This window comes from Diplotaxodon limnothrissa, linkage group LG12 (assembly GCF_057381915.1).
Source record: "Diplotaxodon limnothrissa isolate DT_005_m linkage group LG12, D_limnothrissa_male_GT1.1, whole genome shotgun sequence".
NCBI classification, from domain to species: domain Eukaryota; kingdom Metazoa; phylum Chordata; class Actinopteri; order Cichliformes; family Cichlidae; genus Diplotaxodon; species Diplotaxodon limnothrissa.
In genome coordinates this window covers 20,675,023-20,796,918 of record NC_140607.1, presented here as the reverse complement: position 1 = coordinate 20,796,918, position 121,896 = coordinate 20,675,023, and the positions used below count along the sequence as shown (strand labels likewise).

Here is a 121,896-nt window from a genome sequence, read left to right as displayed (position 1 = left end):
ATGGGAGACGTTAAACAGATAGTGGGATGATCCTAGTGTTTCACTGGGATGCTCTCTCCACATTGCAATGTGTTTATTAAACCCACTTCATATCAAGCTCACTGGGTGTGTTGCAGGTTATTGTTAAAATTTCCATAACAAAACACAACACAGACCGGAACCACAGAAGCAATGTGTACATGCAGGTGGCAAACACAAGTTTTTGAAGTATTTGTACAACACATGCCTCTGCAACAGCTTCAGTGTTTCCTAGAATTGATTCGGAAACAATAACAAAGCTATTATCTATATGTTATGACAGTCAAATTTCCCCCAAATAGTCTTGGTTGAGGTCGAGTGACTGTGAAAGGTATATGATCACAACATTTTCATAATGAACTATTCAGTGACCCATCTTCAAATATTTAGTCACAGGACAAACATAATCTCTCATAGCATCTTTGTCATGATTTTACAACTCTTTGACCTTTGACAAGTGGACCCTAGCATGGCAGCAAAGTGCAACAATATCTCTTCGTGTACGGGTCAAGAGTTCAGGGTATGCATTTAATTTCTTGCATGTCTGTAAATGACTAGTACAATGGTATGAATAATCCTTCACATTTTACCAGTATAAAAGTAAAACAATTACATCGTCTCATCGGGGCAACCTAAAAGACTCCTTTTATGGCTAGTCTTTGCACATCATAATAACACAGAAGAGAAGAAAGCAATTCATTCTCGATTGCTGTTAATTCCAGGGGATTTTCCAACCGGTTTTGGTTATTGCATGTGCACTGATAATGCTTACTGTCCTGTCATTGTAAGCCAGTCAAAATACATAAATAACACATTGTGATCATGCTGAAGACCACAGACAGCAGTCCAGGCGTCCCGCACTTAGACTGACTCGAGCCAGTCTAAGTGTGGGACATTGTCTTAAAAAGTGGGACAAGGAATAGAAATGCTGTACAAACCCACATAAAGAGGGGCATCTGGTCACCTGGGTAGGCCTATAATAGATGTATTGGAGTCAAAACCACTGAAGGATTTTAAAAATAATTCTGTGCTGAACTGGGAAACAAAGAAGTGACTTCAGTAATCAAAGAAGTGACTTCAGTAATGGCAACAATAGTTATTCATTTGTGTTTTAAAGGTAATACTGTTGGTTATGTGTGCGGGCACACACATCACACTGTGGACTCTGTGGAGAACAAATTGCGTTAGATACCACGAAATACGTTTAAAATTCGTTGGCATGCCGAGCAAAGAGCCCTTTAAAGTGAAATGCTGTTTATTTGCCATCTGACGATATCATGTGGAGTTGCGTCCTGCCACCTGTAGGGGCGCTGTTTTGGAAACCCCCATATGCGTCATATGCTCGTCAAATGATCGTTTGGAGGTTGATCAAAACAACCCCTTGATACCTGACCAAACAGGTTTATCCACTAAGTGGGGGATGAACAGCTGGGAAACAGCTGCTGACAGGATTACCAGGAAAAAATCGGTCTAATTTTAGTTGACTGTACTTTTTTAGTTTTAGACATGATTTACAGGGAAACAAAACAGAAAGGGCAGAACAGAGATGGGTGCACTGTGATAAGGAATTGTCATGATGACCAACAATGCGGTAACGAAATGATCCTCGGTAGAAATAAGGGTCTCAAAGTGTGCTAAGAAAAAAAAAAAGGGTGGGAATGGATGTTTGTATCTGTGTGTGCCTGTATGTCTGTGTCTATATGTCAGGTTGGGTGTCAGACGCCACCTCTCTGGGGACATCTCAGGCCCTCCAAGGTTTGGAGGCCTATCTCCCCCTACCACCACTTCCCCTGCCAGTGGCGGACTCCCTCAGACATCGGTGCGTTGGTGGTTCTTTGTGTCCGGGGGTGGGCGTCCAGGTACACACCGGCTCACTCCTTGGCGGCCGCTTATCGGGGCCTGGAGCCTGGGGCTCGCTCGGGCCACTTCGGAGGTGGGGTGCCCCCGGCCTCTTGGCCTGGGGCTCGGTCACTCAGGCACGGCTGGCTGCCGGCGGAGCTCACGGGCGCGTCACTGCAACCCCCCCTGGCTTCTGCTCCACGGCTGCTGAGTGAGCCCTCATCTGGGACTCTCCTCAGCTCTTTCTGGGACAGTGGCACGGCTGCCCCTCTGTTGGTCTTCCTTGGTCTCTTGTGTTCTGGGGGCCTCTGGATGTCTGGAGTTTTGATCTCCTCCATACCTGCTTCATGCCCTGGAGGACGGGGCTGTGGCCCCCCCACACCCTCTAGCAGATCATTACATGAAGGAACCTTTAAAAAAAAAAAAACAAGCGCGTCCATGCTCACAGGTGTACACACGGGTGATCACACCCACAAACTACACCCTTTTTGGCTCCTACCTCAAAGCACACTGTGTTCTGTTGATCTTATGTGCTGCACAATAATGTTTAATATTTAGTATTTACTGTCATATTCCCATATATCATTGTGATGTTGTTTATTCTATTACTCTTGTTCTCTTCTGCTTGTTTTCTTTTTTCTTTCTCAGCAGGTGACCCAGGTGATTGATATATGCATTTTTTTTCTTTTTTTCTTTTTTTTTTCTGCTCATTCTGTTGGTTTTTGTTTTTTGCCCTTCTCCCCCGTCCCTCTTCTCAGCTGTTTCTCTTTCCCTCTTTCTTTCTCCCCTTCTTTCCTCCAGTCAAGTCTGTCCCGTATTCAGTAAGCAAAAATAAAATAAACAATAAAAGGTGAATCAAATGGACCATTACGGCAAGGCTGGGATGGTCAATTTGGTAAAGTAAATCCGTTGGGCATCTTTCTTTGCCTTTAGACGACAATTCTGATGGCAAAAGAGCCAAACGGGACAGGCACAAACCCCCCCCCCCCCCCCCCCAAAAAAAAAACACCTTACCATTGCATCACCACCACTCTCAACCCTTCACACTAGACGGGTTGGAGCCATGCTTTCATATTTATGCCAATCCTGACTTTACCGGCTGAATATCACAGCAGACATCGAGATTCAGACCAGTTGTCCAATAAAAACTCCAGTGTTGCTGAGCCTGTGTGAACTATGATCAGGTTCCTGTTCTCAGCTGACAGGACTGACACCTCCTGCACCTCGGCTGCATACCACCTAACAGCAACAAACGTAGATCACCTTTCTTCCCCATTCTGATGTTCGGTTTCAACTTCAGCAGGCGTTACTGGCCCTACCTACATATTTAAATGCACCTATATGCAGCTTGTGATCGGAAGTTCAGATATTTTTGTTTACAAGCAGCTGAACAGATGCACCTAGTAAATTGGATAGTCAGTCTTTATCTTCCTGTTTCTCTCTCTGTTGCCTGTCAACAATAAAAAATAAAAGACTAAAGCAACTACAAAAAAAAAAATAAATAAATAAATAAAAATGCTGCTATAACATTTTAAATACTTGACTGGAATTATATATATTTTAAAATTTATCTAATAAAATACATTAGTTTATATGACTGAGAGTCTCATAAACTTTAAGAATGACAGTCCCCCTTCCTCCCTTCTTGAGCTGTCACGGACACAGGAAATGCAAAGAGAGAAAAACTTCTATTGGAAACTTTATTCTCTGTAATCAGTGCAGGTAACATGTATTTGTCATGACAGAGTCCATAAAATGCTGATTTGTATGAATTACAGTTGTTCGTTGTGCCAAATGAAAACACAGATTTGCTAACTTGTTACACAACACATAATGAGAACAGTGAATAAAAAAATAAATACAAGATTAGTCAAACTTATTAAGATTCTATAGTATACATTTTTTTTCTGGTGTATGAATCATGTTAAAGTGTCCTCAGCCTCCTCTCAGACGGAAAAACATGTAGATGGTGCTGTGGTTTCTGACGTTGTAGTCCTCCAGTTTGCCACCCTGCATCTCCCGGCCTTCATGAATGAGCCTCTGCTGGCTCGCTGGCACCCTCTCTCTCCCCTCGACTCTGTTCTTGAAGTTGCTCACAGTCTCGTCGAGCCTGATGTCATAGGTGCTGGAGTGTCCCTTTTCATTTCTGAGGAACACCTGGATGGGAGCAGGCGGAGGAGGCTCGGTGACCAGCAGGGACACCTGGGAGCCGTGCTGTAAGCCGTAGTAGCTGATGGGTTTGGAGTCATCGTTGAGAGGGGTCTTCTGGCCGTTTATGAAAACCAGTTTCTGCGTCTGAGGGTTGACTTCCAGTTTCTTGTAGATTTTTATTTTCAGAGAGCCAACTGTGTCCTCTGGGTTCACGGTCAGAGTGTGGGACTCACCCAGCATGTTAATAGTTATATCCATGTTGGTTGTAGTCTGAAAGAATTCAAAATAGTCCATTAGAAAACACACACACTGGGGAAAAATGACTTTTCAGTTCTTTATCAGCTTCCTACCTTGTGATGACGTTTTCACTTCAAGTCTTCAAACGTGGAAACGTAAATGATGCTCGAGCAGCAGCTAAGTTGAAGGGCTCAGCCTTTATATACACTCTGCCTCAGCTGATCCACACCCTCACACTCACCTAAGGTTCGTTTTCCCTCTCTGCCATAACAACTTTCAGTTTCTATTGTCTAAGCATGACTTGGCTCTAATGCTGTAATTAAAAAGCCTTTCCTTCACAAAATCTAGACTTAAGAAAAATGCCTGGCCTGTGGAGTCAGTCTAAGTGCGGGACATTGTCTCAAAAAGTGGGACAAGGAATAGAAATGCTGTACAAACCCACATAAAGAGGGGCATCTGGTCACCTGGGTAGGCCTATAATAGATGTATTGGGGGTCAAAACCACTGAAGGATTTTAAAAATAATTCTGTGCTGAACTGGGAAACAAAGAAGTGACTTCAGTAATCAAAGAAGTGACTTCAGTAATGGCAACAATAGTTATTCATTTGTGTTTTAAAGGTAATACTGTTGGTTATGTGTGCGGGCACACACATCACACTGTGGACTCTGTGGAGAACAAATTGCGTTAGATACCACGAAATACGTTTAAAATTCGTTGGCATGCCAAGCAAAGAGCCCTTTAAAGTGAAATGCTGTTTATTTGCCATCTGACGATATCATGTGGAGTTGCGTCCTGCCACCTGTAGGGGCGCTGTTTTGGAAACCCCCATATGCGTCATATGCTCGTCAAATGATCGTTTGGAGGTTGATCAAAACAACCCCTTGATACCTGACCAAACAGGTTTATCTACTAAGTGGGGGATGAACAGCTGGGAAACAGCTGCTGACAGGATTACCAGGCAGAAATCAGTCTAATTTTAGTTGACTGTACTTTTTTAGACATGATTTACAGGGAAACAAAACAGAAAGGGTAGAACAGAGATGGGTGCACTGTGATAAGGGATTGTCATGGTGACCAACAATGCGGTGACGAAATGATCCTCGGTAGAAATGAGGGTCTCAAAGTGAAAAAAAACCCTTACCATTACATCACCACCACTCTCAACCCTTCACACTAGACGGGTTGGAGCCATGCTTTCATATTTATGCCAATCCTGACTTTACCGGCTGAATATCACAGCAGACATCGAGATTCAGACCAGTTGTCCAATAAAAACTCCAGTGTTGCTGAGCCTGTGTGAACTATGATCAGGTTCCTGTTCTCAGCTGACAGGACTGACACCTCCTGCACCTCGGCTGCATACCACCTAACAGCAACAAACGTAGATCACCTTTCTTCCCCATTCTGATGTTCGGTTTCAACTTCAGCAGGCGTTACTGGCCCTACCTACATATTTAAATGCACCTATATGCAGCTTGTGATCGGAAGTTCAGATATTTTTGTTTATAAGCAGCTGAACAGATGTACCTAGTAAATTGGATGGTCAGTCTTTATCTTCCTGTTTCTCTCTCTGTTGCCTGTCAACAATAAAAAATAAAAGACTAAAGCAACTACAAAAAAATGCTGCTATAACATTTTAAATATGGAATTATATATATTTCAAATCTGACGAAATCGCGTGGAGTTGCGTCCTGCCACCTGTAGGGGCGCTGTTTTGGAAACCCCCATATGCGTCATATGCTCGTCAAATGATCGTTTGGAGGTTGATCAAAACAACCCCTTGACACCTGACCAAACAGGTTTATCCACTAAGTCTGAGGGTCGACTGCCAGTTTCTCGTAGATTTTTATTTTCAGAGATTCAACTGTGTCCTGTGGGTTCACCCTCAGGTTAAGGAACTCACCCACCATAGTGATAGTTATATTCATTTTGACTGTCTGAAAGAATTAAAAAATAGTTCTTTAAATTACACCCGAAAAAAAGAGTTTTCTGTTATTTCTCGCAGGCTCGCCCAGCTTCCTACCTTGGGATGGCTTATCGAGGCAAAACAAACGTCGGAAATCTTTAGGTAAACAATGATGCTCACACAACAGCTGATCAGCGCCCGCCCACTCACTTAAGATTCGTTTTTGAACTCTGATGTAATAACTTTCGGTTTCTAGTGTCCAAACATCACGCAGTGCTATGGTGCTTTTGGTATTTTGATCAGAGACTATCCTTCTTTATAAACAAAACAAAACAAAACACGTGTTTACGACCAACCTACAAAGGGCGTGTTAGGTTAAGAAATATGGAAATCCCGATTTTTTTTTCAGATCTCTCTTTTGGTAACTCGGAATCAAATAAAGAATGATTCTGTTTAATTTTGAACACAAAGATATGCAAACTATTTATGAACATTTCCTTTTCGCTTTATTCTACTGGATGTGTTGCGGATCATTTCAATACTGGAGAAAACTTCTGACTGTATATGTGCACTGAGACACACACACACACACACACACACACACACACACACACACACACACACACACACACACACACTGTGAAAATAAAACTGATTTGAGTCTACTTTTGATACAGACAGTTGTAACTGACCTCGGGTCAGCGGGAAGCTTGTTCCAATGACCACAGTAATGTCAGCACCCTCAGGACTCTTAATGGTGAATTCCCTTTCAGTAATGTGTATGTAAGGACTGGCTGCTGCATTCTGAACATGCTGAAGTCTTCCTACTCAGGATTTGGATAGTCTTGCCAATTCATTGGATTAAATTCTTTTATAAATGCAAATGTTAACTAGCTACTGCTAACAATACTCCAGTGTCAAACCACACTTCTGCAGCAGTGTAATATAAAGAGCCTTAGATATTAGCAATTTATTGCTGATGTAGCTCCTTTGAATTAAGGAGATTGGCATCAGCCACAATGTTTCATTTTCACTTATTAATTTATTGTTTCACAATGTTTGCTGCCAGTGATATATGCAGGAACAGACATCACATATATGATATAGTAGAGTCTGTGGGGGACTAAATTATGTAAAATTCCTACATTGTATTGATGTCACACCAGAAATGTTCTTTTTAAGATCTGAATTACATGGAAACACAACAGAATGGTCAGAACAGAAGATTGGTACTGTGGTCATAAAGGGATGGACATGGACAGCAACAGTAATTAGTTAATCTGTGGTGACTAAATGATGCAGTAATAAGGGTCTCAAAGTGTGCTAAGAAAATATCTCCCACTAAACTAGCAGTAACAGCTTGAACTGTTCATACAAGGAAACACTGATCCATGTTGTTATATCATTAACACCAAATTCTGACTCTGCTATCTGAATGTTGCAGCAGAAATAGAGACTCAGCCTTCCATTGTCTAATTTTAGTGAACATGTGTGAATTATAGCCTCAGTGTCCTGTTTTTCACAGACATGATTGATACCCGGTGTGGTCTTCTGCTGCTGTAGTCCTTCTGGCTCGATGAGCTGTGTGTTCATAGTTCTTCTGCATTAGATATTTGAATTAATGAACAGCTGAACAGTAGCCCAGTGAGTGTTTGTATCGCTCTCTCACTCACTTAAATCACTTTTCTTCCACATTCTAATGCTCACTTTGAACTTCGGGAAGCCACCTTGACCAGATCTACAAGGTTTAAATGTAGATATTCAGTTCAATTCCATCTAATTGCTGCCGTGTGCTTAGCTGGTTCGTTATGAGCAATAATGCGCAGTCGAGTGGTGTACCTAATAATGTGGCCACTGAATATATTTCTCTTTCTCACACTCTGTAGCCTACCAGTGACTAAACACCAAATACTCTAAAATATTCAGCTTATGGTGATTTTTCAGAAAGTAAGAAGAGAATAGTTTTGCTCACATTTTTTGAAATCCTCCAAGATAAATCTTCAGGAAACATTTCGTATATAAATGTATCTAACTGTAATAAAAGCCAGATAACTGAGATAATACAACAGACTTATGTTTATTGTAAATCTGCTTAATCTGATCAATGATTTTCACATACAGAAACTATTGTGATTAACACTTAAACAGTGGACTGGAACCATTACATCCTGCTGTTGTAACACTTGGAATACTCGACTTGGAAATTAAATATTAGATATTTTCTCTCTCTCTCTCTCTATGGCCTACCGATTACTAAATATCAAATGTCCAAATACTCTAAAATATTCAGTTTACGGAAATATTTTAGTATGTAACTTCTTGTTAAATTAAATTTTAAGACAAATCTTCAGGAAACAGCTTAATCTGACTACTATTGTGATTAACACTTAAACAGTGGACTGGAAACATTACATCCTGCTGTTGTAACACTTGGAATACTCGACTTGGAAATTTATATGACTGAGAGTCTCTTATAAACACTGAAACTGTGATTTTAGAACTACTTTTAATGGGACCCGTTTGTCTTGTGATCTTCACGGTATAGCTACAGCCCCCCCCCCCCGGAGCTGACACAGACACAGGAAATGTTAAGACACATAAACTTCCGTTAGAAACTTTATTGTTTGTATTTAGTGCAGTTAACATGAATTTGTCATGACAGAATCCATAACACAGTGGTTTGTGTGACTTAAACACAAACTTTAACACAGAATGGTTAATGAACACAGACGGTGCAATCTGGAGGAATGTTTTTTTTTCTTCAAAATAAAAGCACTAATAAATTAAAAAAATATATACAAGATTGGTCGATATCATTAAAATTAAATAACATGCATGGGCTTCCTGGTGTATGAATCATGTTAAATTGTCCTCAGCCTCCTCTCAGACGTAAAGTCAACTCGATGGTGCTGTGGTTTCTGACGTTGTAGTCCTCCAGTTTGCCACCCTGCATCTCCCGGCCTTGGTGAATGAGCCTCTGCTGGCTCGCTGGCTTCCCCTCTCTTTTCTCGACTCTGTTCTTGAAGTTGCTCACAGTCTCGTCGAGCCTGATGTCGTAGGTGCTCGTTTGTCCCTTTTCATTTCTGAGGAACACCTGGGTCGGAGGAGGCTCGGTGACCAGCAGGGACACCTGGGAGCCGTGCTGTAAGCCGTAGTAGCTGATGGGTTTGGAGTCGTCGTTGAGAGGGGTCTTCTGGCCGTTTATGAAAACCAGCCTCTGCCTCTGGGGGTCGACTCCCAGCATGCTCTGGATTTTTATTTTCAGAGAGCCAACCGTGTCCTGTGGGTTCACCCTCACGGTGTGGGACCCACCCACCATAGTGATAGTTATATCCATGTTGGCTAGTCTGAAAGAATACAAAAATAGTTCCTTATAATACAAACGCTCAGGAAATAAAAGACTTTTCAGTTATTTCTCACAGGCTTGCTCAGTTTCCTACCTTGCGATGGCTTATTGAGGCAAAACAAACTTCTCCGGAAACTTGAAGTCTTCAGTCGTGCTCAGGTAAACAATGATGCTCACACAACAGCTGAGCGGAAAGTTTCAGCTCAGCTCTTTATATACTCTCCCGCTCAGCTGATCAGCGTCCGCCCACTCACTTAAGATTCGTTTTCCATCTCTGCTGTTACAACTTTCGGTTTCTAGTCTCCAAACATCACGCTGCGGTGCTATGGTGCTTGGGGTGGTTTGATCAGAGACTATCCTTCCTTAAAAACAAAACAAAACACAATTCGACCAACTTACAAATTAAGCCACGTGCAGCGGTCGTGCGTCAAAGGGCGTGTTCGGTTAAGAAATATGGAAATGTCGATTTTTGAGATCTCTCAGATTGAAATAAATTATGAATTTATTTCATTTTGAACACAAAGATATGCATTTTTTAAATTAACATTTCCTTTTTGCTGTATACCACTGGATTGCTAACTATCAGCAGATTACTATATCACTGGCAGATTACTAAAAATGAAAAAAACTTCTGTCTGTATAGGTGCACCGAGGCAGCAATGTTCAAGCAACAGAACTTGACCGAGAATCAGCACATTTGTAAGATTTCTTCATTGTTACTGGAGTTTATGAGAGCTATCGCTATGTTCAATGAAACTTAGCACAGAGAACTGTTCTTAGTTAATGCGGTGCATCGAATTTTTCCATAATTAAATGTTAATGGTAATTTTATTTATATGGCAAATGTCACAGCAATAAAGTCAATGTGCTTAACATAAAAGATATCATAGACATCATAGGCATCCTATGATGCCGTGGACACACACACACACACACACACACACACACACACACACACACACACACACACACACACACACACTGTGAAAATAACACTGATCTGAGTCTGCTTTTGAATACGCACACAGTTGTAACTGACCTCAGGTCAGCGGGAAGCTTGTTCCAATGACGACAGTAATGTCAGCACCCTCAGCACTCTTCATGGTGAATTCACTTCCAGTCATTCTGTGCTGAAATGGAAGTTATAGTGATGTCAGTACTGGGTAATGTGTATGTAAGGACTGGCTGCTGCATTCTGAACATGCTGAAGTCTTCCTACTCAGGATTTGGATAGTCTTGCCAATTTAATGTATTAAATTCTTTTATAAATGCAAATGTTAATACTGCTAACAATACTCCAGTGTTAAACCACACTTCTGCAGCAGTGTAATATAAAGAGCCTTGGATATTAGTAAATATATCCTTTGAATTAAGGAGACGGGCATCAGCCACAATATTTAATTTTGAGTTATTAATTTATTGTTTCAAAAATTTTTGCTTTCAGTGATAAATGCAGGAACACACGTCAGATCACATATATGATATAGTAGAGTCTGTGAGGGACTAAAATGTGTAAAATTCCTATAGTGTATTGAATTTTGCAGCAGAAATAGCGACTCAGTCTTATATTGTCTAATTTTAGTGAACGTGTGAACTATAGCCTCAGTGTCCTGTTTTTTACTGACAGGCTTGGACCCGGTGTGGTCTTCTGCTGCTGTAGTCCTTCTGGTTCGATGAGCTGTGTGTTCATAGTTCTTCTGCATACCTTGGTTATAAAGATGGGTTGTTTGAGTCACTGTTTCCTTCTTATCAGCTCAAAGCATGTTGATCATGTTTAAATGTAGTGACCTGCTGCTATGTGACTGGCTGTTTAGATATTTGAGTTAATGAACAGCTGAATAGGAGCCCATTGAGTGTTTGTATCTCTCTTGATCTTTCAATGTGTAGTCTATCACTGACTAAATGATTTTTCAGAAAGGACAGCAAGGAAATGTGTCAATTTTAAATGTTTATATCAGAGAATATTTTTCCGTGTTTTTCCTTAAATGGTTTAAGTTCTGTTTGCTGACTCTCTTCCATTAGACCATAGGTGTCAAACTCTGGCCCGTGGGCCAAATTTAGCCCGCAGCCTAATTACATTTGGCCCGCGAAGCCATACCAAATTACTATTAGAGCTGGCCTACTGGTATTATACAGCTAATATATATATTGTTTGGTATTAAGCTTTGCTTGTTCCATATTCCGTTTTTCAGCAAAACGTGTTTGAGTCCATAAGAAAAGATTCATTCTTATATCTGGAGGAATAAATATATTTCAATAAATATTAACGTTAGCCCACGACTTTTTTTCAGTTTTGAATTTTGGCCCACTGTGTATTTGAGTTTGACACCCCTGCATTAGACCCTGACTTAGTCTTCCAAAATCTAAGCTCTAAGTTTGTGAAATTAGTATTGTTATTATAATATTTTGTATTTAACAGGATGAACACTAGTTTAATGTCCAATAAACTTGCATAGCCAGAGACTACAGAGACTGCAGCGTGTTGTGCGCTCTGCTGAGAAGGTGATTGGCTGCAGACTCCCATCTCTGCAGGACCTGTACACCTCCAGGACACTGGGGTGTGCAGGTCGGATCGCAGCTGACCCTTCTCACCCTGGACACAGTCTGTTTGACCTGCTCCCCTCAGGCAGGAGGCTCCGGTCCATTCGCACCAGAACCTCTCGCCATAAGAACAGTTTCTTCCCCTCTGCTGTTGGACTCATGAACAATAACCATATGACTGTTCCCACCCCTAACACATGACCCTACGCTGTGTTCACTGCATCATTCCATGTTTGGCACTGATCACCACCTGCACTCATGTATATATCTATCTACTTAGCACTTTTAATTCTTATTTTTATGTCTATTTAATGCACTAGTATGTTTGCACTAAGTACCGCAGCAATTTCCTAATGTTGTAAACCTGCTCAACATTTGGCAATAAAACCCTTTCTGATTCTGATTCAGAAAAGCCTATATGGCACCAACAAACATACCATGTTTAAAATCACTTTTCTTCCACATTCTGATGCTCACTTTGAACTTCAGCAGGTCACTTTGACCAGATCTACAAGTTTTAAATGTAGATATGCAGTTTAATTCAATCTAATTGCTGCCGTGTGTTTGGTTCATTAGTTACTAGCAATAATACACCGTTGAGCTGTGTACCTAATAATGTGGCTACTGAATATATTTCTCTTTTTCACACTCTGTAGCCTACCAGTGATTAAACACCAAATACTCTAACATATTCAGTTTATGGTGATTTTTCAGAAAGTAAGAAGAGAATAGTTTTGCTCACATTTTTTGAAATCCTCCAAGTTTGTAAAATTAAATATGAAGGTAAATCTTCAGGAAACATCTCGTATATAAATGTATCTAACTGTAATAAAAGCCAGATAACTGAGATAATACAAGAGACTGTTATGTTTATTGTAAATCTGCTTAATCTGATCAATGATTTTCACATACAGAAACTATTGTGATTAGCACTTCAACAGTGGACTGGAACCATTACATCCTGCTGTTGTAACACTTGGAATACTCGACTTGGAAATTTATATGAGTGAGAGTCTCTTATAAACACTGAAACTGTGATTTTAGAACTACTTTTAATGGGACCCGTTTGTCTTGTGATCTATACGACATACGGCCCCCCCTCCCCCCTTCCCCAGCTGACACAGACACAGGAAATGTTAAGACACATAAACTTCCGTTAGAAACTTTATTGTTTGTATTTAGTGCAGTTAACATGAATTTGTCATGACAGAATCCATAACACAGTGGTTTGTGTGACTTAAACACAAACTTTAACACAGAATGGTTAATGAACACAGACGGTGCAATCTGGAGGAATGTTTTTTTTTCTTCAAAATAAAAGCACTAATAAATTAAAAAAATATATACAAGATTGGTCGATATCATTAAAATTAAATAACATGCATGGGCTTCCTGGTGTATGAATCATGTTAAATTGTCCTCAGCCTCCTCTCAGACGTAAAGTCAACTCGATGGTGCTGTGGTTTCTGACGTTGTAGTCCTCCAGTTTGCCACCCTGCATCTCCCGGCCTTGGTGAATGAGCCTCTGCTGGCTCGCTGGCACCCCCTCTCTTTTCTCGACTCTGTTCTTGAAGTTGCTCACAGTCTCGTCGAGCCTGATGTCGTAGGTGCTCGTTTGTCCCTTTTCATTTCTGAGGAACACCTGGGTCGGAGGAGGCTCGGTGACCAGCAGGGACACCTGGGAGCCGTGCTGTAAGCCGTAGTAGCTGATGGGTTTGGAGTCGTCGTTGAGATGGGTCTTCTGGCCGTTTATGAAAACCAGCCTCTGCCTCTGGGGGTCGACTCCCAGCATGCTCTGGATTTTTATTTTCAGAGAGCCAACCGTGTCCTGTGGGTTCACCCTCACGGTGTGGGACCCACCCACCATAGTGATAGTTATATCCATGTTGGCTAGTCTGAAAGAATACAAAAATAGTTCCTTATAATACAAACGCTCAGGAAATAAAAGACTTTTCAGTTATTTCTCACAGGCTTGCTCAGTTTCCTACCTTGCGATGGCTTATTGAGGCAAAACAAACTTCTCCGGAAACTTGAAGTCTTCAGTCGTGCTCAGGTAAACAATGATGCTCACACAACAGCTGAGCGGAAAGCTTCAGCTGAGCTCTTTATATACTCTCCCGCTCAGCTGATCAGCGTCCGCCCACTCACTTAAGATTCGTTTTCCATCTAACAGGCTTTATAAACTGTTATAAGTTTCGGTTTCTATTCTCCAGTGCTGACTAATGGCTTACAGCATTACAGGTGTATTGATCAACACACCCCGTGACGCGTTTATGAACATATAACCTAACAGGTTTATCAGCCAGGTAGGGGAAACACCGCTGGAAAACATCCACTGATACAAATCACAGGGAAAAGCTGCTCTCTTTTTAGCTACCTGTACTTTTTTGGGAGTGTGGATTGTATGGAATCAAAACAGAAAGGAAAATAAGCCATTATGCACTGATTAATATTGTTACAATAGATAGAGATCATCGTGTAAATCATAAATCAGGTGTGATAGAAGAAATACTTTAAATAAAGTAAAACACCTGGAGGCAAACTCCTGTTCTAGATGAGAATCAAAGTACTTGACGCATTAAAATGTCTCATGTGACTGTTATATACACTCACTCTCCGATTTATTGGGTACCCCTTGTTAGTTCCTGGTTGTACCCCTTTTGGCTTCAGAGCTGCCTTTGTAGTTCTTTGTAGCACAGACTCAAGGTTTTGGAAACACGCCGCAGAAATTTATAGTTAATGCAGTTTTGCTGGATGATTGCCTCAATGAGTAGTTGAAAAGGCATACCTAATTAAATGGCCAGTGAGAGTATGTATATTGCTCTTTCAAAAGCAGGGGTATCAAACATGTGGCCAAAGGGTCAGGACCACCCAGCAGGTGGTTCAGTTTGGTCCACTGAATGGCTTTGCATACAGGTTATTATACATTAGGTTCACTGGTGTGGCCCAGATGAGAGGAAACTGGGCTTTATGTGGCCCATGAGCCAAATTATATTTAACACTAATGACCTAGAATAAAAATCATGACAGCTTTAATCACAGGGAGAAGAAACACACAACAGTTTCTAAACAGTTACAAAAAAGTTTGAATACATGCAAATCTTAATATGTAAAGTATTTAGAACTTCCCAGTAAATGTACTGGAATTAAGAATTAATTACACACAAAACAAAAATATTCAACTACAAGAATCTCAAACTGTACTTAAGCACAGTTCATTTTATTCACTGCAGATCAAAATAATGTACTACCTTTGACCTCAGTGTCCTCATAGAGGCTGTAAATAAACCGTCCACTCACTATTTCCATAAAACGATACTGAAACTAAACAAAACATGGGCGGCAAATGAAAGTGAGAAACACAACTTGTACATGTTTTTTTATTTTCCTGTTGCAGAAAAAATGTGAAAACACACACATCACACCGTGTTTATGACTGTAGCTATGAAGGCAAGCTGGCCTCAACTTCATACACATCAAAACTCTGAGTTTTTCAGCATGGCAGTCCTCTCCTCCCCCTTAGGTAGAGGAATATTTCCTGTGGTAAGAAAACAAGCAATAGTTAAAGACCCCTGCAGGTACACAATGAATAACATAACATATTGGGTAATTTTATTAATTTCTCTACTCATTAATCCAGTCATACCATTTTTAAATCAACACTAATTGACAGAACCACAAGAAATTTGGGTTTTTATTACCTGGTGGTGCCACAAAATATTCTTCAACTGTGCTTTTTGAGAGCTGAAGCAGTTTTTCAGCACAGTCACCCTCCATCACAGCATCCTCCCTCAGGTACAAAACCCTGATTGTGCAGGGATAAAACCCAATCTTTAATCAGCATTGAAGCTAATACGTGCAAGTGAACACAGCCATTAATTTATTGACAGGTGCATACCTGACATCAACCCCAGCCATACCTGTCCTCCAAAACTGAATCCATCGGTTCAACCCCTGTTGTGTCAACGACATGAAGCTGGTCTGCAAACCGTATGGCTTTTTCCAAACAGGCCAGTCCCTGTTTGGTGCGAAAATCCACCAAAGCCAGTCGCTCCAGTTTGTCCACCAGGTCAGCAGGAATATGGGCAGGCTGTTAGATAAATGGTGTATTGCTTAGAAATGTATGGGTGACAGCTTACTTCAACCATCACTAAACTATGCCCAGTACTCTACATAATCATTGAATAAAGTCCTCAATCATTTATTCTCAGCCAACTTTATAATGACCAAATTTTTTTCATCAAGTTATTTTCCTCTTTGAAGAGTTTAGCTGTCTGTCACTGCTACACAGCTTTATCATATCCAAGCTAATTTTGTATGACATTGTTTTGATGTCATACAAAACCCTAAAGCCTCATGGCAACAAATAACTCACTGAAAAAAAAAAATTGTGGGATCTGCCCACTATCAACTAAACTGACATTAGGAAGGTGTTCAATGGCCAGTAATGGCCTAAAGATGAATGACTGAAATCTGTCAGCTAAATATCTAACATCTACTGTGGATTTCCAGACATTCAGTCATGACTGTACTATGCTGTGCTGTGCTGTGTTAAGGGGATTACCGGAGGAAGCTGTTCCTCTGGTACTGGTTCCCATGTTGCCACCTTTGGTATCTGTAGAAGAGACAACCTGGTAACAAGATTGAGCCACTGTTCAATAGAAGATGCTGCTATATTGGATATAGTGAGGGTAGCAAAAACTAAGTATATTTACTCAAATTCTGTAGTAAAGTAGTTTCTGAGATAACTGTACTTTATACCCCCACTTTCAGGGGTAAATGTTACATTTTTAATATTTATGTTGACATCTCTAGTTATTAGTTACTTTTAGTATGAAAAGGCAAGGCAGACCCTGTGACCCTCCTCATATGAAGACACTACATTTAGAATTTTCTGTGTGTAAATGAGAGGGAGACAGGTGTACCAGTGAAGCTGCAAGAAGCAGAGGTAGTGAAGGTAGATGTGTTTAAACACCTGGGGTCAACCAAAACAACGGACAGTGCACAAGTGGCAGGTGAAGAAGAGAGTGCAGGCCGGGTGAAGTGGGTGGAGACGAGTGTCAGGGGTAATTTGTGACAGGACAGCAGCAAGAGTGAAAGGGAAGCTGCTGTGATGTATGGTTTGTAGACGTTGGCACTGACAAAAAGTCAGGAGCTCAAGCTGGAGGTAGCAGAGTAGATGATGTTAAGATTATGTTTGGACCAGGATGGGCAGGATTAGAAATGAGAACAGCTGAGGTTGAGCAGTTTGGAGACCAAGTCAGAGATGCAATTCTGAGATGGTTTGGACATGTACAGAGAAGAGATAGTGGATAAACTGGACACAGGACACAAAGGGTAAGACTACAGAGAAGGTTCACATATACACCGAAAGAGAACATACAGAGGTTTGGTGTGATAGAGGAGGATGCGAAGGATAAGGTGAGATGGAGGGAGATGAACTGCCTAAAGGGAGCAGCAGAAAGAAGAAGACAGTTCATTTTGATTAGTGGTGTTTTATACTTTGTCAAGCAATGTGGACTTTATTGTGTTATACTACAAAATATGCTCATTATCCCCATGTGAGGGGATAAAATACAAACAAACTGTAACTAACAACTTTCTGGTCCAACAGGAATTTTAGTTTATAGTTATCAGGTCCAACTAATCCCAAATAGCTAGGAGAAATTAAAATCACATCGCAAAGAAAAGATCTCTGGATCTAAAGAGCTTAAAATACTGTGCAACTTTCAAACTTTGTGACCTCTGACCTCTCATATTGACTGCGCCACCAAACAGCGGTAGCTTTCCTGCAGACTTCGCACATAAATGTTGAAATTATCAGATATATCGTCAAAAACCACGCTTAAGTTTTAATCGGCATGTCTCAATTAGAGGGGCTAACCCAGAGCCCTTCTCTAACACTTCACTTCAGCCACGTTTTAATGCTAATGCGTTGCACTTAATCAGGACTTTTACTTGTGACACATGTACTGTACCTTCTGGTTAAGCGGTTCAGAGCTGAGCAGACGCGTCGTATTTGCGCTGTGGCTCTGCGGCCAGCTGATTCTCTTGCTGTTTAGGATTGTTATTGAGTATCCATCATTGGGTAGCAGGCTAAATAACATCCGAGGGATTTTTACCGACACGCCACGGAATGTACGCGAAGCAGCGTGGCTAAACACGGACATTTTCAACACAGCTAGCTGCCAGTCAGCTATGTCTAAGATGTAGTAGAAAAATTAAGCATTTCACTTCTAGTCTACTTTCACTAGGAAGGTAAGCTCCAGGATAACCTAGCTTCACATGCTATAGCTAGCCAAGGACCTGCTGTAGCTAGCAGGAAAAACGAGAGGAAGCGAGAGTTTGAAATCTGAACGTACTTCCTTGTTGGCACCGCCACACTTATTTTCTTTAGTTTATAAGGAATGAGGGTTTTAAGCCTGTTACACGTATAACACAGCTTAATAGATGCAAGGCTTAAATTATAACAATTTTAAAATACGAAAACGTATTAGACCTCAGTATAATTTTGAGTTAGCTTGCGACAGCCGTGTGTCTTCGCATCGAGCGCCCGGATAGCTCAGTCGGTAGAGCATCAGACTTTTAATCTGAGGGTCCAGGGTTCAAGTCCCTGTTCGGGCGTCAGTTTTTGTTTCCAGTTTTCAAAGTACTCAAAATACATAACGAACCTGCTGGCATAATAGCGGCGTTCTTTATCCTGTAAGGGGGCAAACGCGCTGAGAAGCTCGCTTTAAAAAATGAATGCAATGAAGCTGATTTCCACTAAGGTGTAATTCTTGACTTTAAAATCTGTATAGAGTCTCTTGACAAAATAAGTCACAATTTAGTCACCACCACAAATGTCACACCCTCAGGAAAAAAAAGAGCTCTTTCATTTGTAAAAACTTTCATGTGAAGTGAAAGTACACTTTCTTTCATTTTTAAGGGTTTTAGTATCAGGGAGTAATGAAAACTTAATTGAATCCTTAATAAGTTCTAAAGTTATCTAAGTCACAAGATGACATATTACACACTGATTCATTATTAGCCAATCAAATGCAAATCGGAAAGTGTGAGCACCTCTGTAAAAGAAGAAGCTTTGGCAGTTTGGAGCATTTAAGTGTGTTAACATAATACCAAGCAGCAAATGTTGATCTGGGAAATCAGTTAAATCAGTCTGGGAAGGGTTATAAAGCAGTTTGAAGTCAGTCATTCTATAGTGAGAAAGTTGTTGTCTTCACCAAGAGTCATCGTCCCAGCAAATTCAATGCAACTGTGCAATGTAACAAAAGGACTGAACATCTATCACTTGTTTGGAGGAGTTGAAGAAACCTCCAGAAGTCTTCTGGGTGCATTTAGTTTTTATTTTATTAAGTCCTGATACATAAAACAATTTAAGGGGTAATTTCTTTTTCACATGACTTCCTGAATCTTGATTTTTGTTTTCTTACTAATGAACAGAGCCCTGTTGGTATTTCTGCCTAATCAGCCCCCTTCACTTTGATTATATTTAGTAAAATGCACATTACAATTATGGAAAAATAATGATTCCATTTTATTTTTTATTATTAGAACATATACCATTTAATATATTGTATATATGACCTAAGTATAGAATTTGATTGTTTTACAATACACATTTAGAACTGGCCACAAAATAAAAATATCCGATTTACAAACAAAGCAGCATCCGAAAGAAAGAAATGGATGAATGAATAAATAAATACTTTGGCATAAATGTTACAATAAATTAAAACAGGCTTTCTGACAGCATTTAGCATTCACAAAGAAACACCAAGATTAAATGCAGCTCATCCCACCACACCCTTGAAACAACACTTGAAAGTTTTAGGCTTTAAATGATGAGTATACGTCTGTCGAATCTGCCAAAAAACAAAAAAATGCACTTTTAAAAATCTGCCATACGGTAACTTTCATTCTCAGCTCTCTGCTTAAACCATCCTCACACTGAATAATCATATGATCTCCGCTTTTCAGCTAAAATTAACATTTAAAACAGGCACCGGACAATACAGGACAACACAAGGAAAAAAAAATCAAGATGAGTAATCACAATTTAAAAGTTCACACTTGGTTCACTGGATAATGAAAAAAAAAAAGAAGTTAATCAATCCAAGCTTGTTTCTTTACACGAATCTCCGCTAAGACATCAATTGGTAACATAAATGTCAGATTATGATTTTACGAGATAATTTATTTCCAATAATTCAAACACGTTTTCTTCTCCCGGTACACCACAGTTAACACACATAACAAATAAAGACATACTATTTGGCAGACGAGGCAGTTCAAGAACACTGGAAACACCGTTGGCTAAACCAATAACGTGGTGTTAAAAGCTGAATTATCCTGAACACTGTGTGTGAAACGTAACTGGACTGGGTTACATTTTGGGCTCCAAGCCAGTGTCCTGAATCAGTCTGTAAAAATTACTTTTGCTTTAGGGTGTAAAGCATATTAAAAGTCTGCAGACATTCTTTCCTTCGTTAGAATAAGAGGATAACTGTATCTCTTTAATAGCTCTATCTTGTAGACGAAAAATAATCAATATAAACTATTATCACAATGTATTTTTCCCATAAATATAGTCTCTGGTTGAATTCAGTTCTGCTTTTTGGTTTGAAGTGTGCAGCTAAAACCATCTTTATCTGAAAATATTAAGTGCACTCGGACTAAAGTTGACACTTGAGGGATTTCTGAGAAAAAAAAAGAAATATTTGGAAATTAAACAGCTTTACATTTGTTTTCACTTCAACGTACTGACAAATGTTAAGCGTAATATTCTCACACACCTGCTGACAACACAAACAACATCGAATAACATATAAGGATATAGTCAGTAAGGCTCATAGCAGCAAAATGATTGTAAAGGCTTCATGTATGTGTGAGAGCGTGCGTTCTTCTCTTGTGCTGCTACAGCCGGTCACACTTTGCTCGGAAGGAAAAGAAGACAAACAGCACAATCACTTGTTCTCTATCAGCATCTGCACCTTGCACACAAGATCTCTGGCCAGGGTCAAAATCTGCTTGATGTTGTGACGCTCCGCCATTTCTGAAAGGCACAAACAAACAACAGCTTGAACATTTTTACCCGTGCAAGATTGCACAGATCGTCTCTGTAACTGTCCGTATCCGTGATATTGTAACTTTTTGAAAACATGCTCAGAAAACTGTTTACACAGACTTTACACTCGCAGTCATCCATAACACACTCTGCATTTCATGCTCTAATTAAAAGTTTTTGTGGACATGACATTGTAAGTTCATGCTGGCAAGCAAATAATATCTCTGACTCATTTACATAATTGTATTCAGCTGCTCATAATTCAGTCTAAAGCTATTTGTACCTGAAAATGAGCCTCACTCCTCCTTAACCCTGGCTATATATATTTTTTTTAAATTAAATTTTCACCTGAAAATATGTCAGCAACACCTACAAAACTACGAGGGCACGATGCCAGCCTTGCTCTCTGTGGATAAGACAAATCTGTGGGAGCGTTTTGAAATACAATATGAATCTTTAGTGAGCCAGAGTAGGAGTTGTAAATTATTTACTGTCAGTAAATAATGTTTTAAACCTCAAGAGGGAGCAATCCAGTCTCAAGATTCACTGTTTTAGCTGCAGAAGTTTATATTGAGCAGTGTTGCTCTGTTGTGGGACTTACTGCCCTTGCATGAATGTACATGGACAGTCTGAGGGCAGTGAAAGCCCAGCAGGCACAGAACAGAGCAGGCATCAAGGACAAAGCACTGATTAAGTCAAACATAATATGTAAAAGACAATCTCAGGTAGAGGAGGGCTGCAACAGTAACTGTAGGCAGTGTGCAACAATCTCAATAACAGTGCATATATTTGATTTGCCATTTGAATGTGTAAAAGGAGATATCAGCTGTGGCATCAGTTGATGTGTGCTGGCACTGGAATCAGCTGCTGTCACTGGGATTTTGGGCTGAGTGTAAGTTCATCGCCTGCCTGAATGTCCTGCTCCACAGAAATGGAGCAAAAACATGCTACAGCTATTTTAGTCAAAGCAGCAATCTGAGGCTCATTCACTGAATATCACGCTTGGCAACCCTCGAAAAATGATGCGTGGTTTCAAATACTGCCTGGTCCTGATACAGGGACCTGGAGGGGTGAAAAGGTTGAGTCTCACAAGAAACTCTCCTGTTAAAACATGAGCATGAGACAAACAGGTTTTTGAAAACTGGATGGGAGAGGCTGCAATATTACAACATCTAATCTATTGTGAGTCAGACTGTTAAAATGGTGATCTCTATATTGTAGCTGCTTCTTCAGTGTCTTTAAGATACAGAGCTAAAATTAATCTGCTGTAGTATACAGGCTGAATAGTAATACAATAACAAATAGATTAACTTTAATAAGTAAAATATCAAACATAAGGGGCAGGGATAGCTCAGTAGGTAGAGTGGTAGCCCCATGATCGGAAGGTCGGGGGTTCGACTCCACTGAACGGCTACCCTGAGGTACCCCTGAGCAAGGTACCGTCCCTACACACTGCTCCCCGGGCGCTGCACTGGCGGCTGCCCACTGCTTCACTGGGTGAATGGGTTAAATGCAGAGGAACTATTTCCCTATGGGGACTAACACGCACACTTTTAAGGCTAGAGGGCCAGAATTGGCCCAGCAAAGACTTAAATTTGGTCGACTGGACGGTTCTGGAAAATGTGAAGGAAGGCATAAATTTTCTACTCCTTGATTTTCATGAAATGCAAGGTATGGCTATGGTACCAATTTGAAAATCCTACGATGCTTCGAGTTATTGAGTTCAGAGAGTTGGATGTCCAGACTGCAATGACTGCGTGCCCGACGGGCTGATGACAATAAAAACTTTATATTTCATAATTATAGGACAGGCTGGGAAATAAGCTACTGGAGGCTTTTCTGTAATTTTACACATTTATCATGTAGAAACACTAAATGTTGAAATTGGAGTTCTTTTTCATATATTAAGACATCTCAGGGATTAAATGTTTAATTTAATGTCTTTACACTGACAGAAATGGAAGTTTCACTGTCTGGAGGATAAAAAAAAAAAATCTATCTGCAGTATTAGAACAAGGCAAAACAGAGTAATGTAATCAGAGTAGCATAATGTTAATATAAAACCTCATTAAACCAGATAGTTACTAGATTAATGTTGGTTTTGAAACTTGTTCTTGTTTTATTGTGCCAAATAGTCTTGCACAGTAATGTATATGTGAACTTCAGCTTCAAGGCTTTACCGTTGAAGAACTTAATGATGTCAGTGAAGTCCATGTTATTCTCCAGGATGATGTCCCTGTACACCTCCACCAGCGCCAGTGCAATGAAGAGGACAAAGTGACTGGAAGAGACATGCTTTGCTGCCCAGATGGTTTCCCAGACTGCAAACACGTCATCATAGACCAGCTCTGCAAGACAAAGCGCCCAAACAAAAGCTGAACTGCAGCGGCGTTCGGAGGTTTGGGTGGGAGGTGAGTTCGTGGAGCTTTCAGTGGATAGAGGAGACGATACAGATACAGCAAATACGATAATAGAAAGTACGGCTAAACTAGGGCAAACCCTCATTCTAAAGTACTGTGAATCGTAAATCCAGAACATTTAACGATCATTCATGCAAAATCTCCTCCAGCTGAATCTGCTGCTAACAAGCTGGCAGATTGTTTGGTATTTTATCCACAAGCAAGGCTTAAAGAGAGGAATCTTCTCTAATTGGTGCAAACTGTGTCAGGCTATGCTGTCACTTTACCTCGCTTGAAGTCTAGGAGAAACCAGCGGTAGCAGAAATAGAAGTGGGTGTAGTCTCCATTCTGGTGCATTAGCTCAAACAGCTCACAATCCAGGATCTATACCGAGAGACGGTCAAAGTAAATTAAATAATTATAAATAAAATTAAGACAGCAATTGTGTGAGAAAAACGTGAAGAAGAAATGGGGGTTTGTAGATGCTGTGTGACCTGGATTAGTGAGCGCATGTTTGCAAAGTGAGTGTCCATAGCTCCTCCGTGTGGAAAGTTTTGATTCATTCTCTTCATGAGTTCAGTGAAACAGCTGAAAGCCATGGCCTCTGACAGGACAGAGAGAGGAAGCGGGAGTGAAAAAATCGAGTGGGCAAACTCTTCTCTGCTGTTACATCAAATACTGTAAAAATACACCAAGTGTCAAAGAGGAGGGAAAATAAATAATGACTCAGTGTGTTGACTCACCATCATCCAGAATGACTAGAAGTGGAGCCAGCAGGTCGCACATTCCCTGCACGTAACCGATGTCAAGGTGCCTCCAGATATAGCTGTGAATATACAACCAAGAGAAGTGAACTTGACTCCACTTGGCTGCTTTTCTCTCTGAGCTGCACTAATGTCAACAGCTGTTTCCACACTCAAGTTGTAACATATAATAATCACCGTTTTTAGGACAACTACTCTGCAAAAGACTTGATCATATATTTTTCTCGGAAATTGGGGAAAAGGCGGAGATTTATTGAAATGTGGAAATACAGCATATGGAATAAAAACAGGGTTTGCACAGTTCTTACAAGCTCGCTGGACAGCATTATTCTTCAGCATAGCCTGAACTCTCTTAGGCAACCTGTGTTGTAATTTTTAAAGTAGTTTTCAGGAATAGTTCTCCAGGCTTCTTAGAAGACATTCAAGCTTTTCTTTGGATGTTTGCTGCCTTTTATTCTGTTTTCAGTATGCTCATATTCAGTATGCTTCGGATCACTGTCATGATGAAAAATGAAGCCACTGCAAATCAAATACTTTCCAGTTGGTATTTTTTTGGTGAATTACAAACTGATGGTACTTTTCTGTGTTCATGATTCCATCAGTTTTTCATAATTTCATAATTCCAGCACCACTGGCCCAACTATGAAAAGCCCTTCTACCTTGTTTTACAGAAGGCTGTAGACACTCATTGTTCTACCTCTCTCCTGACCTCCTCTGCATGTATTGATTGATATTAGGTTAGTGTTAAGGATCTTAACGAGTAAAGAAAAAATAAAAAAAAAACATAGAAAAAAACCCCCAAAACACAAAAATATTTAACTGTTGCTCAAAAAAAAGTTCTGGCTTCTTTGGAGCAAAATATAAAGAAATGATGTGTGACTCAAGACTTTCGCACAGTACTGTATGTTCTTTCTCCAAAACGTGTTATTCTTTGTAATTAGGGCTGCTAAAACTGTATATATATATATATATATATATATATATATATATATATATATATATATATATATATATATATATATATATATATTTTGTATAAGAAGGGCTTAGAAAGGTGTAGATGAGTGGCTCATCGTGAGTGAAGGCATAAAGAAAATAAAGACGTAATCTGCTGTTTAAGAAAACGTCTTTTTTGTGTGTTTTCTTATTTTCAACTAGTTACAAGAAAGAAAAAAAAAAGTTAGGCATGTACAATAGAAGCAGACATAAAAACTAGAAAATGCAACTGGAGAGAGAAAGAATGTGTAGCCTGTTAGCTCAACTGGCTATAAAAACATTTCAGATCAAAGTCATTTCTGCTGCACTGTTGGATTTTCTTTCCTTGGGTTACATCTTAGTGTTGTGATCACTTGTATTCCTGGCTTTGTAGCGTTATTGTGTCGGAAAATTGACAAAGGAAGCTCTCAATTGAATCTGAGTGAGTCATTCAGCTCTTGAAAAAAAGAACTGCCCACTGCTTTGTCTTATTGGTGTTCATCTTTTCACGGTGTTTAAATATGATCACAGTTATATATATGACGTTTATAGAGCATTTATGTAGTTTATTTAAGCCTAAACAGAGACAAATCCTCCATTCTTCTTCTATATCTTTTTCACCGCAAGAGCTCTCTTCAGGAGTAAAATGCTTAACGAATGACATCACTTTTTTCAAGATTTTGTCAAATCTTAACAGCCAATAATGACGAGAAACTCACGTTTCCTTTCCATTTTCCTTTTATTACCCTTGAGTGTTGCTCTCGGTGTTTTACCTGCACATGATGTTGCGTAGTTTCTCCAGGTTGGCAGGAGTAAAGTACCAGTAGTTTCTATCACAGCGCTGGACGTCCTTTTCAATGCGGTGCAGATTCAGTGTATACAGGTCCAAAAGTTCTTGCTGAAATAGATGAAATGATACTTATGTTTAAAACATAGTTACGGTCATTTGAGTTTATTTAATGTAAATTAATTTCATATCATATTGTCATACAGAGAAAGGACTCCCAGTTGACACTTGAGAGGTCACTTGGTTCTTTGTGTTTTCAGATGCAGCCAGAGAGTCAAAGGGAGGGTAAAGGCTCTCCATCTCCGGCTCCGACAGGTTGGACTCTGTGCCCTCTGGACTGAGCTTTCTTTGTTCCTCCTTCTGCCTGAGCTCTACGTGAGGGGGCGAGTTCTCAGAGGAAGACGAGGTTTCACAATGTCCTTTCCTGCTCCAAGGCACCATGGAAACTTTGGCTTTGGGGATCTCCTCCATTTCTATGGCTGAGGGAGACTCATCTGACTCAGTCATGATGTGAGGCTCATCTTTCTGAGTGGCACTGTAGGCTTCTCTTGCTTTCACCACTCTGGTGTCTGCTGAGAGAGTGAGATTTTCCACTTCAGGAGCCCCGGGACCTTTGAATATTTTCTCTTTCCCTCCTGTCACTAAAACCTCTTTACTCGTCTTTGATTCGTCCACTTCCTCCATCTTTTCCACATTCGCTTCTTCGGGTTTCAATGCTTTTGCCGCTTCTAGTGTCTCTAAAGATTGGTTACCTTTAATGTTCCTATCGAGGCTTTTATCTTCAAGCTTTGTCCCCGCTGCTTTAACAGCTTGTGACTCCTCGATATTATCTTTCATTTCAGGCTTTAAACTCGTCTTTTTCGTGTCTATTTTATCACCTGTTTCTGCAGCATGTTTTGAAGTTTTGGTCACATCGGAGGCTTTCTCTTTCTCCACCCTTTTGTCCTTCACTTCACCTTGCACCTGGCCGTCCTTTTCCAATGACTGACCTTCGCTCTCTCCTCCTGCAGGCTTGACAGAGCTCTGTGATGCCTGAGGGACAGCTGCAGGTCTCGGGGTTGTATCTTGTGCAGCGCTGTCCTCTGTGCTGAAGGAGCCGTCCGACAGGCCAGAGGTGATGGAGAAGTTGCGAGAGGAAGGATGTCCAGAGTCAGGAGAGCTCGTCCCGTTCTGCAGAGCTCCGTTGGGCAGCTTAGGCACCTGTTTGGTTTCTCCATTCTTGGGCTCCATCTCAATCTGGTCCACCTCCTCTACAGACTCAAACACCTGAAAGAACAAGCCAAAGGGAAGCAGGCTACTCCAGGGGAAGGGTTGGGAGGATGTAAAGAACTAGCAGGAGAGAAGGTAGCAGTGAGGAGTTTTGGTTCAAAATGCTGAGATCAAACGGACAGAGCGACAGAAATGGATGATAGAAATGCAACATTATCTTCACCATCTTTAAAAGACCAAAAGACTAATTTGACATCCAAATATTGCTGAGTTTGTGATACCTGTGTGCTGCTGCTGGAATCACTCTGCAGGCGAGCCAAACTCTGCCTGTCTGAGCTCTGGGAGGACTGTGATCGGAGAATAAAAGGCATGTGTGGGAAAAAGAGTATAAAAAAAGCACAATTCAAGCTCCAAAGTGTAAAATTGGCATTAATGTTTAATTCTCCATCTTCTCTGTCATTGTACCTGGATGAATTACTAGTTTTGGTCACAACATACACTGGTCTACACCGAAGGTTACTGTGTTTTTCCTTTGAGTCTGCATGTGTACGCGTTGCTGTTTTACCTCATTGCTCACAGTTGAATCGTGATGCTTAATCTTCTGACTGTAACTGTCCATGCTTGCACCTGAGGAGCACTTCGCCAAAGCCGCAGCGTGCTGCTCCTTCTCTCGCTGGCGGACAATCTCCTCACAGCTGAGCCACTCCCCCATGGTCTGCTGGTAGCACACTCTGACCTGATCATCCACCTGCATGAAAAAGTAAAGGATGAAGGATCAGTGTTTAGGTGGAAAAGGCTTCTGGTTCAAAACCATAAGCATAGAAACTACAAACCTCCTTTCTCTCAGCCTCTGACATACCAAACTGGTAATGACCCAGCAGGAAAGGCCACACCTCTTTCCTCAGTGATGGCTCCACACCACCAAAGTACACCAGGCGCAGCAGCTCCTGCTCCTTGTAGGCCTAAAGAAACAAGACAGGCAGTTGCTTAACTGCATATGTAAATAGTTCATCACTGCTTCAAAACAACACAGGTCACAGGCTGCTGGTGCTGAAATAGTTACTTCAGTGTCAACTGGTTTATTAAGAACAATCCAGTTTGCAGTGCTTGGCTAATAAACTATTCTTTTATTTTTAATTCAGACTCTCTTTGACTCCAGCAAATATAACAATGTTAAAAATAAGTTTGAGATTTATAGAGCCATTAGTCGCCTGTCATGCACACTGTCGAGAGACTAATAGTGTGAACCACTTTTTAGGAGAGGATTGATATTAATATGAAGACTGACTGAGTGATGGGGGATGCTGCTTGTGTGTGTGAACAGAAAAAAGGTAATATTAAGTTTGTGTTGCAGTAAGGGGATGTCAGAGGTGCTTACTGTGCAGTCTTTGAGGAAAGTCTGCCACACGTCTGCGGTGAGGCCTCCGGAGGCGGCACAGGGCACGTCGGGCGCCACAATGGTGTGATTTACGAGAGCTGAGAGGTGCGTACGCACTGTAGAAAGGTGACGGCAGTATGCCAGCCCTGGTTGACAATGCAGTTTGTTATTGAAGAAGCTAAAGCACGCCATAAAATATGTTTTCAAATTGAATGTGAAGGGATTTTTCAGGGTATACACTACGGCTCAGTCACAGTAGAGTAAAAATAGGACGGCAACCTCGCTGTGATGAGGAACAATCAGTGGTTGACCGGTGAACGCATTTCGTTTCTTTGCTGTTAGTGACCGGCTGCAAAGACTTGCGGCGATGCCCAGAGGTTGAGCTTGCAGCTTTTAATTGCAAAGTGATTGCACAGGTCACCGCGTAGGAGGCAAGCTGTGTCCTAACAATCGTAGACTGATTCAGTGAGTAGTTTTCTCATATGAATTTGTGATTTCTGCTGATTTATGAGTGAAGGTCATTACGCACCGAGTGCGATGCAAAAAAGCGACATGAAATTCAGAATTGTAAGATCCAAACCTGTTGTGTAATGTATAGACATACCGAACACAAAATTCGCCCACAAAAGATGTGAAAAAATTGAAGTCAACATCGTCATGCAACCATCTTTTTCCCTAGTGTGACTGCAGCATTAAGCATTTACATACAGCCATAAAATGCCCTGGAGATGATCTGATACTTCATGTTGTCACATAGCAGCTTCAGAGGAGTCCTGCAGAAAGACACAACCCACATTAGTATGCAGAGAAAACACAGACAGCTATACACTATCATTAGACCAATTATTAAGTGCAGGTAATTCATATTCTCTCGAATATATGATAATCCTCTATCTAATGTAGAGTTCATTACTGTGTCGGGGCTGACCTTTTATAAAATGATAAACTGTTATGCTGCCATATAGAACAAATTAGCCAGCAGCCTGTCTTCTTTCCACAGCTCTCTACCGTTTTATCTGCACAGCTTATCACCAATTCTCCCAACACGTTCTCATTTCACTGAGGTAAATGTCACACAATTGTCTTCTGGGTAATTGCTGGGTTCTTGTATCTTGCTTCCATCCCCGGTTTCCTCTGTATTGCAGAGGTTGTCAGGTGCGTCAGGTGAATCGCAGCAGCCTTCAGGAGCTTCACAGTTCCCCGGTCGTAACACAGCTCTGTCTATCTTGGGGCGTGTTTTATCTCTCACCTCTCATGGTTGCACCCCTTGGGTGTCGCCGCTTCAGAGAAGCTCCCCTGAGAGCAGGAGGAACACGAGGACTTCCTGAGAGTGGGATGCCACATCTTAGCTCCCGGATCCATCAGATCTGGAGGAGTCACTGCAGCATGCACACAAACACGTGCCATCATAATCCCTTTAGAGCAGCATACTGCTGAGGCTTTCGAGAACAGTTATATTTGCACTTTGCAATATTTTTGCTGAAACACAATTATGCTGATCACTAGTGACCTGCTTATGCTCGATTCCTGTAAGAGCAAAGAAAAGGCGCACAAACAGAAGCATTTACGATACTATGATAATCGTGAGGAATGAAGCCATCGTGTTTGATTACATTAATATAGGGAGGAAGTTCAATTAAGCAAGCGCCTTTCTCAATTCGGTTGCCATGTTTGATTAGTTGTCCACTGTTCGCCTGATTAAAGGCTATTGTGTCGTGGTGCAGTAAAAGAGGTGTGAAGCATTGTGGCTTTATTGACACGGCACACCAATAAACATTTCCTGAGGCACAGGACAGGGCAGGAGGATATTAGACGCAAGGAATTAAAGCAAGGCAAAGCTGACAGATGGACAGACGAGCCAAAGTGTGACAGTGTTACAGCTGCTTCCTGTGAGTGAGGGGGATTCTTCAGGACAGCTGCAGGACTGCCTGGGTACGACCAGGGGCCCTGCTTTGGTAGGGCACTTTCCAATCGGTTGGAAGGACAGGGATGAAGTCAGACGGGGAGGATGAGTTACAGTCACTGTAACAAACAATCGGCAACATTTTTATCAAAATGCAAAGGCAGGGAGAAGCCCCTGGGCCCTGCTTATGTCTGATGACTCACCAAACTCTGACTGACTGTTTGGAAAGAGGATTCGGAAGACATAGTCCGTGGCCTCGTCCTCCTCCTTATCGGAGACCGAGTCTGAGGATCCAGATCCCTGAGGAACCCTCTTTCGTAGCTTAGGAAACACCTTTCCCTGCAACAAGAAAAATAACTAATGGCAATGACAAATATGCTGAACCGCTAAAGCCCAGAAAAGCCACCCCTGTGAAGATGAACCTGTTTAGTGTCTGTATGATTAAGCCTATTAATAGTGGCTGAACATGCGTGGGTGGTTCTCTTTCTTCAGTTCAGTTAAAGAAACATTAACAAAGCCATTCAAGGTCTAAGCAGACACTAATCCACACTCCTTCACCAGTATCTCTCCACACAATGCTTTAAAGAGGCTGTGCATCCATTTCTTTCACATCCAGATGTCTTTTCTTTATTGATTTATTGATCAGAGGAGACTGAAGCACACCCTAGCTCTTTTGTGTGGAAGAACACTAGAATAAATGATGCGTGCTGTGGGAGAGCCCTCCGTGCTGACCTTTCCCCTCTGCAACCAGAGTGGAGGATCAAGCTGGCCGTGGGGAAGGAGGCCATTCTCAAGGCAGGAGAGGAACTGGAGCAAATGACCTCCTTTAGGGAAGCGAAGTGGAGGTCTTTGGATCCCGTCTTGACTGACCAGCACTGCCGTCCCCCCACTGTCCACTACAAGGTAAACAGCAGATGTAACAGATCAACAGTAATAACCTGCAAACCCAGAGTTACAGTAGTGATACAATTTCACCCACCTTGCTGATGACAATGCAAATAAACTATCTCCTCTAGAGGGATTGTCATGGCATAGTCCCAGTAAACGCTGAAAAATATGGAGACAAAATGCTGTGACCCAGACTAGTCTAACCACAATACTAGATAACAGCGACACACAAACCCATTGTAAATATTTATGTAAATCCATTATTTTACAGCTGCCAGAAAAAAGTAGTTGGAACAATCAATTCATTTGGAGAGAGAAAACACCTCACAGGTATGACATGATTTACGAGTTCGACAGGTGTCTTTTACAGTGTCTCAGTCAATAAACCATCTGCTGGATGCCGGTGTGTGAATATCAGCCTCATCAGATCAGCACCATTTATTCAGTGAGCCCTTGAGCAGCGCACAAACACACTGCATTATTCAGTAACAGCCAAGTGTTAGACAAACAACGCAGCGGAGAAGAAATAATGTGCTGCTTACACGTCTGTGTGGAGGCAATTTACATGCTAAGATCAATCAATCAAATCTTTTTTTTAAATATATAAGTAACAAGTTTTAATACACATGAAGAACAAATAAACATGAAGTCATTGAAAGTTATCCTCTTCACACGAGAAAAGAAACCAAACCAAATGTTGAACATTTCCTGTTTGAAAAGGAGTATTAATTCCTACCCAGCTCATCTTATATATCTGTTCACAATCTAATACAGATATATGCTATAAATAAATATGCCTGTCTAATACACAGATTCATGTTATTTTAATATATATGTTTTTATAAACAGATCTATAATTATTTAACTACACCTATACAAAATTATTGCTTTTTTATAATAGTTACTATAGTTAAAATAATTATAATGACATATTAAAGCATGTGTTACTATAGAAGTTGGTATTATAAAAGTATTTCCAACATTTTACATAATGATTTTTACAGATAGGTAAATTTGCACCTGCGTTCATACTCCAAGTCTCCCACAGAGCCGTTCATGAGCTGATTGGGCGTCCACTTTAGTGTCATGAGTTCAGCAGTCTGGTGCAGAGACAGGTAACCTGGAATAGCCTCCATATCGTCCCTCTGAAAGAGCCACAGGGATTCAACTGAGGTTATGTTTGTAGGTAATAATAAATAAATGTAATAAATAATGCAAATGTTATCCACAGTTTACCCTGATAACACATAAAAGCAAAGCATTTATTAGTTTTGTGTGAAAAAGACAAAAAAAAGAAGGAAGGGAAGATGTGTGCATTCACATTATATCACAGTGATGTGAGAAAAAAATCTGCTAGAGCGCTTTGATGACAACATAATATGTAGAGCAGCTTTTATCCAGGACGTCAATGTAACAGGATATACGTCAGGTTTTAAAGACTTTATCTCACAGCTATATAAATGCTGAAGTGAACAGAGACGGTTACCGGTTGTACGAGCACGTTGTTCTTGCCAAACAGTAGTGTCGCCCTGTTGTTCTGATGCAGCGACTCCACATATTCACGAGCTGATGGTGAGGGGGAGGGGCGCTCATCCATGCTGCTGCTGGAGTGCCGCTTCTGGATCTAGACACACACACACACACACACACACACACACACACACACACAAAATATATAAAATCAGATCAAAAACTCATGACTTACATTTATTCATTCATGTGCACCAATGCAGTTTCAGTCGTTCCCGATGTCAAAAACCAGTCTGATTTTGCTTGGAGCTAGAGCAGGGCGATATGGCCAAAAATATTTATCACGATATATATTTGAAAATTTGCGATAACGATATAACCGACGATATAATTGATGCGAGACAAAATACAACTCCACAACATTACTAGCGCAAAAAGACAACCTTCCATTTATTTTCACTTAAACAAGAAGCTGGTTTTTATGTACATTAAAGCTTTATAAAAATGTAACAGTGCAAATGCAAATTCCTTGCTGAAAGTTTAACCAAAAGGCATTTCCAGTAGAAATGGGCTGACATATCCTGAGCATAACCATGTATAATATCCACTGAAGTTAAAAAGAGGTGCTTTGCAACATTAAACTGCAGTGTGCAGTACGCATTTTTCGGACCATAAGGTGCACGGGATTATAAGGCACATTAAGCGAAACAAAGCAGTCAGATAAATCAAACTTTATTAAACTCATTCTTCTTGCTTCCTCCACTTCTGTACCATTGATTCATTAATGTTGAATTCTCTGGCAGCTGCTCTATTCCCATGTTGTTGCAGTATATTAATGACTAACCTCGTATTGTGGATGGATTATCTCAGTTGTTCTCCTGACTGAAGTTTGGTCCGTTTACAGTATCCTGCCATGCGATTGCATTTGTCTCTAACCATGAAGAACCTTCACGTTAACTTTTATAAGTGGAAAAGTGTTAGTGTTCGTCCTCCAGCTTCACTGTTTATGTTATGCTAACATAGCTGTGTCGCTAGCGATCACGTAGCACATCATTATATACCAGCTAGCCCAACTTCAGTAACCCTACAAACGTCAATGCTGTTTAGTTTCCTGTCTTCATTTATGTTGGAAGTGATAGCAGAGCTGCACGTTTGATTTTTTTCAGAAATCTCTCCGTCAGAACATGCTATATCATGCTTAGGTAACTAGCGAAACTAGCGAGCTAACTTCCGCTAGCTTCCTGCTAACTTCTAACTCCGTTAAATGTAATAACTTTTGTTTTCATGGATGCCTGGAAGTTAAACTTTATAGTTACACCTCGTAAAGCAGCAATGCTGATCGTTTTATTAAAGATGAAAGAATTTAGACAGTTTTTAACTCTAAGTGATGCTGCAGTGTTGTTTGACGGGAAGTATACGGAGTTTAGGACCCAGATTACTCCCAGATTTAAGAGCATCTTAGTCCGACAAATATGACAATAACAACGGCCGCTTGCATGTTCTGCAAAAAAATGTGCTTTGTTGTGTATCTGACGGACAAACACCAAACCAGTTCCACATCACTGAAGTTGCACCATTTTTACAAACCAATTCTGGTTCATCTGTTTCACTCAACAATCGGCCATGTGCGTATGAAAACAAAGGCACTGCGCATGCGCGTTTTACTCCCATTCTATCGCGATATTTCATTTTCCTATCGTTGCCTAACATTATACCGGTATTACCGTGAACGGTATAATATGGCCCAGCCCTACTTGGAGCACACAAACGCATCCGTAAGCACTGCGGCGTACAGGACAGGCCAAGTTGACCTGGTTCGCTCTTAACTTGGCAACTAAATAAATGTGATTGTCTGCAATACACTCTGTTCTTTCTCCTGGGACACACTGAGCTCCACTCATTGCAGCAATCTTAGCGAGGCCTCCAGACAGATAAACAGCATCTCAGAAGGGGACGGAACTGATAGTCTGCCGAAGCTAATATCAGCTCATATCTCAGCATAAATGGACACTATACATGTGCAGAGAAAAAACAAAAGAAGCCTGAAACTAACTCTGCTTTCACATCTGCTGAAAAATACAGCTTTTATTGTTTTGGATATGTTTACTTTAGAAATTTGCAGCAGAAAATGTAGTTTGACAGGAACAAATGATCATGAAATCTAAGTAAAACTTACATTTATGTTCTTTGGGAGCTGTAAAAGAAATACACAAGTGCAGACGCTTATAGATGGAGTGGAAATGGAAAGAGTTCATGAAAATACGTTCCTTGGATTGACAATAGAGGATAAAAACACCTGGAAATCTCATACATGACATATACATAACAAAGGCTCAAGAAGCATTTCAGTACTGAGTGAACTGGACCACAAACCACTCCATGTTCTCTACTCTCCACTGGTTTTAGCATGTTTGAATTACTGTGCAGAGGTCTGGAGCTATACTTATCAATACTGCAAAAAAAAAGGCCATACAGATAATCCATAATACTGATTATAGAGATCATTTAAACCCACTATTCCCAAAATCAAATAAATTTATGAATTTCACTGATCTGAGTCATCGCAATAAACAGCCTAACTCCCTGACAATATTTTGTCTGGTTTCTTTAGGGGGCACCACAGCAGCTCACCTGCCTCCATCTCCCCCTATCCCTAACATCCTCCTCTGTCAGATGATCCCTCTATATGTCCTCCTTCACTCCATCCATAAATCTTCTGTTTTCCTCCTGCCTGGAAGCTTGATATTCAACTTCTGTTTGTCCACCATTCCTCCTCTGCACATGTAAACACCATCTCAGCCTTGCTCTCAACTTTGTCTTTAAGCTGCTCAATCTGCTCACCCCTCTGATGTTCTCATGACCAGGATGGATCTCAACATCTTCAGCTCTACCACCTACAGCTCAGCCCCCTGACTTTGTCAGTGCTATCGTCTGAAAACCATACTTTTGTCACAAATCACTCCTGATACTCGTCTCCATCCACTCCACCTCTGTCCACTGTCTTCTTCACCTGTCTGGTCCATTGTCAGTTGCTTTGGATGGTTGTCCCTGGATATTTAAACTCATCCACCTTCACTGTCTCACTCACACACGCCTCTACTGACATTCATTGTTCTTCTCTCCAGAGCATACCTCCACCTTTCCAAGCTCTCTTCCACCTGAACCCTACTCTCACCATGGATCACAATGTCATCTGTAAACATCATAGTCCACAGAGACTCAACAAATGACAAACAACAAATAACACTTACACACAGCGCGGGCCTCTTAGTAGGAGAATCCTGCCTGCAGAGGCCACCGTGGATACGATGTCGTTGTACTAACTCGTCAGCAGACGGGTCTGTCCAGAAGTGGTCAGCTGTCTTCATCTTTGTGTATTCCAATGCACAAGGTCCAACTGTTGAACAGTTTTGTTAAGCAACAATCTCTATGAAAATCAATCATTAAACACATTGTGTAATAAATAAAAGACAGAAGAGTGACTTCATGCATGTCCAATCATCCAGGTAAGGAAATCCCAGAAAGCTGATCCTGTTGATACGATTAACAGACTCAAGTTGCTGGGAAAGACTGAACTGAATTTATTAATCTATTTATTAATCTATCACTGGAAAGTATGAAGTTCCTTGCAATCCCTCAATACAAGCCTTCTTGTCTAGAGTGTGTATATTGTCTTGGACCTGTCAAGCAAAAATCAACTGAAAAAAAGTAATAAAACAAAAATAAAATGGCAGAAACGTTTTTTTTTTTGCTGCTGTCCTGTCTTGTTATTCAGTTCAAGGCCCCTTGGATTGATACTTGGACTCTCTTGGTTGGGGATAAGGGGACAAGCATGCAAGCATATTGATAGAGACAGGGAGCACTTCTGCCTCCAGTGAAAACAATTTTCACTGTTCACTGGTGGGAAACAACTGCGGGACTATGCCTGTGTTGCTGCACAGCAGATGTCAACAGGTTAACGTCTCAGCAGTTTAGCATTTGGTCACGAGGACAAGTTGACAGAATATAAAGAGCAAAGAACAGTTTCCTTGCTTGGACAATGAGTAAATATAAGAAATGGTCTTGTAAAAAAGGGCAGGATAACATAACGTCCTTGTTCTGCCTACTTTTCCCTAGGTCATAATCTTAAATCTTCATGTAAATGATATTAAACCACCACTGTTGGTATAATTACCCAACAGAGATGCGAGGATGGGTCCATCTACAGGGTCCATGAGAACAGCCTCTTTTTCGTAGTATTTACTGAAAGACAAATATGAAAGGGGAATTATGCGGGAAGACAGAAATCTTGTAACTCATTTGGACAAGATGCTGTTTCCCATCTCAAATTACCTGCTGTTCTCCACCAGGTAGAGGACAATCTTGTCTAGCACCTTCTCAAAAAGAGCCGACCGTATCCACAGGTTCTTGACTACAGGCGGGCTGAGGCTGGGCAGTCGGGGCATCTTGCGAATGCTGTCTTGACTTTGCAAGCTTTGACTTCGTCTGCAGAAGGGAAAGAGTTATAATTTTAGGAAGTAGACGTGTTTTTAAAACTCCTGAAGCAAAACCCCATCTGCATAAAACAAATACAGTGGCATAAGTAACTCATGAATAAAAATGCCTATAAACATGAATTATTTAGAAGCTTTTCATCATAAAAATAAACCCCAGCCCTTCAGAGAGACAGTCATTTGTTTTCAGTGCTTTCGCTGGAACAACAAACAGGCTTTGGTGCAAGCTTTGAAGTCTGCTGTGATGTGTGATATGAGCTGTGATGTGTGCGTCTCGCACTTTGTCTCAATGATCTGCTCGAGCTCCTGGGCCTTCCTGCACAGCTCCTCAGCTGGGGGAAAGCTTTTCCCCACCTTGGTGAAGAGTGCCGCGATCTTGTTGCTACGTAGAAAGCCTGCCGCTCGCCGCTTCAGCCCATGAAGGACACACGCCTCCACTGCAGCTGTGTGTACAAAAGCACGATGCCATTATTAGGGCACACTGATTAATAAGGTATGTCAGAAAAGCATAACAACACAGGACACGTGAATCCATCATAACAACAAAATCATCAAACCCCACAGAGAGACGGGCAAAATGTAAAGCAGAAAATGCTTCTGTGGCACAAAATTTTAAGTTTAATGTTATTTTTTTTTATTATGTTAGCAAAACTCATTTGACTTTAAATAGCAGAAAATATTATTTTAGCATTTTTAAATCAGCCGGGACAGTAAAAATATAAAAAGAAAGCTCACATGTTAAGTTGTTTTACATACTTTGCTATTTACACGTCACATGGACGCACAGGCAGATTATGATGGATGGGCAGCATACTCTGCACCTAAAGCTTTCACATAAGAGTAACTTTACCTACAGCTGCATTAAATATTACCACAACTTTGATCGGCAATGACTAATGCAATTTTGACATCACCCAGAAATGTGTTTGGTAACACAAAATATTATCTTATGGGTAGCTTTTATCATTCATTCTCATTCAGCCTAGCAGTTAGCTGACAAATAATGTGGCTTGTTGCGCAGTTAATTGCACTAACAGTACCTTCAACACCTTAAATTTGGGATCCAAATTTGGTGTGAAATTGTTCTTTTGCATGTTACTTGGCAAACAATTAGCAGGCATCTGAGGATCCCCCTTGTTAATTAAGTTTGTGTTAGCTGAAATATCGTCACTGGCCATTTATTTTTATACCTGGCTAGTTGATTGGACATTTATGATGTGAATCCCCCGATTCGCCACATCTCAAATGTGCACTATGCTACTGAGATGTGGGGACTGTGGAGGCCATTTGAGTCCAACTCATTGTCTTATTTAAGCAACCATTTTCAGGTGATTCGAGCTTTGTCTTCTTGCTGGGAGCAGCCATTAAATGATGGGCACACTTTGGTCATAAAGGGATGGACATGGTCAGAAACAATCCTCTGTGGTGATTAAACAACGCTTGGCTGATACTAAGGAAGCCAAAAGTGTGCCGAGAAAATATATCCCCCACACCTTCATAGCACCACTAGCCTGAACCATTGATACAAGGCAGGATGGATCCATGTCTCCACGTTGTTCATACCACTTTCTGCCCCTACCATCCGGATGCCACAGCAGGAATAGCGACTCATGAGACCATCAACCTTATTAATCTTCTTTCAATCACCTTTCTTGTGATGGTCAATCTGAATTTCAGCAGGTCATCTCGACTATGATGACTACATGGCTAAATGCACTGAGCTACTGCCATGTGATTGGTTCTCTGTTCTGTTTTAGTTTTACATATCGAAAGAGAAAACCAAGATGACCGTTCTAAAGCTCAAGTTTCTAAGCTGTACTCCACAACATAGAAGTTACTTTAATAAGTTAATACTGTGTATTTGTATAGTCTACATGTATGTACGTTCAGTGCATTTACACTGTAGAGATCTAGCATCTGTCATGTGACCTGTTTGTTTTCTTATTTGATGAATGACCATTTGCTAAACTGTTTTCCTGGTTACAATACACTATTAAATATGCCAAACCATCAGATAATCTTCCAGTTTACCCAGTAAGCGGCCCATGTGGACACACTTGCACAGTCACTTGACCGTGGCAAAGAATAAGACACCCCCCGTTCCCTTTCAGGTCTACGTGGCAGCGCCTGGAGCTGTGTTGACATTTGAGTCCTCTTTCAGGACTAATCCCGTAGCTCTGTTCACATGGGTTCAGGGGGAAGGCTGGGGTTGCCATGGCAACTCACGAGAGAGCGAGATGAGCAGAGGGAGGGAGGGCCAGCGCCGAATCATCGGCATCATGATCGTTGTCTTTCTACCATCTTCACCCCACTAAACACTGTCACTCTTTCCTTCACCCCACCCCTTTTTTATGGACTTTCTCTGTCACTGTTAAAATCTGGTTTACAAGATTTTACTCCAGCACAGCCATTAAAAGGCTCAGTTTTCCCCACCCTGAACATTTTTTGCTAATTATCCCTCACATCTTTCTAAGGGCAACATGCTGAATGTCATGACTATATTAAAAGGCCTCCAAATATACTTCATGCCCTTTACCCTTTCACCATTTCAGCTAAGTCGTCTCCGATGCCAAAGCTGAAAGCAATAAAGCTTTAAACCTCTACACTTTTGTGGAAGCTTATGTCACAATCTCTGCAGCATCACTTAAATTAAATCCTCTGCAATTACAACCAACATCTGTTGCAGAAGTACTCATAGTTTTAGAAAAAGGGAAACCTGTTACTCACTTTTTTCAATACTGGAATTTCAACTTCTTTAGTGAAGTGAATAGTTTTATCTGAACTATTTAATGCAATTACAATCACAAAAATCATGTAGTGTGAAGAAAATGAGCATCACATGCATGGATTCAGTCCCTAATGGTGAAAACAGCTAATACAGAAAATTGCCTCTAATCATCCTGTATCTGTGGCAACTGAGTGCATTAGGAGACTCTTGGCAGTGACACAGCTGAACAACACTTCGTCCAAGGCATTTGTGTTGTGGATCTCAGCAAATGAACGGGAGAGAGAGTCTGTGGGAATGAGTCAGCACGAGGTTCTAAAAAGTTATTAGCAGCCCAATTTCAGTAAGATTTGAGTTTTAAAACAGAGTTGCTAGTGAAATATTTAGAATGTGTTTGTTTTCCCCTTTATTTCTGTCACATAAATAATATCACACCACGAATGCTCGTATTAAACATCTCCAATAATGACGTAACCCCTGTTAACTTCAGCCTCCTCCTCTCTGCTCACTTTTAGGCATTTTCTTTCTACTGTGCGTGTATCCCTGATGTGGAAATCGTAGACACCTAACTCTGGCTGTAAGCTGAAAAAGAATACCCACCTGCTGATCTAACCTTCTTTTTCAGAATAGGAGTCAGTCAGAGAACAACTTTTTGGACAGTGAATGAACCGAGAAGGGTGCATTAACGGTAAACATAAGACATATGAGCATTATTTTGAACTGTCAATCATGCAAAGCTAGTCTTAGGGTCCAAGGATAATCTTTTATGTGATACTGCTGGCCTGACTGCTTATTACACTGTGCTTCTTTAAAACTGTATGGCAACAAAACAGTGTATGTGCGCTCAAAATACTTCCACTACCAACAGCAAAAGTGGAGGACACTTGTTGACAATCTTACTTTAGCTTCAGGAAGTATTTAACATGCTAACTGGTGCCTGTAGAGTCTGAGATGTAGCTCTTGGGTTTCTCTGATTACACAGCCTGACTTTGGGGGAATACCTGCTGAGAGGCCACTCCTGGGAAGATGTCTGTTTTGAATATTTTCCACTTGTGAATAATATTTCTTACTGTAGTATGATAGACTTCAAATTGTTTGGAAATAGATGAGAACCAACAGTTGTTCCTCATAAAACTGCCAAGCCCTTTGATTTTATAGAGGTGCTCACATTTGCTGATGATCATTTATTTTAATGGTACAGTGTTCAAAAGCATTTTATCTTTATTATGACATTTTTTTTTTAAAAATTCAAGTGAACAGCTTTTGCATTCCCTCTGCACTAACAGCATTTTAGCCTCTGCCTGGGCAGCTCATCACACTAGCTTGGGCTTTGGAACTTAATTGCTCCCCAGAGTTTTTTCTCCCATCTTCCACGCACTCTCACTCTCTGTATAGACCACATCTGAAAGACATGTAGTAGCAGGAGCCCCTACCCCCCAAAAAAACAACAACCCAGAGATGAGAGGGTCATCCTGCTGCTGAATTGCCACTGGTACTGGTATGACAGCAGTAGATGAAAGATGTACCTCAGACAGAACAGCAGCTATTAAATCAGGCTATTAGATGATCCAACAGATAATGTCCACAGTGCAGGCTGAGACCGTTGAAATGAAACATGAAAGCACCACCGGATACACATAAAAGGCACAACCCTGCCCCCCACAACACAACACAACACAACACTGAGAGGTATTAAAGAAGTCTTTTAGCTGCACTGTAACAAAAATCTGAGCTCTGTGACAAATTATTTTCATAACCCTCCTGCAGAAAAATAAAACTACAAAAAAGAGATTTGGGGTAAGCTGATTACTGGATGGGAAGGATGTCCAACATTATTCACTTATGGTTGTTAAATAGGTTCAAGCTGTGCTGCAAATTCTTTCCCTACTATGATAATAACCCAAACAGGCTCTACACGGACATTATGAGGGAGTGAGCTTACATAAGAACCCAAAAAGGAAACAACATTGATTTCTAAATCAGCTTATTTTTGATTTCACATACCTCTAAATGAATTTCTTCAAACAATGACACTAAGAGGTAAGTCACTGTTTCTGCAGCGTCTAATTTACTTTTCCTTCTTTGATATTAGTCTGATCCAATTAGTCTGAGTAATGCAAGTGCGCAATTACAAGCCTATAGACAACACCAGTTTCTCTTTATTATCACTGGTACACCTCCTTGCACATTTTTTATACAGTAGTAGAATGATATCATTTACGCCACAGGCCTTTTTTTAATGGGATATTTTGCTTATTTAATATTTTTCCCTACTTAATTCTCTTCCCTAGTCTGAGTATTTACAGCCTCTGGGCATGTAAAATGAAGCCAGTGTGGGTGTGCCGCGTGCAGTTCCTCTAGTGGCCACACGAGGCACGCGCTAAAGTGGAAAAAAGTCAAGTCAAAGAAGTCAAAGTCAAGAATCCAATGTGAAAAAGCTTATCTTTAAATCAACAAAAGGATGTTTTTGTCTCTATAGATAGTTTTCTCCTTCACCTCTGTTAACTAGAGTCACTGAACTGGACTTCTCTGCTACGTTTGTGCTGTTGGTGCTTTTGAAGCATTTTCAGTTAAATTATCTGACAAGTAATATGGCACAGACTTTTTGCTCCAGTTTTGGTGATTCAAATTTTAGTCTTTTGTTAGTCTCATCACTAATTAATTTCTCTATGTCGCAGTCGTACAGTTCATGGATGCAGCTTGCTACCCAGATTTGCTGATGACACCACCTTCTTTTCCAAATATGGCCACTGCTGGTTTATAAAACAAAAACAAACCATAACCATGGCCAAAATGCCAATGCTTGAGTCCAATGGGTGATGTCACGCTGGTGATGTCCATCTTTTAAATACAGTCTATGGTATTAACAGCTCTGTCTATCCCTTTGTTAGTTGTTATTCTGTCACATGCCTTATTTTCTGCCAGTGTTCAGCTTTATTCATGGTTTGATTCCCGGAGCTTCAGAGTAACTTTTTAATTTTTTATTTTTTTTACTTAACCTGTGTGTTTTGTGACATTTAAAAAAAACCCATAAATACGCATAACTTGCTTTGTCCTGGCCTAACCAATCATCCCAAGAGTCAGAGTTTAGGTTCTAATCTGAACACCATTAGAAATTATTTATTTCCCATTAATAATGATGGTCTGTGTTACGCCATGCCTTTTCCCCCCCAACAGTCTTTGTCTTTGCACACAGCTAGTAAAAATATCACCTTTTCTGCAAGCTGAGAGTCATTTTATTCACACTTAAATCCACAAATATATCTTGTTATTGATTACAGCTCCGGTCTGAGCCAGACATCCGATGAGCGTGACCACCTGCATGTGGGCAGTGTGTTTCTCGCACTAATCATACTGCAATCCAGAAGTGTGATTTGGAGGCAAGAACAAAAACACTTGGTAAAGGACTGAACTTTAAATATCTCTTATTTGTACTGAACAATAAATATACTCTTGTGCTAAAAGTGTGTCACTGCCTGCTGTTAATGCAGTAGGCATTGACACACTCATCCACCATCCACCATCTCTCCTTGTGGAAAAACTAATTCTATAACACAGACCAATGGATAATTTCTTTGTAACAACCAAATTTTCTTTGAATGTACTGAACATCTCACTGTTATCAATAACTCTACATGACAATATTGATTAATCTAATATTAATTAAAGAAATTAAATTCAGTTAGTGGCGTTGGAATGAGTGTAAATAGAATAGAATAATCCTTTAATTGTCCCACAAGGGGAAATTGGGTTGTAACAGCAGCAAAAAGACACATATACAAACAGAACAGAACACAGGGCATAGAACAGAAGCACTCAAAATCTTTACATATTTACATCATGGACAATAGTTACCAAAACAATACTGTACAGTTATTAAAATTAAAGTACAGATAAGTGGCAAACCCAGGTTGTTGTGTGCAAACAGAGCAGGATACTGAAAGATGTTTGAATAGTAAGAATATTTAGAATAACTTGAAAAGTACAGGTTGTGTATTGTACCTGTGCATTAAAAGTAGACATGTAACTTCCAATAAATTAGTATATATAAATTGAGAAACGTAATGTGCAAGTTATAACAGTAGCAGTTGTTTGGTTGAAAAAAGCAGAAAAAAGCAAAAAAAAAGCAAAAAGCAAAAAAGCAGAAAAAAGTGCAATGAAGTGGCTTAATGGTTAAGAGAAGTATCACTGCGATTGCTTTGTTTTTAATTTTGTCCTGTAATCAATAAATGACTTGTGAGATATAAGCAAGTATGATTTGTGTGAAGTAATTTTGAGCAAGGCATCATGTATAATTGATAATATTTTAATGGTTGAAATTAATCATGAGTTTTAGGCCACTTTTAAGAGAAACGTAAGATCAGGTTGTATAGTTCGACATTCAGAGCGAAAGATAAACAAGAGAAAGAGTTCTGAGTAACTTGACTGAAATAAGCTGACATTAAGCCGTTCCAGCATTACAGAATTACTTGGAGAGCAAAAGCTTCACAATTTGTTTGATTACTCACCACAAAAGGACACAATATGGCTGCTGTCTTCGTGGACAAATTTCCTGGTGACAGCTTCTTCCATAATCTGCTTCACCTGTCAATGACATGGCAGATGTTGGGTGACTCATTCAATAATATACCACAACAGGCAAAATTTGGTGGCACAGGAAGATAAATAGATATTTCAAATCTAATGTAATTTTGTGCATAAAAATGAGCTCAGTGATGAACTGGGGTTTGAAATTAAGGTGGGAGGGACACTGAAGAAGGAAGAATGCATGTTAAGTTGGTGGATGAGTCACCAGCTCTCATCTCAAACTACTGGGAAATGAAGGAGATATATTTGGGTGTGGCAGGAGAAAAGGGAAGGGATGGGAGTTCATCACAGACCCTTGTTTCTTACTTTTCACATCCAAATAAATCAAAGCCCAACTTGTTTTTTAAATAAGGATAGAGAGGGTCAGACATCAGAAATGGCTATTATTCAGGTTTTGTCATCTCTGGGATCTGTCCCTCTCTCTGATCACATGCCAACAGCTACAGTTAGAGCCATAAGATTTTGGACAATGACACATTTTTATAGTTGTGAACCACCACAGTGGAACTAAAAAAACCAAACAAATCAATCAACAGACTGATGTGCAGACTTTCAGCTTTTAATCGAGGAGTTTAACAAAAGCATTGCATTAACTGCTTAAGAATAGCAACATGTTCTACACATACATGTTATCAAGGGAAATATGGATGAAAAGTGATTGGACATTTGTCTGACACCTGGTTTCATGACCAAGTGAGGCCTGTTGCCTCGTTATTCCACAATGCATTTAGTAGACAGATGACCCCGGGTTGACTAAACTTGCAATTGGTAGCTGTTCACTGGAACTCTCAATATGAGGTCCAAATGAGGGAGGCCATCATCAGGCTGTAACTACTGGTTACACTCAGGAAGAAGTAGGCCAGATTAGACTTTGTCAGAAAACATCTAAACCAGCCTGCACAGTTCAGAACAAATATTTGGTCAGATGAAATCAGGATGAATCAACTCATGATCTGACACCACATTATCTGTCAAACATGGTGGAGGCTTCGGCACGCACTGTATGTTTTCCAGTCGAAGCAGGTCACTACTGTTTATTGAACATGTGACTGCTGATAGAAGCAGTCTATAAAGATGAATTCAGAAGTGTACAGGGCTATACCCTCTGCTCAGATCAGACAAATGCTGCAGAAATGAACAGACAACACTGCGCAGTGCAAATAAAGAGCAGCCAAAAGCAGACTGCAAAAGCAACCCAAGGTTTTCTCAAGGGAAATAAAATATTCTTTAATGGCCAAATCAGTCACCTGTTTCAGTCAAACAGAACATGATTGCCAAAGGCCAGAAAAACCCACAAACAAGCAACAACTGCAGTAGGTGGTTGCAGAAAAGGTATAACATAACAGTTAAAGGGAGGAAACAGAATTTGGTGATGTCCCTGTCTTTCTAGACTTCAGGTAGTCTTTGACTGCAAAGGATTTTCATCCGATTATTAAAATAATCCTCGTATTTAAAATGATGTTAGCTTGTTTAATTACTTTTGATCTTCTGAAAGTGGGGAACTGTGGGTAAAAATAGTTGTAATTCCAAACCATTTACTGCTAAGATTTTTGTTAAAGCTAAAAATCTGCATATCGATCACATAAAGATTGTATCCACTGTGGAGGTGCACAGAGGCAAAACTACAAAAAAAGGTAAGTAGTCGGATAATATAAGGCACTAACTGTATAGCCAATAGTTAAGATGATTGGGTGTATCAGCTGCTCTGGTGGCTATGGAGACATCCTACTGTGTGGGCACTGGTCTGCAATATGCATGGAAAGTATCAAGCCCTGGACACGGCCACACAGATAGCTGTAATTTCCTGTTGAAATGAGTCTGTCCACAATGACCATATTGCACTGCCAGGTTCACCCACTACACACAAAGACATTGACTTACGGACACACACACACACACACACACACACACACACACACACACACACACACACACACACACACACACACACCTTCTCCAGCACATTAACTCTATATTTCGGTGGCATGGGCAAATATTTTCTCTGTGTGGCACTTCTGCAACTGTAAGGCAATGAAATTTACAGCGGGATCATAATATTTTCCACCAGATAAAGTTCTATCTTCAGATTGGATTTTCCACTATGGCACAATTAAATTGATTAATAATTTCATTACTAGTTTACTCACTATACATAAATGGATTATGCCACCTGTATTTTGATCTCACATTTACTGTAAGAAAACAGAGATAATTAAATCACTTCAGGTCATCCATTTGGCATTCAGATCTTTATTTAAGCAAACATGAGCTGTTAAAATATGAAGGCACACAGTACTTAAAGGCTGGCTATTATCTAACTATTACTACTGGCTATGAGGAATTTAAGTACTGCTGTTAATCAAGATGACAGTAATTTTAGCTACCTTACTGTTGATATTTATTCTAAGCATAGCATCTGACGTTTATGTTTATTGTTCATTTATAAAATGCTAATCTAGTTCTCAAACAAATGAGGTGAAAAGTGTTAACCTCTCACTTAAATTTGATTTTAAGTGAGAGGTTAACTATAATAACTGAAAAGTACTTTTTATACTTGAATAAAGTTACTCAGACATTTGGCAGTACTGGTAAGTTTATATAGTGATGTTTAATACTGTGCAAAAATCTTGAGTCACCCACCACGTTTTTATATTTTGCTTGGAAAAGGCTTTCCACAAGATTCAGGAGTATGTTTATGGGAATTTTTGACTATTCTTCTAGAAGCTGCAGGCAAGAACTATCCCAAGTATTTCATTTGTAATGACCATGAAGAATACAATATGGATGTTGTGGCAAATAGTCTCAATGAATTCTTTGTAACTGCTGGACCAAATTTAGCAAGAACAATCACTCATCCTGGGAAAGCACAGGAAAAACCCGATACACTGATTGACAGAAATCCATATTCTATGTTTCTCACAGCCGTTGATGAAAATGAAGTTCTTGAAATTGTCAAAAAATGTAAAAATCACAAATCTTTGGATTGTAATGATATTGATATGATAGTGGTTAAAAGAGTCATTGAGGCTATTATAAAACCATTTACATACATCTGTAATTTATCATTTCAAACTGGTCGATTTCCAGACAGAATGAAAAGAGCAAAAGTTATACCTCTATACAAATCTGGAAACAAACACCATTTCACAAACTACAGGCCTGTCTCTTTACTACCTCAATTCTCAAAAGTTCTTGAAAAACTGTTTAAAAACAGACTGGAAAAATTTATAGATAAACATAAACTACTCATTGAGAGTCAGTACGGATTCAGATCAAGCAGATCAACATCATCGGCACTATTAGATTCAATAGAATACATCACAAATTCCATAGACAAAAAGCAATATGTGGCTGGGTTATTCATAGACTTGACAAAGGCATTTGACACTATAGATCATGATATATTAATAAGAAAACTGGAACGTTATGGTGTCAGAGGGGTAGTTTTAGATTGGGTCCGGAGTTATTTAAGTGACAGAAAGCAGTTTGTGAAAATAAATGGTGGTTGCTCCTTATGTATGGACATTGCTTGTGGTGTACCCCAAGGGTCAGTTTTGGGTCCAAAATTCTTCAACTTGTACATTAACGACATCTGTAAAGTGTCCAAAGTATTAAAAATGGTTCTCTTTGCTGACGATACAAACATTTTTTGCTCTGGTGATGATCTGCAGAATTTATTGGAGGATATGACTAATGAAATAAGTAAAGTGAAGTTCTGGCTTGATAAAAACAAATTATCATTAAATTTGAATAAATCTAAACTGATGTTATTTGGAAATAGTAGTTTAAATACAAATGCAAAGATTCAAATAAATGGTGTTGATATTGAAAGAGTCAGTGAAAATAAATTTCTGGGGGTAATAATAGATGAAAAACTTAACTGGAGAGCTCACGTAAGATATATTCATTCCAAAGTATCACGAAGCATTGCAGTACTAAACAAGGCAAAACAGGTATTCGACAGAACATCACTTCATATTCTCTACTGTTCACTGGTTTCACCATACTTAAGCTATTGTGCAGAGGTCTGGGGCAATAACTATAAAACCACATTACATTCACTTTTTACTCTTCAAAAAAAAGCAATTCGAATCATCCACAATGCAGGTTATAGGGAACATACAAACTCACTATTTTTGCAGTCTGAAATATTGAAAATTGACGATATAGTGAAATTCCAAACAGCACAAATTCTATTCAAAGCAAAAAATAAAGAACTGCCAGGTAATATTCAGAGTATGTTTTTTTTGAAAGAAGGAAGTTATAATTTAAGGGGTTTTTGTAACTTGAAAACAATGAAGGTACGTACTACAAGAAAAGGCTTTTGTGTTTCTGTTCATGGAGTGAAACTATGGAACAAACTGAATATGGAATTAAAGCAATGTCCAAACATAAAACTGTTCAAAAAGAGTTATAAAAATATGATCTTCTCGATCTATAAAGAAAAGGAAAATATTTAAATTAAGTGAATGTCTCTATTTAAAAACAAACAAACAAACAAAAAATTCATGATGTGATATTATAGTATATAGTATATCAGAAATCTGTTCACTATTTTTATTACAAATTATATCAGTAAGGAAGCTGACTAAATATTCACTGATAATTTATGGCAAAGGGGTGGGATTAAATAAGTGTATACTTCTTCCCACTCCCTTTCAACATGTAAATTAATCAGAATGGTTTTTTGTATGTAATTTGTATAGTATTTTTTTTCTCTCTTATTTCTTTTCTAAATGTACTTGTATATTGTTCACATGTTGAAATAAATTACCAATCAATCAATCAATCAAGCACAATGACCAAGCACAATGCAATTATTCAGATCATGTGGTGAACTCAAACACTGATGTTGGACAAGAAGGCCTAACTCGTAATCTCTGCTTTAATTCATCCCAGAGGTGTTCTTTTGGGTTGGACTCTGTGCAGGCCAGTCAAGTTCTTCCACACCAAGCTCCCTTATACATGTCTTTGTGGACCTTGCTTTGTGCACATGTGCAGTCGTGTTGGAACATCCCCAAAACCGTTCCCACAAAGTTCCACAAACATGAAATTGTCCAAAAATGTCTTGGTATGCTGAAACATTACGAGTTCCTTTAACTAGAACTAAAGGACTGAGCCAAACTCCTGAAAAACAACCCATAATCCCACTCTGCATTGTGCTTGGTGATGCAAGGCTCAGATGCAGCTGCTTGGTCATGCAAACCCATTCCATGAAGCTCTCTACACACTTCTCTTGAGCTAATCGGAAGGCCACATGAAGTTTGGAGGTCTGTAGCGATTGACTCTGCAGAAAGCTGGCAACCCCTGGGCACTATGCACCTCAGCATCCACTGACCCCGCTCTGTGATGTTACGTGGCCTTCTACTTCATGGCTGAGTTGCTGTCATTCCCAGTCACTGTCACTTTGTTATAATACCACTAACAGTTGACTGTGGAATATTTAGTAGCGAGGACTGGACTTGTTGCAGAGGTGGCATCCTATCACAATACCATGTTGGAATTCACTGACCTCCTGAGAGCGTCCCATTCTTTCACAAATGTTTGTAGAAGCAGTCTGCATGCCTAGGTGTTTGATTCTATACACCTGTGGCCATGGAAGTGATTTGAACAGCTGAATTCAATGATTTGGATGGGTGAGTGAATACTTTTGGCAATATAGAGTACAACACTGCATTTCCTACCCCTATTTTTAAGACGGAGACTACAGGCACGAAAATGTAACAGATGCACAAACACTGCTAAGAAAATCTGCCAACTGAGCTCTCACTGTTTATGCAAGATGACAAATTAAATCCACAAATCTTTTTTTTTTCTAAATACTTGGACGACAAATGAACCCAGAAGCCTGGAATAAAAAAAAGCAAAACAACTCACTAATTAGACAGCAGTCATTACTCAAACTTGGACTGTTCGCATCAGTAGCATTGTTTTCTTTAGCATCAACAGAAATGATTCACACTGCCGACACGCCAGAGAAAGTGGCAGTCACTGTGATGCACACCAGCTCCGTTAATGATTATATAAAAGCCTGCATTCACGCAAACACACACACAAACGCTTAAAACACAGAGGGCTTTTATATGCACCAATTTTTTTTCTCAGTGCATCTGACACACAGAAAACTGACTGCTAACTTGAGGAAGCACCCTCCTCATCTCTCTCGTCTGGGCTACAGATCAGGCCTCTGAGGAATTTATATGGTAAAACGTCTAAGCACAGACAACCTACAGGTTTCTATGGAGACGTCACGAGTCTCACAGTGGATCACTTCCGCCAAAAGGACGCGCAAACATTCATTCATCTCTGAAATAAGAGGCTGAATGCGGCTCTCCGACAGCCACTATTAATATCTAGATGCGCCGTGTTGTCGTCATCTTGTTACTCTGGCATCAATAAAGCAGAAATACCACCCAGACTTTACTTTTTAAAGCAACCATATGTGCTACAATATCACCCAAGAAACAATATATTCTCACTGAGATTTAAGAAAAAACGGAAAATTTAGAGAAAAAAATGATTCATTTCATCAGCAAAGCACGATGAGTCTGCTTGAAGGCAACAGCATGAGTGATAAAGGATCTTTTGAGTATTCCAATTAACTCCTCCAAGAGCAGAGAAAGGAAATAAGAGGGAGAGAGAAAGCTCCTTGCATTAAAATCTCCATCCTACATTATTCATAATCACTAAGTCTAATGCTGAATGAAGGGAGCGCACAATGAAAAAAATAATTACTGTTATTCATGTTAATCTACGGCACATGGAGCTGCAGTTCTCTTATAAAGAGGTCCAGCTGAATCACGATTCCATTATGTGAATTACAGCTTAATACCGAATGAAAAGAGTGATCAGCTGTAAAAATGGCAGAGAATGTGATGCCACCATAAAGGTCAATATAACCAAAAGACAGCCCAAAACAGTTCCAAGGTACTCTAACCACAGGGTGGCTTTTCTAAAACGTCTTTCTGATGACGGCACCTTTACGAGGACGCTGTGGGATTTTGAAGCGCTGATTGTACAGTGTCAATATTCAGCCTTGACATGAAATAATTTTACACGACGTATCATTCGAGGTCGAGACAGGACAGCTTTAGAGGAAGCAGGGCCCTCCATTCACATAACATGGTCCAGTTTGTGCAGATTTGCCTCAACTGCCATACTAAACAGCATGAAGTACTGTAGTTCAGTTTGATTATAAGCAGTGTAGCAGCAGTGCACCTCAGCAAAGCCAGGTAATCCTATCCTATCGATTTAAAAGTGTCACTAGGGCTACTTTCAAAAAAAGAAAGGAAGATTTGGGATGTTGTGCAAAATGTAAATAAAAACAGAATGCACATTTCCAAATGTCATGAACTGACATTTTTTTCACAGAAGAACATGGAAAACATCAAATCTTTAAACTGAGACATTTTACTATTTCATATGTAATATTTGCTCATTTTGAATTGTTGTCTCTCTCCGGGTACTCCGGCCTCCTCCCACAATCCAAACACAGGCAGTTAATGGGGTTAGGTGAACTGGTGATTCAAAATTGCCCATAGGTGTGAATGTGAGTTGACTGGTTTTTTGTTTCTCTGTGTTAGCCCTGCGACAGACTGACAACCTGTCCAGGATGTAAACCACCTCTCGCCCTATGGCCGCTGGGACAGCCGCCAGCCTCCCCGTGACTCTGAATTGGCTAAACAGAAGAAAATGGATGGATGGATGTTGTCCCATTCTTGAATGACATAGCATTCTAACTGCTCAGCTGTCCTGGGCCTTCTTTGTTATATTTTTCCTTTCATGATGCATCAAATGTCTTCAAGTGGTTAAAGGTCAGGATTGTATGGAGTGCAGGAAGCAATGCTGCTGTAACAGCTGCTATGTGTGGTTTAGCATTGTCTCGGTGAAATGTGGATGGCCTTGCCTGGAAAAAAAAAAGTCATCTGGATGGAGGCATATATTCCTTTAATAAGTCACTTTTATACACCTTTCAGCATTGATGGTGCATTTTCCAGATATGCAAACTGCCAATTTCAGAAGCGCTAATGCACCCACATACCATCAGGGACGCAGGCTTTTGAACTGAGAGCTGAAAATAAATCGGATGGTCCATAAAGATTTTTACATTTTGACTTCTCTGACCACAGAAGAGTTTTCCAGTTTGCCTTAGTCTGTTTTTTTATGAGCTTTGTCCCAGAGAAGATGGCAGCATTATTATGGATTATGCTTATATACGACTTCTTCTTTGCGTCACAGAGCTGTAACCTGCATTTGTGGATGGCACGGTGAACTGTGCTCACAGACAGTGATTTCTGTAAGTGTTCCTGAGCCCCTGAGCCCCTGCAGTGACACCACAACAGAACATTTCTGTTGTGGTGGTTAATGTGGTGCTGCCAGACAGCCAGAAAATCACGTGCATCCAATATTGCTTTTCATCATTGTCCCTTGCACACAGAGAGTTCTCCAGATTTTCCGATCTGTTGATGATTTTATGTATCGTATACGATGGGATATAAAGAGTCTTCACAATGTTACATTGAGGAAAATTATTCTGAAAGTTTTCCACAATTTCTTTTTGAAGATTCATGAGCTTTACCGCTCTAAAATGCTCTTTTTATATCCAATCATCTTCCTGACCTGCTGTCAGTCAAACTAATTAGTTGCAATTACCACTTACGTTTCCAGCTTTTCGTTGCCCCTGTAAAATTTTTATTTTATATTTTTTCATGAGAAAGTTGTTTTTTTTTTGTAAATATAACATAGATATCTTTTCTATGTTCTACTGAAAATAATCAGATTTGCAGGTCATTACATTTTACACAGCATCCTAACTTTTTTTGGAATTGAGATGCTAGTTTTTAATGAAACAATCTCAGAAATATTAGTTTCTAATACAATAATAATATCTGATGTTTTCCCTGCATTTGTCCCTGCAAAATGAATGCATCAGCCCTGGATTAGTGCTGTAGCCACTCCATAATCTGCTTTGTATCTAGTAGCTGCTCACTACTGAGTCAGAGTCTCCGTCTTGCAACGTCTGTGAAGAACTGGTTCTTGTACAAATCCCTGAGACCAGGAGTATACGCACAAGCAATCAACACAACATGATGAAATTCACAGACCTCCACTGTGTTTGCTGCACAAACAGTTAAAGTGAAAAATCTCTATAAACAGTCAATCTCTCAGTCTATTCAGTTTGACTACCTGCAAAAGTTCTCACTTTGATTCATTTGCTTTTTTTGTCCTCAAAATGTAATTAAGCCAAGGCCAAAGCTCTATTTAGCAATTTCAAAGAAAGTACTCTGGATGTGCATAAATATTTACTAGATTCTTCCCTTGACCGCGCTCTACCTCTCCACCTAGTTTTATGAAATTCCGCTTGGTAGTTTTTGTGCAATCTCGTTTATAGACAGGAGGAACTCAAGACCCAACAGTAAAAAATTAAACAGGAAACTAAATGACACAGCTCTTCAGTTTCTCTCCCTCTCTCTATTGCCCCTTCTCTCCTTTAGCAAACACAGGTGTGTATTTCTGTTTGTGTGCATGTGCACGTGCACACGTGATTTTCAAGAAGGCGGAGGGAGCAGCACGATCAGAGCGAAATGCAGCCAGACAGAGTGGGGCTCTGTATCAAAGCTGAGGCAAATAAGATTTCTTATTTAAAACAATTTTGCACCAGAAGGCAATTCAGCTGTCACAGACATCCTGCGCTCTCTGGATAATGGCCCACATCCAGGTATATTTGAGCAGACTGATGGCACAAAACCAGCTGGGCAAGGAGAGTGTGAGAACACACAGCATAGAGTCACCATATGGCACGGCCCACACTGAGTAATAAAAACCATAAACTGATGTGAAAATGGCACAGACAACAACAACAACGTCTATCTTTCCTTTCAGGGACTGAAGAAGTAGATACAGCTTTTTCAAAAATGTTATCAACAGATTTAATAGATGTAGCAAAAAAAGAAAAACCCTAAAAACCTCTGAATAAGTTTCCACTATCTCTGATTTTGGCCACTCTTCAGCTGAAAAATGTTGAAGGATGTCTCAATTTAGCTTTTATTAGACTCCTCTAAAGCCATCAGTTTCTCCTGATTGAGACATTCCTTAGTGGATTTCTATTGGGACCAGAATCTTTATCCTGCTGAAAGCTCCATTTCTGGCTCAGGTTCAGTTTTTGGATAGACTGACCCAGAACTCTGTGATATGACGCTGAATTCATAGTTGACTAAATGACTGTAGGCTGCATGAAACAAACCCAAACTATAACATTTCCATTTCCAATCAAAGTTGGAATGAGGACCTTCTCCTAAAAGATGTTTTTGTTGTGAACCAAACATATCTGCTGGGTACTTGGGCTTCCTCCCTCCATCCAGAAACAAGCATGTTGGGTTAACTGGTGATTCTAAATGGCTTTTGGCTGTGATCTAGATAAAGTGCTTTAAGTGGTTTGAATGGTGGGTGAAACTAGAAAAGCGCTACATAAGTACAACACATTACATTATTGATATTGTGGCCAAACAAACGTATGTGTATATATTTCCGTTCCTAATGATCTGGTCTTTGGTTGCTTTGTAAAACAGTAGCTTAGCTTTGATGCTATTTTTGGACAGCAAAGGCTTTTCCTGACAAAATTCCACACAGGCTACATTTCTGATTGCTCTGATTGTAGATATATGGAGTTTGACACCAGGCTCTGAAAGACTGTCAGCACGTCATGCAAAGACATTTTGGGTTTCTGAGGCTTCTTTTTGCATCTAATGTCCTGCCTGTGGGCTAAATTTGCTGGAGGGCAAAGTGAAATGTTTAACATCTAATAGTTTTCCTTGCAAATAATTCAGATATCTTTTTAAATCACTTGCCACACTCTTAGACATTCATCGGCACAGAGAACCTCAGATGTCAAAGATTTTAAAAGGACCTCCTTTACAAGCTTCCGATCACTGCCAGGATCAGTGATGCTTTTTTAATTATGAAAATGTTTTAAAGAATGTAAATTGTATGTGTCATTTGTTTGCCCATCAGCTCAGTGTGTATCCTGATCGAATATGGTAAAAAAAAAAGAAAGTAACACTTTCCACTCTTCTTTTTTCTTTTCAGATTCTTACATCATTAAAAATGCTGATCTTCATTAAAAAGCTGTCTGAGAATAAAGTCGCTGCTACGCTAACAAAGAGCCCCAGTGAAAGAATCTTTGAGAGGCCTTATGCACACAGAGAGCATATTTAATCATGGGAAGGGTCTGCTCTCCACAGATAAACACTGGAGAAGCAGAGGAAAACAAATCAGGCCACCGCCTCTACACTCTTCCTTTCACAACATTCAGGATGTGATGATTTAAAGGAATAAAGCCCAGTAGAGCATGAGGTAATTAGAGAGGAAAGTTAAAAAAAACATAAACACTTTTATCAAATGAAGGTTGAAAATGTCTCCATGCAACAATCAAACAGCTGTTACTGTCCCTCTTCATCTGAATATTCTTTTAGAGACCAAAACCAACAAGACTCGGAGGGTTTGGGTTATATTAGAAAGGCGTGGATGACACTGAGAAAACCTACCCTGTACAAACAAAGGGCAACAAAAACGCTTAACTGTAAAGTATACACCACTACAGGACAATGGAAACACAATAAGGTAACACACAGCAGTCTGCTAACAGACATGCACCTGTCATCTATCTCCAATACACTGGATGTGCTTTCGTTTTAGATTTCAGCTGTCAGAATGTTATCGCTCTACTGTGAATATTTCAACGTGTCTCTGTTATGATAAATCAACTTCCTGTTGGGGAGCTTTAGTTTCCTGCCAGTCCCATGTTTGGGTGGACGCAATTACGACCCCAGAAGCTTGCTGCTGATTTAAATAAGGTTGCTATGTGTGAAAGAAAGGGTGTTATTACTTTAAGGAAGCTGCTGAGATTTAATACATGTTTTAAAAAAAGGAGCAAAGTGGGGGAAAAAATGGTGCCACTCTTGTTTACCTTCAGCATCTATATGAAAGGAGGCTCTTCACAAAGGCACGGCCCATCAGTTTGGACATCTCACAACATGTTCACTTCCATCATGCTTCCACCATCAAGGCAAAGGTTTAGCCAACATGCCAATAGATACTATCTATTTTCAACCATTCCCCTCCATGACTGGTGACATGTAGGACATTTGGCTCTCGGACTTTAGAATTTCACCTGCAGTTTACTTTAATACTTACTGAGCTGAATGTAGTGTGCCTGCTTATCTTCAAGACTGTATAGGGGAGTGTTGGCGGCACAATCACCTCGACCGTTCATCATAATCTAATGAAACTCTATAACCTTACTAAGGCATTCATTTTGTGGAACAAAGGGCTTAACACTATGAACCATAAAAACATTAGCTAATCTAATAACACCTTCCTCCAAACAGATGCTCCTGCAGGTCGAGCTTTGCATCCCCGCACCAGCCTCATTAACACAGGCTTTATGTAACAGTCTAAACAGTCATTATCATGTCAGTGACATGTATGGAAGCTTTCATATACACAAAACTCATTACACACACACACACACACACACACACACACACACACACACACACACACACACACACACAGTTTGAGTCTAGAATCACCAAATGGTTTGGCAGAAGGCTGATGGTTTGCTGTGCCATAAACACAACAAACACTGGCTAAAGACAATCTGCTTCCTTCGTGCTGCTTCTCCACCCAAATAATTAGTGAGGTGCAGCACTACATCATTCATGCTGAGAACAGACCTTAACAAATTAACCAACCATAAACTGTTACTGGACTTTAATAACTATTATTAGTATTCTACTTTTTCTCCCTTACTATCAGCTTGTTTCCTGGTGTTTTTCTGGCTGAGGTACAGATGAGCACCACAGGCACACATCTGTAATCATCACCAGGAAACAGCTGACACGGTGCCAGCCAGTGTTTGTTAGGGATCACCTGGCAAGCCTCTTCGAGCACAGGCTGAACTGCAGAGCTTCATACGAACCAACATGTTTGTTTTTCCGACTCGATAACTGCTGAGCTGAAAACACCCACCTCCTTTTTGACGGTGCGCAGCAGCCGCTGACGGGTCTCTGCCTCTGAAACACAAATAAAATAAACCAAACAGCGCATCTTTACTTTCTGACACGACTCAACTTTCTCCGCGTTCCCAAACAGAGCCAAATGTTACTTAAATAAATTTAAATTAAAATGTTCTTTTGCTCCCACCTGCCATGATTGTTGCCATGGATCCTGTCTCCTGTCTGAACGCAGCACCCTCCCATCAGCTGCTTGTACAATGTGGATCACGACTCCACCTCATCCGAGCACACGCCTCTTAAAGACACGCTGCGCTCCCTCCGGGAACGGGTCAGAACCAGGGGAGAGAAATAAATGTTCACCGAAAGACAGCTTTCTAGCCTTAAAATCGGAGTGGACTATATTATTTACGGATACAACCCGTATGGATACAACGTATTACAAACGCTCTTTAGTTACAAGAAATCTTAGCGACAATCTGACTCAAGGATAGTAAAAATAATTTGGTTTAACCGAGATTTTGGATGAAATCTATTACTGAAATTAAAACATGACTAAAACACATCAGAGCTTCGTTTTTGCGTAAATTTATCAGATGGGGAAATCTTTTGTCCTTACGCCATCTTGTGGTCAAAATGTAGAAGAACGGTTAAATTAAGATGCCAAACAAAACAAAACTAAAATTAAATTAAATTCTGGGTAAAATTATTATATAAAAATCAGTTATTAACATAATAAACAAATAAAAAAATAAAATTCATTGATTAACCGTAACTACTAAAATAATAAGTAAATAACTAACTAAATTAATGAATAAAATAAAAACAAAAGGCGCAAAAGAGAATAAAAAGAAATAAAATAAAATATATATGAAGATCCATTCTTCCCCTCATCTGTTCTACTGTAACACTCTACTGCATGTCAAACCAGATATGACTCTTCATTATTTTTCTGTAAAATTTAAAATAAAAAAAGCTTGAAAAACCGCGTCATTCTGCAACAGAAAATCCCCACAAAGAGTTATAACTCACACTGTCCAGAAGATGGCGACTGTGTAATATATATTTATACCCAGTGATTAGAAGAAAAATAACCAGCAGGTCCACGTGGATCACCATTTTTCACCTTTTATTTAAATTTTGCACTTACTTTATTTTTTTCTCATAGCATCCAACTCAGAACACATTAGAGAAACCTGCAATGTGAGTTGGAGAACCACAGTAGACTTGAGTGAACTATAGAGTGGGAGATCTTAAAGCCATGAGTCCAGCCACGCCTGGAGGACTGAGCTGTCAGGTGAATCAGGTGGTGAAAGGATGGAGTGATAACACAAGATGACAGACTGAGGGGACTGAGGGATGCAGGGTTGGGCCCCTTTCTCCCCCCACGTTGTTTTTCCTCACAAGCATCCTCTTTAACCCAGGATTCCCCAGCTGGGGTGACTCACACCTTTAGTTAATGTGAGGTAATAGGATGTCGTGTTAAGTGTCATAACAGGACTTCTGCCTGAGTAAACGGCACAGCACACCAAACTCCTCACCAGCTATCCTCTGCCTAATTAGCAATGTTTGTCTTTAGACCACAGCTCAACGCACACAAACATCAACACTCCACATTTATTTGCAGCCTTTTAGCGTAATGCTGTTCTGTATAGGAAGAAAAATGTATTTAAAAAAATGGACAGGTTCCTATGAATCACAACAAGGTGCAAGTGGACAGATCAAATAACAAATAACAGGGGTTGCAGTAAAACTTGATTTAAATACATTTTGATATAAATATACAAAACAGATGAAAAAGGTTAAATTTAGGGACTTCGTTATTTTCTAAATGACAACAACTCAAAGGATTTTTAAACCACACCAACACCAGCTTTAGAAATAACAATGCTGTGTCATACAGGCCTCTTTGCCTGTCAGCAGAGCCTCTGGCAGAAGCCAACATGCACATGTCGATGCGTGATTAGAGTCGACGTGCTCTAACAGACACCAGGGCATGTGAGGGAGGCTCCTGTCAGTCTGATGCTCTTCTGCACATGTATGCCAATGCAGATTGACAGGTTTGTATGTCTGAGAAGGCCAGTAATGTATGGTTTGTTGCTATGTTATTGGCCCTCAGGGGCCCCTACACCTCGGCTGGATAACCACAGCCTTTCCCTCCCAGCTTTTCTCCATCCTAGCTCTGACAATAATATTATCACTTGTATTATAACTTTCTCTGCCTCTCCCTCTCTGTCTATTACCCGGAGAGGTGCTAACTTGAAGGGGAAATAATCTATATTCTTCTTTGCTTCTCCTTTGATGTCCATTTAGCAGGAAAGGGCCAAAACAACAGTTATTAAACAATCCTTCTGCACAGCATGTTGCCCCAGCTTCAGGTGGAGAAGCTGGGCAGTAAACCATGTGACACCAGGCCAGACAGTGCGGCTGCAACTTGGTTCTTAAGTGACAATTTTATGATATTACTAGATGTCTCCTGTCCTATCCTGTGTCATATCCATTTCCCAAAGTAACTTCATTTGATGCACTCTCTCCGCTCACAGACCTACATGACCATGGCTCTCTGACTATCCAGTTAGTAGCCTTTTCAAACTACTCAGTGCTAAAAGCGGTAGATTTGATTACAAATTCATTTTATTAGGTTTCCCTAATCAGTGCAGTTAAGCTACTGTGATTCTATTTTGCTGTCTTCACCAAACTATATGATGCCACAGGACCAGCAAACCAAGATGGTCCAAGGTGCCGTTTATGGCTTTCTGTATTAAATCTGTGGAAGTTCAAACTGACCGATTGCACACTAGTTAAAATTACTGTTACACTGTGTCAGAAGCCTGTTGTTTGATTTAATCTTTCACTCATGTTTCAGGTATAAGATGTTGAAATCAATTTTCCTTGGCCTTTTTTTGCAAAAATAAAGACACTGATATCCCCAGAAAATGAGGATCATAATGTACCAATTCATCCAAATTCAGTCTTTATATTCTAAAGTTTGAGTTTCAGGCGGCAACAAATTCTAATTCATATTGATAAAAAGAGAAAATATGAGGTTGCAGAGTTTTGAATTTCGATGGTGTGACGTGCAAGAGATGACTTACACAGTGAAACTTCAACATTCACTTTACTGCACATCATGATGCGTTCAGGGGAAAGGAGTTTAAAAAAAATGTGAGTAAAGCTGCAATCCCATCAGTCTTTGCTGCTGGTGAAATTCAACCGTGTTCAAAAACAGGCCTCTCGCCTTTAAAGTGAGTTATCGCATTGATCAACTCTAGCATCGTCGCTTTAGAGTCTGTAAATCATCCTGGACGTTTTAGTTGAAAGACGGTTAAAAAGTGAGGGTATGATTTCTACTGACAGGTATCCCCAAGTGTAGCACCAACAACTCCTCCCACTCGACCCTGTCATCATCACAGGAGAAGCATCCTCCTCTCTGAGGAGCTGTTCCTCTGCCTGACTTTTCACAGTCCGGTGCCCCGACAGGACTCAGCGGTCATGGCCGGCAGTCTGACCCACCACAGCTCCCCGAACCCCGGCTATAGCACCAACAACGCGGTCCCGGTGCCGGTCATCACGCAGACGGAGTCCCGAGACAAATGGAGCAAAAAGATGGATTTTCTCCTGTCTGTGATTGGCTTTGCTGTGGACCTTGGGAATGTTTGGAGGTTTCCGTACATATGTTATCAAAACGGTGGCGGTAAGTAGGCTAAAGGTTTAAAAGCAGGTCTATCTATAAGTTAGGATGTGCGGACTTTGTTTGTAAAACTTGTTCTGTCCTCAAATGATTTTGATCTCACAGTTTCTGCTCGAAAAAGATGACAGCAGAAACTGTCCATGGTGCTGAAGAGAGCATCCATCCGTTAGAAACTCAATTAAAAAGTCTTTGAAATGCATTTGGTCTTTGTTTATAATTTCAAAAAATAAAAGAGCTTAACAAGTTCATATTAAGATAAGATTTTTAGGTCAGGGGACAAAAACTAGGAAAAGAATCACAGGACTATGTGGACAATTCTTTCTTTGCCTGCTCTAACAAGTGGGTCAGTTTCACTTAAATCATGCAGATTCACTCTTTAAGCTGGGATGGGAACCAAAATCAGGTTTAAGTTAGTGTTTTTGTCATTTACAAATGTCCTCAGATGTCATCTCTCCATGCAGGTGCTTTCCTTATTCCCTACATTTTGATGGCCATCTTTGGTGGTGTTCCGCTCTTCTACATGGAGCTGGCACTGGGACAGTTTCACAGAACTGGAGCCATATCAATATGGAAACACATCTGTCCCATTTTCAAAGGTGAGGCCTGAGCTGCTCGACAGATCATGTGCGGACAAAACACATTTTTTATTTGCAGCTACAAAGCTCTTTTCATTTCCTGGTGTGTTTCAGGTATAGGATACGCCATCTGCATCATCGCTCTGTATGTGTCCTTCTACTACAACACCATCATCGCCTGGGCCCTCTTCTACTTCTATTCCTCGTTCTCCAGCATCCTGCCTTGGACTAACTGCGACAATGTGTGGAACACCCCCGACTGCACCAACTATTTTGGCATGGACAACATCACCTGGACAAATGCCTCCAGGTCTCCGGCAGAGGAATTTTACACGTAAGTGCATGTAAGTGTGAGTAGCAAAAACCACATAGGTACACGGCTGTGCGGGAATCCTTGACACAGTCAAGCTGGTGGTTTTGTTTGGGAAATATGATCTTGTTGCTGAAAACGTGATGTTCCATGTTTTGTTTCAACAGGAGGAATGTTCTTGAGATCCACAAGTCATCTGGGCTGAGAGATGTTGGTGGGGTTCGCTGGCAGCTGATGCTTTGCCTTTTTCTCATTTTCACCATAGTGTACTTCAGCCTGTGGAAGGGCGTGAAGACTTCAGGGAAGGTAGTTTTTTGCTGTCGCTTTACTGCCACAACAATGGATGTTCTTTGCTTGAATCACAGATTTTATCTTAGATTTCTGGTTCTCTTACACCTTTGTTTCCAACTCTGATATATCGCCTTCCTCTGCACCAGGTAGTGTGGGTGACCGCCACATTGCCCTATATTGTGCTTTTTATCCTGCTCATTCGAGGCGCCACTCTGCCAGGAGCCTGGAGAGGTGTGGTGTTTTATCTCAAACCACAGTGGGGAAAGCTGCTGGAGACCAGTGTGAGTTGAAGCTGGGGGACCAGCTGGTTTGTTATAAATTATATAATTATTTAAAGTTAAAAACAAACAAACAAATGCTGTTAATTTAAACGATCCATAAAACCCTTGTTCTACGAGAATACGTTTTCAGTTACCTGTAGTCTCATTTGACATGTGTAAAAATTAAGTAAATAAAAGAATAATTTATTTTCACCGATGTGAGAAGAATCAATGCAGCCACTTTTTAGAGCAGCATTTTATCTATAGCAGGGTCATTTTTTTGCTAATATGAAAAAAGTGCTTATAACCTCTTAGAACTTTCACACTTAGCAGGTCCTGGTGAAATGACTCAAATAAGTTGATATTCTTGATAATTTTAACCAACACTGAGGAGAAATCCCGATGCATATTTAACTTGTTAAAATGATGACACTCAGACATGCAGCACAGCTGGATCTTCCAAATATTCATTTAATTCTACCCACTAGTCCCCTGAGAATCAGCCTGTATTTCTTTTCTATCTATCGCGCCTTCTCATCTTCCTTCTTAGCTCGCTGCTGTTGTTTGCAAAACATGTGTGAGTGCTTTGGTTAGAAGAGAATATGGATGAGATGAAATGAGATGCATAAATAAGCCACAGAGCAGGATAATAAGATGCATAATTGGTTTAGATTTTCTGCCATTAACAAAAGCCTCCCTTTCTGTCTCCCTCCCCGATATCCAACGCTGTCCTCTTCTTTTTAATGCCGAATGCGAGCTGCTCTTCAGATCTCCCTGCATACAGCTGTGTACCCACTGTACCACTGACACAACCAATCTCTGCTTGGCAAAATAAAATAAAATAAAAAAAAAACAAGAAAAATTAGATGGTGTTTAATCAGTGACAATTTATTTTAATACTCTTAAATACCATAATAATCTACAGCATCCCAGAGCATTTTTGCCTCTGTGTTTTGTAGGTGTGGGTGGACGCTGCTGCTCAGATATTCTTTTCTCTGGGCCCAGGGTTCGGGGTCCTCTTGGCTCTTTCAAGCTACAACTCTTTCACAAACAACTGCTATCGGTAAGATCCCTCAGTGCCTGCTGACATATGAGACACTGAGTTATTGTCTGAAACTGTGGTTGTGGCTTAAATAGTAAAGACTGATGCTCTGGGTGAAATGCTGAAACCATTGCACGAGTGAAAACACATCTCCTTTTGAGCGTTGTGTTTGATTTTAACGACAAGCTTTGGAAACATTATCCCCGTAACGCCTAGTGTGTCACATTTGATACACTATTTGATACTATTTGAGTTTTTGAGACTTCTGCGCCGACGGTGTGATTTTCTTTTACCTCAGAAAAAAATGTGATAAATTGCACGATACAATTTTAAGCAATAAATTTCCAAAATAAAAAAATAAACCAATTTTTTAAAAAGCTGAACATAGTGTGATACAAATTAAAACTCAAATATGTTTTTTGTATTTTAATTTCTCTTTTGTTTAACAAGAAAAAGTTAAAATGATTGGGAAAGAAATGTTTGAGAAAATATGTCATGTAAGATGCATACAATACAATGTATATACGTTTCCATAATCTCTTGATAAACAAATAAAAAAATAAAATAAAAAAAACTCAAATATGCAAATTCTAGTTTTAATTTCTCCATGTGTAATTAATGTATTCTTTATTATCTGTTAATTGTAAGTTATTTATTCTATACTTTATAAGCAAACAGTATCTTGTCGGCTTGTTGGGTGTGTGTGAGCTAAGTGTCTCAGAAAAAGTTTTAAGAAATTTGTAAAGAAAACCAGGCGAAATGCTGAAAATGTCATTTTTGCCTCCGTCTGCAAACAGACCTGTTGTTTAAGAAAGTGTTTTTCTATAAGTAAGTTCAATGACTGCGCTGCTTCCTCCTCGGCAGCGACGCCATCGTGACCAGCTTGGTAAACTGTCTGACCAGCTTTGTGTCGGGCTTCGTCATCTTTACGGTGCTGGGCTACATGGCAGAGATGAGGCAAGTGGAGGTTGAGGATGTAGCCAGAGACAAAGGTCAGCAGGCAAAACAGTAAAACATTGTTTTAAATAAAATGTATTGTAACTATTATAATTACAGATACTCACTCCCATCTGTTCATGTTCATTTCTGTGCTTTTAAGGACCGAGCCTACTCTTCATCACCTACCCAGAGGCCATTGCAAACATGATGGGCTCGACCTTTTTCGCGATCATCTTTTTTGTGATGATGATCACACTGGGACTGGACAGCACGGTACGAGATGAGAAACCTAGAAGTATTCAGTGCATGATGATTACTACCACAGATTCAAATTCATAAATTCAGTCCAATATTTCTTATTTCATGAACTTCAAACATCCTTACACTTCTCTACATGTTTCTAATGATAACAGCTGTCTCTGTGTGCTTCAGTTTGGAGGGCTGGAGGCGATCATCACTGCTGTGTTGGATGAATATCCAGATCAGTTCTATCACAGACGGGAACTTTTTGTTCTGTGCTTGGTGGTTGTCTGTTTTTTAGGCTCTCTGAGCACCCTTACCAATGTAAGTTACTCGTGTTTTATATCCTCATCAAACCCGAGAGAGCAAAAAGCATCGCCTCAATATTTTAAAACAATTACCTTCAATTATAATTAATGCTCTGGATACATTGTAGCAAATTGGAGTAGTGCTATCTACTGTCTGCTGCTCAAATGAGGGGAAATGAGTGCTGACTGATGATCAATGATTGTAAAATCTTACTGGCAGGGTGGTGCCTACGTGGTGAAGCTGCTGGAGGAGTTTGGAGTTGGAAGCTCAATTATTGCAGTGGGTTTCCTTGAGGCTATTGCAGTTTCCTGGTTCTATGGTAAAAAAAAAAAAAAAAGGAAAAAAAAGAAGAAATCTATTGACTAGTTTTCTGTTTCTTTTATCACCAGTATAAATTGGTGACCTATAAGGGATTGTATTATTTTTGCTGATTTCAGGAATCCATCGATTTAGCAATGACGTTCAGGCTATGCTTGGGAAAGCCCCGGGACTGTTCTGGAAAGTGTGCTGGGTTGCTATCAGTCCTGCGTTTCTGGCGGTGAGAGATACTCTGAACACCCAAAGGTTCAGTCGTAACGTCAGCGGTTATGCTGTATAAAAACGACAAGATCTTTTAGTTATCTTCACTCATTGTAAATACTTTAACACATAGTTCTTTGGGTCAAATGAGCATCATCCAGTTAAGCCACTCAGAGATCAGTGAGCTGTAGCAGACAAGGATATGAGAGAAAGCTCATTGCAGGATCAAAAGACAGCTTCAGCAGTGGCCTTTAAAGTTGAAGAGAGCAGACAGTTCAGTGCCCCCTCTGTAGATTAAATTCTTCTCTTTGTGAAGTAGCTTCCTTAAATATTTTCTAGCATGCACACAGACATATGCTGTTTGATACCCTAATCTCTTATTTGCATCCACCTATAAGGTTGTTGTCCTGATGACATTTTAGAATTAAAAATCTACACCAATAAGACTTCTTTTACATATTTTTAAATAATGGACTCAGTACAGGTCATATATTAACATATATGGAAATGCTGCGTATCCCATATCTTCTCAGTATATCATTGTGAGCTCCCTGCTGAAAGCACCACCCCTCGCACTGTTTGATTACAAGTACCCGGACTGGAGCATCATAGTCGGGTACATCGTTGGCTTATCATCCTTCATTTGGGTCCCAATCTACATGGTCTACAAGCTGGTGTGGACCCCTGGTTCCCTCAAACAGGTCGGTGGATGCGTGCAAAGTCCTGAAACTGTTTCTGATGCATTTTCTTCTAATCTAACCTCTGCTTCGTTTGCACGCGTCCCTTGTTTTCCACAGAGATTGGCCGTGTGTCTGAGGCCCGAGAGGACAATACCAGACATCCACGCTGAGAACCTCAACATGGCCACTGTACCATAGAGAGATAAACATCTCTGTGTGCTTTTAGATTGCCATTAAAACCACAGTTGTAGGTTTGTTTATGGCTGAACCTAAACATGATCTAACATTATGACTGATTACCAGTTAATGGTGTTGAACTCTCACTGCGTATGTACACTCTGTATAAAGGTAAATGCTGCTAAATTTTTAATTTTGAGAGGATTTGAGATACTCATATCTCTGCCCTATGTGTGTGTGTGTGTTTGTGTGAGAGAGAGAAACAGAAACGATAGAGAGAGAGCGATTCAGACCTGCGTCACCAGGATAGTTTAGAGTTTTCTCGTTTTGCTTTCTTGTGGTTATACAAGTTAAGTGGTAAAATCTGTGGTCTCTTTTCATCTTATAAAGATAGATGATGCCAAGGAACATGGGAATATTTGCATGGGAACATTTCTATATTTTATGTACGTTGTTGCTTTGCATGCTCAGCTTTACTAACAGTGGGATCATCAGTGTTGCAGTTGTAGCAGCAGTGAGGCTATCATAGTTAATCTCGGTTGAGTGAGTCATTTCGTGTTATTTACAACCAAAACCTGAGGTAAATAACAAAAGAGTGTATTACAGTGTATTTGATGTATTTTGTATTTAGACAGTAGGTCTGTAATACAGTGCTTGCATAGGATTTTAAAGGCAGCAGCTTGAAGAAGTAAAAGTTGAAAAAGTTGTTTTTTTCCCTACTAGTGTTTGCAGTGGAGGTAAGTGAGACTCTCAGACAAAGACCGTGTTAAAAGTGTAATCTTCTTATCATAACTGTGAGTGTATGTTTCACAGTTAAAGTAGACACTAATACAATATGTAAAAGAATCTCATGATTATTTTAAATGAGACTGTTGAATATTTTCTGGTCTTTGTCTGATAGCTTCATTTAACTCCAGATAGCCTGTCTTGCCTTAATATGAATACATGCTATACTGTATTTGCAAAACTTGGAAAGGTTGTATTGATATCTATGGATTCTGTGCCTCTCCAGACAATATTTCCACTTTATAATTTGAGACTGTTCAAATGTTTGTTTGCTTGTTTGTTTGTGTTTTGCATATAAATAGTAGCTCTGTTTTAGTGTTACCTTATCTGAAATGCTTTATCCTTTATTTACAATTAGGGAACGATGTGATGCCCGAGGTTGATGATTGTTCTGTGCTTTCTGTTCTCTTCGGTGTGGTTTCTGTAGACATGTGTGTGTAAATGAATTATAGCATAAATGGCGTATTTTATCGTTTGTACTCCTTTTCAATAGAACAGATTAAATGTGACAAAATTAAGAAAAACACTGCATAAGATTTTTAAATTCCACTATTTATATCAAACACCCTGTGCTTTTCCTGAACTGTAATTTCCACATGATGATCTTCGTGTCTTTGTAATGGCTGTTGGCTGTCATTGTTCACCTCTATTAGATATTCTAATTAACAAGCTAATTTGCAACATCCACAATCCATCCACATACGGGCGAATAGAGCAGCTTAAACCTTCTGATCTCCTCAGGCCCTCACACTGACACAGACACACACACATGTACAATTTCCGCTAACGCTACCCTTCAGAGTTTTATCTGAGCACGGCTCCATCACGTCAAGGCTGACAGGTATGAAAATATACGAGAGTGGGAAGTGGTTTTGAAACATTTGATTCCCCAATGAGCTGCTGGGTGATGGACGTGCAGATCAAAGCCCTTTTGTGTCAGTGACTGCTATTGAAGTAGAGAACAGGCAAGCACAGGAGACACATAAAAGAGGCAACGCTAAATAGGTGGTTCTCTCCTGCTTGATATGGACAGCTTTAGAAACAGTATACATGGAAAGAATTACTGCATGAACACACTGTTAAACCCTCCAGTTAATGCTAATAATTCTAACAAGGGGTGAATAATAGAAATAAAGGAATAACATTCATTCATCACATGTGCAGGCAGTTAGACTTGACTGTACTCTTCTCTGACTTGTTGGTGTCCATTGTACATGGCTGTAGTTTCTAGTTGCTGATTTAACCAGTGGTGACACAAAATACATCTGACAGTTGTAAGAGATTCAACAACAAAGGGACTGATACTGGGTATTATGCTTTTCTACCACCGATTAGCATAAGCATTTTAAGCTAGCTTCTTTAGCCTACAGGTAGGCTAAAGAAGCTAAGGACTAAACCACCAACCTCCTGACTAGTAGGCAACACGTGTTATCTCCTGAGCCATCTATTTGTTGGGTTTTTGTTTAAAGACAAGAAGCAAAATCAACACAGGAGACAAAAGATAACAAACCTTAAAATTAAACAGGAAGTAAACAAAGGAGGCTGAAAAATACATGAATATTCACAAATACGAAGGCAGGAAACATAGTTAACATGGACACATGAGGACTGGACATAAAGTCAGAGACGAGGGAACACTGCAGGACAAAGACATAAACACAGAGAAACAGATAGGGAAACCACGATGATCAAAACTACTATTATACATGAAACAAATACATGAAAGAAAACACAGGATGAAAAACTGAAAGTTATCACTGGGGAGTTATAAGAAAAAAATGGACTCAAACACTCATAGATGCCACAAGAAATAAAGCTTGTAATCTACTAGAATAAGGAATGCAAAACTTCAAACACTTGTATTAACAATAAAAGGAATTAAAACTCCCAAAATAACCAAATTCCTCAGGCGGCGACCTCCACAGCTCATTTACTTCTGATTCCATCCCCTTCCAGAGGGTCCTTTCACTTGCCTAGCCCTGATATTCACAGATGGCTGAGGTGATCCTAACTGCAGCAGATGGTCTGATGACACTTGGAGGTCTAACTGTTAAGCAACTCAACTGACTGATCATCTAATTTACTGCTGAATTAAAAAAATACTTTCCACTGATTAAACTAAAATTTAATTTAATTCGGTTTCTATATTGCTAAGTCATGTCAGCCGTTATCTGAAGACACTTTGCATCGTACTGAAAAAGCTTTAAAAAACACACAATAATGATTTGATAATGATGAGTCCTTTTATATTTTTGTGTTAAGCTTAAGGTCATAACTTTATGATTTTAAATGCCTTCCATTACAATACAATTTCTGGCTTCATGCTATTATGAAATGCTGTCTTGTTGTGATAAATGTATCCAGGAAGCCTTCGATTTTACATTCAGGTCACCGTGACTGACATTTCTTAACACTCATTATGCCTTTCTAGCATGTAATCAACAGCTGTACGAGTTTGCAATGGTGTGCACTTGTCTATAAACGATGAGATTATACCCCAGTCACGCAGAGTAATTATATTAAAATATAACTTCAAGGAGCTCAACCTTTCTAACGAGCCTTCTTTGCTCTTTGACATTTCAGAAACTGAGAGTGTGAGAGACACCACACGACTGTTTTATGTTGCGGAGAAGAGAAAAGAGTTTGTACACTTTGTATTTCCACCATCCTGAAGCTTTCAGTGTCAGAGCTGCTGAGAGTCTACAGTTAGCTCAGCTTACTAGGCTGAGATGAATAATCTCTCAGTCTCATAGTTGAGCTGTAACCAGTCAAAGGGCTATTCCACGAAGCGTGTTCATCAAACTCAAAATTTTAAAAACAAGCTCAGAGTTGTTAATTTAATCCACTTTCGGGAATAGGGCCTAGGGGAGACTGGGACAATATGTTCACACACAAGGCAACAAAGGGCGAGGGAGTTGGTGGGGACACAGCTGTAGACACCTACGTTACGTGTGAAAGATAAAAAGACTGAAGGAACAGAATAGGAAAGACTGTGGGGAGGATCTTCATCAATATGAAAAGCTCTCAAACGTATTAAAAACAATTCAAAGTACAAAATGCATGCGCTCCTTCGTCTTTTCCAAGACGTCCAGCTGAATTCTTTGCCGGGCCCATTCTGGACCCCGGGCCTTTTGTTTGACACCCTTGTTCTGGACAGTTTCACGATACAATAATCCAACGGCGTTAGGACCCAGATCCTATAGCGGAAGAAGAAACCCCTCGCTGTCATCCTCATCCTCCATCTCCATCCTCCACTGCTAAGATGCTGCATCTTCTCACACAAGCTGCAGTAATGTGCTTTAATGCGCTGGTTATCGCTCAGCCCGACGACTACAGGGTGGCCGAGAGAGCTTATGTGGTCCTGCAGAAGCAGAATTTAGGTGAGAACAAATGTGAGGCCTGTGGAGGGGCCGTTCAATGATCCCGACATCCAGGTGTAAGGTTCAAGGTGTTTATTTCTCTTTAGTCTCCAGCGACCACAACTATATACTGCAAAAGAAACCTTTAAACCAGTGTAACCAGTTAACCCGTCGCGCTTGTCTGCCCGTTAGTCTGTTTTTATTGGCTGTGCTTGTGTTTTTGTCCTTACAGTCACACTGGGGAGTGTCCTGGCGGTGGTGCTGGTGCTGATGATCATTATGGCTGTCTGCGTCTACAAACCGCTGTCTCGTCGCTGAAATCTGGAGGACATATGAACCGAGAGACAATCCTGTTCTGTCTGCAAAGTTACACCCGCTCTGTTGCCGTAACCATGTGCAGATGGGAACCGACTGAGGGAAAAGCAGCTGCCAAAAAGCCCAGTGTGCGCAGTTAGTTTATAAACACAGATCAGGCGTAACTTTGTGAGCACTGATGGTGAATAACAGTGATTATGTCTTCATCATGGCACCTGTTGGTGAGTGTGGGCTATATTAGGGTGCAAGTAATCATTATGTCCTCAAATTTGGTGTGTTAGAAGCAGGAAAATGTGCAAGCATAGGTGTTTGAGTGAGTTTGAGGGCCACTTTGTGATAGCCAACTCTACTGAACATCTCCAGAATTGCGGGTCTCTTGGGCTCTTCCCGGTGTACGGTGGTCAGTTTCTATCAGAAGTGGTCCAAGCATGGAGGCTCACTGATGTACGTCAAGAGTAACGGCTGGCCAACTTGGCCCAATGCAACATTTTCACTAGCCCCCCCGAAGGTGCAATTTGAGCTACAGTAGCTCAAATTGCACCTTCGGGGGGGCTAGTGGAGTCCATGCTTTGATGGTTCAAGGCTGTTTTGGTAGGAAAAGAAGGACTAACGCAGTATTAGACAGGTGGCCATAATGCTATGCCTGATCAGTGTATCTTTAATGTCTTTAATTTATCTTGATCTCAGGTCAATTATTAATATAATTTAAAGTGAACACAGATACAGTGGAGATCAAACATCTGAGACTGGGCCTCATGTTTCCAGCAGAAAACTGCTTTACCACTATCACCTGTGTCATCTTCAGGTGATAGTGGCAAAAGAAACTGAATCACATTTTATGACTAGACAAAGATCGCAGATTAAAACTTTCCAGAAATTGCTCCATCTAAACCTCGCTGTTCACTGTCACTTAAAAGCAACTCCATCACAGATAAGGACATTTCTAAATAAAAAGTAGAAGAATAAAAAGTGCAGTTGAAATAACCACGCCTAGTCTGGTCTCAGAGGAGGAGCGGTGGTCTCTTGGGTTGGGTAGGTGTGTAAATGCGAGATTTGTGTCAGTAGCACAAGGGTATATGCGGAGAGAGAGAGAGAAGGATAACAGTGCATTAAACCCAAAGTGCTCTGGAGATGGATACTTGTACTGAGTTGATTCCACCCTGACCAAGGAGAACCACTGGTTTCATCAGAGACATCCTTCACCCTTCTGGTTTTGGAGAATATTATTACTGCTAAGGAGCCAACACACCGGGCTCGCAGGAACTACTTTAAGATGATACACATCACAAGAAACTCCTTGAATCATTTGCTATTAGCTGTTATCATTTTCAAATAGGGGGTAGATATTCTGAAATTCAGATTCATTTTTAAGGCTTTTTGGCTCCACTGCATATTAGTTTATGTAAAATTGCTTTTGTAAATAGAATGAGACAAAACTGATTTAAAATGCTCACCTAATGGCACAAGTAGTAATCTGGGCCTGTATTTTATAAAAAGAGAGCACCATGTGTTATTTATTTGGGTTTCAAAGCTGGAAATTTTGTGATTGGTTGTATTTTTTGTTTGATGAAAAGCAAAATTTCTGCAAGCATTAAACTTTGAGATTAAAAAGTGAGAGCAAGTTATCATTGCTGTCTTTGTTTTGATCTGGTCATGACTGAACCTGATGTGCAGGATAAAATCAAACAGTAAATGGACTGGTTTTTATTTAGTGCTTTGTTACTCTGCGCACTCAAAGCACTTTCATACAGCTCGCCTCATTCATACAAGCACTTCTATGCTTTTTCTATGTAAGTACTTTCTATCTAAGACTCACACTCTGGTCATCAGTCCATCACAGAGTTCACACATAGAGACAGGCAACTATTCATGGTCACACACACCACATTAAAAAAAAAAAAAAAAAGAAGCATGCAGTAATGGAAATAAAGTGCTTTTATTTCACAACATTTTGAAAACTGACACATTCTCTGAAACTTTCAACCTATTATAAAAAAACCTTACAGCTCAAATGGCGCACTGCAAAGATTTTCATTAAATTAACTAAAGCTACCATTTTCAAATTTGACTTTTCAGCAGTTTGGCAACTTGATCTTTACAGTTAGTAGCTGTTCAGCTGAAGCTTCTGATGCAGTCAGTCGCACAGACCTCTGATAAAGTGGTTGGTTGTCAGTAAAAATCATTGACAGTGGTTAATGAGTGTTACTTGGCATCACACAGCTGAGACACCTTGTTTTTCAAACTACAAAATTTTAAAGAAACTCATTTAAACAGTTTAAGTCTGAGTTGCACTGCATATAAATTTTGCCACGCTTCAGCTCCACCACGTGTTATCAGAGCGAAGCAATCCTTGGCACATGCTGAAGAAAAGAAAAGGAAAAAAAAAAAAATCAAACCCCAACGTATGGCGCTCATGCTTGACCTCAGGGTCTGTGCTGCTTTCCTTCTTCCGCACAGAGGTGTTGAGTTGTTCATGGATACAAAATGTAGACTGCCCTTTGGAACTACTGCTTCCCAGCTGCATGACTATTATAAATCCACAGACAGACTGGTCTTTGCTATTGCATTTCTGAATTGAGGTGAAGTTGCTCAGTGAGAATTTACAAAAAAAAGAAAAGAGAAGTCAATTTTCACCAGAAGCTCAAGACAGGAAAGGAAAGCCAACCACCCCCTTTATCCTTTTTCGAAAAAAGAGATACTACACCATGCGGCTAATTTCAAATTTCTTTCAAAGCAACATGCTCTACTCCATCTGTAGAGAGTACATTCACAAAGTACAAGAAGACACATTTACATATGAACATCTGAATCAACCCAACAAACCTTTCCAACTTAACACTGGCATAGTGTTCTTATAGAACGATATGCTAGAGTGGTACCATATTAAAATCATTTACCTGGCTAACTTCTGTCAGTTTTACAGCTGATTAACAAAGTTATTCCAAAGCAAAGGAACAAAAACAAAACAAAACTGCTAACCCTGAGTTTTCTGCTTTTCAGTGAGTCCAATATCTTCAACCAAGTGACTATGTAGGGAGACTTTACAATGACAGCACTGCTGTGTTTGTTTGCCGGGGCCGCGAATATCACATTTGTGTGCCGACACTATATGAAGTCACCTTTGAGCAGTCAGTCAAACTTTTTTTGTTCACAGAACCACGTTACACTGACTCAACCCTCACCCGAGACAACAGTGACAGAAATACCTGCAAGTTGCCGCTGTGAGTCTGAACTGAAACAAAGAAACTGAATAAATAAAAAGTAGAACCCATCCAGAATGATCTCAAACAGTCCAGGAAAGAAGCGTGACGATGGAGACACTATACTGAGATAGAAATATACAAAAAAAAGAGTATACTCTTACCAAAATACCTTCTGAAAAATATTGGATACAGACAGTTTGATTTTGGCTGTGTAAGAATTATCTGTTGTAGAAAGAGATCTGCAGTTGCATAGTTGATGAGAGTGGTTAGGAAGGAAAACTGAGGTGTGGTGGTTGCTTTCTGGATCAGCAGAATTTGTATTATTATAATTATTATTAATATTTATATTTCCCTCTTATTCCCTTTATTTCTCTGTGAGCGAAAGCTGCAATATCCTCTCCAGCTCCTCTTCCTCTTGTTTCCTCATTCTCTCTTCTTCCTCTTGAGCTCTTGCAGAAAGCTCCATTGCTAGACGCAGGTCTGAATCAGGGCTAGAGGCAGAGGCAGAGCTGGGAGGGCTGGAGGTGTCTCTATAATCCACCAGCACCCCCTCTGGGATACTCCTAGAAGGTCAACAGGATAAAACTGAGATTCACCTTTTTTCCTGTTGCCTTTACTGATGCTTACAGGCAGCGAGGCAGAATATCATCCTCACAGGTGGACACTGAACAGACTTAAGGTGCGCAGAATAAATATGTGATAAAGTTTGACTAAAAACACTACAAAACCAACCATGTGAATCCCTAGGCCTCCTAAGCTGCAAGCACCTTCTATTAAAACACTCAGTAACAGAGTTACTTGTAACACTGTTAATCTGTTCCTACCTGTCACTCTGGTTAATCGGCATTACATCAGCGAAGTCCCCATCAACATGATCCCAGAGCCCCTCCTACAAACACACAAACACCAGGGGAAGTTACAGTCTTCAGCATGTGGGGAGGGGGGGGGGGAAATTTGCATGAAAAAGAAGTTTGTGTCAGTGACGATTGCTCTGACCTGGCCAGTGCCTTGACGAGACTCCAGGAGACTCTGATGGATGGCGTACTGTAAGAGCTCCTCATCGTTATTGGACACAGGCATGTGGCGGCTTCCCCCGCGACGGTGATAACTCGCAGGTACCTCAAACACCGAGGGACACACCTGGAAAGGAGGTGGTGCTGGGTAGGGTGGATAAAAAAAAACAAAAACAAAAAAAAACCCAGTAGTTGAGCAGTTTAAAATGACAATCGTGCGTTTTGTGTTTAAATATTCTGGATAAACCATCTGCTTTCCAACCTGCTGCTTCATCGTCTCCTGTGGATGTTGGTGTGGCTGCTGCTGATGTGTTCGCTTCCTCCTCAGTGCTGCATTTATTTACACTACCAAAGGTAATCTTGGCATTAAGCACATGAAACAGGGGAATCTCTGAAAGAGAGGGCCACATGAGATACCAAAGTGACAACAGAAAGGGTATCAGAGTGCTTCTGCAAATCCAAAATTTCTAGTGAAAAAAATAACAATAAATAAAAATCATAAAACTGCAAAAATACCTATTTTAACAGGAAATCCAGGAGGGAATTTCAGGGTTACAAAGTCTCGTAGTCTTGCAAAATGGGAACTCGTGCGAGCCATGAGGTCGATAATGGGGGTTACCTGCTCCACCAGGGAGAGGGGATGGTCCTCACTCATCCACAATGTTCCTTTGAATCTGCGTGAGAGATTGCAGATAAAGTGAAACATTAAATTCCACAATACAACTAGGAAAATGAGTGGACTGGAGTTTAGAACACTTGAAATTACTTCTGTGTTCGAATGCTCAGTTCAATAGGACGGCCGATGTCTCGTTTCACAAGGTCAAAGTCGGGATCAAAGTATTCCTCTGGAGTGATCGCAGTGGGATTGTTGGCAGTTGCATATTCGAGAGTCAGGTCCTACAGAATGATGAAGTCGCAAAAAATAAGCAGGTGCATGGCAACAAAATGTATCACGTTTACAATAATGCTGAAGGAACAACTTACTCCTTGCGCATTTATGTGCTGCTCCACAGTCCCCAGTAGAGACTCCAGGATGTTTCTTTCACCTTTGGAAAGACCAAAAACAAAAGAAAAGCAGCCAATCAGCACTCAGATTCAGTTCTGTTATGAGTGTAAAGAAAAGTTGACTATAACAACATTCAAACCACTTCCCTGACATTTTGAACTGGCAGCAGATTTCATGTTGTTTTGAAAGGCATCAACAATTAAACTTTATTATTACTATTATTTTATTTCGCTGACACTTTGGGTCCTTTGGGTTAGTGGATGGGGCATCCATGGATCTGCCTCAATCAGTCAGGGATACATGTCAGAGAGGACGACCCTGCCAGTGTTGGTGCTGGTGTTTAGGTGAGTGATACAAGGCAAAATAATAGCCACATTAATACTAGAGCGCTACAAAGCGAGATCAATTGGTTAGCGAGCTATGTCAAGCTTAAAGTTGGAGTTTTTGGTGTGACAAGAGCAGCTCTCGTTTTACCTGGCTAAATCACTATGGTAACTTGTGCTGAATGAATAATCTTGTGGGGCAAAGGTTATGTTTAGAGTTTCAGTTTAAAATATACCACGACTTCATTGATTCTTTTTTCTCCTCCCGAAGGGTAGGTGTATGGATTTGGTTCTTTTTTAGTATGCGTTTGTTAGCATTCTTATCAAGATACCTTTTTCTTGAGCTGATGTCATTTTGGTAAAAAAAAACAAAAAAACAATCAGGTCAAGGTCACACCAAGTGTGAAAAATTAATTGTAAAAACTTTATATTACCCACAATTTTTATAGATCATCTTCAAACTTCACATAAGTACCCAGGTTGCCTTCACCTTCATTCTTAGCACCAAAGGCTAAAGTTCACTGTGAAAAACGCATTCCAAGGAACCTGTCAAAATATATACTCTTAGAATATATCATGAGAGTAATATTCATATGAAAGGGCATGGAGGGAGCTATGAACCAAATACGACACGCTATGATGTCACAATGACACCATAACAGGCTGAAAACCGTGTGCTGTAATAAAGACATCATAAAACATTGAAGTTTAGTGTAGCCCTCGCCCTGCAGAAGGAGATCTCCCTGAGTGCTCTTGTTTACAGCTTGTTTTCTCTGCTGGGAGGATGGGGGAAGTTAAGTTATTAAGCCCTACCTTACTGATATAATGAAAGAAGCAAAGCTGTAAAATCACAGCAGGTCCCTTAAAATTTGCATATATTGTTTTGGCGATGCAGAAAACGTATAAATGTTTTTATGCTTGCTTCCAATCTGCTGATAAGTCTCCTTTACACTGCAGGAATTGCAGCTGCTAGAACACACAACAAACACCAAAAATGTTTATTAAACTTAAAAAAAATAAATACAACTTTGATCCACTGACAAATTAAAGAAATTTCCATGTCTGCTTTATTTGTCTGTGCAGAGCCTGAAGCAGAAAGTCTGGCTTAACAGATCCGTTATCATCAACTAGGTTCTAGGTTTTGTGAGCCAGCTAACACAAAGAAAGCCCGGCTGTGTTGAGCTTCTTTCAAAGGATACTTAATAATTAATGCTGTCACTGATCAGTTCATTTAAACTATGTGCTGAAACCCCCCCCAAAAGCAAACAAAAACAATATATATACTGAAATACTTAAAAACTGTACTTTTTATCCTGGCTTTCTCCTCGTCTGTAAGATGCTCCGTCCGTGTCCTGATTACCACATTTACATTGTTCACACTGAAAACCTGAGAAAATGACAAAAATACAATGTCAGGTAATAAAACCAGCACATTTTATAAACACATTCTGGTTTGATTTATAACTTCTCTATACCTTCGCTTCAAATCCATTGACTACTTCAGTTTTATCAGCTCTCCAGCCCCAAATGCCAGACTTAGTCCTGTAGGAAAAACACAAAACAAAAGACTGGTATATATCCAGAAAACATAAAACATCATAATAGAAGAGATTCATCGTTGTTCTTTAGATTCAAATACATTCACAATCCAACAGTGCAACAGCAACTACTAATGTAAGGATAGCTGAAGTAAGATGCCGTCTGTCACCTGTGTCGTCATCATCATTGTGATAACATGTCCTCTAGCTGGATGTTGAATAAACAACAAAAAACAAAAAAAAGTACTAAATATAAATATTGCATTTAGATGCTACAGTTTCCAGAAGGACAGACAAGAAAAAGCTTGAATATCTCATGTAAAAATTCCATAATAACTCAATATACTGTATAATAGAGAATCATCTACCCTGCTATTTTAACATGTTAGATTCTGGTTTGACGTGTTAATTTTGAAAAATTTAAGAATATTCCATGTAAGGCCTCAAAATATTTATTATCTTATACTACTGGAAATGTCATCCATAGATCAGAGGTGGTGATCATGAACTCTAATGGGTTACACAGTAACCTGGCTCAGGCAGTAATTCCACTGAAACAAGATGCCATGAGAAGCCAACTCTCGTGAAGTAGCATAGCTTTGGAGTTCTGTCGCAGCTTATCAAACAAATTTAGATCCTTTCCTGACATGAGGAAAAACAGGAACAAGGAGGAATAAATGCCTCTTACCTCTCAAAAGCAATATCCTTTGTGTCCAAGTAGGTGTTGACAATAGGAGTCGTCAACCTTTTTGCAACTTCCTGCTCAGCTGGCTGCATTGACTCTAACGTCACATCCTCCATTTCTTGGGATATGTTGAAGCGTTCGATGTCCACGACTTCATCATCATGGTTCACCTCCATCAGCTCTGCAAATGAATCTGCAGACACGCAGACAGGGAGTCGCTTAGACCATTTTAATCAAAACAGCAGCAAAGAAAACTCGTCTGTGTGAGGGAGTGTAAACACATGCCATCTCCTCTGAAGATGTAGCTTCTACGCCCTCTGATCCAGGTCATGTTCTCAAAGCCTAGAAGAGTAACATCCACTCGCAGCGAGGCGCCGCTTTTCCAGATGCGGCAAACATCACTCGGACAAACCCGGGACACGAGAGGAACTGCGAAACAACAGGATACAGAAACAAAAAGCATCCATACGTGAAAAACACCACTTAAGCAAACAAATACTTCACCTGCCATCAGGCAGGTATGTAGTTTTTCCTGTGTGACCTGATGAAGCCGCACAGGAAAAGTGTCAATCTTTAAAAATAGACTGCTGCCTTAAGTAAAAAAAAACAACTTTTGAAACCATCCCTCTTTTGCATACTGGATTTCTGATAAACTAGCTGTTTTTGCATGAACATAATACTATTTATACACTTGTCTACTTTAAAAATCTACTTAAAAAATATATATTTCCACTCACAAAAAAAAAAAAAAAAAAAAAAAAAAAAAAACTTACTCCAACTGGTGAATTCCCATTTCATCTCCATATAGAAGTCTGGAGACTAGAAAGAGCAAAAGAAATGTTATAAATGTTTCCAGGCACACTTACAAATGATGACAAGCAAAAGGCAAAAATATATGAAGTCACACCACTCGGATCTTTGACAGCAGCTCAGGCACTCCTCCCAGGGCAGTGGAGGCTTTGAGGTAGTCTCTGCGTTGAAGCACTAACTGAACCATCTCTGGATCTCCTGTGCTGACTGCTTCCTGCAGCACTGCCCATAGAAAGTCAAGCAGAAACAAACCACTAAACCTTTTAATGCAACAGCATCCGTTTCCTGAGAAACGATTAACCATTAAAAACCTCAGCAATGAAATTAAAGACCAAAGAAACCATTTTACTGCTGTGGTAGGAGTTGATATTCTTGGATAAGTATATTTACAAGAAACCTCATCAACAGCAGATGACGGGTAGAGTTATAGACAGCAGGGATTGAAAATCAACCAACAAACCAATCCAAATCCTAGCCCTCCTTGTCTGTTATGTAGCTAGCTTCGTAACAAACCTGTCCAATTATTGGCATTTTCTTTAGTCACTTGACCGCCATGTCTCAGCAGGATTCTCACTGACTCCAGGTGCCCGAGTGATACAGCCAGGTGCAGAGGTGTTCGGCCTCTGGGATCCACAGCCTCGATGTCATTCTGAAAAATAATAAGGTGCCTGTTTAGATTAAATACTACCGAGCTGACATAACAACCTCCAAGCGATTACTATAACCAGTGCAGTCAACAACATGCAATTTGGTCATGGCTAACAATGATATAAAACTGCTGGAGTCAGTACAGAGGAATCATAATAATTGTATAGTTTGGATGTATAAGCCCAACAAGGGCTGAAAATTAGGAACAGCTATAAACTCTTTGTGCGGCACATCAGTTTCATGCTCTGTACTGGAACTATGTCAAACTGCATTGTCCATTTTAAGTAAATAAAATACACTCTCAAGCACGTATTGAGGTAATTATCGGCGTAGGGATGGGAATCTAGAGCTTATATTATTCATCGGATTATCATAAACCCCCCAAAACATCGAATCTTTTCACGACACATGGCATGTTTTTCCAAAAGTTGCAGATTGCACAACAGTGACACCAGACTCGTGATAGCGGCACTTTTTACACACCTGAGTCACATGCAAGCTTATTTCCCCCTACACTTTGTCCAAGCAGTGAAAATGAAACTGAGTTGACAGTAAAAACCAATCTGACCTATAAAGAAAATCAATAATGGCATTTGCATCAATAAACTCTTATCAATACCCATCCCTAACACTTCTTATTGTTTGAGCTACTGGATCTCTCCATTTTGAAGCTAAATAGCAATGCCGAGTTACTGTAGGTAGTGCAAAAATAAACAACAAATCTATGCATGCGAGTGATAAAACACGTACTGCTGTCTGTTAATCAGTGTATTTGAGGAATCCAGTGAAATGGGACAGAAGCTTACATTTTAACTGGAAACAAGCTACCAGTCTGTACCGGAAGACTTTTGGGGTTTTTTTGTCTTTTAAAGCTTTCAAACTTATAGATGCATAAAAAGCTGCGCTACTCAGTGTCATGTGTATGTGGCTGCCTGCGGAGCATCTGTAAACACCACTGGCCTTCTTTAACTGCCTGCCTGCGGAAATTCAGCAGCTCACTCCTGGCTTAGTCCGGCTAGCTGAGTATCGGTGCCAAAGTTACCAACCTCGCCAGTGGTTTTAACCAACCTGCGTTGATGTTAATAGCTGCTCCAGCTTCCTGTAGTCATTCTCCCACACTGCGGAATGTAGGGGAAACTTCACCCTGATGTCTTCGCTAATGTTAGCCATGGACATCTTCCTCTTTCTTTCAGTGCAACGTTAGCCACCCTCTAACAACTGGAGCCATGAGAAAAGCTGGGACAGCCACAGTAGTTACGCCAAAAAGCTTTGATCCATGCCTTTAATGTCTGACAGCAGCGTCGAAGGAATAACCAATCCGGTGACCAACTTCCCCCCCCAAGCCTTCCCCTAAATAAAACTTTTGAACAAGGAAGTGCCAGGAGTAGTTCCCAGCAACGACAGGGGTGTTCTATATAGAAACAGACTCGCAGTCCATTAAATATCGCCTGATTAAGGTAACCTAATGGTCAATTTTAAAGGAACACCTTATATACGGTTTACAAAAAATCATTTAGGCTAAAAACAAATGAAACAGCACTCGTAGTTAAAATCATCGCCTTAAAAAAATAATAGACAGTCCCAGTCTGGAATCAACCATTTAGCATGTCGACGTGGGGGTTGCAGAACCTTCATTGTTAGTACTATGACTAAATAAAGTGATTTCTATATTGTCTAACTTTGGTTCCCATATTTTGAATTCTTGAAATGTAGCGCTGCTATATCGTGCAGACATTAGCTAAACAAACCATGTAAATTCCCAGAAAGTTAATTGTCCTATTATGCCCTATAACATTGAAATGGGATTGGCAATATTACGTTTTGAGAGAGGGGGTGGATGCGGGTTAAAAATCGAAATCTGTACCGCCAGGTTATAATGTACATAACTTTTAAAAAAAATGAACTTTATTTAGAACAATAACAATCTCAAAGAGACAAGCGACATATTAAATCAATCAGAACAGAATCACATCTCCTGTACTATAATGTACATAACTACGCCTGCTAAATTTAAAGATAGTATATAACGTTGTATGTATCCGGCTTATTGTTTAAAACTTCACAAATCAATATTAATTAAAAACTCATCTGTCTCAGTTACGTTCGGTGCCTTTTTCTGCTCTACGCAGTCAAATTTTAATACATGATTTAATACACATGACTGTTTTCACGTCTTGTATCTGGGTTGGTCACTTGCCGTTTTTGTTTTTTTAATCTAAAATTGCATCAGTGTTAAAGATGTACAAAGCGCGATTTAAAAGGCTGTCGGTAGGTGAACATGTATGGAGATTAATTTAAGACATAAAAAATACTACAGTGTACTCCAAGGTGAGTAGATCAAACTCACCTCTTTTAGGGAAAATTAAAACCCTGATTTTAATTTGTCAGGTTGTGTACCGACAAAAACGAGCTCCACAAGTATTGTGTTGTATTCATATTTCATGTTTACCCGTAGATATAAAATTAGAGAATCGGAACAAATTTCAAGCAGGACTTATTCGTATTATTTTGAGAGGTTTATTTCCTGAGAGTCAAAACTATGGGCAAAGTAAACCACAATTATAGGTCACAGTCACAACTGCCTCTGGGATCGCGCTAGCGCTAAATGCTGCTGTCTAGAGGCAGAGGAGTAAACTACCAAGTGTGCACAGGCTAGTTAGCTAATCAGGTGGCTGCTCAGTCAGCTCACTTGCAGACGAGCGGCGTTGTAGCGGGAGGAAATGTTATCATGGTCATAACTCCAACTCTAGCAAAAAACGAAAAGGCTCGCAACGGTTAAAAGGAAGTAAGTACGATAGTTAGTTGTTGGATTGTTTTTAATTTGCTGGGTTTAGCTAACGCGGAAGGCATCTTAACGGAGTAATCAATGGTTAGCATAACGGACACAATTTCCTCTACTCAGTTTTAAAAGGCGTTTCTTCCCGAGTTGAGGATGTCTAAACGCCTGCGAAACACTGAGGTCTGCGCAGATTGCTGTGTCCCAGGTAAGTAAAACTCCCACCATCTATGCAGTGTTTGTCTGTTAGCTGACATTTGGTGCTTAAGAAACACCCCAAATCCAAATAAATCCGATTAGCAGCGCTGGCAACACTTTGGTTTCTCTTTACAGTAATTTAGGGTATCCAGTTTACCTAGTTAGTATTCATATCTAACGCCATAGCTCCCTTCATGAAAGGAGTTTTTAGGGTGCCGTTTGGTTTAATAACCAACCAAAACCCTATTATAATTATATGATATGTCCCTTTTATATGCCCGTTATAAAATTAACTTTCAACTGCTGGGATTAACTGTTTCTCATGAGTAAAGTGCAATAAAAAAGGGGGCATAACAGTGGTCTTCTGGCACGATGGAACTCAGCTGAACTAAAGGTGTTAATGAGTAATGACTGTATTGTATTTCCTACTGTATTCATAAAGATTTGATTATTTAAAAAAGTCGCTGCATCATTAACCCAAATCTGCAGTCCGTGTCATCTGTAACCAGTCACTTGTAATGTAATAGAGTAAAAAAAATAGTGCTATAACTACTTATATGGCATCAGGGTACACGAGCACTCTCTAACAGAGCTTTGTTTTTCGGGACCAATGGCACCAAGCTCTGAGAGCTGAGCATACAATTGTTGTATTGTGTCTGAGGCTGTACTTACAGAAGTTCCACTTGTATAGAAATGACGTGATGCTGTTCAGCAGGCACAGGAAGCAAAACAGGATGCTGAGTGAATTGACCGCATACTCAATGCAGGAGAGATTTTATTTTTCTTCTTCTTGTGGCGACATAATGCACTGTAAATTAAGCAAAGTCTAATAATAGAAAATACATCGGTTTGTTTTGCATCATTCAGCGGAACGCAAATATTAAGAAGCTCGTCTGTCATCATGTCACTCATGTCATTAGTTAACCCTGAGCTCTCCTCAGCAGCTGCCCTGGATTGCCCCACTTTATGGCTGCTACCAGTTGTTGGGTGTGAATATTTTTAGCGTTTCAAGATGTGGTATTAAATTTAGCAGCACGTGCTGAGGAGAGCACTGAGACTCGGGAGGTCCTGAGGGACAGTTGTTAGAAAGAGATTCTGAAAACTCTGGGACCAGGAGCCACAATCTGTCCAGCGACCTCCTGCATCTGTTGCTCTTGCACTGCAGCTGCTGTTGGGATTTTTACAGCGCCTGTCCCGTCACTCTATCTGCTTGAAACTCAGTGGGCTTTAGTGTTGTATCATTTTACAGTGTTTCTAGTCTTGATGTTTGCTGTCAAGAAGAGTCTGTGCACAGATGGAAGACAACTCTGTGACTTTTGCACTGCATGAACCGTGCAAAATAGGCCAAGGTTAAGTAAACACATTTATTTTGGTCACAGAGTCATAGTACACTTTTAATTCATAGGGCAAAAAACACCACGCATTAGGTTAATATTGCAGCTCAGTTCTAAGATTATTAGTTCTTCAGGTATTTTCTTTATAGTGCTTTGAAAGAGGAAGCTGCTCTGTTAGTCTTCACTTCCTTTTTACGCAACCCATAGCTTCACCTAAATCTGCAGTCAGAAAGGCGATACATGACTATGAATGTGACCTTTTTCACAGCCTGTTTTGAGTTTGGCTTTTTCTTTTCTTTCTTTCTTGGATTGTGTTTTTCTTCATTAGATCTTAAAGCATCCACTCAGCATCTTGTGATATTATTATGTTTAATTATATAACATATAATACATTGTGATCTAGTGTCCAGAAATTTAATGAAAACGCCAACACCAACATTTTGTTAATCCCATGTGTTGAAAGCCAATGAAGATTTTTTTTAAAAATAAAATATATGAAATAACTATTTTGAAAAGCCTCAGCTATTTCTTCCAGCAGGACACTAGTTTTCAGCGAATGCCACTTGAGCAGGATTAAACAGCATATTTTTCAGGGACCTTTCTCAGCTATAGATAACTATATGTTTGTTTTCTCAGAGCGGGTCTGGGGACAGCTTTGTGCTAAGGGGTCCTCAAAATAATATGCTTTAACTCATAAAATCATGCCATAGCAATCAAAAACTAAATACCTTATACATATGGGGACTATTTACGCTATCAAAACAATCAGATTCTGTCGATTATTTCATTCTGTGGGATCTTTGGTCCAACTGAAATTCTTATGTTGTCTCGAAACTCCGATATTATCCCTTTCTGTCATGAAATCACAACTCTTTTTAGGGTGCTAGGAACCTAAAAGATAGTTGTCTTAAGCCCAATCCAGCTAAATCTGTCAGAATTATGAAGGATCCATGTAAAACGGTTACTTCTGTGCCTCTAAACATTTGAGAGCTCATTTTTGTAGGTGCGTAATGGTGTGTGTGAAGTACTGATATCACTGTGGCTTGGCTATAATTTTCAAGAGTCCTATGGCACAGAAGAATAAACTGTATTAAACTTTGGGTAAATTAGCAGTACTTGTGAGTAAGAACTATCAAATGATGTTTTTTCCTTGGACAAAAAAGCAAAATATCATAATTATTACAAAGTAAGCACCTGCCTGTAGTAGTCATCTTACAACAGCGGTAACAGGAGACTCTTTGGGTCCAGCTTGTTGTCAAAAGAGAAGCACTGAGTTGATTTGAATATGATTAAAAAGAGAAAGAAAGATTAACTTCCTCAGCTTGATCAAAGTAAAACCAGTGAACTGCTCGAACTCCAAGATTATACTCTAAGTGCACAATTTATCTATCATAATTGTGACCTGGTTGTTTTCTGTTCTCGCTCAGAACCTCGCTGGGCCTCGGTGAACAGAGGCGTGTTGATCTGCGACGAGTGCTGCAGTGTACATCGGAGCCTGGGCAGACACAGCTCCCAAGTGCGCCACCTGACGCACACGCCATGGCCCCCTACGCAGCTGCAGGTAAATAATCCTTAACAGAAATATTTTGATCATTCAGCTGTTGCATGCATATTTATTCTGTTGGCTGTGAACTTGTCTTACTTGTAGTTTCTGTGCTTAGATGCTGAACTAAAGCCATTAGAACATGTTATACTTGGGTTTGGGTTAGTATTACTTCAGTTTTAAATTCAGTAGAGCTGTATGACATCAAGTGCAGCAGATCCCCTGAGGTGTATTGATTTTTGTCCAAATATAGCAAGTGCAGCACAGGAAGGGGATTTATTTATTTATTTATTTATTTATTTATTTTCCCCTCACCATTTGAAGGTCTAAACCAATATGACAAATTATACACGATGCTTTCCTTTTTAATCTAACCTAGATGGTTCAGACATTATACAACAACGGTGCGAATTCAATTTGGGAGCACTCCCTTCTGGACCCTGCGTCTGTGACGAGTGGAAAACGCAAGGCCAACCCTCAGGACAAACTCCAGTGAGTCATAAATGTTTGGAAATGATTATGGAGTACTTTTTTGTTTTTTAATTAAAAAATGACAATGGACTCTCTTGCTGCTTTCTCATTCATAGTCTCTCAATGTCTTTTGTGTGTGTGTGTGTGTGTTTCATGGCATCCCAAAAGTCCAAACAAATCAGAGTTTATAAGAGCCAAATATCAAATGCTGGTGTTTGTCCATCGCATACCTTGCCGAGAGGATGACAGCTCAACAGCCAAGGATTTAAGCAAGGTGAGGAGAAATGGTTGGGTGCAGTGATCCACCAGGGAAAGAAAGGAAGCATGTTTTTGAACAGAGCTCTATTGTTGTGCTTTTTAAAGTCACAGTTAAATTTTTTTATTTCTTTTTTTTTTTCCCCCAGCAACTTCACTCAAGCGTACGCACTGGTAATCTGGAGACTTGTTTGAGGCTGCTGACACTCGGAGCTCAAGCAAATTTCTTTCATCCTGTAAGACCTTCTGTATTTAAAAGTATCATTTCCGTGTTTTTGCATGTGTTTTTTTTTTCTGTCAAATTCTGGCTCATGTTCTGGCTTTTGTTATGTTGATCATTGTCTTGGGCAGGAAAAGGGAAGCACTCCTTTGCATGTAGCTGCAAAGGCTGGGCAAGTATCTCAGGTTGAACTGTTGACCGTTTATGGGGCAGATCCTGGTGCTCCAGACAGCAGAGGCAAAACTCCCATTGACTGTGCAAGGCAAGCCTACGTGTTTATTATGTAAAATAATTATTTATATATAAGACAAAATATTAAGCTTAATTTGACTTTTTAAATATGGTTTTGTAGAGAAGCTGGCCACAACGACCTGGCAGACAGGCTGGTGGAAATTCAGTATGAACTAACCGATCGACTGGCGTTTTACTTGTGTGGACGAAAACCAGGTAAGCGGAGATGTGTCATTTAAAATAAATTTTTTTTAAAAAGCTGAAAAAGCAGCATTTGCTGCTGCTGGGTGAGCAGTAATGTGCAAGAACTCTTGATGTTTTTGTAAAAATAAAATAGTATTTTTGCACCAACAAAGTGATTCTAAGAGCTTCTGGCTGAAAGCTTGGCATATCCGAGCATGCTGTGCAGTGTGGACTTAATAATTTTGAGAAAACTGGACTAGTGGAGGGCAAAAGAAGAAGTGGGAGACCTAAAAACAGCAGACGAACAGTATCTAAAAGTCATATCCTCAAGAAATGTGAAACAATCCAGCACAGACCGGGACTTTTGCACAGTGCTGTAGGTGTTTTAGTGATGTGGCTCTACAGCTGATCAAATTTGCTTATGAGCTAAATACAGATTTTAAATGGTGATTAACAGAAAGTGAATACAGTTCCTGTAATTGCCCCGAAGGATTTTGGCACTTATCCAGAACTTTCGCGTTGTTCCTTTCAGATCATAAAAGCGGCCAGCACTTCATCGTTCCACAAATGGCCGACAGGTAAGAAAGCAGAAGCTGTACGTCAGTATGATGCATGTCTACCAATTAACATGCGCCTGAGTGAATGAGTTTAAGTTGAACTGAGCCAGCAGAGTGAATGCAGTGAGGCATTTAGTGATGGTTGTTTTAGTTGTGAGTCTTGTTCTGACATGAAGTTAAGCTTGCTGCAGTCTTTTAAACAGAGTGAGGGAAGTTTTCATTATTAGCTCTAATTTCAAAGCAGAAAAAGAGCAGAAAAATACTTTTGCACGTCAAATGACACATGCGATCTGTTTTAACTGCTTTCATTTATTGGGATCAGGAACATGTAAGTATTACTGAAAATAAACTGCATTATAGTAGCAATAGACCTACAGACCTACGAATTTATTAAGCAATGTTCACAAACACAATTTTCTGTTTGCAGCAGTGCAGATTTATCGGAACTTGCAAAGGCAGCGAAAAAGAAACTGCAGTCTGTAAGTGTTTTCACTGTGTTTCATTTTAAATATTCTCCCCTGAAGTTTGCTCAGGTGTGATTTTTCTTTCTTTTCTATTTAATGTAGCTCAGTAATCATTTATTTGAGGAGCTGGCCATGGACGTGTATGATGAAGTGGACAGGCGAGAGACTGATGCAGGTAGAGTTTTACCCCTTACCAGAGGACTCAAATGCATCTATAGTGGTATTCACACGCACTCTTCAACACCTCCACTAGCATTGCAGCTGTACTCGTGCCTTAAACAGCACTCTGCTCATTCTCTGCAGTGTGGTTGGCAACACAGAATCACAGCACGCTGGTCACAGAGACAACTGTGGTTCCTTTCCTTCCTGTGAATCCGGAGTATTCATCGACACGAAACCAGGCAAGTCAGCTGTGCAGAACACCCCTGCAAACGTGGTTGTGTTGGTTTTCTCTCTGTTGTTACCTTAAAGGTTGTGCATTGTTTGTGTAATTTCTTTGTGTTTTTTTTTTTCTTTCTTTCTGTGTGTTATTTAGGGGCGGCAAAAGCTTGCAAGATTTAATGCACATGAATTTGCAACTTTGGTCATTGACATATTAAGTGAAGCAAAGCGCAGACAGCAAGGGAATCCGATAGTCAGTCCCAAAGGTCGGTGTCTTCTTGTTACTTTCTTCAAAAATCCCCCCGACACCCGAGTCTCATGAAGATACAGAGTAACAAAACAAGTTGGTTTTTTTTTCTTGTTTGTCCTAGACAACGTTGAACTTATCATGAAGAACGTGGCCGTCAGACACTGTAGTGATAGCCAGGACAATGACCAGCCTGACTATGATAGTGTGGCATCTGATGAGGATACAGATCAAGAGCTCCCATCAAGCAAAGGAGACAGGACCAAGGTACCCAGACAGTATTTTCACAAACTAAAACCCTGAATGAAATCTCTTTTGCATCATTCACCTCTTTGTTTTGTTTGGCATGTCTTTTACAGAGCCTGGACTCGGACCTCTCAGACGGACCCATCACTATGCAAGAATACCTGGAGGTGAAAACCGCCCTCTCTGCCTCTGAAGCAAAAATCCAGCAACTCATGAAAGCAAACAACAGTCTGAGCGATGAGCTGAGGCTCATGCAGAAAAAGGTACCCACCGCGCTCCACCCGTAAGATCACTAACATCGAGGGCCGGACTAGAAGGGGCGGGGGCACAGCGGTCAGCAGAGCACTTCTCCTGCACAGTGCGAACGCTCTCTGGTGTGGAGGCCCAGCCTGTGTTTAGTAATCACGGCCGAACCACCTGAATAGGAATGCTCTGTGGTACGATAAGGCTGCTGTGACACCCTGCTGGTCCACCCTCTGTTATGGCCAGCATGTTCAATTTTCAGAGTCTGAATGTAAACCAGAGATTTCTGTTTTGTTTTTTTTTCCTTTTTGTGTGTGTGTGTGTTTTGGTTTAACACCAAGGTCACTTTTCCCACCTAATTTATAAATTAAAGTTAAAGCCGGTCTAATGTTACTAACAAGCATGTTTGAAGAAAAAGCATGATATAATTGATGATGGTGTTTTTTTTGTTTTTGTTTTGTTTTGTTTTGTTTTTAATCCCTTTGATAACACACAGTGACTAACTGAAATTGTATGTGTGTGCCTTGCTTTGTCATATATACTGTGTTTACTGCAATGAATGTTTTTGGATGATTTCCAGCTGTTTGGGGGAACATACTTTAGCACATGTGGACTTTTTGTTTGGCTATTTTTCACAGAACACCTCACCTTATACTGTTAAACTCAACTGATGATTTAATGGGAGACATTTGAGATTTATACAGTTTTAGCTTGCTAAAACTAAACCAAATTGGAAGTTATTAAGTTACTATTTACTTATTTGGTAAAGTAAACCTGGTATAAAGTTTACCCAGGGTAAAGTAACAGTGATGTTACAATGTTGTCGTTTTACTTTTAGAGCTGATGAAGAGCATCTAGAGCATTCACGTAGCTGCACTCAGTCTGCTGTTGTTTCTCCCCCTGCAGTAAACTGTAGCACACAGCATCATTTAGATAAAGATGTAGTGGAGAAAACGTGCAGCACTGTGGCTTTTCTTGGCTTACTGTGGTTGTACCTTGTAGTTTCAAAAGTACAAATGTTTCTTATTTTGTTAGCTTTTTATATTTAAATATCAGTTCATGATCACATAAGCACAATCTTTAGCTTTATCGCTATTAATCTTCATCACAGTTTTAAAGTAGTTGTAGTATTTAAGGCCAGTGTATTCTTGATCAAATGTTGATGTTTAGAGCATCCCTGAATCCCTTTATAATTCCTGAGTCAGTCTGTTAGTGCTGTAAACCTGGAAGAAGAACCGTGGAAAGCTTTGGATTTCTGCATTGGTTAAGCTATAAAATGTGGTCCGATAATGATCTCAGTCACAGGTATAGACCAACACAATGACTCTCCACAAATGCAACAAAAATACACAAACTGTTGTATTTTTCGTTGACACCGAGTTAGCACTTACTTCAGGTTTGGGGGGGAATAAGTGAACTCTTTAATGTTATTGAACTTCCTTTACCAACCATAGTTTCTAGCGGGTGTTTCCTGTAGCTTCTTATGAGATTTGCACAACATTGAGGAATTTTGGACAGTTTCTTCGGAAGTTCATCAGGATTTCTGGAAGAACAGCCTGCATTGGGCTGTGCTACAACATCTTATCTGGGTTAAGTCAGATTCTCACGTGATCTTTGAAAAAGGTGGGGAAACAGGGTAAAGGTTTCTGAGACAACTTCACCCAAGGTGCAAGAAGAAGAGCAAACATCTGAAAAGGTTGAAGCTTTTTCAAAAACTTGAAAAACCTTGTCCTCTTTTTCAATTAGTCTGTCTCCATTGCCTTGTTAAGTCATTCAACCTCAGCCTCCAGACCCTCAGGCAGCAAAGCATTCCCAAACCATGATGCTCTCTTCACCATACTTTTTCTGTTTAATTTAAGCCAAATTGTTTTTTCATCCATGCTTTAGTAGTATTTTCCAGCTTTGTCCACCTCTAGTCCTCCTAAACCTCTATAGTCCTCCTAGATATTGTTCATAGACTGACTTGGATCACGTGACTTAAAGTACTTCTGGAGAAATCTGTGTCATAGAGGTTCACTTACTTTTTCCTGCTTATACTGGGAGGGAGTGTTTTTTTTGTTTTTTTTTTTGGTTTCGTCAGATTGTGTTGGTCTATAATTGTAACTTGGGTGAAGATCAGACCATGTTTATTAGTTTTTCATGCAGCAATCATGATTATTCCAAAGTGTTCACAAACCTTTCCTTGCAGCTGAATCTTTGACTTGAACTGCACCTGTGTTTCTTACCTGTACAATGATCTTTTGCTTGCTTATCTTGAGCTTTGCACTGATAGGCAAAAAGAATCCACCCAAACCAAAATTCATGTTATTCCTTTGATGCTGTTTCAGACGAGACCTTGAATTTGAATTTCCCTGCACTATAGATACTTAACTACTGGATACTGTCGTCAAGTAAACAGAATCTAAAGCTGTTTGAATATGAATGGCAATGGTTAGTAATGATTAGTGAAGGGTACTCAGCAAGACACTTTTCTATAGGAGGGGTGTTGTGATGAAAATCTATCAGAGCTTTGAGCGAGCATTCTCTCCATAGCTATGGACTTTTTTTTTTATAATTCATTCATAGTTGTGAAAACAGCTTCAGGTTTTGTATATTGGTGACGTGCCAGAAAAGAACATGTTTCAAACTCTGTATCTGGAAAGATTGGTGGTTTCTGCCAAATTATAACCTTGGCAGTAGGAGCGGCAACAATCTATCAAAATTTAAATAGATAGCAATCTAGAGAAACAGTGGCATTAAAGCGCCCCTCTTAGTGTATTACTGACATCTCTTCCAGCTGCAATCTCTGCAAAGCGAGAACACCTCTCTCAGGCGGCAGGTCACTACCAATATCTATCAGATCCCCAGCGGTACAGACTACCCTGACCCCTCCAGTCCCTCTGCCCTGAAACGCCGGCAGTCTGCACGGGCCAGTCGGCCCATGTCTATGTATGAGACCGGCTCAGGCCTGAAGCCCTATCTCCCTAAAGGGGAAACTCCCTACTCAGAGGAGGGAATCCCCACCCTTCAATCCTTCCCAACTCATGTAAGTAAGACCTGTTCCCTGCTCTCCTTTGCCATTTCCACTCAGTGACTGTCCCTCATGTCTTCATCCTGTCTGCAGACATTTTCCCCTGCCTGTGTTTGTGTCTCTCCTTACTCATTTTCCACTACGCACGTTTTATTTTGTTTTGTTTTGGGGTTTTTTTTTTTAATTTTTGGCTTCTTCAAAGACTGACTCATTAAAAACCACAATGCGATGCAATGTTAGATAGAGCCAGAGCAATCGCAATATGTGTCCAGTTTAATAACACACACATCTGCAAACATCTGTTGTTAATGGGAGTGCTGCCTTTTTAATTTTTTTGCTAGACAAGACTTAGTTGTACACGCAGAAACATGCTGTCATGGTTTGTGTTGGTTTGTACTGTGTTTTTTATGTTGATAAAGTATTAAACTGCCATACAAATACTCTGTGTTTTTGTAATGCACCATACATTTACACACTCACTTTAACTGTCCATCTGCTCTGTTTGGTTTTAATCCAAGCCTGTGACTTATAGTTTCTGATATTTTTTTCCCTTTATCAGCTCGTTTCCAGGCTATTCAGTGATATTTTTTTTTAAAGCACTGTACACCGAAAGGAAACAGTGGAGCTCAGGGAATAAAAATAGGAGGATTAAGCTCCATTGCATTGTCTTTGTACTATTGATTTATCCTAAGCTAAGAAAGACTTTTATTATTTTGAATTCATTGCTCACGGTCTTTGCACAGCTTTGCATCGACTCCAGTCCATACACAGTATTTTTTTAATATCCATTCAGCTTTTTTGTAAGTCCGTATAAACAGGTCTTTTCATTTTAAGAAATCTGTGTGTGTGTGTCTGTGTTACATTATGATTTGAACCCTGTCTTTAGACGGAAAGGGGCGCTTTTGTGACCACCTCTTCATCCCTTCCCTCATTTCCATCCACCTTGTGTTGGTCGAAGGACGACAGTGCTCAAAAGGTTAAGTACATCCTAACTCGGTCTGCGTCTCGCGGGACGCCGCAAATCTCCTCGGAGCCCAATTCTACCCGTTCATCCTCTGTTCTCCTGCTCTTTATCTGCCCTGCATGAGCCATCCTTCCATCGGCTGTCCTCACCGCCAGATACCTGCCTTCATCAGCATCATCCTCATTGTCCTACTAAACAAATGGAATTTGTGGGGTTTTGTAAAGGGAAAACCTCTGCGTCACTGCTGAGCATTGAGCAGAAATCTGTGCTTGTCATGCAGCGCTGCTTTTTTTGTGTTCTAGAAACTGGTATATGAGATGATATTAAAGTATTTTAGCAATCTATGTGAAGACAAAGGAAAGAAATTGCACATTATATATTGTTTTAATTGGACTTTTTTTTCATTTGAAATACTCTAAGAATAAGACAAAGTTTCCTTCTGCCCTGTTTCTTACAAAATCTTAGCTACTTTGCTTTTACTTCTCTGACAACCAAACAGTGGAAATCTGTGAGTGGTTTGCAGTGTGAAGCGATTGATCATCTGCTAAGAGGACAATTTATGTAAGCATGAGATAATCCCACAATGTGCTGCATTTAGTATTGCATGCACAGAGAGGATTTTGCTCAGACTCTTGAACGCAGACTGTCAGAGTATGAACATGTTGTGTAGTACAGTGAACTTCCTGTTTTTTTTAGATGTAGCGTTGAGTGTGAATTTGCATAAAGTTAAGTCACGCTATCAGATCACAGCAAACCCTATATGGTATGAAGATAGCGTGCCTATGTTGTGTGGCATGCACCACTGAGCTCTGACTTCACATATGCAAGTGTGGGCCCTCTGGGGTTTACTTGTCTTTATTTTAGAGGAGAAAAGCTTGTGCCGCACTTGTAAAGTAACGTTTTAGGGTTTGTTGCTTTCTGTGTGGCTGTTTTCAAATGTCACATGTAAATCCAGCCTTGCTTTGGCATTTCAAGAGGTTTCATAAGGTATTAGGAAAGGTAACAAGTGTCATACTAATGCAAATAAATGATATGATCTCAGCATAATCTGCTCTACTAATGTGAAATCTTTAAACTGTAGATGTGCTTTTGCTTTACAGCTTTACTGGCTTGTTTGATTCAGTCCTCTGCATCACCTTTACTTGTTTATACTCCACTTTGATGTGGCTGTGCAGTTTCTTGTTGGCACAGCACACAGATGAGTCTTATGTTTTTGCTTTTTAGATGAAGAAAATGTATTTTCACCACAGTTGCTGCTGGGTTTTGCCGTGAGTAATACTGGATCTCTCTCATATTGTTCTTTCTTCCCTCCCAGGCTTCAAAATTGGAGAAGCAAAGCAGCATGCCAGAAAGTGACTATGACAACACGTTCAATGACTCGGAGATGGATGACTCGGGGTAAGAAAATCACCCAGAAGTCAGTGAGGCAAAGTGGTCTTCATGTACAGTTCAATAGGAAAAAACAGGTTTTTGCAGGGGGCTTGATTTGTTGTTTGGGTTTTTTTTTCACCCACTTAGCAGGTTCTGCAGGAGAGGGAGGCTGAGGAGCAGTGGCTGGCTGGGGGAGGGTAGCTCTATCCCTGAACTTGATGATTTGGAGATGGACTCTGACCCCACGCTTCCCAGCACAGAGGACGTCATCCGCAAGACCGAACAGATCACCAAGAATATCCAGGAGTTGCTGCGAGCTGCTCAGGAGAACAAACATGACAGGTCAGAATGAGATGAAAGGTTTTTGGGTTTTTTTATGAGTTCTGCAACTGATTTATATATATATATACAGTGGGGCAAAAAAGTATTTAGTCAGCCACCGATTGTGCAAGTTCCCCCACTTAAAATGATGACAGAGGTCAGTAATTTGCACCAGAGGTACACTTCAACTGTGAGAGACAGAATGTGGAAAAAAAAAATCCATGAATCCACATGGTAGGATTTGTAAAGAATTTATTCGTAAATCAGGGTGGAAAATAAGTATTTGGTCAATAACAAAAATACAACTCAATACTTTGTAACATAACCTTTGTTGGCAATAACAGAGGTCAAACGTTTACTATAGGTCTTTACCAGGTTTGCACACACAGTAGCTGGTATTTTGGCCCATTCCTCCATGCAGATCTTCTCGAGAGCAGTGATGTTTTGGGGCTGTCACCGAGCAACACGGACTTTCAACTCCCGCCACAGATTTTCTATGGGGTTGAGGTCTGGAGACTGGCTAGGCCACTCCAGGACTTTCAAATGCTTCTTACGGAGCCACTCCTTTGTTGCCCGGGCGGTGTGTTTTGGATCATTGTCATGTTGGAAGACCCAGCCTCGTTTCATCTTCAAAGTTCTCACTGATGGAAGGAGGTTTTGGCTCAAAATCTCACGATACATGGCCCCATTCATTCTGTCCTTAACACGGATCAGTCGTCCTGTCCCCTTGGCAGAAAAACAGCCCCATAGCATGATGTTTCCACCCCCATGCTTCACAGTAGGTATGGTGTTCTTGGGATGCAACTCAGTATTCTTCTTCCTCCAAACACGACGAGTTGAGTTTATACCAAAAAGTTCTACTTTGGTTTCATCTGACCACATGACATTCTCCCAATCCTCTGCTGTATCATCCATGTGCTCTCTGGCAAACTTCAGACGGGCCTGGACATGCACTGGCTTCAGCAGCGGAACACGTCTGGCACTGCGGGATTTGATTCCCTGCCGTTGTAGTGTGTTACTGATGGTGACCTTTGTTACTTTGGTCCCAGCTCTCTGCAGGTCATTCACCAGGTCCCCCCGTGTGGTTCTGGGATCTTTGCTCACCGTTCTCATGATCATTTTGACCCCACGGGATGAGATCTTGCGTGGAGCCCCAGATCGAGGGAGATTATCAGTGGTCTTGTATGTCTTCCATTTTCTGATGATTGCTCCCACAGTTGATTTTTTCACACCAAGCTGCTTGCCTATTGTAGATTCACTCTTCCCAGTCTGGTGCAGGTCTACAATACTTTTCCTGGTGTCCTTCGAAAGCTCTTTGGTCTTGGCCATGGCGGAGTTTGGAGTCTGACTGTTTGAGGCTGTGGACAGGTGTCTTTTATACAGATGATGAGTTCAAACAGGTGCCATTCATACAGGTAACGAGTGGGGGACAGAAAAGCTTCTTACAGAAGACGTTACAGGTCTGTGAGAGCCAGAGATTTTCCTTGTTTGAGGTGACCAAATACTTATTTTCCACCCTGATTTACGAATAAATTCTTTACAAATCCTACCATGTGAATTCACGGATTTTTTTTTTCACATTCTGTCTCTCACAGTTGAAGTGTACCTCTGGTGCAAATTACTGACCTCTGTCATCATTTTAAGTGGGGGAACTTGCACAATCGGTGGCTGACTAAATACTTTTTTGCCCCACTGTATGTGTGTGTGTTTTTTTTAAACTTTCGTTTCCTTGCTCTCATTTTAAACCTCAAGTTCCTCCTACATTCATAGCTACTCTGTTATAATTAGTTCCATGTAAGCCCTGTCATTTCCCCCTTTTTTTTGTCCTGCTCTTGTCACTCTTCCTCCTCACTCTACTTCCTCTCTGCTCCGCTGTTATCATGTTGTTTTGGTGTCGCCACCAATCACTCCTGCCATCAGACCATGTGAGCGTGAAGGTGTGCGTCGGCTCAGGCACAGCCTGGGATGTTTCAGCACTCTGGTACCCTGGGCTGAGAAGGCCCCCTCTCCCCTTCAGCCGCTCAGCCTCCGGTCCCCCGACCCCACCTCCTGGTACTCTGGCTTCTGTCCCTGCCTCCCAGGCACAGTTTTATTTTCCTCTCCCTCAGACACTTTCTTCTTCTGGTCTGCCTCACCTGCTAACAAGCTGTCTCTTTTTCTGTCATATTGTGCTGCATGCTTGAGTATGCCGAGTTTCAAACATCAATTCATTTCATGTTTTATCTTCAAGCGCTGACTTTGCTTTAGTTAGGTAAAAAAGGTAAGGTGCATCTGTGCAGTGACTTATAGCTGACAGCATATTTGTTTTTGATCTTGACGTTTTTTACTGTAGAATTAAAGTGCTGTTTACTTACAAGGTTTAAAATGTCTTTTAAATGGCATGTTTTGTAGGTAATCTGTCGATGATGATGGTGCATGGTGTGTTCTGAAAACTAAATTGCACCTCCACTTTGTGAAGTAACCTGATTGCAGTGGTGATTAGCTAATTGATCATTCGTATCACTTTTATAACCATTGTATTTGTTACTTTCAGTTTACTTTCTGACTGTGACTTCAATCTTTTCACCTCACAGCTTCATGCCCTGCTCAGAAAGAATACATGTGGCTGTAACAGAAATGGCTGCCCTATTTCCTAAGGTAAATAGATTTTTTCTTGCAAAGAATGGATCTGCTAATTGTTTGTTATTTGACACCTGGATGCACACTGCACCCCGTTTCTGAAGAGGCCTGTGAGCAGACTTTTTCTATGTTTATTAAGATCATTTAATCTTCCTCTGCAGAAGCCACGTTCAGAGACGGTGAGAGGCTCTCTGCGCTTGTTGACCTCCAGTGCGTGCAGGCTCCAGGGCGAGTGCCGGAAGGCGGTGCCTTCGGAGGGCTGCCCAGGACCGGACATGCAGCTGGTCACCCAGCAGGTCATCCAATGTGCTTATGACATTGCCAAGGCCGCCAAGCAGCTTGTCACCATCACCACAAAGGAAAATACCAACTAACAGCACTTACAGGGCTGCAAAGAAGTCACCATCTCAGTTTTGTTTTGATACGCATTTATAGTTATTTTATTGTTTTTGTTTTTTGTATATGTGGTATATGCATGCCTTGTTTTTTAATTATTTATGAATAAGCATTGACAATATTTAAAGACAAAGTCTTGGTGTCAAGGGAAAAGTCAGAAACTTAGCCAGCTTTTGTAGAAGCACATTTTCTGATGGGGGGGGGGGGGTGATATGACTTTCCAGCTAACATGCTGGGGAAATAGCTTGTTCTGTCTTTGATAATTAGAATTACAAAATATCATTAAAGAGTTAATGCCTTGCATTAGGACAAAGAGCACAGTAAATCGATATGATACTGGTCAGTGTTATCAAACCAAAGCCATGCATGGATGCTGAAAAACCATAAATGAGCCATGAAATCGTTATCATTGGATGCTATTACAAACACTCTTGTAGCAAAAGGAGCTTCCTCTAATATATTGCACTGTTTAAGCATCACTACACTGTAAAGTTTTAATATGAAAAAAGGAAGAAAAAACGAGCGTACGGTTTTGTTAGCTTCCATAAGTTGAAGACTTTACGCACATTTCAGTTTCAGCGCAATGCTGATAATGTTTGTTACACTGAGGGGAAAAAAAAGTTATTAATATGACCTGCTCCCTGCCCAAGTGTAATCCAGTCTGCAGTGCACTTACTGCAGCTATTTATGTGTGCCCATTTGTCAAGTCAATAAATGCAAGAAACACTTGTTCAGGGGCCAAGTTATCATCTTCACCAGCACCGAGATGTTGTTGCATCAAGTTAGGATTATTTGGTGTGTTTCTAATAGGCTACCCATTGCACTGTACACTACAGCCACTCTTGGTGTTAATATTTAGTGCTAGTAACCATACTGTATGTATGTCCATGTGTATTGTGCTCCGTTCTGTTGCTGCTAGTTTTGTGTGTAATGTGCAACATATGGGATCCTGTAATACTGTGCTAGCCAATGTTCATCATCGCCAGGTGTTGCAGATTTCATTTTCCTTCTGAAATCTGTTCTAAGTAACGTCCATCTCTGTGCTTGCATGGAGTGCAGGGATGCGTGATGCAGCAGAAGGTGCATTTTGGGGAAATAATTATTTTCTAAATAAACTTAATTTATAACTATAACTGGTTGTGGTTTGTAAATACAAAATGCTCAAATGATTTGATTGCAACAGCTTTAATACACACAGAATAGAAAATTTATAGACATTCAAGAGCTCTAAGAGCAGAGACGAATCGATTCGAGTCCAACAAATAGAAATTAAATCAATATGGCATGACAGGAGGCACATGTGGCCTACTTTTCTTTTCTTTTTCTTTTTTTACGTTTTATCCTTTCAAAGGACAAAGTTTTCTTTTGGCTGTTAAAAAACACTAATGTACAACAAAAGTCAAATTCCACTGCAGGCCTGCTTCCACAGGATGTGTTCAAAGACTGCAATGGGTGAGAGCTTTTATTTTAACTTTAACATTGGACGTTTTTGTCCTGAATTTGGACGGAGAGTTTCTTTGTGCATCTGTCACTTTGAAATCATTTGACAACACATAATGCTTCATGCTCAGTGTTGACCAACAGCGTAATTACTGTGACAAATGGCCTTTAAGTCTTCATAGGGCTGTTTTAAAAAGCATGAAATATCCTTTAAGGCTAATTCCTAACAGAAAAAATACAACAGCTCATGTTCGGCTTCACTTCAGTCTGGCAGGTCTCTCATGTCCAGGCTGATCGTGGCCTGCTGTGAATCTGAAAGAGATGGTTTCAAGCATATTTTAATATTAAAGAGCAATTTTAAGCTTGGAATCATGAATACGGCTGCCTCACTCTTCTTTCACCTTGTCCTGGTATCCTTTCTTGGCGATCCTCTGCATCTCAAGCCTCAGCTCCTCTTCTTGGATTCGAAGGGCTTCCCGTTCTTCCTCTTCCTCCTGTTCTTTCCTACACCGCTCCTCCCACTGCGCCTCTTGTTGCTGCTCCACCTACATAACATGAAAACAAACAACTTCACATATGATTTCTTATTTAACCTCCTAAGACCAAACTCTTTCATGGCATGCAATTTTAATTTCTCTTTGATATTTGGGCTGATTGGGACCTGATGAATGTAAAAACAAAGATTTACCAGATTTTTTTTTTTTTTTTACCTTTTTTTGTTTCTAAGAAAAATGAGAGCCACAAATGAGGATATTCGTATAAAATTTCGATCGAACAGTAGCAGTATAATGTCCTCGTAAGTAGATATCAAGGCCCTTGTAGAGCAAAATTGAGTATTTTGGTCTTAATAACCCAAAATGTGATGTCCACATATGTGGACGCCAGGTCCTAGGAGGTTAATGCATAGTTGGGGAAATAAACCTGAGAACCCCCTCCCATAAAAAACAAAATAAAAAGTATCCAACCTGAGCATTTATCTCTTGCATCCGCGCTGTCCTTCGGCCCTCTTCTTGCTCCTTTTCCCGACGTCTGAATTTCCTCTCCCACTCAAGCTCCTTGATAAGCTCTTCTCGTCTCTTTAGAGATTCCTCCTGAGCCTCACGGTTCTTCTGTATTTTCAGCTCTATCTGCTGCTGTCTCTCCACAAGCACCTTATCAAAAAAGACAGGAAAAACCCAAAACAGGACAACTTTTATTTGAACTCACATCTTTAAGCTTTACTTCAAGTTTTACTCCAAGAGAAATTTACCTCATGCATGAGCCGTTCTCTGGCTTTCCTCTCTTTCTCCCACTGAACTTCTCGTTTCTCCCAAACATGCTGAGCTTCTTCCCTACGAACAAATGGGATGCATTGATTTGTATTCACAGAGCCGCACGTGCGCCTTTCTGGAGAGTTGAGGCTTACTAAATCTTGGCGCTCACCTGTGTAAGACTTCAAACTCAGCTTCCCTCTCACGCTCCAGTTGCAGCTGCTCTTCAATCACACGTTTCATCCAGGCTGCATCAGCGACAGCTCTTTCCCTTCTTGCAGTCTCCAGCCTCCTGTCCTCCTCCTCTCCTTCAAGCAAGGCTGCCAGGATCTTACGATCGGCCTCCTGGTGTCGTAAAAAGGATTTCAAAGAAAAGGTCTGGGGAAGTTATCTGGATGATCACACAGTAAAATCTGCAGGTAAAAAAAGTATTTACCAGTTCTTCCTGCACTTGCTGGGCTCTTCTTCTCAGCTGAGCTCGATACTGACGGATCAAGAAACGCCTAGTGCAACATGAATCCCATATGTAAAGTACCTCAGTAGATTGAAATATCATACCACTCTTTTTGTTTGGTCATCTGGAGAATAAGCTTCACATACCCGATCTCAAACTTCTTCCTCTGTTCCTCCGCCTTCCTCCTGTCCTCCTCTATCTTCTCCAGCTCCCACTGCTGCAACAGTAGAGCCTCTTGCTCCTTTTTCAGACGAGTGGCCTGTAAGAGAAAAATAAAAAATAATCTTGTTTACAAAAAAAAAAGCCTGCAAAGGTGGTTTTGCACAGAAGAAATTGTTTGCTGATGCTCTGAATACCTCTTCTTCTCTCAGCTTCAGTTCTTCCATCTGCTTGCGTAGCTCCTCCCCTCTCCTACGCTCCTCGTCTTTCCTTTTCTCCTCCGCTTGTTTGATCCTCTCCAGAGCTTCTCTTCTGGTCCTCTCGTACTCGTTTTCAAAGCGTCTCGTCTCCTCCTGGTACGCCACTTCTTTCTGCATGTTTGACAAGCTGGGTCACTTACAGTAAGTGTCAAAGCTTTCTTAATTATGCACCACCTTTGAGGGGCTGACCAGAGTAGGTTGCGGCCGTGATACTTTGCTCACAGAGTACACGAACACTGTTCAATTAAAAATAGATGTGTTACATAAAAACTTGGCCACATAAAAAGATAATGACTTGTGGGTCATATGTGTCAACACCGGCCTGAGAAGGGCTATACTATGAAGTACTGAAGCAACTTCTTCAATACTGGCTATCAAAGTTATTAAAACACTGAAATGAACATAACTGACTTTGTCTGGTGCCTGGAATGATCCACCTACCTGTTTCTTCTCAGATATCTGCTCCTGCCATTGGCTGACAATGTGATCTTTATGTAATCCTGACTCCAGCTGCAGACAGATTGAAAGAGTGAGTTGTGACAAAGCTGAGACAGAGATACTGATGACCTTGACCCTGGGTGGAAGGGATACCAGAACATTTCTTTTTCTTAAGTCAACACTGGAATCAGGTTAACAGAAAGTCATGGAATATCTGCATCACAGGCCATATAGGTTTCCAGATCAAATGGATGTCTTGACAAAAAGTGTCTGTTTCCTCTACTTGGTGAACTCTCTAGACGTATGGGGTGGTCACTAGATTCCTGAAGCCGTCAAACACTTCATCAGTGGTAACACCTCGAGGTCTGAGGTATGGGGCTTGGCAACTTGTCACATTTGCATCAATAGTTTAAACTTGCCTACCTTTCTCAGCTCTTGGTTGTTTCTCTTCCAGTGCTCCCTCAGCAGCTCCTGTGCAAGCTAGGCATGACAAAAAAAATGAACGGGGATTGCAAACTTACATGGCACAACACTGTGGTGAATATTTATGGGGCAATATTCCACCAACTTTCTTTCTTCTGTCTTCTCTTGCCGTGCGAAGCTCTTCACTTTTTTGCACCAACTGACTTGCCAACGTGCTCCTGTCGGGCACCATCTCTCGGAGCTCTGCCTCAAGTTGGTTTTGCTCCTCTTGCAGCATTACCCTGAGTCGATTCCTGCGCTGCTCCAAGCTGGCTTTCTTTTCTTCCTTCAGTCTGTCTTTATGGTATGCTGACATACTGAAAACAAAAAGAAGAAAAATGCTTGGGTAAAAAAATTAAATAAATACTAGCATTTTTGTCAACTGATGACAAAGAGCAACACAGTAAATATAATAACATAAGGCTATTTATCTATTTTTTAAACTATTTTATACAGACAAACAAATATGACATACATACATATATATATGTTGTTACACAGATTTAAAGGAAGATACACTATGGTATACTCACAATACAACAAACAACTTAACACTACTTCTCTTAGCATACCAGCATATTCTAATAGGCCAAAGAAATTCATGAAAACATTTATTTATTGTAATTTCAGTATTTATGGTATTTCCAGGATGTTCCTGGCTTTACCACATTGGATTCCTGTAGGTTTTAGATTTTAAGATTTTTCTGCTCCCAGCCTGAGATGAGACCAATCCCTGGCTGTTGTAAAATCGAGACTTCAACATAAAGGTTAGCCTAGTTTTGCCATAGGTAGGGAGTAGTGTCAAGTACTATCACTTTTTTTATAACACAAAACTTATATATGACATGGCGTGATTACTTACAGAGCCATCTCCGAGGGCAATAAAGGAGAAACAGGATGATAATGCTGGAGTACGTTATGGCAATCATGTAAAATTAATGACAAGAAAATGAAAGGAGGATACAAAAATAAAATCACCAAATATAAAGCAATGTGTAGTTATTTAGTTGGATTGCTTCAATATTTGTGTAACGTTTCGGAGACCGTGTGAGTGAGAGCATCTATGCTGGAGGAAGTTACCTCTGCTGGTAGGATTGACGGGAGCTCCACACCGTCTGTTTCTGGCTGCGGATGCTCTGCTCTCTGAAGTACTGAGCATGCAGCTCCCACTGCTGCCGCCACCGGGCCTCCTGCTCCCGCTGCCGGGCCAGCTGGTCGGCCAAGACCCGAGATCGACTGGGCACACGGGTCGAAAGTGTCGGCAGAGCCATGAACCTGAACAGTTAGCACAAATGAAAGCTTGATATTAAATTTGCTAAAAATAACAGTGCAGACATAGTTTCATTAGGGCATGTAGCCAGTCAGTATGCACGAATGCAGACATCACAAGTCAAAGGTCTCTTGGCCCCATCATATATTCACTAATGCTGCTTTTTTAAAGTAACTAGTTACTTAACAAATACTGACGCCGAAGACAGCTCAATATCTCCACTGTTATAGGTGATCTGCCCATGAAAAAATTATAATTTCATGGCCATAAAGAAAACAATAAGAACAAAAGACTACCAGCTCCAACTACCCGTCTGCACTCGGATATAAGGAGCGTTTAGCTACACCGATAGCAGCCACTTTACCTCTCGGTGCTACCTTGGATTGCCTCCCCTTGGCTTTTAATTAAAAAAAAATCGACGTTTTGCTTTCAAACAAGGAAAGCTCAAATTTACTCACTACAGCTTTCCTTAGTTACCGATACATACACTTCCTAGTTACTCATACGCTACGGGATGAAGTGAAGGTCAAATTTAGCTAGCGGCGGAAAACGCGAAACGCATAATTGGAAGTTTGTTTCCGCCACTGAATTTTCTTTGTCTTTGTCGTCGTCGATAAGTCATGATTTTATGTGATTATCTCTTCGGTCAGTGTGTTGAAATTTTGTAACTTTCCTTTAAATTTTCATTAGATATGATTCGACACATCTATCTGATACTACCACTAATACTATTACTACCACTGATATTAATAATATTAATATTAATTAGAACTTACATGAAACTAATAATTAACAATAAGAACTAGCAAACCTACTCTGCAAACTAAACTATATTTAACACAAAATGTTAAAACTAAAAAGGACTAAAATAAAATAATCTACGTAAAATACCAAACTGCGGAGTTCATGTGTGATACTATTTTGTCTGTCTCTTACAGTAAGATATTACATAGTTGTTATATGCTTGCACGAATCCCGGGATAACTATAACTAACTAACAGATAAACAGATAAATTAAGTGGAACCAAAGAGCGATATTCCACCAGACTCCATTAGTTGGCAGCAAAGCAGCACATGCGATTAAACGCAGAGGAAGACCAGTGTCAGCTGATGGAGCACATCAGGTGCTGTTTACTCTGGACTTGTTTCTTCTGTCTGGTACCGTTTATCCGCCCTCTGATGGCCCGGACCTATCACTAACATGTCGATCACATGAGCTCCTCTGCAGCCAGGAGTTCAGTGTAGGTGACTTCCATGTGTGTGTAAGAGAGAGAAAGAGAGATGTGTGTGTGTGTGTGTGTGTGTGTGTGTGTGTGTGTGTGTGTGTGTGTGTGTGTGTGTGTGTGTGAATAGATCTGTCCGTGTGTGTGTGTGCGTGTGTGTGTGTGTGTGTGTGTAAGGGTGAGAAAGAGAGAAAGAGAGAGGTTTCTCTATGTGTGTGTGTGAGAGAGAGATTTATCTGTGTGTGTGTGTGTGTGTGTGTGTGAATAGAGAGAGAGATGTCGCTCTCTCTTTCTCTCTCTCTCTCTCTCTCTCTCTCTCTCTCTCTCTCTCTCTCTCTGTGTGTGTTCTCCTCCTCCTATCACTGTGAAGCTGCAGTGGAGGACTGACAGCCTGTTGCTATCATTTCAACAGTTAGGAGTGTATCCGGACTAAAGAGATGGCTCTGCTAATGGAGCACCAATTCAGACAGCTGCCAGCTGACAGACAAGTGGAAACAAGACCGTTTCTGGAAGCTGTGTCATACCTTCCACCATTCTTTGGTAAGTGAAGTTTCCACAGTGTAACACAGGGGAGACTACATTAATGGGACTGCAAATGAAGTTGTGAATTTTAAAAATAGATGACAGCAGGGAAAATGTATAGTTGTGGTGCTTTATGATTAACCTCTCAAAGGCTTCCAGATTAATGCCACGGACCGATCGTGCTTTATACTTCCAGGACTGTTAAACTGGTCCAGTAGGCACAAAATGTGCAGTTTACGTTAAAATTACCACCCATGCAATGGACGTGTTTTTTTCCACTGCTGTGAATCTTCATTTGGAATTTGTCTGATTATTAAACACTGAACTTGTGGTGAGGATAAATCTGTCACAACACTTCCATCTCGTTTAACAAAACGATGTTGCTCTTCCTAATGATAATCTTTTCTGGATCGTGTTTCTCTCCACCAACCTGTCCACAATCCTTTAGCATGCATAATTTACTCCACTGGCCTGGATTTTAAGTTGTGAAAATTGATTAGTACGGTGTTGAGTTCCCCATGCCCATTCACCGGTGCCGCAGTGCGCCAGGGCATCTTTGTGCGGCTTCATTCTCTATTAATATGCCAAAGTCCCTCCATTGAATTTGCCACGTGAAACCCTTGAGATGAACCAAGTCTGATGTCGATATTAGGCTCTTTCCTCCTTGTCACCATTATTCTTCCTGACCCAGAAATTTTTGAGCCAACTTTCCTACAGGCCATTACCATCCCGCACACTCATAGTACATTCACACAGGTGTCTGAAACTCTCTTCCCTAATTAGTGTCCTAATAGACTTCACTCCACTGGCACGTTCACTCTCCTGTTAGTCTTGTTTCAACACACCAGTGTATTTTATTTTTATTTATATCTAAATAGAGACTTGTTATTTAACCTGTAGTAGTAAAAGTTAGTAGTAAAATGTCATCATGGCTTTGCCTCAAATCATTCTGAGTCATTTCAATTAGTAAGTTTTACTTTATGCTTGTTATTAGTAATAAATAATTAGTAGATAAATAATTAGTTTCAGAAGTCCAATATTTAGTACAAAAACCTTTTCCCCGTGGAGTGTATGGAAATTAAAGGGATCTGAAACATTAAATGATGCCATTAGTGTTGTGGCGATGCATTACACTGCATTGCACAATAGAAAAGGCTTAGTCATGGGTAGTTTCCAGTAACAGCTCAAGAGCTAAAGGCTGTCTGTTGTGTTAGCAGGTCAGCCATGAACCATGGGAGGTCCGCACTCGAGATGTCTTGTTGTTCATTATTACTATTCACTCAGCATCGCCTAATTAACAGATACCAAATGAAAACAGTGTTATGTGTCTGATACTCGCTGTCCAACAGCAGATTTTTGTCACCGCAGACATTTTGACCTGTCACTGGTGGGAAAACAAAGGAAAAACACTTTCTTAACGAATGTTCACTAAACAATCCTGCACTTTATTTATTTATAATCATAGTTGTAGAGTCAATGCTCACCTGTCACCCTACAACATACCTGCCGTGCAGCACTGATGCAGGGTGCGGTCAGAGGTTACACAGGCTTAAAACTTTTAACCAGAGGGTGCAAAAAAACCACTGGCAGTTTGCACATGCTTTTTCCATCATTTTACTAAAGCTATATCATTATTCACGAGGGGTCGCCACAGCACACAGCTCTATTTATTTGATTTGGTAGTTTTCAGTTCTTTTAAAAACCAGATGCCTGATGCAACTCCAAAGGGATTTGTGTCTGCTTTCAGAAACAAATCAGGGACGAATGTGTAAACCACTTAGATTTTTAAAGACATTACTGTTCAACAGTCTACAAGTACGGACAGGTCAAATAGCAAACATGGGATTAAGCTCTTGGGATTCCATTGTAATCTTGAAGGACAGCTATAATTAAAAAAATCTAACTTCTAAAGGGGTTGTGAGATTGTTCGTAAGTCCCCACAGATGATCCTGTGCATTCAAACTGGAGTTTAAGTCAAGTTTAATACAGATTCAAATTGAGCTTTTGTGTTAATTAGTAGGAGATGTTGATTACCTCCAAAGAGAATGTTCATCATCTCATATGAGCTCCGTAGTTTTTGTTCACATGTGTGGGGAAATAAGTTTTGACTTCTTTAATTGCGAGTCACAGCCTGTGTAAATATTCCTCCTCAGACTGCCTCGGCTCTACTATTTTCGCACCGATCAAGGCTGACATATCGGGTAACATCACAGTAAGTATGCCCCTTGACTTCTACATTGCTAATGGATGATACAATGATACAATAACTGTTTTATTTAACAGAAAATCAAGTCTGTTTATGATAGCAACCCCGGACGGTTCAAGACTCTCCAGCAGATTTTGGAGGCAGAGAAGGACATGCATGGAGGAGAATGGCCCAAAGTTGGAGCAACTTTGGCACTTATGTGGCTAAAAAGGTGTGAGAAACTCTACATTTTAGACCAGGGGTGTCAAACATAAGGCCCAGGGGCCAGAATCAGCCCAGCAAAGACTCCAAGTAGGCCCGGTGGACAATTTTCTAAAACATGAAGGAGGGCATATATTTTAAACTTTTAACTATATTTTAAAATGTTGTTTTAAAAATACTTTCAACTATCAATTTGACATCTTTTCCTGCTGATAAAGAATCCCCAACAGCCATTCATACCACGGCAAAAGTTCTGCTAGCACTCTGAGCCCAGAGTGCTAGCAGAACTTTTTCTGTAATTTTACACATTTATCATTATAAAAACTGAGATTTTCTATTGAAACAACACTTCTTCATCTTTTATTAATATATCTTAGGGACTGACTGTGTAGTTAAAAGTCCTTACATTGACAGAAAGTGGAGTTTCACTCTTCTGTCAATGCCACTTAATGTGGCCATCGATGTAAAATGAGTTTGACATCCCTGTTTTAGACTGTTGTGCTGCACTTGCTTCGTCAAGCTGAGAAAAGTCCTCGTCCATAATCACTGTGCATGTCTTCTTGTCCAAAAGGGGTCTAAAATTCATCCAAGTTTTCCTTCAGAGCCTGGTGGACGGTGAAAAGGACGAGAACAATCCAAACCTTATCCGAGTCAATGTCACCAAAGCCTATGAAATAGCACTTAAAAGATATCACGGCTGGTTTGTGCAACAACTGTTCAAGGTGCATTCAAAGTAGCTACAAAAATTTTCTTTATACAATAAATGTGTCATAAGCTCATTAGACGCGTAGGCTTGTGAGTAAAATCTGTGCTTGTTCTTATAGGCGGCTCTTTTTGCTGCTCCGTATAAGTCCGATTTCCTGAGAGCCCTCTCCAAGGGTCGGGATGTCAAGGAAGAGGACTGCTTGGAAAAAATCAGAAAATTTCTCATCAACTTCTCTGCAACTGTTGATGCTATATACGACATGTACAATAAGATGAATGCTGATCTAGACTACACAGTGTGAATGCAGGACTTCCCTGCGTTTTCCTCAGTGGGAGTGATGTAATCATTAAGTCGTTTATGTTCAGCAGCTCTGCAGTCCGCATGTTTAAAAGACAGCTCACTGTGACAGAGCATAATATTCACTTCCGGCTTTGCTGGTGAATCTTTTCCTCAATCTTATTTGATTCTGGGACGAGAAATCCAAATATAGCTATAAAGTAAATATTGTTTTTACATAACAATTGCATTTCTTTACTCTGTGTTTGAACATTCGTGTTGCATTCAGGTTTTAAATTATTGTTGGGTGTTTATATCTATTCTTATGAGTACTCAGTACACAGAAATGTGTTAGAACTATACAAAGTTAACTTAACCAGACAGGACCAAGACGTTAATGTGTGGGATATCTGATGCTGACATATTTAATCAGCCTGTAACAAGTCATCACAAAATATAAGATTAATTATGAATTAGAAAGTTTCTAATCACACGGAGGAAACAATATAAACTGGGAAACGGTTTAATTTTGCCATTATAATGGGACTGTCATAGTGTCATGCTACCTTTAAGCAATATCTCTCTAACACAGGGCTCTATGGTAGTTACACTGAAGTGACTACAGAGAGAGAAGAATCCATATGTTTCAGCTTATCCACCAAACACTGTCTGTGATTGGAGTTAAACTTAATCATTACCTGCACTACAACCAGCAATCACTATCATGACTTCCAGTATTTAGGGCTCCTCTCTCTATTCCTGCTCTACATGAACATTCTCTATTGCACACACCTGTTTGTGCCTTAAGCTGGAGGTGCAGCTCATTTAAGCGACTGTGTCAGCTTTTCTGTGTTTGATTGTTTTTATTGTTTTATACGTCCGTCACTATTAAAGGCAAAGTCTGCCTAACATATACTTAGCTGCTATGCTAAGTTGTGCTGTCTTTCTAAAGCAGTGCTTCATCAATGTTTCTCATTCTAAAGGTGCTTTTTACCCTTTAAGCATAATTTTAAAAAGCTTTTTCATTCCAGTTTTTGACATCTCTAAAGGAGTAATTTCAAGTAAATGTCAAATGATTGATGAGTGTGGTGTGTCTTCTTGCATTATGTTGCAGTGTGTGTACTGTACAAGAAAACGAATATTGTTCTTTCATATTATGTATTAAAAAAATGACAATTTGTGTGATTATCAGTGAAATTATTTGTCTTCTTTAATTTGTTCCCTATCATTGTGTAATTAATGTGTGTAATTAATGTGTATTGTTCAACCCCCATTTCTTTATATTTTGCTTCTAAGAAGCCAGACTTTCTTGTCATTTTTTAAAAGGAGGCCTTGAGCAATAGTTCTCCATGCTTTCAGAAGGTCTTTCAAAGTTTCTCTTTAACCATTGGCTGATTTTTCACTCATTTTCAGTCCAGTCCTTGCACCGTATCATTTTCAAAGGAGTGCTTTTGTTTGCTAAACCACTTAACACTGACCTATGACCTATTTATGCATAAAAAAGACACCCGACACAACAACAACAACAACAACCTTTATTTATAGAGCACATTAAAAGCCTTAGGCATACCAAAGTGCTTTACAAAAAACAATAAAATAATACAGTTACACAAGGGATGAGCCAGTGTTGTCGCTCCACCTAAAAGACAACTTGGGAAAGAAACTATCTTAAATTCTATCTTTAGGAACTTGTCTACTACCAGCCTGTCACAAAACATATAATTTCTCCCTATTTCTTTAGCTGAATTGCTGAAAAATGCCAACGCTAACACAGTTTGATAGGCATGAAATAGTATTTTTGCACCAATAAGGTGATCTCAGTGGAAGGGTGGCTGTCAAATAGGCATTGTTAAGGAAGAGAAACAGAGAGCCAAAATTACACAAGAACTGGAATGAAAATCAGTGGCAACAGGTTTCATGGAGTGACGAATCTAAATGTGACATTTTTAGTTACAGTAACAGAATCAACTTACTTGGATTTCCTCACTGGGATTTTTTTTTAACATGGATTAAGATACAGGGAAGCTTGGCTTTCCAGGTCATGTTGAAGAAAAAGATGGCCATTCCAAATGCTGACTTTCAAACTCATTAGAATTTTATAACCTCAGTTTTTGCCTTATATACTGTGTTTCCACGTTTAATGTTTATACTAAATCGCTGCACTTGTTTCCAATTTTTCTAGCAAAATATAAAAGAAATGAAGGGTGGCTCAAATTTTGTACTATACTAGTAATGAAATACTTTTTGATAGTAATCTTCTCTGTGACCACCAACGACAGTTTTGTTTGTCAATATTTTTACAATAAGACATCTCTATTTTTACAGCAATCTCAGTGCTTGGGCTAACCTTAAATGCTAAAGCTTTTTTACATTATGTGGGGGTCAGTGATAAACTATACACAGTGAAGCAGCTTTAAAAGCAGTAAATCACAACATCAAAAGAAGTGGCTCTTTGTTTTGATAACTGCTCAGACATTCTTATTCTTTTGTATAGCGCCTCATGTTCCTTTTATTGGTCTTGCCACACCCTCCTCATAGGAATTTAGTAAACTCTTCTCCGCTCCATTGTGCGAGTTTGAAGAGTGGAATAGTGTCAGAATCTGACAAACTGCTGCTGTGTGAAGGTATGTTGTTTCAGCAGTGCATTCATGTGTTTTTGGCACAGAAAACCAGGTTAACAATTAACTTAACTTTCAATCTCTGCTTTGGTTTAGCATAAAATTAGATGCCTTCAAAATAAAATGAAAATTCCAGAATAGTGTGGTGCAAAAGAAAACAAGTGCAGTGATTTATTGAACTGTGTGCAAATATTCATGGAAATACAGCATATAAGGCAAAAAGCAGACTTTGCACAATTCTATCAAATTTACATTTTTCATCATTGACATGCTGAAAATTGAAGCTGTTGCCAATCAGATGCTTTCCAGATGGTTTTGCAGGGTGGATCAAAGTCTGACTGCACTTTTTTGCTTTCATAATTCATCAGTTTTGACAAGATTACAACATCCCGGCCTGAAACGCACCAAGTTTTTCTGTGTTTTACAGATGGGTGTAGACACTGTTGCACCTCTCTCCCCTGACCTCCTCTGTACATTCTGACAACGATGATTTGAACCAAAAATTTCACATTGAAATTCAGTACTCCATAAGTCCTACCCAGTCCAGTTCTTGTATGATTTGGCATACCTTAGCCTTTTTCTCTCTCTTTCCCTTCCATAAGAATGGTTTCTTGACAGCCACCCTTTCACTGAGACCACCTTGTTAATGCAAAAATACTATTTTGTGCCTGTCAAACTGTGTTATCTTGACATTTTCAATAGATTCAGCTGAGTAAATCAGCACAAATTATATGTTTTGTGACAGGCTGCTATTAACAAAGAGACTAAAGATAGAATTTAAAATAGTTTCTTTCCTAAGCTGTCAAACAAAACACTGGTTGATCCCTTGAGTTAGGTGTCTTTTTATGCATGGAAGGGTCATAGGTCAGTGTTAAGTGGCTTAACAAACAAAAAGCATACTGTACCTGTGAAAATGATATGGTGCAAGGACTGGACTCAAAAAGCATCCAATGTCCAAAGAATTTTTTTAAAAAGACTTTCAGAAAGCCTGGAGAACTATTGCTCAAAACTACTTTTAAAAAATGACATGAATTCTGGCTCCATTCTTTATATTTTTGCTCACTGTAACCAAAATATAAAGAATGACTCCTGACTTTTGCACAGTAATGTTGATATGACAGAATGAGAGGTACTGTAGACATAAAACAAACAAACAAGGAAACAGATAACGTCAGCTCGGAACTGTTGTTTATGGCGGTACAAGAAGAGGAGAAAATTCCTGGTGCACCATAGTGGCTTGTAATGGCATGTAAATTGTGCTCAGGTGTCTTTGTAATTCCAGGAAAAATCCGGAGACTTCAGTGAAGTCAGCCTCGAGCGGCATTGGAGTCAACACCTGGCGGCCACACGTGGTACTTCACCTCAAAACTTCCGTGTTGGCTCCTGCTTTGAGGCAAGGATGTGGTCACTTTGTCCCACCCAAAGTTTGTGAAAGCGGCCGTTGTTCTGTGAGACTTTAGGGCAACTGTTTTAGGTAATTCACTTTCATCTGGATGCCTGGAGTTGCATTAAAGCAGAAGATGCATTCAAGGAGCGCACAGTAGATCAGAGAAAACACGTCCAAACGTTCTATGGGATAAAGTTACGGAGCAGGCTGTAAACATTTCTAAGAAAATGAAAACTGGATTTACTGGTTAGAGGAAGGTAAGGAATATGCCATACTCTTTAACGGCTTCTTCTGCTAAAGAAATTAAAAAATATATATATTTTACTGTATCTGTGTTAGCTGAATAATTAATGAGAGTTGCGCACAAACTTTTTTTTTTATAATAATACCTTAGTATAGAAAAAGTGATATGAATTTGTATGTTCATTATTCTTCTTATTAGTTTTCATCATAATTTATTTTTAACGTCGTTTTTGTGCTTTTAAAAATATAAAAATATTTTCCCGTGTTCTTTTATTTTCTCACTTATGAATAAATATAAAAGAGATGTTTGTATTTTTTACGCTATTATCTTTCGAACTCTTAAAATGTATTTCAACTAACGACTTACTCAAAATCATAATTCTAATCTTGTTCTTTTGCTTGCTCTTCTTTCCTGCGCTCGTTTGGCACAGTCGTCACGCTCTGTGGCTCTGGATAATGTCACGTTAGCTCTGGCAAAGCAGGAAATCCCACATCCCTGAGGGGACCCTCAGTGTCACTCACACTGAGAAACTTTTAAAAATGAATTTCTACTTCTCGACCCCATTAATGGATGATATGAGCCTTGGATCAACTTGATGTTTTATGATCCCATCCTATCACTAAACCCTTAGTAAAGCAGTCTTTGCTCTTCGTGTTTCAGTCTTCTAATAATCAGGGGCAGCCTTTTGTTATGCCTGTCTTTTTACCATCAAATGCCCACTGAGGTGTAAAGGCATGATAATCCAGTGTGTCAAAAGGGGCTGTGAGTCATTTCTCCTGCTTCAGTGGGACCCCAGGTTTCTTGTTTGTATTGCTTCTTTTACAGCAGAGTTTGGCTTAGATTGGTTGGCTGTCTTGAGCAAATTCATAAAGACCTGTTTTTTTTTTTTTTAAAGTCCATGCTGCACAAAGTGTGAGAGTATGCTGCAGCTGTACTGTGTGTGTGCATGTGTTTTGCATAGAGATACTATAATATACGCATCTGTAATAGGAAAACATTCAGAGCATTCATTTACTAAATGTCCCGTGTTAAACAGGAAGGTGGTGTGATTCTGCCTTCTAGAGAAAACACGCTCAACCGACCAATGGGAGTCAAGACTCGTACTGATGTTGGCATTGCTCCTTTTTTAAAGTTTTCCATACATTCCTCCTCTAAACACAGACACTCTTGTTGTATCACTAGGGACATACCGATGTTTCGTCTGTACTCTTGTGCCACTGTTTCACTTGATGCTTACTTTTCTTTGCTCTGCACAGCGCCCACATGCTTCAGCATCATTTCCAGTTTCCCCCCGAAGAGGAATTTGGCACATCATTGTGATAAAAGGGATGAATGAGGTACAGAGCACTCCTAAATGCATGATGTTAAATCTACTTTACGCTTTAAATGTGGATTTCAAGTGCCACTGTGGTAATTGCAGTCTTAATACATCTTCTCTTTAGTCAGAATAATGTGTTGCTGAGTGCAGTTTGCTCATCATATTGTCTAATGTTAAAAGCACTGCTGTGCAGCGTTAAATAAAACTGGCATATTACAGTTTAATTTAACCCTGCACAGCAAATGCCATATAAAGTATTTAATCTGGGTTTTTTTTTTTATGTATTGATCAGTATCTTGGGATTTTTACCAACTTGTTTTTTAAAATTGCATGTCTAATACCATTTCATACAGACAGCATATAAATGGGAGTCACTGACGCCTTTCTAAGGCTTTTACCCTTCAGCAAGCAGCTTTGCGATGGTGACCACTGGAGACTGTGCTTGTGTCTTATATCCTCCTTCCTAATGTGACCTCAGAAAATGGTCAGGTCCACTATAATTAAATACAGCTCAGCTCTCTCTCTTGTAATAGTAAGCAAGAGCTTGAAATAAAATAATAGTAATAATGAAATGACCAAAGATCCTTATCAAATATTCTAGCTGGGACTTTCTTTATTAATATATTAGAAAAAGTTATTTTTCTACATAAATAAACAGATTTAATATTTATCTTTTTGTTTTAAACAAGACCTTTGTGACATTTAAAGAACCTGCTGCTTCCTCACAATATTTTTATCATTTGTATTCCAGGGGCGATCTGCTATCTTCAAAAGGCGGCACCTTGCCTTGCCCAAGGCCAACACCATCAGCTCTGAACCAACCAGAGACACTCTCTCGGTGGATTTGGGAGACAGTGAGGCTGCTCAGCCTGAGGGTGATGGAGCCTTCCCTTTATCTGAGCTCTCACACCTGTTCGAGAGCCAGGATGGATCCCCAGCAACTCAGGACTCGAGTCAGGAGTCAATTCTGGAGCCGGCCCAGCCGGGCCACCCCGCAGACAGCAGACAGTACCTACGGATGAAGTTCCACGGTGCTTTCAAGAAGGGCATATCCAACCCGATGGACCTCCTGGAATCCACCATATATGAGTCAAATGTGGTTCCTGCTCCCAAGAAAGCACCCATGGACTCACTCTTTGACTATGGCACCTACGGAAGCTCAAGCAACCAGAAGAGACGCAGAAAGAAGCTCCCAAGAGGGTGAGAGAAAAGATCTAAGCTGTTCTCAAACTGCAACATTTGTGTGCTTCCAGGAAACATGGAAAATGATTCAAATGATTCAAACATCTCGCCTTAGGCGTTTACCTTTCTGTCGTTAAAATATACTGGATTTTTATCCGTGGACAAAAGGGCTAGTTTGGAAAAGTTTTGTCATTAAAAACAAAATCCTCCCACATTGGCCACTCTGCAGACAGAGGTGTGCCACATGAAGTGGTGCAGTTTGAACACATAGAGACGCACTGTGTGTGAAGCACAGTCCCTAAAAGCCAACAGAGAGCATGTTGTTGTTTCCCCTGCAGCCGCTGAGGTAATATTAAGGCTGCTGTCTGTTCCTGGCTGCCCTACCTGCCCCATACGCACAGAGGTCTATTTATTGGAGCAGTGAAGGCTGTTTGATTGCTTATATAGTTTGTAAGTAAAAAAAAAATCTTAATGTTCTATCAGTGAAATATTAAAAATTCACTGGTTCACAGGGAGTTCCTGCTCTTGTTGGATCATCAGTTCAGTTGGAACATGTAACGCAACGTAAATCCTGTTTCTGTGTCATCTCAGTAAAACAGAGGCATCCTGTGACGAGAGCCAGAGCTCTGATCCTCCAAAAGTCGTGAAAGTATTCAACCGCTGGCTTCTCTTCGACTGTGTGTCACGTGGAGACCCCGCGGAACTCGAGGGCCTGTTGCAGTACCTGCAAAGTAACAACAAGAGGTTAACCGATGAGGAATTCAGAGGTACGTTTTAAGATGCAGTTGATTCATATTTGTTTCCTACTCTTTCTAATGTTTTTTGGGGTTTTTTAAGTTTTGTCAGCTCTGCGCTCAGCTTTGTCCTCCGGCTCCTTTGACCTTTTGCACTTCCTCGCCTCTCCCTGTCTCTATCTGGTTTTGACTCTGACAATATTAAGAGGAAAAGGTGGAATGACGTTAGAGTCTTTGTGTGACCCAGTGCAAAGCTTCCTGTGTGTGTCTGAGGAGCTTTATGTCAGGCAGCACAGAGAAATCACAGCAAACTGTGGCCTCTGTGAGAGAGTTTAAATAGTGCTTTATTTTTAGGCTCAGAATCTCATAATAGCTTGTTTAAAAGGGCTTGTTTGACCCCTGTCTTTAACAGCCTGTTACTGTAAATCCCAAATACTGATTTATTTCCCAAAACTTGGGCTAATTTATCGTGTACATGTTCTGGGGTGTACTACAGCACATCTGATAGGATTGGGGTAGCCTTGGATGCTGGAGGCCTAAAGGGGTATTGGAAGCTTTTGTATCACACTTAGATTAGATTAAATAAAGAAATAAAATCCCTTTCTAAACAAAATATGTCTGGATTAAAGTCTTTTCTTTTTCTTTCTGGTAAACTTTTTTCTTTCTACCAGAGCCATACACAGGTAAGACATGTCTGCCAAAAGCTTTGATGAACCTTTATGGCCGTCAGAACAACACCATCCCAGTGCTGGTGGACATAGCAGAGAAGAATGGGAGTCTCAGAGAGTTCATAAATACGCCCTTCAGGGACGTCTACTACAGAGGTATGAAAATAATCCCAAAACGACCACATGCAGTTGCAGAAAATGCATTTGTGCTTTAAATTAATGTGAATTTTGCGGTTAGTATATAGGGCTGCTGTCCCTTCTTCTTGCCCTGAGTTACAGCTGGCAGGGGAAAATGTGTTTATAGTTAATATGTTTGCAATGTCTTGGAACCCTGAATTGGAGAAATGGTGAAGTAAACAACAACTGTTTACAGTCCAGACACCATTTGTTTGGCTTTCACTCCTTACACTGTTAGCTGTGAGACAGTAGCACCTTCTGACAAAAAATGAGTTGTTAGGTCACTCAGTGTAACCTCTGAGCTTTTACTCCTTTTTGCACTTTTGGGAAATATTGTAGAAGACAGTTACTAAAACTTTGAGCTCCTGAAAACCTGTCCACAAACCCAACCCTTACTCCACATTGATTTAATTAACACAAAGCAGTGGTATGACATAACGTAATATTTCTTCTGCTGGGTTCGGTGGCGTTCTCAGGCCAGACAGCGCTCCACATTGCCATCGAACGACGCTGTAAGCAGTATGTGAAGCTGCTGGTGGAAAAGGGAGCTGACGTTCATGCCCAGGCGAGGGGACGCTTCTTCCAGCCCAAAGACGAGGGTGGTTACTTCTACTTTGGTAAAGACCTTTGTAAGCACATAAAAACTTATGTGCTTCTGTTTTTCTACTTTTAGCGCACCTATTCCCAGTCCCAGTCAGCCACACATACAGAGTCCTGGAAATGCATATAATCTTTATATAATTGGGAGGTTTGTTTGAGGTTTGTATGACTTCACCGGTCACATTTTCAATTTCCACTCTCACTGCTTTGCTCATAAGCGGTTATTCAGCTTTTTTACAATGCAGAATTCACATCAGCGCAACGCAGGAGCTGCCAAGATCAAGTAGTTAACGCATGGAGTATTTTTCTGGCAAATAAACAGCTGTTTCCATGGAGAAATGAAGTGACATTTTGGCAGAGCCAATACACTCAGGGTACTGCTGTGGTCCAGCGGTGAGCTCCACCTTTACCTCTACCCAGATTTTTTTGACATATTGAGGAGCTTTCATTAGTCACGCTCTGAAAACACATGAAAAGACGAACCTTATGTCAGCTGTTCAAGGACTGCATCCAGTGAAAGGTGTCTGTGTCCTGCATTTGAGAAATGTAAACATCCTCTGCTGGTGCAAAGCACCTCATTGACCTGCTAACAGCAGTAGGGGAACTACATCAGAGCCGGTAAAGTAAACCCAACACTGCCCTCTGCTGGGTAATGTTCAGATTTTACTAAGGGACAGCATATAACAGGTTTGACATCAGCTGTGTGAAGTACCCAGAAAAAAAATGTCTTTATATACATGTTATCATTTTTAATTGCAATCGAACAATATAAATGATGCACATTGTTTTTCTCCTAAAACGTCAAAAGACAAGTAGATTTGCTACATTATGGGCTCTATTTTTAATTTTATTTAAAAATTTTATTGTATTTTTTACCCAAACCAAATTTAAAAATTGTCTGTATGGTCACAATCGAGCATCACACTCCTTACTCATCAAACAGGGGATGATTTCTATTTGCACTTAGCATGGCTGTCATTCCCAAATCCCAGCGTGTCCGGGCACAGTGTGAGTAATTTGCTGCGGAGCTTTGCAGTGAGGTGTACAGGAACCTGGCAGGGCTGATGGCTAATGGGATTTAGACTCACGCTAACACTCTGCATGCACCCGTGCAAATCCATGAAGAGGAGCGTTTCTATGCGGGGTGACAAAGTAATCTGTCACCCATGGCAACGGCTCATTTTCAGCAGCTGCTTTTGGCACTCTGGCCCCATTGCGCCCCTCCCTCAAACAACTGCTAATTGTGCTGTTTTCATAGGGGGGATTTAAGTCAGATCTTTGATCCATGTTTTGTATGCTTTGCAGGGACATACAGACACCAGCTACAGTTCCTAATTAACCCTCCTGTTGGTTTGCTTATTTTTAATCTGAAATGCAGCTTTCCTAATAATCTCCTGTGATTTCAGAATTAAGTGAACACACACACACTCTCTGTCTGTTTGCCCAGGTGAGCTGCCTCTCTCTCTGGCTGCCTGCACGAACCAGCCTGACATAGTGCACTACCTGACGGAGAATCCACACAAGAAAGCTGACCTGCGACGCCAGGATTCACGTGGAAACACGGTGCTGCACGCGCTGGTGCACATTGCAGACAACACCAAGGACAACACGCGTTTCCTCACAAAGATGTACGACCTGCTGCTAATCAAGACTGCCAAGCTTTACCCAGACTGCAACCTGGAGACAGTGCCGAACAATGATGGCATGTCGCCTCTCATGATGGCTGCCAGATTGGGCAAGATAGGGGTAGATAAAATGTTTTAAGCATCATTTTCACTTATTATAGAAAGTCCAGATCAAAGATGCTTAGGCCACCTTGTTCATGTTCCTCCAGATTTTTCAACACATTATCCGACGTGAGATCAAAGACGAGGAAGTTCGTCATCTGTCCCGTAAGTTTAAGGACTGGGCCTATGGTCCAGTGTACTCCTCCCTCTATGATCTCTCTTCACTGGATACATGTGGCGAGGAGCCATCTGTGCTGGAAATCCTTGTCTACACCAGTCACAATGAGGTAAACAAAGACAGTATTTTCTTAGTTTTTTTCTTTCAAAACTTGAAATTAAGGTTTTTGAGCCCACCGTTTGATTATTAAAACATCTAAACTAAGCATAAAAAATACACGGGAAACCTGGCACATTGTATACATATACAAATATCAGGATTTATTTATGTTTTTATGTTTTCATCACATCTATTAGCATCATGTTTTTGGTCCTCTGTTGTCAGAACCGCCATGAGATGCTGGCAGTGGAGCCCATCAATGAGCTGTTGAGGGCCAAATGGAAAAGGTTTGCTGCTGTCACTTTTTACATCAGTGTGTTCTCCTACCTCATCACCATGATCATATTCACCCTGGTGGCTTATTACCAACCAACAGATGGAAAGGTAGGTGTGAAATGACTGAAAATGACTTTTCAAGACACCACTTGAATATTTTCATTTATCATTGCAGGGATTTAATTTTATGTTCTGTCTCATGTATAAAATACAATGCATCCTCTGCTATAGCAGCAATTTTATGTCCCATATTTGCTCAGTTCTGCACTAACAGGAGTTCAGTGCTCTACATTATAAGAATATTTACTTTTTTGGGGGTGCGGGGGATCTGCTTCCCTGCCAAGAGGCAGATAAGGAGATTGATGGCATTCTCATATCTTTACAATAAATATTAAGCTACAGGCAGCTGACAGTTATCTTTGTTTAGCATAAGCAGGAGGGAAACAGTGAGCATACCTCTATCCAAACTTTGAAATGTGAAACTCCAGAGTAAAATGTGACAAATTGAAATCTTACGGGGGATTACATGCTAATACTAAACTAAGATAAAAGCTGCAGGCTTGGGGTTTATTCTGATAGATATAAGATTGATAGCAATCTTCTCATCCAACTCTCAGCGAGGAAGTGAAGCCACATAGGCCTCCAAAAAGATAAACTAATCCTTTAATTTTTGGTCATAGTCACTTTTTTCCTTATAAACATTCTGCATATGATGCTTTTCTTGTGTGTTTTGCTAAGATGTTCAGATGTTCTTCCTTCCAGCCTCCATACCCACGTACCACATCGTCTGACTACTGGCGGATGGCCGGGGAGATTGTCACACTGGCATCAGGAATCTTCTTCTTCCTCACAAATGTTAGTGTGTGCCCTCCGACCTCTTGTTATATTCTGACCATCGCTTGGTTGATGCTTTCTCCCAGTCTCTTTCAGCCTGTTCAGCAGTGTTGTTGTCACTGTGGAAATGTTTCTCTCACTTTTTTTTTCTTTTTGCAGATTAAGGACCTCTTCCTGAAAAAGTGCCCTGGGGTGAAGTCTTTATTTATTGATGGATCCTTTCAACTGCTGTAGTAAGTCTCCATCCTCTGTACTCACAGGCTCTGATCCTCACCTCCGCTATATCGTTTGCTGGCTTTTACCCGAGGCAAATTTCGCATCCTTTTAATTGAGTCATCTAATTAATTTGTCAGCCTCCTCGCTGGCATGTTTTATATTTTAAATCTTTAATTAAACCCATGATCCAAACACAGAGCAGAGGATGTCGAGCATCCTCTCTGAACTGTGTTGATTTAGATCATTAGCCGTGATGTATACATTCTGTTAAAATGCCAAATGCCAGCAGTCGTATCTTCCTGCCATCATCCCTACTTCAGTATTA

At 40.2% G+C, this 121,896-nt stretch overlaps 11 protein-coding genes and 1 non-coding gene across 15 annotated transcripts in view; 5 read left to right on the top strand and 7 right to left on the bottom strand.

Annotated features, from left to right (window-relative positions):
• Nucleotides 1-3,792: 3,792 nt before the first annotated feature.
• LOC146621242 (polyubiquitin-like) lies at nucleotides 3,793-4,266 on the bottom strand. Its single transcript, XM_085368247.1, has one exon. It carries the CDS (start codon nucleotides 4,264-4,266, stop codon nucleotides 3,793-3,795), a length of 474 nt encoding a protein of 157 aa, XP_085224373.1.
• A 4,500-nt stretch (nucleotides 4,267-8,766) lies between these two features.
• On the bottom strand, nucleotides 8,767-9,705 carry LOC146621241 (polyubiquitin-like). Its single transcript, XM_085368246.1, has 2 exons — nucleotides 9,593-9,705; nucleotides 8,767-9,499 (listed from the first exon to the last, which is right to left on the bottom strand). Exon 2 carries the CDS (start codon nucleotides 9,487-9,489, stop codon nucleotides 9,025-9,027), a length of 465 nt encoding a protein of 154 aa, XP_085224372.1. The 5' UTR covers nucleotides 9,490-9,499; nucleotides 9,593-9,705; the 3' UTR covers nucleotides 8,767-9,024.
• Nucleotides 9,706-13,201: 3,496 nt separating this feature from the next.
• LOC146621240 (polyubiquitin-like) lies at nucleotides 13,202-14,130 on the bottom strand. The gene is made up of 2 exons (XM_085368245.1): nucleotides 14,028-14,130; nucleotides 13,202-13,934 (listed from the first exon to the last, which is right to left on the bottom strand). The coding sequence occupies exon 2, from the start codon at nucleotides 13,922-13,924 to the stop codon at nucleotides 13,460-13,462; it is 465 nt and encodes a 154-aa protein (XP_085224371.1). The 5' UTR covers nucleotides 13,925-13,934; nucleotides 14,028-14,130; the 3' UTR covers nucleotides 13,202-13,459.
• Nucleotides 14,131-15,410: 1,280 nt separating this feature from the next.
• Nucleotides 15,411-18,365, bottom strand: gatc (glutamyl-tRNA amidotransferase subunit C). The gene is made up of 5 exons (XM_085368244.1): nucleotides 18,018-18,365; nucleotides 16,604-16,654; nucleotides 15,960-16,129; nucleotides 15,741-15,844; nucleotides 15,411-15,577 (listed from the first exon to the last, which is right to left on the bottom strand). The coding sequence occupies exons 1-5, from the start codon at nucleotides 18,207-18,209 to the stop codon at nucleotides 15,516-15,518; spliced, it is 579 nt and encodes a 192-aa protein (XP_085224370.1). The 5' UTR covers nucleotides 18,210-18,365; the 3' UTR covers nucleotides 15,411-15,515.
• Nucleotides 18,366-18,590: 225 nt separating this feature from the next.
• Nucleotides 18,591-18,663, top strand: trnak-uuu (transfer RNA lysine (anticodon UUU)). Its single transcript has one exon. It is a non-coding gene; the product is annotated as a tRNA-Lys (tRNA).
• A 2,179-nt stretch (nucleotides 18,664-20,842) lies between these two features.
• On the bottom strand, nucleotides 20,843-57,922 carry sgsm1a (small G protein signaling modulator 1a). The gene is made up of 26 exons (XM_085368243.1): nucleotides 57,888-57,922; nucleotides 57,714-57,757; nucleotides 44,606-44,681; nucleotides 37,653-37,815; nucleotides 37,212-37,364; nucleotides 37,054-37,121; nucleotides 36,131-36,276; nucleotides 32,896-33,033; nucleotides 32,430-32,554; nucleotides 31,501-31,568; nucleotides 31,254-31,417; nucleotides 30,725-30,860; nucleotides 30,497-30,640; nucleotides 29,868-29,997; nucleotides 29,327-29,391; nucleotides 28,619-28,764; nucleotides 28,074-28,202; nucleotides 27,806-27,988; nucleotides 27,522-27,587; nucleotides 26,236-27,360; nucleotides 26,018-26,142; nucleotides 24,249-24,331; nucleotides 24,000-24,109; nucleotides 23,793-23,889; nucleotides 23,287-23,454; nucleotides 20,843-21,094 (listed from the first exon to the last, which is right to left on the bottom strand). The coding sequence occupies exons 1-26, from the start codon at nucleotides 57,904-57,906 to the stop codon at nucleotides 21,006-21,008; spliced, it is 3,960 nt and encodes a 1,319-aa protein (XP_085224369.1). The 5' UTR covers nucleotides 57,907-57,922; the 3' UTR covers nucleotides 20,843-21,005.
• Nucleotides 57,923-61,189: 3,267 nt separating this feature from the next.
• slc6a4b (solute carrier family 6 member 4b) lies at nucleotides 61,190-66,751 on the top strand. Its single transcript, XM_085368242.1, has 13 exons — nucleotides 61,190-61,391; nucleotides 61,850-61,984; nucleotides 62,078-62,297; nucleotides 62,441-62,579; nucleotides 62,711-62,845; nucleotides 63,784-63,887; nucleotides 64,731-64,858; nucleotides 64,966-65,078; nucleotides 65,238-65,369; nucleotides 65,574-65,673; nucleotides 65,792-65,892; nucleotides 66,407-66,574; nucleotides 66,671-66,751. The coding sequence occupies exons 1-13, from the start codon at nucleotides 61,190-61,192 to the stop codon at nucleotides 66,749-66,751; spliced, it is 1,758 nt and encodes a 585-aa protein (XP_085224368.1).
• A 6,461-nt stretch (nucleotides 66,752-73,212) lies between these two features.
• On the bottom strand, nucleotides 73,213-81,755 carry ankrd13a (ankyrin repeat domain 13A). The gene is made up of 15 exons (XM_085368241.1): nucleotides 81,485-81,755; nucleotides 80,282-80,417; nucleotides 79,866-79,990; nucleotides 79,732-79,777; nucleotides 79,244-79,387; nucleotides 78,962-79,151; nucleotides 78,211-78,277; nucleotides 78,041-78,122; nucleotides 76,391-76,452; nucleotides 76,173-76,303; nucleotides 75,923-76,080; nucleotides 75,669-75,797; nucleotides 75,390-75,550; nucleotides 75,218-75,282; nucleotides 73,213-74,956 (listed from the first exon to the last, which is right to left on the bottom strand). Exons 1-15 carry the CDS (start codon nucleotides 81,590-81,592, stop codon nucleotides 74,758-74,760), a joined length of 1,803 nt encoding a protein of 600 aa, XP_085224367.1. The 5' UTR covers nucleotides 81,593-81,755; the 3' UTR covers nucleotides 73,213-74,757.
• Nucleotides 81,756-83,055: 1,300 nt separating this feature from the next.
• On the top strand, nucleotides 83,056-99,534 carry git2a (G protein-coupled receptor kinase interacting ArfGAP 2a). Of its 3 annotated transcripts, XM_085367293.1 has the most exons (22): nucleotides 83,056-83,201; nucleotides 83,319-83,400; nucleotides 86,152-86,285; nucleotides 86,647-86,759; nucleotides 86,907-87,012; nucleotides 87,143-87,229; nucleotides 87,345-87,475; nucleotides 87,566-87,660; nucleotides 88,160-88,205; nucleotides 88,612-88,663; nucleotides 88,751-88,823; nucleotides 88,952-89,049; nucleotides 89,184-89,295; nucleotides 89,401-89,543; nucleotides 89,636-89,785; nucleotides 92,542-92,790; nucleotides 93,662-93,751; nucleotides 95,055-95,137; nucleotides 95,258-95,452; nucleotides 97,352-97,483; nucleotides 98,005-98,068; nucleotides 98,212-99,534. In XM_085367293.1, exons 2-22 carry the CDS (start codon nucleotides 83,349-83,351, stop codon nucleotides 98,422-98,424), a joined length of 2,418 nt encoding a protein of 805 aa, XP_085223419.1. In that variant the 5' UTR covers nucleotides 83,056-83,201; nucleotides 83,319-83,348; the 3' UTR covers nucleotides 98,425-99,534. The 3 variants fall into 3 exon arrangements, with proteins under 3 accessions (XP_085223419.1, XP_085223418.1, XP_085223417.1); XM_085367292.1 differs by lacking the exon at nucleotides 97,352-97,483 and having other exon boundaries at nucleotides 88,615-88,663; XM_085367291.1 differs by lacking the exon at nucleotides 97,352-97,483.
• A 609-nt stretch (nucleotides 99,535-100,143) lies between these two features.
• tchp (trichoplein, keratin filament binding) lies at nucleotides 100,144-104,573 on the bottom strand. The gene is made up of 13 exons (XM_085368240.1): nucleotides 104,544-104,573; nucleotides 103,990-104,184; nucleotides 103,016-103,226; nucleotides 102,871-102,927; nucleotides 102,451-102,519; nucleotides 101,947-102,120; nucleotides 101,737-101,849; nucleotides 101,573-101,639; nucleotides 101,309-101,481; nucleotides 101,136-101,217; nucleotides 100,852-101,037; nucleotides 100,288-100,431; nucleotides 100,144-100,198 (listed from the first exon to the last, which is right to left on the bottom strand). The coding sequence occupies exons 2-13, from the start codon at nucleotides 104,178-104,180 to the stop codon at nucleotides 100,166-100,168; spliced, it is 1,500 nt and encodes a 499-aa protein (XP_085224366.1). The 5' UTR covers nucleotides 104,181-104,184; nucleotides 104,544-104,573; the 3' UTR covers nucleotides 100,144-100,165.
• A 1,266-nt stretch (nucleotides 104,574-105,839) lies between these two features.
• Nucleotides 105,840-109,338, top strand: gltpa (glycolipid transfer protein a). Its single transcript, XM_085368239.1, has 5 exons — nucleotides 105,840-105,942; nucleotides 108,078-108,136; nucleotides 108,208-108,341; nucleotides 108,903-109,053; nucleotides 109,156-109,338. Exons 1-5 carry the CDS (start codon nucleotides 105,840-105,842, stop codon nucleotides 109,336-109,338), a joined length of 630 nt encoding a protein of 209 aa, XP_085224365.1.
• A 5,552-nt stretch (nucleotides 109,339-114,890) lies between these two features.
• Nucleotides 114,891-121,896, top strand: part of trpv4 (transient receptor potential cation channel, subfamily V, member 4) — a 10,561-nt gene continuing 3,555 nt past the window's right edge. Inside the window, exons 1-10 of one of the 2 annotated variants that reach the window (XM_085368238.1) lie at nucleotides 114,891-114,899; nucleotides 115,632-116,080; nucleotides 116,654-116,829; nucleotides 117,468-117,620; nucleotides 118,118-118,258; nucleotides 119,689-119,987; nucleotides 120,076-120,255; nucleotides 120,471-120,629; nucleotides 121,284-121,376; nucleotides 121,515-121,588. In XM_085368238.1, the coding sequence (XP_085224364.1) occupies nucleotides 114,891-114,899; nucleotides 115,632-116,080; nucleotides 116,654-116,829; nucleotides 117,468-117,620; nucleotides 118,118-118,258; nucleotides 119,689-119,987; nucleotides 120,076-120,255; nucleotides 120,471-120,629; nucleotides 121,284-121,376; nucleotides 121,515-121,588 (1,733 nt within the window). Of the gene's footprint in view, nucleotides 114,900-115,631; nucleotides 116,081-116,653; nucleotides 116,830-117,467; nucleotides 117,621-118,117; nucleotides 118,259-119,688; nucleotides 119,988-120,075; nucleotides 120,256-120,470; nucleotides 120,636-121,283; nucleotides 121,377-121,514; nucleotides 121,589-121,896 lie in introns of both variants that reach the window. The other variant, XM_085368237.1, reaches the window with a different exon arrangement.

Excerpts from the sequence above, each read along its gene's own strand:
- LOC146621242 (XM_085368247.1), bottom strand. The coding sequence starts at position 4,266 with ATGGATATAACTATTAACATGCTGGGTGAGTCCCACACTCTGACCGTG.
- LOC146621241 (XM_085368246.1), bottom strand. The coding sequence starts at position 9,489 with ATGGATATAACTATCACTATGGTGGGTGGGTCCCACACCGTGAGGGTG.
- LOC146621240 (XM_085368245.1), bottom strand. The coding sequence starts at position 13,924 with ATGGATATAACTATCACTATGGTGGGTGGGTCCCACACCGTGAGGGTG.
- gatc (XM_085368244.1), bottom strand. The coding sequence starts at position 18,209 with ATGTCCGTGTTTAGCCACGCTGCTTCGCGTACATTCCGTGGCGTGTCG. Across the intron at positions 16,130-16,603 it reads CAGAGGAACAGCTTCCTCCG|CCTGCCCATATTCCTGCTGA; the intron begins GTAATCCCCTTA and ends TTTATCTAACAG. Across the intron at positions 15,578-15,740 it reads ATATTTTGTGGCACCACCAG|GAAATATTCCTCTACCTAAG; the intron begins GTAATAAAAACC and ends TTCTTACCACAG.
- sgsm1a (XM_085368243.1), bottom strand. Across the intron at positions 44,682-57,713 it reads TGCGCACCGTCAAAAAGGAG|GTGAAGCAGATTATGGAAGA; the intron begins GTGGGTGTTTTC and ends TGTCATTGACAG. Across the intron at positions 29,392-29,867 it reads AAGGGGTGCAACCATGAGAG|GACTCCTCTGAAGCTGCTAT; the intron begins GTGAGAGATAAA and ends GTCTTTCTGCAG.
- slc6a4b (XM_085368242.1), top strand. The coding sequence starts at position 61,190 with ATGGCCGGCAGTCTGACCCACCACAGCTCCCCGAACCCCGGCTATAGC. Across the intron at positions 62,580-62,710 it reads GCGTGAAGACTTCAGGGAAG|GTAGTGTGGGTGACCGCCAC; the intron begins GTAGTTTTTTGC and ends CCTCTGCACCAG. Across the intron at positions 65,893-66,406 it reads TCAGTCCTGCGTTTCTGGCG|TATATCATTGTGAGCTCCCT; the intron begins GTGAGAGATACT and ends ATATCTTCTCAG.
- ankrd13a (XM_085368241.1), bottom strand. The coding sequence starts at position 81,592 with ATGTCCATGGCTAACATTAGCGAAGACATCAGGGTGAAGTTTCCCCTA. Across the intron at positions 76,304-76,390 it reads AGCACATAAATGCGCAAGGA|GACCTGACTCTCGAATATGC; the intron begins GTAAGTTGTTCC and ends ATCATTCTGTAG. Across the intron at positions 75,283-75,389 it reads CTCGTCAAGGCACTGGCCAG|GAGGGGCTCTGGGATCATGT; the intron begins GTCAGAGCAATC and ends GTGTGTTTGTAG.
- git2a (XM_085367293.1), top strand. The coding sequence starts at position 83,349 with ATGTCTAAACGCCTGCGAAACACTGAGGTCTGCGCAGATTGCTGTGTC. Across the intron at positions 93,752-95,054 it reads AGGACGACAGTGCTCAAAAG|GCTTCAAAATTGGAGAAGCA; the intron begins GTTAAGTACATC and ends CTTCCCTCCCAG. Across the intron at positions 95,138-95,257 it reads TCGGAGATGGATGACTCGGG|CAGGTTCTGCAGGAGAGGGA; the intron begins GTAAGAAAATCA and ends TCACCCACTTAG.
- tchp (XM_085368240.1), bottom strand. The coding sequence starts at position 104,180 with ATGGCTCTGCCGACACTTTCGACCCGTGTGCCCAGTCGATCTCGGGTC. Across the intron at positions 101,640-101,736 it reads AGGAAGAAGTTTGAGATCGG|GCGTTTCTTGATCCGTCAGT; the intron begins GTATGTGAAGCT and ends ATGTTGCACTAG. Across the intron at positions 100,199-100,287 it reads AGAAAGGATACCAGGACAAG|ATTCACAGCAGGCCACGATC; the intron begins GTGAAAGAAGAG and ends CATCTCTTTCAG.
- gltpa (XM_085368239.1), top strand. The coding sequence starts at position 105,840 with ATGGCTCTGCTAATGGAGCACCAATTCAGACAGCTGCCAGCTGACAGA. Across the intron at positions 105,943-108,077 it reads ATACCTTCCACCATTCTTTG|ACTGCCTCGGCTCTACTATT; the intron begins GTAAGTGAAGTT and ends ATTCCTCCTCAG. Across the intron at positions 108,137-108,207 it reads ACATATCGGGTAACATCACA|AAAATCAAGTCTGTTTATGA; the intron begins GTAAGTATGCCC and ends TTTATTTAACAG.